At 39.6% G+C, this 144,179-nt stretch overlaps 1 protein-coding gene across 9 annotated transcripts; it reads left to right on the plus strand.

Moving 5' to 3' along the window:
• The first annotated feature begins 1,547 nt into the window (after window positions 1-1,547).
• On the plus strand, window positions 1,548-114,183 carry Lrrc8d (leucine rich repeat containing 8 VRAC subunit D). 9 transcript variants are annotated; one of them, XM_078026694.1, is made up of 4 exons: window positions 1,548-1,695; window positions 24,614-24,760; window positions 81,788-81,850; window positions 111,223-114,183. In XM_078026694.1, exon 4 carries the CDS (start codon window positions 111,225-111,227, stop codon window positions 113,799-113,801), a length of 2,577 nt encoding a protein of 858 aa, XP_077882820.1. In that variant the 5' UTR covers window positions 1,548-1,695; window positions 24,614-24,760; window positions 81,788-81,850; window positions 111,223-111,224; the 3' UTR covers window positions 113,802-114,183. The 9 variants fall into 9 exon arrangements, with proteins under 9 accessions (XP_077882820.1, XP_077882816.1, XP_013215190.1 ...); XM_078026690.1 differs by lacking the exon at window positions 81,788-81,850; XM_013359736.4 differs by lacking the exons at window positions 1,548-1,695; window positions 81,788-81,850 and adding an exon at window positions 2,013-2,140.
• Window positions 114,184-144,179: the final 29,996 nt, after the last annotated feature.

Here is a 144,179-nt window from a genome sequence, read left to right on the forward strand (position 1 = left end):
AATAGTGAGGATTGTTAAATCAAAACATCACATCACTAGTTAACAGTTTTAAAACTGCTCTAAGCTTTCAGAACAGTAAACCTGAGACTGTAATTAGATCACTTGCTATACACCCACTGCCCATGAACTTCCTCTTTGGCAGTGAGCATGGAATAGGAGAGGCTATTGGTATGAGGATTAGAAAAGAAAGGGAGAAAGCAAAAGGAGGGCAGGGGGCTCCAAATCTGGTGTCATCTTGTAACTAGCCAGGGGCAGCCCCTTGTGTATTCTGGACCTCTGCTTCATGCTTCTCTCTTAAGACATTGCTCTTTACTCTTAGTGTCTGATGCCCAGATGCTCACCATCCAAGGGCGAGTGGAGTGTCACCTCCACTTTCAAACCTTTTCTGATACCCTAGAAAAAACATCTCCTCCATGCCTCACTATTTCTGACCTACACTTTCCTGACTACCTGTAACATTTTGTTTAGATTGCTTATTAAGGACATTTAGAGCTGAGTTAATGTTGGTTGAACGTTTGCTGACATGGAGAAATCTTAGCGGAGAGATGAGGCTTCCCATTGTTTCCAGAAACATACAGGTTCAGATAAAAGGAGATAATTAAGTATTGGGCCAAATCATTTATTTCGTTTCAGCCAAATACTTCCAAACTTCTTTCTCCACCTAGGAACGACTGCAAAGGAACTTCAGCCTTACGACAAAAATAAAAAGGAAAACAATCAAGTTGGAAAACACATATTATCAAAGTACAACTTTTTCACCGCCTTCTTCATATGTAAGACAATTTTCTGGTGAAAGGGACTTGTGGAAAAGGGGCAGACTGAGATGAAATAAAAATCTGACTCTTTAACATAGATTTAATTGCAGAGGCAGATCGGATGAAGCTAAGAAATCGTGTATGCGGAGATTCAGTTGAATGTGCCCCATACATATCCCAGGTAAGAATTTTCTACTTAAGAGTTGGAAGGTACTTAAATGACTTTTTATGTAATCCTGCACCCCCCAAGTCGTTTTGTCTACACAATATGCTCCATTGCAGAGAGGATGAAGCTTCCAGACCAAGCCTCGCTGCTGACAGAACAGACTGCCTGGCACCGAGCCCAGCCCAGGTGTGCATTTGATAGATTAGTATTGCGCGGATAGCGATATTCGACTGCCATTCTTCTCCGCCCCTTGCACCTGCTTGACGTTTCCCGCCAACAGTCCCCGACCCCGGACCACCTCCCTGGCTCCCTGGGGTCAGCCCGAAGGCGCCCCCTTCAGAAGCGGCAGGACCCCCGGCGGGCGCGGCAGTGCAAGCGGGGAAAGTGCTCGCAATCACATGGAGGCCCGGGCCCGCCCTATTGGCTGCGGCCGGGCCAGTCGCGACGCTCGCTGGCTGCGGTTGGTCCCAGAGCTGCAGCGCCTGCACCGGCCCGGAGTCCATGTTACGCTTTGTCTAATTCCCCTCGTTACAGAGTCATGTGCTGCTGCTCTCGTCGCCGCCGCTGCCGCCGCCCGTGGTGCCCCGGCTCCTCCGCCGCGCTTCGAGGTGGCAGCCGCGGGAGGGGCCGCGGGAGCAGGGTCCAGGGCGCCGCGCGCCTTCGCCGCTTCGGCGCGTCCCGGTGCAGCCGCCGCCCGCCGCAGGTGATGCCGCCACCTCCCGTCTCAGCATAAGCCGTGGCTCGGCGGCCGAGCTGCCTGGGCTGCCTCTTAAGGTTGGTACCCAACTCTTCGGGCCCCAAGGCTGCGAGGGAGGGCAAAGCGCAGGTGGAGCCGCGCTGGAACCCGAGCGCGCCATCCCGGCGCAGGCGTCCTGCCTCCCTGTGCGCGGCCCCGCAGCGGAGGCTGCGGTCAGGAACTCGTTCGGGGACCGGCGAGGGGTGTCAGGGGGAGAGGGCGGCTAGCGGGGAGGTGCTCCCGCCTCTGGCCGCCCAGGCCCGGGAGATTGTTCCGCTTTCGGGAGTCTGAGTGGCAGGCGCCTCGGCCGCCGGCTGTGGGCCCTGAGGGAGGCGATTTGCCGACTGCTTCCCGGCGCGCGCGCGCTCCCTTCTCCGCCTCCTTCCGCCCAATCGGAGGAGCGGGAGAGCGGGTTACAGCTCCTTAGATTCATCCGGGAGGTGGGTGTTCAGTGTCTGGCCTTGTTGGCCGGGTGCCCAGAAGGTGAGCCCTTTAACTTCTCCAGAAACGCCTCCTCTCCGCCTCCGTCCCGCGCCGGGTGGGCCGCGCTGGGAGCCCCACGGGGTGGGGTGGGGAGGTGAAGGCTCGGGCCCCGCCTCCCGCGTCTGGGGGAGGGAGCTGGGGCCGCAGGTGCACCCAACCCGCCGCGGGCCGTCTCTGGGTTGAGTACCGGTATAATCCGCTTCTAGCTTGTTTGGAAGCGTGGGCTCTTGGGAGCCCGACTTGAGCTTGAATCTTGTGCTGGTGCTTGGAAAGCAGGGAAATTGGGGTGCTTGTCCAGAGGACCATCGCCTCCAGTTAGTGGAGAGTTGATGGAGGCCACCCTTTTTTATTTGGGGTATGTCTAGCAGATAAATGAGATTTTTTTAATTAAAAAAAAAAGCCATCTGCAGTGAAGAAGAACTGCTTCAGGTCGAGGGGAGGAGAGGTAGGTCCTTGCTGGAGAGGGAGAGGTGGGGTGTGAGGTCCCACTAGTTCTCACGCAGTTGGGGCGTGTGTGGCCAAAAATGGGGAGGTAGGGTTACGGGAAAGAAAAAACAAGCACAAAGAAGAGAAGAGGGGAGAAGGAGTATGTAGGAGGTTGGCAGAGTATTGGGGAATAAATATTGGGGAGTCCTAGCCAAGTGACCCAAGAGCCACTGGGTTCTTGGGTGCTATTTCTTCGCAGATATCCTCCTCCTTGACTTGAAAAATATTTTTTCATTGGGCAAGAAAGCTGTGAGGACATACTTTTGAAGAATGTAGAAGTAAAGAGCTGACTTTTGGAAACTTTCCTTGGCAGCTTTAATAATAAAATTCCATTCAGGCAGCATTTATTGAGCACCTGTTATATGTTTTGTGCTGGACGCTGAGTCTGGACGTTTGTGGGAGTAGTGAGGGCTGTTAACTTAGTAAACAAACCAGGGCACAATCCACGTGCGGAGAATGATGGTGATTCAGATCTTTCTTCCCAAAGATTATGGTGTCTCTGCATCCTACAGACCTTTGAGAAGAATCCTGAGCCATAACCAGTAAATGGGGTCTTCAGACAGCATTTATTTTTACAGTCCATAAATACTGACTAAACGCCTACTGTCAGCTAGGTCCGGTTTAGAGTTTTTGCTTTTCTGTCTTGACAGGTATTGACTAAAACCCTGTTAAAATCCAAGTGTGATCTGGGCGTGGTGGCATATGCCTGTAATCCCACCAATTGAGAGGGCTGGAGTAGGAGGATTCCAAGTTCCAGGCAAGGCTAGCATCAGCAATTTAGCAAGGCCTTCAGCAGTTTAGCTAGACCCTGTCTGAAAAAGGCTGGTTATGTGGCTCAATGGTAGAGTGCCCCTGGGTTCAATCCCCAGCACACACACACATTCTCTCTCTCTCTCTCTCTCTCTCTCTCTCTCTCTCTCTCTCTCTCACACACACACACACACACACACACACACACACAGAATACTAGTGAGAGAAATTAAGTGGTTAAACTAAGATCTGGCAAAGTTGATTTGGAGTATTTGATTCTGCGTGGTATTTAGTTAGCTCTCTATAAAATAATAATTAGTCCATAAACCTGAAGAAAAAAAAATGACAAAAATCTTGAATTGTCATGGTTTAATTATACACTTGAACATTTTATCTTAGGTTTGTCTAGTTTTTATTGAGGGTGTGTGTGTGTGTATGTATACTTTGTTGATTGAAACTTAACGGATTAGAAGGTCGGAGAGGAAACTGTCCTCAAATAACCTGGTTCCCCCTCCCCCAGTCTCTTCCATTACCATGTGGAGTGTTGTATGATGCAACAAAGTATTGAGCCATAGTCACATCTTATTTTCTTCCTACTATTTTTCTCTAGCATTTAAAAAACTTGATCAAAACTTGGCCTTTTTTCCTCTTAATTTTAACATTGTGAAAAACTTTTTTGAAATCACTTTAGAAAATTCTAGTGTTTGTCATGTCCAAACAGTTAAATTGTTTTGTTAACCCTTCTTTGGAAGTTAGATTTGGTTCTATTCTCAGGACTGTAGACAGATTGGCACATAAAAGGGCCAAAATTTTGTCAAAACTTTTTTATTTGTCATCACATATGTTCTTGAGTTTGTAGTTTGCAAGGGATTTCACTTCTTTATATCTGGACCTGATGTCTGATATTCTCAAAAAGACCAGTTAATATTTATTATTAGCAATAAGTAGGAAACTAGAGTGGCTTCTCTGGGTACTTAAGAAAGGAGAGGATTCTTGTGGTCACAGAGATAAGACAGGTACACATGGATGACAACACAAGTAAACAATTATAGTTGTTCTACTGTTCGGGGTGGTTTGGCCCAGATGAAAATGGGAGTAGGGCATAAATCTGAATTTACTTCAATAGTCCTTAGGGATGCAGTTCTCTCAAAAGCAAGAGTGAAGGAGCACATGTTAGGAGAAGCTTTGAGGTATGTCATAGGTTAAAAGCAATAAAGTAGTGGGGCCTAGTGGTGCATGCCTGTAATCACAGTGGCTTGGGAGGCTGAGGCAGGAGGATCACAATTTCAAAGCCAGACTCAGCAATTTCAGCAATTTAGCAAGGCCTTAATAGCTACAGGAGACCCTATAAATAAAACATAAGAAAGGGGCTGGGTATGTGGCTCAGTGGTTAAGCGCCCCTCATTCCATCCCTAGTACCAAAAAAAAAAAAAAAGAAAAGAGGAAGAAGAAAAGGCAATAAAGTAGGTTTATCTGGCTGCAGCAGAAAATATGACTAATCTATTTAGTGGAAAACTTAACTACAAATCAGTGATGTTAATCATTTGCCTCAAGACCAGTGGTTCTCTACAAGGTGATTTTGCTTCCCACCAGACATTTGGCAATATCTAGAGGATTTGGGGTTTTCATAGCTAGGGGGCAGGTTCCACTGACTTTTAGGGAGTGGAGGACAATCCACAGGACAAACTCCCTCCCACCCCCACCCTCCCCCTAAATGATCTTATCCAAAATGTTGATACTGTAGAGGTTGAGAAACTACCCTAGACAGTGAATGGGATGAATGCCACAGTGGCATTCTGCAAAGTGAAGTTACATCTCAGAACAGACCTTGAAGGAGGTCTTGACTTGTGAGGAAAAATTGAGGTTAGGAAGTCAGTGTAGGTAGGATACTTCTGCTGTGCAAGTCCTAGTTGGAAGGAAGGGGCAGTTTTGAGACAGATTGCTGCTGATGAGCTGGTAAAGCAGCACAATAATTGGGATAAGTGTGGAGTCATAGACTCAGAATTGGTATTTTAGAAGCCTAATCTAACTTTTTTTTTTTTTGGTACTGGGGATTGAACCCAGGGCCTTGAGCATGCAAGGCAAGCACTCTACCAACTGGGCTATACCCCCAGCCCCACCTAATCTACCTTCTTTAGCACATTCTTTACACTTGCTAGGTAGTCTCTGTTTAAATGCCCTCAGGAACAATGAATTCTCCTTACTGGAGACTTGCCATTACATCTTTGGACTCTTTATGCTATTGTTATTATTTGAGCTGAAGACCGCCTTCTTTCAACTTCTGTTCCATTGATTCTATTCCTGTGGAGCTTCCCAATTCCACAAGACAGCCCTTTGAAGACAGTATCAAGTCTCCTTCCCCTTAATTAGCTTTTCTTATGTAAAATGGTCCTAATTCTTGTCACAGAGGACATGGTTTCTAGATGGTCTGCTCAGTTTGTCAACATCTCTCGTGGACAGTCTGGAATTGAATAAAGTAATTGAGACATGACTGGCCAGGAAAGAGCACAGTGGGTTAACCGTTCCCAGAAACCTAGACATAAATGTCTGCTTACTATGGTTTAAATTGACAACTGCCTTCCCCCACAAGTTGCACCTAGTACAGATACAGGTATAAGTTATTGATAATAAGTTAAAATACCCAGATATATGTTGTATGAACTGTTGCATCCTGCATTCATTGGGCAACAAGTTTTGGGAAGTTGAGTATTGTTCCTTTTCAGTGTTATCCAATTTATTTCAGTCAAGTCTTCAAGATTTTTGAATTTTGGTTCTAATTCTGTCCAAAAGAAGTGGAGGCTGGGTGTGGTGGTGCATGCCTGTTAACCTAGCAACTGCAGAGCCTGGACAGGAAGATCACAAGTTCAAAGCCAGCTTCAGTAACTTAGCAAGGCCCTAAGCAACCTGGTGAGACCCTATGTCAAAAGAAAAAAATTATAAAAGGGCCGTGGATGTGACTCAGTGGTTAAGCGCCCCTGAGTTAAATCCTTGGTAACTACCCCCTCAAAAAGAAGTAGGAGAATGGCTTTGCTGAAAACTTTGCAGTCAACTCATAGTATGTGAAACCTGATAGGCTGGAGCACTGCTGGTCCTGTTTGAGATTTGGGAGTTGCTGAGTGATGGAGGTGAGTTCCAAAAGTCCTTAATTTGGAGGCTTCTGAGAAATCTGTTTTTGTGGTGGAGCTACGATGCATTTAGCTACCATGCGTTTAGTGATGCATTTAGTGATGCTTGCACCTGAGATGCCATTTTGAAATTGTTTGAGTCTACTGCAGGTTTCTGAAGTCTGTACTCCCTTGTCCGGGGTCTTTGTAATTCTACTTGGACATCTGGAAGAGAGATTTTTTTTTTAAACAATTCATATATATATATATATTTTAGTTAGAAACAATACTTTTATTTATTTATTTATTTTTATGTGGTGCTGGGGATCAAACCCAGCACCTTGCTCATGCTAGGCGAGCACTCTACTGCTGAGCCACAACTCCCATCCCCTGGAAGAGAGATTTTAATGTTTTATGCAAATCTGAAAAAACTTGCCAAAACAGTTGCTTTTGAAATTTGTGAGAGGTAGAGAGGAAAACTGGCAAAACCAGGTGTGCACTTGGTTCCCACTCAGGCTGAGCTTTGTTTTCTTTTTGCTGATATGCTCAGAATACTTAATAACAGCTTTACACTGAGGGAAGGGGAAAGGATTGAAGCTTAGAAACAAATCTTTTTCCAGAGCTGGACTTTAACTCATCATTGGTTTTACTCATCTTCACTAAGGAGACATTAGGAATTATCATTCCCAGAGGTCCTTCGAGTCAGGCAGGTAAGAAATCCCTTGTAATTTAATGCCAGATTCTCCAAATGCTCTAGATCTATCCAACAAACTACATTTAATTGAACTCCTTGGTGACTATCCCACAGGATTGAAGGAGTGCTAGCATAAAATTCCAAATCTTAGATCCAATACATAACAGCCCCCTTTTTAGAAATGTCCATTGTTGGGGGCTGGGGTTATAACTCAGTGGTAGAGTGCTTGCCTAGCATGTGTGAGGCACTGGGTTCAATCCTCAGCACCATATTAAAAAAAAAAAGTATTACGTCCATCTACAACTAAAATAAATAATTAACAAATAAATAAGAGAACTGTCCATTCTACTCGATTCCTTGTTGGTGATCAAATCTGTCTTGATGGTTCATTCTGCTGGGTCTCACTTCTGTGCTAGGCCCCGTGGGAACCCTGCCTCTATCCTCTGGAGGTGAAGGATATTCCTATGAGAAGAAGGGATGTTTTATGAATATATGAGTATGAGGAGGTTTCTTCAGGAGGAAAATAGCCAAAACTCTTTAGATATTATCCTGCAGTTTCAGAGACTGTGTCAAAATTGAAATTACCTTGGGGGACTGGCTTAGTGGTAAGAGCGCTTGCGTAGCATGTGTGAGGCACTTGGTTCAATTCTCAGCCCTGCATATAAATAAATGAATAAAATAAAGATCCATCAATGTCTAAAAATATATATTTAAAAAAATTGAAGTCACCTTGGAACTAAGGATATATACCATTGCATCATTTTTTTAATAGAAAGGTAGAATATTATAGCTGCAAGGGATAAACCTTTGAATTTTATAAATGAAAATATCCAGGCACAAGGAGGTGACCTGATTAATTTAAGTTCATACTAATCATTTCAGAGTGGGCATTAGAATCTGTCTGCCTTAAAAAAAAAAAAAAAAAAAAGTTTAAAGAATTCTCTACTTGAGGTGTGTAAACATGAGGTCCCTCAGGTCTTATTTACATAATTGAACCAAACGAAGGAGCACACAGTGGAATTTCTACTTTTACAGATGACAGTAAGCTTTTCTGGATTATGAAATATCTAACCAATAGGGATTTGCTCCAGGGAAACTACACTAGGATGCATTAGTCATCAGAAGATTTGTAGGTGCATTTCTTTGTGGGCAAATACAAGGTCAAGTATTAAGGGGATATTAGGAAATTCCGTAGGATGGTGTTTTGTTGAGAAAACTCGGGGAAGGGCTCTGAAAATACTTTCACAATGTTGTCTCAACTTGTTGAGGAGAAAATGGACAGGAAATGCTAATCTTCACCAAAAAGATTTGGAAAAAACAGAAAACATAGTCTAATTCAGTTTCCGTTGTACTGTGTTCAAAGTCATGGGCATTTCAGCTTAGGAAAGACTAATGTAATACCTTGAAGATTTGGATGTTCCTGCTGGAATGTAAGCTCCACAGGACAAGATCCATGCCCGTGTATTTCTCAGATAAAAACATTAGCATTTCCAATATCTGGAAGTAGTCAGCTAAGATGATATTGCCCCTGAAACTGCCAGGTTAGGGACACAGGAAGCCTTCTGATTGTTCACTGAATTCCAGTAAACCTGAATTATGGCATTTTAATTGCCTGCCTCCTTGTCTCCATGTTCTTTAATATTCTTGTCAGTGTGGTGAAGGTAGGGACCTATCTGTCTTTTTCTCCTCTGGTTTTCTAATGCCATACACGGTACTCTCTCCCTTAGTATCTGTTACCTAAATAAATGAAAATGTTTATTTTAAAGCTTTGTAAGACATGAATTCAGGATGAATGCAATTGGTACCATATTGGTACCAATTCTTTTGAACAATGAGTGGTGTCAAACTCAGTCTGGGGATTATTTTTAAAATATATATTCCAGACCCTTCCCCATGCCTGTGAAATCAGAATGAATCTCTGGAGATTCTGAAATTCTGGAGGCAGAGTTTTGTTTTGAAAAAAGTCCTTTTTCTTTCCAAATGATTCTGATATCCATCTAAAGCTGAAAACCAACATCTTTATATTGTTGTGCCAAAAGGCTACACAGTGACTGAAAACACCTTTAAAAAGGTGTTGAGACACTTGTGGCTGACAGTCCCATGAAGGGTTATTAAGACAAACAAGGAGTTTGAAGGAGGCATCAGATTCCTTAGAGGATGCTGATTATGATAGCAGGTGGTCCACAGTATGGCCCTTGGTGCCTCCATGAGACAGTGTGGCCTTGATGGGATGGCAATTCTCAGTCCGTCCGTTCTTGAGTTTGTGACCATAGGGAAATCTTCAGAGCACTGGAAATTCTAACTTTTGATTTCATAGGCCAGTAAAATTTTAGAAGAGAGACTGTCATAAAATTGCCAGGTTAAAACTTGACCAAGAAATAACACCAAAAATAACACCAAACCCACCCACAGTGAGCCCATGAGGATAGTTTCACCAGCCTGTGGAATAATGAGAATAATAAATATGATGCAACAAGCTTTTCAGTTTAAATTTCAATGCTAAGTTTATTCAATTTAAAGGTTTTTTTTGTTTCTTTTTTTTTTTTTTAAATATTGGATTGTCCTTTCTACTTTGAGGGGTTTTTTTTGTTTGTTTTTTTTTTTTTTTTTTACTTTTGTGAAAGGATGGTGATTGTTTGATTTTTGGTGTTGTTTCTTGGTCAAGTTTTAACCTGGCAATTTTATGACAGTCTCGTTTCTAAAATTTTTCTGGCCTACGAAATCAGAAGTTTGAGAATTTCCACTGTTCTGAGGATTTCAAGATGTTTATTTCCTCCCTTGACACCTGCTATTGGAAGAGGCTCACAGATATGGTGCTGGATTCCATTAAAAGCATTTCTTTTCATAAAGAGGTCCCCCCACCCCACCCCTCTGTTTGCTGGCAATAGTTAGGAACATTGTCAGAGGAGGGTTCATTCTCCCAGCAATGCACAAATCCTATTGCTGAATGTTAACATCAACAGACATCAAGAACTGCAGTGAATTCTACAGAGCAGGGAGAAGAGGATGTGCCAGACACCCTTCTCTCTCTGCTGGTGGCCAGAAAGCCACCTCTAGTTCTCACTCTGAAGATGGAACAGAAGGCATCAGTCAAAGTTCTTTTCACTGATTGTTCCCAACCTAATTCTAAGAAATGTTAGAAAATTGATTCATGGCAAAATGACCCTCTTGATGCTTGGAATAGCATCCTATTGAATGAGCTTTGAAAATCAGTTTATACAAAACTTATATGATCCAGAAGTAGTTGTACAATTTATAGGACACCCAAAGTTCTCAGTAATAATAATTCATTGATTGTCTTAACCTATGCCTTGTAATATACATTCATTCTCATTTAATCCTTAAAACAATCTTAAGTGAAAGGAGAACTAATTCCCTCTGTATAGATGTAATGGTGAGGCTGGGGGGGAGGTTATGTAATTTGCAAAAATACCACATACACATGGTGGAGGTAGAAGTTGAAACCAGGCTTGTTTTATTTAAAAGCTTGTTTTCATATGCACTGTACTTTGCCTTTTCAATTCTTTACTATGTCTCTGTATTTATAATTCTGATACTATTTCTGCTAAATAAAAAAGTGATCAGATTTTGAGGTGGAAAGGAACTGCAAGGCTCATCTAGTTCCTGCTTCTTATTTGAAGGGTGTGGTGGTCCTGGTGCCCCGGTGTTCAGGTCTCCAGGCCACTGTTCTTTTCGTCCCACGGTGGCTTTAGAAAACACAACACTTGGGTGACTTGAGAGCTAGTTTTAAATCACTTAATTGTTTTGGTGTTTTCTATAACCTTTTTTTTAATCATGTACTGATGATAGAAATGCCACAGTAGTACACATTAAGCACCTTTCTCTTAGTTAGATTGACCCTATAGCAACTAAATATATTATGTAAATATATAGCTGATTGCTAAGGAGTCAAAGCTGAATGCATGCTCTAATAAATATATGTAATAAAACAATCATTTCCTGTATCCTCAAAGTAAAAAAATGAATGAATGAATAAATATTCATATATCAGAGTGTTCATTTATGTATTTATTATACTCTAATAATTTCAGTGCAATAAATTCATTTGGTTGAATTTTCTACTTTTAACAGTTCTATTTTTCACATTAATATTTAGCTAATAATAAAGTGTAAACTGAGAAGTTGTAGGTTCAAATCTTTGCGTAATACACTCCCGTTCTATACACACACACACACACACACACACACACTGGGGATTGAGCACAGGAGCACTGTACTTCTGCAATAGATCCCCACCCCTTTTTATTTTTTTTTCTGACAGAATCTCTCTAAGTTGCTCAATGTGGCCTTGAACTTGGCTGTACTCTTGCCTTAGCCTTCTGAATAACTGGGATTACAGGTGTGTGCCATTGCACCTGGCCCTTTAACTTAATTCTTTTTTTTTTTTTAAGTGCTGGTTTTTTTTTTTTAGTTGTAGTTGGACACAATACCTTGATTTCACTTATTTATTTTTATGTGGTGCTGAGGATCGAACCCAGGGTCTCACACATTCGAGGCGAGTGCTCTACTGCTGAGTCACAACCCCAGCCCCTAACTTAATTCTTTTGAAATAATTTTCTGTCATAAAAAAGTTCCTTTTTTGCTTAGTTCTAAATTATTTTCCATAAAATTGTACCTGGAACATTCTAAATGAAGAAGAAATTTTATTGCATCTGTAATCTTTGTTCTAACTAGAGAGAGAAATGAATAGTAGCTATATCCTTGAGGTCTCAGAAAATACAAACATTGCCTGAAGTGGGCTTCACATAAGATTATTTATGGCAGCTGGTAGTCAAGCTCAGGGCCTGGTAATCAGGAGGGAGTTGAGTGGGGGCTGGGCTGAAGTAGAAGATGGAGGTCCTGTCTATAGAGGGTCTGTTGAGCAGCTGGTTGTTGCCCTGTGGGAATATGGGCCAGATATTCTGATTTTTCATTGTCAGCCAAGAATCTAGATGATTATGTAAAATCTGATTTTAAAAGGTTGGCTAATTCAACATTTTAAATAAGAACTTCCTTTCGACTAAATAAAATAGCTCTGTGGGCTGGATACAGCCTGTGAGATTAGGCTTTTAAAGATAGATAGCCCTTTAGTGGCCAGATAAATGGAAGTATAGGATTTGAATAAAATCATACTACACTTTAAAAAGTCATCGTAGACTGAGCGGGGTGACTTGAGAGAGTGAGGGAGGAGAATCACAAGTTTGAGGTCAGCCTTAGCAATTTAGTTAGACCTTGCCTCAGAATAAAAAAGGGCTGGAGGTGTAGCTCAGTGGTAAAGTGCCTCTGGGTTCAATCCCCAGTCCTGGAAAAAAAAAAATGTCAATTTAAATAAATCAAATCAAAATTTGATTTGAGGGCTGGGATGTAGCTCAGCATTTGCCTAGAACTTGGGTGTGAGGCCTTGGGGTCAATCTGTAATACCACAGAAACAGAATAAAATTGGATTTGATTCTTTTGTGATTCCCTCCCATATACAAAAAGCAGAACAAAACCCCATATTTACAAATATGACAATTTCTGACCTTTTAAATTTGGAATGTTACATCTGGAGTGGATGCATTTGAAGAGTCTGTCCTCCCTGAGGAGTAATAGGTTCAGGGAGAAATAGGTAGGGAGTGAGGGCAAAGGGCACCAGAGAGATGGGCCCAGTGCTAGGGAGACAGGTAGGAGCCATCAGGAGTTGAGTGGAAATCAGCTCCTCAGGAGAAGATTTGCTCCTACCTTAAAATTGATTTAGGGGTAAATGGAGACAGAAGAGAGAGAGAGAGGAATAAGGAATCTTCACACAAGAAAGGGAAAATTGGGACTCTGGAATTTAGAATCCATGTAGTAAGGGCAAAGAGTACTATTCTTTTTCTATATAATAGTGCATTTGTGTTAATTTGTGTGGCTTCTGCAGAGGAGCATTGGAATGAAATGGAAGGGATAGGATTTGGGGCAGAAAGGAGAATATGGAGTGAGAATAAGAGAAGGGGTCCATAGAGCAGGCAATGCCAAAAAGTAAACCAAGAAAGCTGGAAAAGGTTTTCATGTGGAGAGTTTGTTATGTTAGAGTACAAACCAACCTCCACCCCAACAGAACTAAATGACACTATTGGTTGAGAGTCTGTTTACAGCGGTCCCCAAGGAAATGATGGTTCAGAACATCATTTTGTTCTGTTTGTGGAGGGCCGGTGTGCTCAGAACCATGGTCCAGCCCACATATTATGTCTTGTGTGACATAATGTCAGCGAGGCTGCATCTCTCTTGTTGAGTACACTGCTGGGGGAGCAATGTCCCATGAGTTTTAACCCCTCGCACCCGATGGCTGACCCTGTGCACAGGACACAGACTTGCCCCAGTCATTAGTTTTATCTGCTTTGGGAAAATCTTAAATGTGGTTGAAGTGTGATTTGTTATACATATGCCCTCTCTGAAAGAGAGGAGAGTGGTAGTATTTTAGCAGATTTCTGTATAGCTAAGCCTAGAATCCTAGTATAAGAGTATAACAGTTTTGAAAAAATATACATACATGTGCACAAACACATACATACATTTTTTCCCCTTTCCCCAACCATCGCAAGTACCTAGTCATTTTTTTTTTTTTTTAGGAATTTCAGCATCTTCTGGAAAAGTAGCCTTTGGTTCATCAGCAGGTTTTATCCAAGTCTGTAGGATAGACTTCATGCTGTGAGCTGAGCTGAGTTTTTCCCAAGAGGTATAACTAAATTTTTAACACTTTAGTTGCTTTTTGAAGAAATGCATTTAAAAATATGTCAGTACATTAGTTTATACAGTAAGGATCTTGTTTTTTTTTTTTTCCCCCTCATTATGGGAACTCATTTGTGGTATTGGGTAAAATGGTACAGGTTTCCTTGCACTGTTGAGAAGAAGGAAAATTCTTCAGATTCCATTAATTGGCCTTCCAGGGACTGTGGTCCATGGATGGAAATCCTGGAAGATCCTATCAGGAAGTGAAACTTAAAAATAATCTTTGGACTGTGTTTTGTACAGTATGAATTAGCAAGTTATATAAGAAATGTTCTTCAACTTTCTTATAAAGTATACTTAAAAAAGAACTCAATTCTAATGACTAATCTGGAAGTAATAACAGGAAATGCTTATGGAGTGCTCCCTCTGTGCCAGGCATGGCTTGAACCCTTTACATATGCATTAGCTCAAATTTTCTCCTCACAACAGTCCCATTCTGTAGAAGAGGAAACCAACGCTGGCTGTCCAGTCTGGCTGCTCCTCCCAAGTACGAAGAACAACCAAGTGATTCAAGGTCACATAGCTTGACGTGTAGTTAAGTGGCAGAGCTATGATTGGAACCCAAGCAGCCTTGGCTTCAGGATCTCTGCATTACTGGTCCTTGAATCCTCATAACTGTAATCACAAATTTGCTTTAGAAATTTCTTTTGCTTCCACATTACTTGAGTCTCAAAGTCAGCATCAAAGTTTGATTTACAAAAGAAAATTTTACTCCCTCTCTAATACTTTCTTCCCAAACCAATAAGCAAATAAAATTGTGGCAACAGTGTGCATCCTGGAACAGAGGGCTGATATAGGGACCTTTCTGGAACACTGCACTAAGATACTGGACTGATCCTTATGAAAGCTTTGTGAAAGCCTTGTGACAACCCTCATCCTTGGCACCAGGATGGTTTTCAAGAAGACAAAACCTGCCTTGTTTTACCTTTACCTTTACAAGTAGTGCATTTGGTGAGCTTCCAAGAGCGTGCTTTAAATTGCCATTTACAGTTGATACATTGCTGTGGGAGAGACCTGGGATTTGGAGCTTAGAGAACTTGAATTCTCGTCCTGGCTTCTCTTCTCAGTCTTGTTTGCATTTCTCAAGACTTGGGTTTCATGTCCTGAGATTGGGGGAGGGGATAATAACTGCAGTGTGATTGGTTCGGTGAGTATAAGGAGCTATTCTATTTGATAATATATTAATATTTTATTAACAACAAAAGCCACATGCATTAGGCACTAAGCTGACCAGCATGTCCTTTGTGTGTCTTGGAACACATTTCCCATGGGTGGGCAGGGAGGTAGATGGGTGGGATGGGTGGTGCTGGTCTGAACTCTCTTTCTTGCGCTTTTCTTACCTGTGTTATAGCATGGGCCATAGTGTGGGTGTCAATTCAATTTTTTGGCTGAAACTTCCTTTCCTTGTTTTTTCCCCCTCCTACTTTGGGCTTGCCTCCAATCTCCTGACAAAGTGCTATTTGTTGTAAGGGAGAAGCAGGCGATTCTCTGGGCAGCAACACTGGCTGCAGGGAGTTACTGTAGTTCAAAGCAGAAAGGCAGGCTGGAGTAGGAGGGACACTGACAGGGCTTGTTCCTTAGAATTTTGTACATTGATTTTTGAGGGAAAGAAAGGAACGTAGGAGATCACTTTTCAATAGAAATATTATGAAATGTCCTTCATTACAGAACAAAATTGAGTAAGGATAAAGGGCTTTTAAGATGTCACTGTTTATTACATTGAAATTAAAATGCTTGTGTTTTTTTTTTTTTTTTTTTCCGAAAAAGCAAACACTTCTTAAGCATCGACTGTGTCTGCAGTGCACTCCAGTAGGATGGGAAGCGGAAATTGTTAATAAATAATAACAACAACATTAGCAGTCCTGTTGGTGCATTTCAGGTGGTACACAGTGGGCCACTTCTCACGTCTTGTTCTCATCTTAATCTTGAAGATTGGTGTCATTAGTGTCCTGTTTCAAGGATTACAAATGGAGGCTCAGTGTGCCTAGGGTTAGAGGGCTAGTAAGTAACTGGAAGAACTAAACTTTGAGCCTGAGTCTGTCTCAACCACAGTACAGAAGATGAGTCTGATATGCCCCTGGTCTGAAGGCGTGGCCAGCACGTAAGCAGTGTGGGGTGATTCAGCACACTGTGCGGTATGTGCTACGTTCTCATGTGAACTAAACTGTTTGGACATTTTCTCAAAGGAAAGAGAGGCAGATTTTGACAAGAAAGACCGAAGATAACTTGATCAGAGCCTTGAAGGATGAGAAAAATGGTGGCAGAGAACTGGGGACAGTTGAGGGGACATTGGAGCAGCAAAGTATGCAGACCCAAAAGTAGGAAATGAATTTGGGAAATGTTGTGACAGACTGAGGGCTATAGGAGAAAGGAGGGGGGGGCCAGAGGAGCAGTTTGGGACAGAGTACAAAGGACCTAGCGTCCTGCTTAGGAATTTGGACTTCATTCCATTGCCTTTGAACAAAGGTTATTCCATTGGAAGTTCTTGAGAAAGGAAATAATTCATTCCGATCCGTGACTTCAGGGATTCTGGTCAGGGGTGGACAGTGGAGAAGGACATCTGCAGCAGGGGTTCCCTCACCTGAGGGTTTCTTGAATGTACAGATTCCAGGAGCACATCCTATGTCACTACTGGGGTGCTGCAGATCTTAGATAGGCCTGGGAAAGTGTATTTAAAAGCCCACAAATGTCTCTCTGTGAAGCCTGGGGAGGGAAGGGTTCCTGAGGGTATTAGGATATGGGGAGAAGAGTCTGGACTGAGTCTGATTTGGGGTCTGTCATTGTATGGATGCTTTTAGATCACGAGAGGGAGCCAATTATCAAACCTTGGTGAAATATCTACTTAGGTTTTATGGTTTGCTTTTTATTCCCCGTGAATAAACAGTAGTCTCAGAGCATTGTCATTTGACTGAAGTTTTTTATACCCATTTTCCCCTTCATGTCTAAAATGTAGTATGGCTGATCCTTATGCCTCTGTGCCTGTTTATGCCTCTTTTTTGTTTATTTAGAAGGAAATGGGATGTGTAAGATTTCATTGTTGGCTATCTTCCTTGACAGTCTCTCATAAAGCATGAGGTCTGGAGTCTGCTGCCTGGATTTTAATCCTGTTCTGCCACTTGCTAGCCATGGTACCATGGGAAAGTTAGTTCATTTTCTACAAAAGGAAGAAACAGTAGAGTTTACCCACTAGAGTTAGTTGTGAGGATGATTTGTATAACAGGCATAGAATGGTTTCTGGCACACAGTTGACATTCAGAAGGGAGTTGCTGCTCTGGTTGTGGTCAGTAATTCTGCAGATGCCCAGGGATCTTCCTTGCCTACACTGCTCGCACATAAAGAGCTTCACTTTAAAATGTAACCATGCAAATTGCTGTGGGGAGTAATAAGGATGACACATTAGGAAGCTTTGATTACTCAGTGTTCCTCTTTCCTTTCAGGGCTTTTTATTTTCTAGAAATGTGCTTTTCTCTCATAAACAAGCCTGGTAAGATGCAATGGGAGCCCATTACTGGGAAAGAACCTTTCCATACAGGTAGACCACAGAGGTATTAGTTGCTTTCTTTACTTTCTTAGGAGTTGCTTGATGCTCACTTGCACATTTCCTTGGACCCAGCCTGAATACAGACCCGCTTGTGTCAGATGTTTCCGTCCTGTCTTAGTTCCCATTTCTTGAGTTCTACTACTAACTTTTAAAAGTATGATTTTTTTTTTTTTTTTGCTGGAAAGATAAACACTTCTACCAAGGGAGCGGCTATTTCTCAACATTAAAGAAATTAGAAATTACAATTTATGCTTAGAAAAATAACGCTGGTCCAAGTTTGAGCTCCCTACTGTCCCCCTTCCCTGCCGCTCTTTATCCTGCCATGAGCTTGCAGAGCATTCTCATGACCTTCTGCCTGTGTGGCATATTTGTAGTGGGGCCAGATTATACATACACCACTGACTTGTTCAACTGACTTGGTCATCAGCCTTTGAGCCCCAGCCCCTTTTTTTCCTTTGGGTTTTGCTAACCAAGTCCTTTACTTGAAAGGAATATTATTTCCCATGGAACCTTATTTGTAACATTTGGATTAATGGGATCATACCTTGTGAAGTTCAGACTGTAGGTCCTAAAATTTTAAACATATCCAATTTGCTTTTGCTTAGTTCAGTCTTGGCATTTCAGGTCTAGAAGTGGTTTCCACCTAAGCCCTTCACTGCAAATTAAAGGGAACACAGAAATGCAACTGAACTTCGTGTTTTCCTTTACCTCTCTGTTAACAACTAAGTCCACTGGCTTGTCCTCATTTGCCCTTTTCATACCTCACAAATTAATGTTATGTGCAGATTTGATTATAACAGTGTGAATAATTTCTAAGTTACTTTCGAATGCAGATTGAGTACTCTTCCTTGTGGCTCTTTCTCCATCATACTAACAATGTATCCAGTGTTTTTCTTTCTAGTCTGCGAGAAACTACTGTGTGATTCTTGTAGCCACGTTTCGGTTGATTTAGCGATCCTGACTCCACAGGGCACTGTATCAACTGTTTCACCAAGATCAAAGTACATAGGGTTCGCTGCACTCCCTTCCGTTGCTAATTCAGTTGTGTGGTAGCCAGGCAATCCGGGAGCCTTGAAATCTAGGATTCTGGTCAAGGTGAGGAAGCAGCTCATCTTCCTGAATTTTCCATTCTGCATTCTTTTTTTTTTTTTTTTTTTTTTTTCAGTTCAGTAGTAAGTTTTCTGTCTAGTGTCCCTGTGACCAGTGAACATTAGATTTCTTAATGAACATTCGATTTATATATTCTTGCTATAAAAAGGAAAATATTAGAGCCTTTCACCTCACTTCTTTCTTTCAGCCACATCCATGGCACCATACCATATTCACTTCTACATTAAATAAAGCAAATCCCATTCAGGTTGTGGTTCTGTTGATTAAAAGTAGACTCTGGCCATCCAGGCCACCTGAGTACTGGGATTTACTAGCAGTGTAGCTTTTTAAATTTTTTTTATTTTTTTAAATAGTAGTGTAACTTTGGGCAAATCACTTAACATCTCTGTTTCCTGATCTATATTATCAAGATAACCTCATAGGGTTGTTGTCAGCAGTGAGTGAATTAATACCCATAATTTACCACATAATTGTATATTCATGAGGATTTCATGCATCCTAATCTTTTCACCAAAGATAGTTTAATAATAAATTAGATTTAAGTAATAGACAATTAAAATACAAAAGCTTCACAAAATGGTTGTATTCTACCTTTTTTGCAAAAAAAAATGGCGTAAAGTCTGTGATGATTATGCAGTGAAATATGGTACGTGTGAAGTGATTAGCATTTATGAATTAGGATTAGTTTAAAAAATGATGAATAAGCTTTCAAAAGTTCATAACAAAATATTTGGATTTTCCAGGCACTTTATTTTCCTTTCGTGCTATCTGCCATGACTGTTCCTCTGCAGAGCAAAGAAGGAGGCTAAAAAAATCAAACAATCCAGTTTTGCAACCTTAAATTAGTCATGAATTGTATTTTTTCTTTGTGACTGTTATATGGATAATAGAGAATTGATGTACTCAAGATGGTGACATGTGACTTATTCCCTATCAACTCCTATATTTTACTACTTCCAGATGTATGTCCTTACGTGTGTGTGTGTGTGTGTGTGTGTGCGCGCGTGTGTGTGCGTGTTAATTTTCTGGTATTAGAGATTGAATCCAAGTTCTCATACTGAACACATGTTCTACCACTCAGTGACACCCCCAGCCCTAAAGTCATTTTAAGAGCATTTTTTTTCTTAGAAATGAACATTAGATTTATTAAATTTGTTAGGACCAATTCTTTGAATTGCTACACTTTTAAATATACTATTTTAAAAAATAAAATTGACCAAATAGGATTAAAACAATTCTTTTTTTTTTAAAAAAACTTTTTTTTTTTTTGAGAGAGAATTTTAATATTTATTTTTTAGTTTTTGGCGGACACAACATCTTTGTTTGTATGTGGTGCTAAGGATCGAACCTGGGCCGCACGCATGCCAGGCGAGCGCGCTACCGCTTGAGCCACATCCCCAGCCCCCTAAAACAATTCTTTAAAGAAGAAGGCAGAGATAGGTACTGCAGAAGATGGGCAGACAAAAAAAAAAAAAAAAAAAAAAATGCCTTTAAAAGAGAAAGATCCTATTCAGTCCACACACTACACATGATCAGGGACATTTTGGCCACTCTTTTCTCTGTATACAGATATTTAGCCCAACTTTTGTGGTATCCTACTCTTCTTTCATGTTATACTCACATAATCACACAGTTCATCAGCCAGCATGGTCTACTTTCCATGCATAGTTGCATATTAGCTGAAAAATGAGAGGGGAAACTTAAAAGACATGTAGCACAGAATAATAAATCCTCAGCCAAAATGCACCCACTCATTCTTCTCCAATTAAAAGGAGGAAGAACAGACCAGAGTGGGTTTTAACTCTATTACCCATTGCTTTGAGAAAATCACTTCACATCTGTGAGCCCCCCTGCTTGTGCTGTTACATGGTGATAATGGCTTCTCCCTGTGAAGGCAGAACTCTGAGGCAGAGTGGGTGTAAGGCAGTAGGTTCCTGATGTGTGTGTCTGGAAGCTAAGGACTCTGAGGCCCTGAGCTTTTAGGGAGATGCTCTCTCGGCCCTCAGCCACCTTGGTGCTATGCTTTTTGTGGCTGCCTCTTCCAGGTTGTGCTGGGATGCTCTGAGCAGTGCTTTTCCTTTCAACTTGCTCAAAACCAGGAAACTGTGCCCAAGAGGGAGCCCAGGCCCTCGTGGTACAGGCAGATATTTTAAAAAGATGATTGGCAACCGTTGCTGCATGGGAAAAGGCACTTGCTCTGGCTCCCTGAAGATGGCTAATGATCCTGTTTGGGAAATGCCAGTCAAGCCAGCCAGTTGGCTCTGAGAAAAGCTTCCTTGAAAGCCATGGCCAAGGTTTTACAGAGACCAGGAGGTGAGCTTGAGTGCCAGAGACCTCCTTTCCAAAAAATCCTGTTGTGTGTGGGGCATTAGGTGATGGCCGAGACAGGAACATTATGCTGTGAAGCCTGCTAGTGCAGAGAGGCCATCTCTTAGGTAACCAGACAGATGGTTATCTTTCATTTTCTTGTTTGTAAAAATCTATAATAACCAGGAGTACATGTGATATTCACACAGAAATTTTGTGACATTTTTAACCTGCAAAGTAAGGTCTTCCTCTTTTAAGATGAAGAAAGATAAGCAGCATTGCTTGTGGAGATGAGTTGTATCATCTTATAACTTAATATGGAGCCTCTACAATGGCTTTCACAATGTTGCTATCTAAGTACCACGGATTGTGTTACTTAAGGAGTGGAGACTTTCAAAGAAATCTCCCAAATTCTTCCAAAATCACTTTTATTGTTCATAGCATCATTTGTGCCTTCCTGGGAGCATATTGCTTTCTTTCCTGATGAGATTATTATTTTAATTTTTTTTCTGCTCAGCAGCAGTAAGGAAGAAACGCTGTTCCACGAATCAAAGGAGGAGCAGGTTTGCCAGACCAAGGGGATGGATGATGTGGTGCTAAGGCCTTCTGGTTGTTGGGATTAGGAAACATCATGGACTGTGTTGTGCTTTCCAAACTATAAACTTTGGGATCCATATACAGGATGAATGCTAATAAATATTTTTTGATAAGGAAGAGGATTTTAGTTATGGAAAGCCTAAGAAGGAAATGGGGTTGTGTTCACCCACTTCAAGGGCAAGGGCCTTCAAGTACAGCAGGACCTGAGAAAGGGGCCAGAAAAATCATTTACTTGCATTTCTATCCTTCAAGCACTAAGCATAGAAATTATTTGTTATTCAAAACCTCCGGAGGGGTCTTAGCATCCTGTAAGGTCCTGTTGTGCCCCCATTTCCTTCTCTCAGTCCCTTGCTTACTATGGCCCTGTCAGTTCTTCATGTGTATTTTGTTACTTACTAAATTGTATAAACTTTGTATCAGAAAATTATCACTCAGCACAGTATGAGGACAAAATAGGAATGGTTTAGTATTGACTGTTTTTTACATAATGACTTTGAAGTTTTCAAAACTAAGGGAGATTTTAAAAAAATTTTAATTAGTCTAATCCGTCACAGAGACCTGAAGTTCTCAAAGACAGACAGAAACTCAGGATCTGCAGGTTAATTTAAACACATTACCTTTTAACTTTTCTTAAAAGAGTCTTATTTTTCTTCAGAGGTTTTCCTTCTGGACATTTAGAATTATAATGAGTAGCAGAAATGAAGGTAGGGATATCAAAAGATACTCTAAACTTCTAAAATAGAAGTTTATGTTTTTACAATATGATTGTTGGCAGAGCTTTTAAAATGAGCATGTTTTGAGCTAAATGCCCTCCTTCAAGCTGCCCCTCTCACTGGGTACTTTCTGGGAAAGGAATGGTAGCTCTTTGGGAAAAAGCATTAAGTTTGTGAAAAGACTTGAAGAACTGACAGGGCCTTGGTAAGCAAGGGACTGAGAGAAGGAAATGGGTGGCAGAGGAGTACCTTAAAGGATGCTGAGTTCCCTTAGGAAGTTTTGAATAACAAAAGTTGACGGAGAGAAATGCAAGTCACTGGTTTTTCTGGCCCCTTTGCTCAGGCCCTGCTTTACTTGAAGGCCTTGCCCTTGCAGTTCAACTGTGTGCTCCATAACTGGAGTCTGTGCTGCTTTTATTAGGGTGATGGGGAAGGGCAGGTGAGATGCAGTTCATCTCTCCTTATCTCTGAGCAAGGGTCTAGAGGTATTGCCGTTGTCAAGACTCCTATCCACCTTTTTATACAGGCTATTTCTTTGCCTGCTTTAGGAGGTCACTATAGCAGCATGCTACTCACAAGTCACCGTAAACCAAGTCCTAAGGCAAAAGCAAATGGAAAATGAGAAATTGCCAAGAGTTTTACTAGAAGTTGAAGCCATGTGTTTGTTTTTGTAAATAGCATATACCTTCTTAAAACAGCCTGTTAGGGGAAAAAAGTTTTTTTAGGGAACAAATATTAGCTGATTAGGTCCTGAACTGGATAGACTTTGTACCTTGACATGTGAGTGGCTGTCCCAGCACCTTTTGAACTTTTACCACCAAGTAATTCTGAAAAGGCTGACAGCCAATAATAGATAACCAAAAGAGCACAGTGTCCTCTGATTCAGTCATCAAGGTATCAATGGTGAAGAACCTAACTACCTCAACAGTGGTAGCTTGTAAATTGCAGGATCATTCTCAGGTGGAGGGGATCTCAGATAGTCTCTGTGCTTGACTTTTCCCCTAGAATTCACTATTGTTTTAGGTATTTAGAGTGTAGAGGAAATAGCCTTGATATTTTCCTTCACAAAGACCTGTACTTGATTCTCCATTTGATCACTTTCCAGCTGAGACATTGGGACAGTTACTTGACTTTTGTGAACTTATTTTCTCATTTGGGAACATGGGAATAGGATTTGTGTGAATCTCCTGAGAAATGCTTCTAGGCAAGAGGAGATTAAAATGAGATGTTGTCTAAGACTTGAATAGAAGCTTAATATGCATCAATTTCTGTTTCAAAGTTTAGCTTTTTACGTAGAATGAGTCATTCTTTATATTCTGTTCTCCATTTTGAGCTTAGAAACAAGGATGACTTTTCTTTAAGCCAACAATTTGATGATAAAAGGAGTTGTTTGTCAGACAGTCCTGTAAGTGCCTGTAACTTGATAGATTCTGGGTGCAAAGTCAGGCAGGTTACAAATTCCAACTCATGGGGCAGGCACCCTCTCTCTTTACACACAGCAGATTCTTAAACTATCATCTGTTTACATTTGTTTCATTTTTCAATGCTGGGCATTTACTATTTTTTAATACTACTCTGAAAATTCACTAAGTCAGAGTTCAGCAAATTGAAGGTAATCCTATAACTTTAGAATTTCTCTGTGATTCACACGCAGAGAAATACAGAATCTTTTTTTTTTTTTTGAAGAATGCACTCAGATTATGTTCCCTGAAGATTCAGTATATGTAAATGTTGGTGGATTGAGGATGAGGCTGTTCCGAGTAGAGACCCTAGTAAGTACTGGGTAATTGGTGGTCTCTCCCCACCCCTGACAACTCAGTTTGTGGTAGCGTGCACGCTTTCTCTTTTGAGTCAGCAGGGCACAAGACAAGTAATTTCCCATCCTGAAGCTTTCTCCCGCTTAGCTGTAGTGGATGTACTGGGATGTGGCTATTAACTTTTAAAATTTGCATAAATCCAGCCTTTCCGCTACGCTGGAAAGGCTGAGTCTTGTCTTTACACCTTCCCGGAGGTGATTCTTTTCAGCGGGCGAGGGCGGGGGGGGGGGTGGGGAGATGAGAAAAGGAGGAAAAGGAAGGCCGATTATTGGGGTGCCTACAGGGGTGCCCACCGGGAGGAGGCGCGGAGTCCACGGATGTAGGTACTCGTGGGGAGCGGAGAGGCCAGATGGGCTGGGGACGGAAGGGCTGTGCGCGGGGCAGTGGGCGCTAGGCGGCCGGCAGGGGGAGGCCGGCTGAGGTGGTGCTGGAGCCGGAGCCGGTGTGGCCGGGTCTGGCCGGCCGGCGCGGGAGAGGGCGGACCATGGCGAGGCGAGCAGCAGCTGGGGCCCCAGGTCTTCCCTCCGCACTGCTCTGCGTCCTTCCCTCCATGCTGCTAACCCTCGGATCTCTCGCTCTTTCTCTGCCCTGTGTTTTCAAACAGGAAGTGCACGGCTGTCTGTAACGTGCTGCCTGGTCCCAGGATGGAGGAGTGAAGTCCTGCCTCGCCGCGGTTCCAGCCTCCGGAGCCCGCCGAAGCCGAGTCCCCGGAGAGAGTACCCTGAGGGAGCAGGGTGACCTCCTGGTCCAGGTGCGCGGGGCCGGGCCAGGGTGGGGACCCCGTTGGGGGGAAGCGCCGGACTGGCCCTGCAGCCCCGGAGAGCCTTTGAGCCGGCTCTCCAGCTTGGCACTGCAGCTGCACTTGGGTGGATTTTCTTGATCGCCTGCCCCTTCTACAGCATTCTCATCCAAGGGTTTCTGCTAAACTCTCGATGCCACCGCCCAGGTGTGTCACACGGCTGGATGGCTTTGGGCATCGCTGAGCCAGAGCTAGAACCTGCGGGGGCGCTGTGCTAGGCAGGCGCTTTCCCTGCTGGGTTGCCCCAGGGCAGGGTTGCTCGGGTACTGCCTGTGGCCGCTTCCTAGTCCTCAGCAGCCCTGGCCGCACTTTCCTCCTCTGGCTGCTGCCTGGAGCAGCTGCTTTTTGTTCCTCACTACTGACCTGGGGTTGTCTACATAAATGTTCTGGGAGGCTTGAGACAGTAGGGGTGTTAATGAGGTTGGTGTGGGGGCAAGTGTAGGGACCTGGGGAGAAACAAAAGGATGAGTTGTGGGTGAAGAGTAGGTGGAAAGAGGAGTCTTTGTGTCCAGGCCCTGAAACTGAGGGTCCTGGTTTCTTGCTTTTTTATTTTGGAAGAGCCATGCCATCACTGGCTGAGAGAATTGGTGATGCAGACACACACCGGAAAGGTAGAGACCAGAAGTGAGGGAGAGCAGTGAGTTCGGAGGTGTTTAGTCTGGTGTCTGGCTTGTTAACTCCACTGTGGTTCCCACTGTGCTGAGACAGAGGGTGCTTTAGAAGTATGAACCACCCGTCTTCATTTATTAAATTCTGTTTGTCACCAAAGTAAAATTGAGAATGACTTTTCTCAAATTTATTAGGTGGATTATAATTTTATATCCATATCTCATTCCACCTTAGATGTTCATAGGAGAAGAAAACACTAGGGAAAGGTTGGTTTATGCTGCAGACTTTTTGCTTTTTTATTTCCCTGGCTGCTCTTCACTCTGCAGACTAAGTCAAATTGACTTCTCCTTCAGTGAAGTCCTGGCCTTATTATAATGCCTGTATTTTTCTACCTGGTGAAATACTAGTCTTGGGGAGGGAAACTAAGGGAGGGATGCTAGAGAAGATTCAGTTTGATGGCATGATTATATGAGGACAGATTAAGTGTTTGGACAATATGCAAGTCAATAACATTTTCTTAGGCTATTTATTTTGGAGAAAGTGATAAAAACAAGCGACTAGAGGGAGGAAAGTGAGACTTTGAAAAAGGGGATCTTTTTCTATAACAGGGAGAGTGTGTAATCACAGTAATACACATATCCACTCATTCACCTCATTGGGTGATCAAGCCTTCTCAAGAGGCAGGCTTAGTTGTAGAATTCATGATGTGCAATGTTTATTAAACCATTCTGATACTGAAAAAGTTATAATAAAATATATTTGCTATGTAATTAATTTGCTTTGAAATTAATTTTATCTTTTGTACTCAGGTAGACTGATACATTTATATTACCCCCTTCCCTTCCTTTGTTTCCGCATACATAGTATGGAGATAATTTGAATTATAAGATTCTGTTGTACCAATATTCCTTCAGAACTTTAATCTCTTTTAAGATGTAGCTGCTTTGAGCATTGTGATATGAGTAATTGGCATAATCATATTAGCAGTAAGTAGCCAAGACATAGTATAAAAACTGAAGCAGTTAATCTCATCCTTACTGAATAGGTAGGTAGACTTAAGTATGATTTAAATTGTTAGATGTCTGTATTATGTCTCTTGCCAAATACATCACAAGCTGACAAGTGAAAACAAGTCATCAAGAGAGTTTTTTGTTTTGTTCTGTTTTGTTTTGCAGTGCAGGGGGTTGAAGCAGAGCCTTGCACATGCTAGGGAAGCTCTCTACCACTAAGCTATATTCCCATCCAGCGCCAAGAGAAATTCTTTGATTTATATATTCATTCATTCATTCTAATTTGTTATACACAATGCAGAATGCAGTTCATTTCATATTACACATAGAGCACAAATTTTCAAGTCACTGGTTGTACACAAAGTATTTTCACACAATTCCGTCTTCATACATGTACTTAGGTCCAAGAGAAATTCTTGAAAGACCTTTATAGCCTTATTGTCTTGCCTCTGTCTTTATACCCAGGTATATTCCTTGTACTCTGGTTTATTAGTTTACTTAGGAACTTTCTTCAGCATCTGTCACTCTTCTCTAAGATACAGTAGGATGGTTTCTTTGACCCTCCAAACCTGTTCCCTCTTTAGGAACAGGATCTACTCCCACTTTATTAGGATTTAAATTCAGGAATAGTAATACAGGCCTTTAAATTGTTATAGTAATAGGCCTTTAAATTGTCATATTCTATTTGCAGAGTGTATTTTCTATATCTTGTTTACAGTTGGTAAGAGAGTAGTAAAACAGAATTCATTTACTTTTACTCTAGTTTATGGAGAGATTCCCCCATGTCCAGGTCTTTTCCCATTCCTCTCTTCTTGGCTTTGGCCCAGAGCTTTGGGTTTTGTTGTTTTTTGACTTGCATGCTTGTCATTTACACCTTCTCTACATCTGTGTCTAGATTTAAATGTGTTTGCGTCAGTGTGATTTGTATTCTGTTGCCAAAGTTCTAATGGTATATTTTCATTTACAGATATACCATTTTTGGGGTGTGTGTGTGGTAGTGTCTTTTGTGGTGTCTCAGTGAGCAAGTATCTTTTTGTGGATACTTTAACATTTTAGAATTAACAAAAAATATCATTGATTTACCCCTTTTATAATAGGTGATATATATGGCTCTTCTCATATTCCACCAACACCGCTACCATACATATCCACTACTTTCCTGCCCCAGTACAGGATAACCAACTAAGAAATTCACATTACTGGGAAGTGTGAGCAAATCCACATGACTTTAAGTTATATAGTAAATATTTTTGTAATATTGCCTCTATAGAAATAGATTTATTTTCTTGTCTTTGCAGTACTTAAAGTTGAGGCTCTCTTTAGTTATAATTTTAATTTTGCATTTTAAAGAATATAAATTAAAATTGGGTATATTTTCACTGGAAAATGCTGAATAAAGTATTTATTTTCTCTTCAATAATTGGAGTATCTTTAGTGGTCTGTAATTCCTCCTCTATAATATTGTGTCAAAAATGTAAAGGGTAGGAGAAGATAGGAAAGGGAGGTAAAATGAGGGCTCTTTCTTTTATATGGTAGGAGTGAAATGATTTCATGTATGTTTCCTTAATACACAACACACTGGCCGTTTCTGTCTCTCCTGGGGAGTTTCAATGGCTTATGAAGTAGCTGCGTGTCTCTTCCAACAGAGAGGCTAAGAATTAAAGGGTAACTAGCTTTGATGTTAAATGCCAAGGAAAAGTAAATGGTCAAGAGAGAACGAGGAGTGGAAATAAAATCAAGTTAAGCTTTTCCTTTTTTCAAAACCTTCTTTTTTCTTCATGTATATTATAAAATAAAAATTACCATCTCAGTCAGAAATTGTAAGCAGTTTTTAAACTATGAAGCAATATTTCTCAGCCCTTGAAAACTGAGAAAATGTATAATACTAAAAGATTTTAAAGCTCTTGTCTTTAGAGTTTTACTTTTTATCTCTGAGGACTGCAAATATTTTATAGAAAAGCTACTTAATACCACTCTACTGGGTATATGTTAGTGATAATAGCATTTTCTGCATTTGTAAGTAGTAGTGCATGTCCACGTGAGATGGGTTCTGTATCCAGACTTCTCCCAGTACCTCCAGTCCACAGGTTGCAAATCAGGGCCAAAATAAAACAACTGCTCCAGACCAGAAATGCTGATTGGTGATTAACATATATAGTATGTTACCCTTCCGATCATAAACACTTCCAGGTGAAATTTTTCCACTTTATTGTACATTAAATGAGTGGTATGTGAAGTTCTGACTTTGGATCTAATCTTTTTTCCAGGCTAATTGTTTTTCATGGTCAACTTTGCAATCTTTTCAGTTACTCAATCATGGATAACAGGATTTCTTCTAAGAACATTTCTGTGAACATCCTTTCCTTGTGTTTGCCAGGACTCTGACACCAATCTCAGAATCACCAGTGTCATAGCAGTTACCACATCCTTGTATTTGTTTCCCAGAAGCTCAGAGAAGCTTCCCACCTTTAACCTTGATAGTTGCAGTAAGTATGTGGAAGGGAAGATATATTGTTTGTCCCTGTTCTGCGGTGGGAAAAAACATAGTTCATATGGAGCCGGTCTCTGGTTTTTACACCTACTGTTAAAACTGTTCAGTCTGTATTCTGCTTAAGATGGGTTAATCAGAGCAACAGAATAGTTCTTTTATCTGGTAAAAAAGAAAAAAAATGACTTCCTATTTTTCTTATTTGTCAGACTTTTATGTGGATTATGTTTAATTTTCTTGATATTGTGCAGGGTGGGTTATAACCTTGTTTTATGTGAAGACACCGAGGCAGGCAGAGATGACTTACTCAAGTCTCAGGGACAAGGCCTTGATTCATGCCCAGATATGTGCCACCCCCAAGCTTAACATTTCCTTTGCTGTGTTTCCTGTGTCCTGTATCCTTAGCCTAATGTATGAAAAGAAGTGATCTTGGTTTAGTCTTATCTACCTTTTCAGCAAAGGTTAACTTAATCCCATAGAGAAAATGCAGATGTTAGGAACATTAAAGAGTCAACTTTTTAAAAAATTTGTTCTTTTTAGATGTACATGACAGAAGAATGAGTTTTGACATATGGAGTATAATATAATTATTCCCATTCTTACAGTTGTACATGATGTGGAGTTACACTGGTTGTTTATTCATATATGAGCACAGGAAAAAGTCAAAAATAGTAAATATTTTTGACTTTCATGTGATATATTTTCATTTTTTTCCCGAAGAAATTTAGGTGTATGGAATTTATTACCCCTCATGAGAGATTCTTGAGATAGTTGCCTACATGCATAATTAATTGCTGGATTATAGAATATATGCATACTAATTTCACTAGGAATTGTTGGCAAGTTTATACTTCCACCAATATTGCATAATGATTTTTTTTTTATTCACAAATTTCCTGGTATTACCAACTGGATAGATGCTAATTGTACCTCATAGTTTTTTTTTATTTTTTAAATTTTGTTTAATTTGTTCTCAGTTTAATTTTGCTTTTTTCAGATTATTGGTGCAGTTGAGAGATATTTTCATTTATTCAGTTTTCCTTTTCTGTGAATTGTCTTCATATCTTTATTCCCCCACTTTTCTGTTGGCACTCCTGCCTTTATTGCAAGAAGTTTCTGGAGAGTTTTTGTGGAGTTCCCTGGCTAATCTAGATATTAATTCTTTGTTGTCTTTAGATATTACGAATACTTGCTTCTGGTATGTCACTTCTCTGATAACTTTGTCTGGGGTGCCTTTCAGTAACAACAAAAATCTTTAGCTTTAATGGAGTTGATTCCATTAAAAACATTCTTTTTCTTTTTTTCTTTTTTCTTTTTTTTCTTTTTGGCAGTGCTGGGATGGGACCTAGGGCTTCACTGCTGTACCACTGAGCCACATCCTCAACCCTGAACTCAACAGTTTTTAATATTACTGTGGTCTGTGCATTTTGAGTCATTTAAGTCATTCCCTGTGACTGGTCTCACTTTCTTTCATTAACTTTATAGGTTTAATCTTAACCTTTATCTTGTAAAATTATTTGGGATTTGAGTATCTCAAATTTCAAATAAATAGTACAAGTACTATTCCAATTTTTAATCTTAAGAAACTGGTCATATTTTGAGTCATTTTCCCAGTATTGTCAAATAATTCATTCTTTATAGATTTTTAGTGCTACTGTTAGCATGTAAGTGGTATGTTGTTCAGTTGATTTGTTTGTGTGCTCCTGGGCGTTTGATACACTGCCATATTAATAAATATTATAAATAATGGTATATTAAGGTATAAATTTTATAAATTTACAGATATATTTATATAATTTTTAGCATGATTTCATATTACATGTACCATTTATATACAAATCCTATTAACATGATTGAGATACTAATGTATATTAAAAAGTTCAAAAATGTTTAAATTGGGGAAGTTTTTTCTGGGGGGTGGGTGTCGGGTACTGGGGATTGAACTGAGGAGCACTCAGCCACTGAACCACATCCCCAGTCCTATTTTTTTTTTGTATTTTATTTAGAGACAGGGTCTCACTGACTTGTTTAGCGCCTTGCTTTTTGCTGAGGCTGGCTTTAAACTTTCCATCCTCCTGTCTCAGCCTCCTAAGCCACTAGGATTACAGGAGGTTGCCACTGAGTCTGGCTTAGTGTTAAGTTTTGTGTTTTATGTTTTTTTGTTTTGTGATGCTGGGGATAGGACCCCCCCCCTTTTTTTTTCTTTTTCTGTTTTGTTTTTTAGTGGTTATGGCTCCTCTTCACACATAGTTCTCTATGTAGGGCAGTGTTGTCTCACTTCAAAGACTTCACTTTCTTTTTTCAGTGCTCCATATGGGCTTATATAGCTATGGGTACATTCTGGGTATGGCTTTGAATGAATGTTTTATGAGGTGTGGAGCTCTAATACGTGGGTGCATACTCTTGAAAGCCTGTTAATTATAAATGTCTTTTTATTATTGGGAAAGCTTCATCAGTTTCAGCCTAGTTTTGTCCAAGTGTACTTTGCTCCAATTTGTTCTCAGTTCACTGGGTCTCATTCTTCCTCCTGTCTCCACTGAATGCGATGTTACTTTATTTGATACTAGGTATTTGCATGCCTGTGCAAAGTACAATGTATATAACATGACTTTTTATCAAAATAAATTAGAAATCACTATGAGAAACCAATTACAGTCTCAAAATAGATGGCATGACAAGATTTGTGTAGGCCAAAGATGTTACCCTTAGCTATCAGTTTTAGGATCATGTGACTGATAGACTGTATTTTTATTTCTTCTTTTATCTGCTTTATAGATATAGGAGAGAGTTTTAGTGTTTTTCATTAACTACTGAGATTTACTTGCATTAAATTAAGTATGATAAAATTATAATGTAGAAATGTTGCAGAGTCCAAAATCTGCTTATGCAGGTAAGATCGATACCTTTGGGCTATGGAAATTGTTCTGTTTGTGCTTTAGATACAGTTTAGTAGGTATTCACCTGAGTTTGATTATAACAGCCTAAGCTAGTGATTTGATTGAACTTAAATACTTATTAAGGACTTTGTAGCATGGATGTTTACCAGTTCTCATCCAGATCTTCTGTGCTACTCTAACTAGCTGTGAGATCCACCTGTCCTACCAACTTCCTCTCTTATTCAACTCTTCTACTATAATTGACAGCCAAACTACTTATCCAAATTGTTAAATCTTAGTTTCTCCTACCTCCTGTGTCCCAGGCATTGTTTTAAGTTCAGAGGATACAAAGTAAGGTGGCTGACCTCAGAAAATACAGGCATAAACCATTAACTGGAATTTAGAATACAAGACATTTTCCAGAAATATATTCTGATAAGCAGTAAAGAGTGGGACACAAAGGAAAGAATGATATGTTCTTATTTGTGTGGAGAGAATTCCTAAAGTAGGTGATATTAGTGCCGTTAAAGGGTTAGGATTATTTACCAAGTTAAGCAGAAGAAAATAGCCCAGATAGAATAAACAGCTCAGATTCAAAGCCCGAAAGAGCTCAGTGTGTGAGAAACATGGAGTATGAGTGATTGGATCAGAGAGGTTGTGGTGCAGAGAGAAGAAGTTGGAGGCACCTCTGGGTTTGAATTCTTGGTCCACACCTGCATCTGGGACCATGTGTTACACTTCTGGAAATGTGAACTTTATCCTTACAGCATTGTGGCTTCATCAGAGGTAAAATAAATGCTCAAATCATTGTCTTAAGATATGTGGAAAAGCTGAGAACAAATTGGAGCAAAGTACACTTGGACAAAACTAGGCTGAAACTGATGAAGCTTTCCCAATAGCAGGGAAGTCCAGGGTCAGCCCCAATAATCTAGGCAGAATTAATGAGGACCAAAACCGAAGCTTCAGTTGTGAAAAAGGATAGGAGAGGATGGACTTAAGAGATGTTTAGGAGAAAGAATTGGCTCCTAACTACATAGAAAGTGGGAGAAGAATAAGAGGAAAGAAGAAGTAGGATGACTGCTGGGTTTTCTGGTTGGAAGATTCACTGTCTAAGGGTGTAGCTAGTGAGGATAAAAACTTAAAAGGAACAAGATTGGAGAGAATAGTGGGTCCAACTTGAGGTGAAGTTTGGGCATCTGTGGGGTATTCTGTTGAGTTTCAGAAGTCTGGGTCTCAGGAGAGAAAGTCAGGTTTAGATGTGAGTTGGGAAGTGACTGAGAGTCCTGAATGTGGTTGAGAAAAACTAAAGGATCAAAGACTTTGATCTTTGTAGGGACCGCTAAAGGATCAAAGACTGAGCAGACACATGGAGAGGAGTTAGCAAGAATCAAGAAAATCTAGAAATAAAAATAATATTCAACACCCTATATTTTAAATTTTGTTCCCATATTTTATGTCGTCATTCCTCCCTGAAGTAATCATTGTTACTGTCTTTTACGGACCCAGTATCTAAAGCTCAAGTAAGCAACTTACCAAGTCACCCAGGTAGAAGTAAATAGTGAGCAACTGCCACATTTGTCAGAGGACTCGGAGAGGTCAGTTAGAGCGAAGAAAATAAAGGACATTGGATTTGGCAATCAGGTATTCAGTTGGTAGTTAAGTGAGGTCTAAAGTCTAAAGCTGGATTGTTGGGTGATGAAAGTAGGAGATGAGAAGGGGGATCAGAGAGTGTGTACGTTTACGCATGTGCATGTTTGTGAAGAGAGATTGGTGTGTTGGGTGAGATGGTGACTGGACCTTACACTTTGGTTGAAAAGAGTGAAGAGGAGGTGACCACAGGTAGAAGAGGGAATAACTAATAGAGGACGTTTTAGAAAGATAAGGAGGCCAGGTTCAGGAGCACAGACATGCTCAAAAGGGGTTGTCTCAGGAATTGGGACATTTACTCCTTTGGAACGGTTGAGGAGAAAGAGTCTGCCTGACTATAGATGAGGGTACAGATAGTGAGTGGGAAGGAAGTTGCAAGAGTTCATATCCTGAAGGCTGGGTGTTCTCAGTAAAGGTGGAGATGAAATGAGCTGAGGATGAGGTAGGTGCCTTGAGGAGGCTGCTGAAAGTAACAGTTAACTTAGGAAAAAAGAGGCTGCAGATGGAGGATGAGAGTTGTGCAAAGCTGAGGGCCCCTTGGAGCTCTGTCAGTGGGAATAGATGTTGATGGTGGATTTTTTTTTCCTGCTTGATAGAGTAATGTGGTTAATATGAATGAACTTTTAAAATAGAACACACAGGCCTTGCCTGAAACATCAAGTTTAAGTCAGCAATTCAAGGAAGCTTAAAGATCTGGAGGGAAGGGAGGAGAAGGAGGACAGAGGAACAGGAGGTTGAACATTAGAAAACTTGAGTTCTAGTCTTAGGAAGGTGATCTAATCTTTTGGGCCTCAGTTTTCCCATGTTTCAATGGAAAAAAATTACACTTCGTGTCCTTTCAAGTCTCCTATAGCTCTCAGAACTTCTGTGAGATGTGTATATCATTAGACAAAAAGAGTGCATAAAAAAGATGAGCTAGATTGCTATCATTTATTTCCCAGGGGTTCTTCCGATAGCAGCTCTTGGGTCAGTTTCAGCTGTCAGATAATGGTGCCCAGGTGGATGCTTTGTGGCTGCATGTGGCAGTTGGAGAGAGGTCAGAAAAGGAGACAGACAGGAGTGGGAAGCTGTGGTAAGAGCTGCACTTGAGGTGAATGAGTAGATCTGCCCTGCGCCCCACCTGCTGTGTGTCATGTGGTTCCCTGATAACACTGGTCACAGGTGACATTTTGTAAGGGAGGGGATAGTTTTACTTTCATCTTGGTCTTGTTTTCCTCTCACTGGGCTCCATTTCCCCTCTCCATTTAAAGTGTGCTGTTGTGGAAGATAATTGACCTATTGCAGAAGCCTGAGTATGTTCAGCACCTTCCTTAAATCACACACCTAGAGTTTCTTTGCCCATAGAGAAATCAGAAAAGTTGGCAAGACTTCCTCTCTCTGTTGAGTTGGGTCTGCTCTGCTCCTTTAGAGGGTGTACTCTTCAAGCTGTTTAACCATTTACTGCTCTTCAAAGAATAGGAATAACACTTTAAAAACCCCAGAGGTGTGGCTGGCATTAAAAGGTAAATCCAGGTCAGGTTAAGTGGCTCCAGAGATCCCTGTAATAATTTAACAAGCCTAGGCAGGTGAAAGGGCACTCTTTTAAACGGTGAGCCTCGAATCTTTGTCCATACTCTCACAGATTCTGGAGAAGCCTCAGCATTTCCTTTTTCCCTCATTCCGCTATTATACAACTTAATGCTTGGAAAAATTTTCACAGGAAGTAACAGGGTGTCATAATTTTTGTGAGACATTTTCTACAGAATTCACCCTCTTCCGTCTGAGAATACTATTCTCTGAAAGTCTTAATTTCTCCACATAATTTGATATTCTTCAAAGTAAAACATAGTTTAAAAATTAAAACCCTTTAAACTTGAAGTTAAAATGTAGTCTATAAATGTGTTCTTCCATTTCCTGAGAAACAACAGGAAGGATTTGCTTTCTCAAAATAAACGAAGTACCCTGACTATGAACTCAGAGCAGTAGAGATCAAAGATTCCAGCATGATCACATAATGGGAATTTTTCAGTCATTTTTTCTAACCCAGAAAACCAAGTCTAATGTAGTTTTGTTGTTGTTGTTTTGGGTATTAGGCATCAGAAAGTATATGTACAACTCAGAAATGCACCTTGAGCATATTTAAAATGGACTTAGCATAAATGTTGGCTATTTAGTCTTAAATTCCAAGAATCTGCAAGGTGTATTTGATTTGTATGAACATGAAGCAATGGAAAATACCCTTCTTGAGCATTAAATTTAGGAAGAACAGAGGACAACCAACTGATTTCCTACATCCATTCACCATCTAAACTTTAAATTCACTAGTTCAGTAAATTATTTCATAGCTGTGCTAGTAGGAGAAGTTTAGCAGCTGAGACACTGAACTGCATTGAAAATAGAAGCTGTTACAGGAATTCTGTTGGGGTGTGTGTGTGTGTGTGTGTGTGTGTGTGTATAGAAATGTGCACATTAATATTCATCTATTTCTAGAAACATGATAGGAGAGCCTGTTTTAAAGAAAGGAAGTCAATTCTGTTATAGTTGGCAGATTCATATTTGTAAGGAACAGGCAAGATGAGGGAGAAATACATGCATTCATTTTTCATCTGTCATTAATTTGTGCCAAACAATATGTGATTCTTTTTTTTTCCCAAATGGTGTAAAATAGGTCAACATTTTGAAATATTGGACAGTGTTTATGTTGGGAAGATTCTGAATACATTGAGAACTTTTAGAATTTCTTGTTAGAATAATTTTTTTTTTTTTAACTAGTCTTTCAAGAAAAGGTAGGGAGCTGGGAGTGTAGCTCAGTGGTAGAGTATATGCTTAGCATGCATGAAGCCCTGTGTTTGATCCTCATCAGAAGAGGGATGGGGGTAGGGGAACAAGGAGAGAAAGAGGGGAAGGAAGGGAAGAGGGAAGGGAGATTAAAGGCAAGAGAGCAGATCTCAATGCAGTGTAAGCATGAAGTTTAGGATCTGTGTCTTTCTCAGTCCCTTTATTTTAACCTAAGTCTTCATATTCAAAGTGGGTCTCCAGTACACATCACATATTTGAGTCTTTTTATCCTGCCCAACAGTCTGTGCTTTTGGTTGATGTATTTAGATGATTTGTATTTGAAGTGACTTGATATAAATGAATTAATATCTACTGTGTTTGTAGTTGTTTTCTGTTTATTTATTGCATTTGTTCTTTGTTTCCATTCCCACACCCCCATCTTCTTCTGCCTTCTGTGATTTTTAAGTGAATAGTTTATATAATTTCATTTTATCTCAGCATACCAATTATACTTACTTTAAAAAAAGTTTTAGCTCAGTGGTTATCTCAAATGTATGAAACCCTGGGTTCAATCCCCAGCACCAAAATAAAAAAAGCCAAAAAACAAACTTTTAATGGTTGCCCCAGAGTTTTCAGCTGATTTCAGTTTTTCAAAGGAAAAAAAAATAGTAATGTTTGTATATATATATTGCATAGAAAAAAATTGGAAGTATGTACACCAAGATATTAAGGGTGGTTATCAATGATTGGTAGAATAATAGCTGATTTTTGCTTTATGTTTTTATAGTCTTCTGTATTATCTGATTTTAAAAATGTAAGTATTATCTGATTTTAAAAGCAGGCCTTACTTTTATAATCAGAAACAACAGAGCTCTTTTCGTTTTGAAAAAGAACCAAGAGGCAGATTACAGCAAAACAAACTGAAAATGTCCTCTGAATCTAAACTTTACACCCTGATTCTTTCTAACTTGGAGTAAGCACATAGTCTCTCAACAGCCTGCAATCCCCGGCAGGGAAGAGAGATTTGGCTGCTTTGCACCTTCCACTGGAAAGACTGTCAACCCTCTCCTATTCTTCTGAGCATACAGAGCAGTGAATCCTGACAGTGACCTGGGAAACAGTTCACTCTGGGCTTGGCATAAAACTTGTTAATACAGAGTGCTTCAAACCCCTCTGTCTTCATAACTAAGGTTTTCCCTCATGTGGAACTTCTTTATGTTTCTTCAATATCTTTCAAAAAACTAATGAACAGAAGAAGAACACTTGAAAACTAGTGTAAAGTAAAGCTTTTAAACAACTTGTGGTAGGTTTTGTTTTGCTGTTCTTTGTGGCAGGGTGGAGAGGAGATGCTGGGGGAGATGAGAACAATTGGTGAAGAGATGCTTCATGTGCGGCTGTTGGTCCAGCTCAATATTGAGGCACCTGGGCCTCTTGTAGGCTACAAGAAAAAATTACCTTTACTGTTTTTGCCATGTGACTTATATCTTTTGAATTTATTTGGGTTTACATTGTGTTTGAATGAGGTTTTGCATGACTGTGAGCAGAATACTCAACAAGAACAACTAAGAGTAGTTTATTTGGGGCTCACAGTTTTAGAGGTCTCAGTCCATAAATGACTGACTCCATTGCTGTGGGCCCAAGGTGACACAGCACATGGCAGAAGGACATGGCAGAGAAAAGACGCTCAGCTCATAAAGGATTCAGGAGGGGGTGTCAGTCAGGCCCCAAGGTATGCCCACGTGACCCACCTCCTCCAAGCACAACCCACCTGCCTACTGTTACCACCCAGTTAGTCCATTCAAACTAGGATGGATTGATTAGAGTATAGCTGTCACTATCTAGATAATTATTTTACCTCTGAATATTCCTGTTAACACAGTGATTTTTAGGGGCTGCCTCATATCTAAACATTGACATGGTATAAACCAAACCCAAACGAAGGTTTAAGAAAGTAGAAAACCAGTTAAATAGTGTTTTTGATTTTTTTAAAAATACGGTTTTAGGGCTGGGGATGTGGCTCAAGCGGTAGCGCGCTCGCCTGGCATGCGTGTGGCCCGGGTTCAATCCTCAGTACCACATACCAACAAAGATGTGTCGGCCGAGAACTAAAAAATAAATATTAAAAATTCATTCTCTCTCTCTCTCTCTCTCTCTCTCTCTCTCTCTCTCTCTCCCCTCTCTCACTCTCTCTTAAAAAAATACGGTTTTAGTACTAAGTAACTTCCATTGTGTTATCAAGAAAGTCATAAATTTTATAAATACTAGATTGTTAGCCTGTAAAATTAGGACTATTATGTTTTGCTGCTTGCCTGTGGCATTGAAATAAACAAATTACAAATGACTTTAAGTCTTCTGAAAGAAAGGAGTCTATAAAAGCAAATGCCTTTTTCTTCCTGTATTTCTAGATGGAAAATTATAGATCTCCATTTTAATGTATTTTATTATTGGAGCAAGGGCGTTTCACTGATGCTAAGCGATGAGTAATAGTCATTCTTTTTTTGTTGTTAATTTTTTTTTGTAGTTGTAGATGGACAGAATGCCTTTATTTGTTAATTTTTATGTGGTGCTGAGAATCGAACCCACTGCCTCATGCATGCTAGGCAAGCACTTTGCCACTGAGCTACAGAAGTTAACATTTTGATATAAATAAAAACAATGAGAAGAATGTATGAAATAAATATAAAAAGTATTTATTCACCCTACACTGATTATTGCAACTATGTTAAAGTTCATACAAATTTTGAAGGGAACACAAAAATATAAACAATTGCTACTTAAGGGATATGAGTAAAATTTAATTCTCACTTTTGATGTTATTTTACAAGAATTATAGCAGTCAAAAGTCAAGTGTCTAAGATACTTATGAAGATAGATAATCTTAAGATGTTACTGAATTTTTATTATTTATAGTACAAATTCTATTTGTAGTATTCAGTAGAGTGTTCAGTAGGTGTAGCAAGTAAGAGTAGGTAATTTGACTTCTTTTTCTTACTTATTTCTAAATGAGGGACTTGACATGGAGGGTGGTATCAGCGGAGGGATAGTGCTGACAGTGTAGAGACTGTTAACTATCTTAGCTCCTGTCTCCAAGCATTTACCTGTGACAGCCTTGGTGTCTTCAGTCTCTTCCTCTGTTTTTAACTTGCTGAAATTTGAAGTGTAGAATTCTGTTTGCCTCTTGCTCCTCAGGTGCAGCTGTGAAAATTACTTGAGTGAGAATGGTTCGGGGCTAAGGACTGTGAATGGAGGAAAAAAATAATCCTCTCATTATTTTAAATACGGGGAAACAGGATTATGTACAACCCTGCGCTTTCACCCGAAAAGAACAGGTAGCATAATAGGTTATCTTTGCTTTTATAATGTAAACCATAATGCTTTAATAGCTACTCTTAGGAAAAGATTGGCAGGCTCTAATTTCGACTTGCCTTTTCATCCATTTATTTCATGATGATTCCTCTGCGTGTTCAATCATTTGCTCATTGAAAAAACTGAGAGCTTGTGGTTAGCGCTGCCACAAATGCCCAGTGTGAGATCTAGATATTACAGCACTGCATTATAAACAGTGAAGTGAAGATTTTTAAATGACAAAAATTACTTTGAAAGTACCCTGTAAAAATACTGAGCACTAAAAATGTACAGTTTTTAATAGTTACATGTGATATATAAAATATATAAGATATTTATTTGCATAAATGAATTTCCCAATTTAAGTCTTTAATTCTATATGAATAGTGTATTTTGTGGGACAATAAGGCCAAAAAGCAACATTTTCTAATAATATCAAAATATTTTTGGCCAAGTATTATTCCAGTTTGTGTCTGGAGCCTAAAAGTCAAGTAGTTCGGATCACTTGGTAGGTGAAGGATCTCCTATTTTACCTTAGGCTCATATCTTCCATGTAAAGAAAATAGCTATGTAAGCTCTTCTGGAAGACATAGAAACCTATGCACTCTCTGATATGTGTTAAATCAATAACTTTTTATATTAACACTTTTATGATAAAACCTAATTAATTTTTTTTCTTTTTTTTTTTAAATATATATCATCCTCTATGAAATAACTAACCAAAGACAGGCCCATCTTCATCTTTCTCCTTAGTAAGTTTACCAATCCTAGAGCTCTTAACTATATCACTAAGTTCATTTTTTTTAAAAAAAAGGAATACTTTTGAGATTTTCCTTAATTCTTTTAATACTCTCCATTTTATCTTTTGAAATTATTGATAAGGGCTTTGACAAGAAACCTTGTTCGCCACCATGTGATGATGATCCTGAGTGCAGGCAGCGGATGTTGTTGGGAGACAGATATTTGCTTTATCTAAGGAATAAAGTCCTTCAAAATGATAGAATTGGGAGGCTGACAAGAGCCCCCAGGCACTTGGGAAGAGTTCGAAACTTCTATGAAAAACTGGGCCAGCAGCGGCCTCAGAGGTCACAGGGAGTATATATACCATTCATTGAGGAGCAGTGTATGGGAAAAACTCATGTAAAATACCATCTCTTCCCTGTCCTACCTCTGTGACCCTAGGTGAATAAGCTGACTTCTCCCCCCTCTTTAAAAGAAGGGCAAGGGGGGCTGGGGTTGTGGCTCAGCGATAGAGCAATCACCTAGCATGTGCGAGGCCCTGGGTTCCATCCTCGACACCACATAAAAATAAATAAAATAAAAGTATTGTGTTCAACTACAACTAAAAAATAAATATTTTAAAAAATAAAAATAAAAGGAAAAAATGATGTGAGGACTCTTGTGTGAATTTAACACATGCAAGGAAAGTGCTATGTAGTTCTCCTTCCAGATGATGGTGATTCTGTGGTTTTTCATTTTGTGCCCTTTTTCTTTCCCTCTGTCCTCCTTTTTTCTGTCTTCTCATTCTTGTAGCACTTTAAATAATTCTTGATTTTCTCACTTTTTGTTGTCCTCTTCTCAGTCTATGCCTTAGGTCTACCCCGTGGTGCAAGACACCTTCAATGTCTTGTACCCGAGCAAGTCAGTGGTCAGGGATTGATTCTCTGTGACCCTTTGATGACTCTGAAGACATGCACTGCTGTGTTAGCTTCCTGTGGGCTTCTGCTGTACCACTTTCTGCCCCATAGATGAGGGGTCATGAAAGTATCAGTTTGGAGTTGGATATGTTTAGGGAAAAATCTTTTTATACAAGGATTTATGGAATAGAAATCTACGTTGGTAATGCTGTAGTTTTTTCTTTTTTCACTCTAAGTTTCTGTTTTGGAGCCAGGATTGTAATTGCAAATGTTGTATTTGAGAAAGAAGAATATCAGGTCCAGGAGGGCCAGAAGCATTCATTTTCTTTAAGAGGAACATTTAACATAACTTTGTGGAGTAGCTAAAAGTACTACAGAAGCAACATAGAATTTTAGTCATTATGAACTCTTTGAAGATCCACTTATTGGCAGAGTGATATCTTTTAGAAGTATGATAGAATCTCATTAGTACATACTTTATGACTGAAAGAGAACTGGTTATGTCATTAGAGAAATTCAAATTATTAGAGCTGGAAGGAATTTTTGGCGTCATGCAATGCAATGATTTCCATAATGAAATGGAGAATCAGAGCAATGAAGAGACTTGTTTTTTATAACTCTTGATGTTAGAAAGGGCAAGTCAGGGACCTGCAGCTAACACTAGTTATTTTCTTACTTCCCTGTGCAGCACCAACACTCTAGCAACTAAGCCTAGGAGTCATTTTTCTGTGGCTCAAGAATGTTCTCTATCCTAAGACTAACAGCTTACTAAGGCATTAATGGAAACTTTCTTTATTTTTACATTCTTTCTTTTGTCCACATTTGATGACTTCATGAAAAGTTTGGTTTATTTGGTTGCCGAAGCCCAGGAATATCTACATAAGCAAGTATTTATTTGGACAATTTCTTTCTTCAATGATCATCACTTTTTGACCTCTTACTCTATGCTGGACACTGTTGGGTATGTGTTTTTTTTTTTATTATAGATGGACACATTATCTTTATTTTTTAATGTGCTGAGAATCAAATCCAGTGCCCTACACATGCTAGGCAAGTACTCTTCCACTGAGTCACAACCCCAGCCCCCCACCACTGTTGTATTTTTAAGGCTTCATGTGTCTCATCTAGCAGACTGGTCTAACTGTACCTATTTGTCAGGGGAGAAAACAGGCTGGCAAAACTAAAGCAACTTGTTCTAGGTTATACAGCTTGTAAAGGGAAACTGGATCCAGGGTGTGTTCTCCAGAGCACATGTAGTAATTGCTGCCCTTGGCTGTGTTCTCCACTCCCCTTGCTGCCTGTGTGCTGGGAGAGCAAAGGCGTGGAATTGAAGATCTTATGTGACAAACGAGCCAGTGGTCATCTGGTCTAGTCTCTTGGCTTTTAGCAGATCAGACATATTTTCCCTGTGATTTCATGGATGAAATATTTTAAGACCTTTGATTCTATTTATTTTTTGTTTTGCTTTTTCAAAATAAAAGTGGTCTTTTAGTTCTTTGTTATTAGAAAAGTCACAGATCCTCATTTAAAGAAAATGTAAGAATATAGGAGATGAAAAAGATCATTTAAATAACTTCAGGAGCTCCATAGTCAGATGATAGAGTGGGTTCAGACGTCAGCCGTATCCTATCGCTTACTAGCTGCTTGACTCTGGGCAAGTTGTACAGCCTTACCATGCTTCAGTTGCCTGTATGTAAAAGAAGAGTAATAATAGTGCCTGCCTTGTAGGGTTGTTATGAGGATTCAGTGGGTTATTTCTAAAGCATTTAGAACTTTGCATAGTAACTGCCGCACAGGTATGGCATAAATGAAATACGTCATCACTTGTGTAAGTAGTCTTCCTGTCTGTGGCCCCTGAAGGAAGAGGAGAGACCCAGGAAGGAGATCATGGAAACAGGACAGGGGAGGCTTCCCAGGACCCTCTGCCCCTGTTTGCCTTGTTCATAATCCTAACAACCTGGAATATTACTAAAGTTCTCCTGTCTCATTTCCCTCATGCCAAAAATTATTGGGCTTCTCCTTTTTCTACTTCTTGTTTTTAGGAAGCCCATGTAGACGAAGCCTGTTTATTTGAGATCTTACTGTTGCAGGCTAGGCCAGACATGAATTTCCTTTCATGTGATATTTTCTGTGGTCTGTGTTAGTTTAGTTCTTCCTTTGTTTTCTTGTGCTTTAGTGTGAAGAAGATGCCCTGTTTATAAAGAAAGCCTTGGTGTCTTTCATGTATAATGCATTCTTAAACTAATTCCAGTTGCTCTGACCCTTTGAGATTTTAAAATTGCTTTGTTCCGGTTTTTTAAGCATTTTTGAAATATTAAAAATGATCCTGAGGGGGAGGGGTCATGGGAAAATTTTCCCAGAGTTGTTTGTTTTTTAGGAAATTATGAATTTGCATGGAGAAGTTTTATGCTGGGTTAAATTTCACCAGGTGCGCCAGCCCGGGTCACTTGAACTTAAGTGGGTTCTTTTGATATTTAAATCCCTGTTCCTATGGTAGAAGTGCAGAGGTTGAGTCTCTTAAATTTAAATGCCTGTTACGCCTTGAGCTCTTGCCATTGTCCCATCAAAGAAAGGTCTTTTTTTTTTTTTTTTTTTTAAGGTCTTAAGTAGTGCCTGGGTTTGCAGTGAAGCACCATGTCAGTAGTGAGGATCAAAAGATTTGTCTGTTCTCTGTTTTTTGTCTTTGAACCAAGACTTTCCAGAGAGAACACAGACTTGTTTTGAATATTGCCACCTCTGGGTGTGAGCGATTATGCAAGTCTGTAGTGTTTTTGTTTTTTTTTTTTTTTTTTTTTAAAAAAAACTTCATAATGGATGCAGAGATATGAACTAGCAAGGAAAACAAAAGTATTTCTTTCAAACAACTTGTACAAAGCTGTCTTTGAACGTAGGTGGTCCTCAATATCCAAGGATTTGTATACTTCCATCTTGTGAAAGATACCACTGTCCACAGGGTAACTACTGGAGCGTTTTCCGTAACTCCCACCTGTACTGAATTGCCAAGTCTTCTAAATTTTTGTCTTAAACTTAATTTCTTCACTTTACCTGATAATCCCTGGAATTTTCCCAATATGCTTCCTCCAGTTGTGACCCTGGAATCTGGCCTGGACTACTGGCAACTGACTGCCACTGACTTCCTTGCCTCTGAGCTCTGGTGCCCTCTGTACATTGAAGCCTCAGGTTGGTATGGAGCAAAAAATGCAAGAGGTCATGGACTGTGTAAAGCCCTTAGTGACAACTCCTTATCCTCAAGATTCCTTTATAAAGCATTAAAAACCAGACTCCTTAAGAAAATCTCAGAACCCTCCTAGAGGAAATCCCTGCCTCCATCTCCATTCTAGAGCTGTCGCCTCACCCCTCCCCCACTGTTCACTTACAGCCACTCAGAACCTCTTTCTGTGCCTCTGATCTGCTTTTGACCACAAGCCTTTGCACAGGGTGTGTCTCCTGCTTAGCACTCTCTCTCCCCTTCTGCTGCTCTGTCTGGCCAACTCCTTCTCTTTTGTCTTAATTTAAATGTCATATCCCCTTCAAGTTTTCTTTGACCCCTAAGCTGGATCAGGTCCGTCTGTTATACCCATGAACAACAGGACACATGTTACATTTATTTGCCTTTTCTAGTAGATTTAAGTCCCACAAGAGCTTTAATATGTCTGTCTCGTTCCCCACTCACCCTGGCACACGGTAGGATCTCAAATGTTTTTTGAACAAATGAACATGAACCAAATCACTTCCATATTATTACTTGTAGTAGTAATTATCAAACAGCCTGTGAATGAATTTCTTACCATTAAAGGAGTTTACAGGAAACCCCTTTTGTTGATGTACATTAGCTTTGCTTAGTTGTACCTAATATGTACAGACATGAAATAGATAACATGTGTACTTACAGCAGTTATTAAGTCATTTGAAACATCGCAAGTAAGTACAAACAATACTTTAAAATTCACATGAATATTTATATGATGAGTGCTGTTTTGCCAAAGCCAAATCACCTATGGTAATTTTTTTGACAAAAATGTAAAGATGTTGCCTTGCCTGTGTAAAGCTATGGGTTCAATCCCCAGCACAGTAAAAATTTTAAAAAATAATAATGTTATTAATTGGGGTCCAAGTATAGATTAAGTTCATGATAATTAATGGTACATTATATTAATTATCAATAAAGTGGTTAAATATATATATATATGTATATATATATATATATATATATATATATATATATATATATACACACATAAAGTTTAAGTGTCTTACAGGTTCCATAGGATAAAGCCCCAAAGTTAAGTTTGACTTCGATAATAATAATGCACAGAATACTTGCTTGCATAAATATGTTATTTAGAAGCACATTATGGATTGGAAGGCCCTGCATTTCCAACTCAGGACTTTCAGACACCATCAGACCACAGCTCTGCGCCAAAGAGCAGTCCTTGAGTTACAGATTTTAACGATTTTAATGACTGATGATTTTCTTGCTAGGGATTTAACCATCTTGTTCATTCAAAGGTTAACATTTCGGAGTTACTAAAATCAACATAAAATATGTATATCTAATTCAGCTGTCACCAGAATTAGGGACAAATATAATGTTTGTTCATTTTTGTTCAGTGTGCAGTTTTACGTGTCAGACTGTTGAAAGAAGTCAATAGAAACAACTCATTCACACTACTTTAAAAATAACTTGAACACAACCTTTCTTATCATTGGCCCTCTTTGTAATTTTGAAGTGTTAACATGAAGCCTTCATTCGGCAGTACCTTTATGCATAGAACATGCCTTCATGTCATTTGACCTTTGCTTGGTTGTACTGTGTAGACCGTGTATCCCACCTGCCCCTCTCCTTTTGCCATTACTCTGTAGCAGTTAGGGTAGTACGGTGCTCCACCTCTGTCATTTTATGCCGGCATGAAATCAAAGTCTTGCTTGATGAAAGTGTCTTAATTTATACTTCATTGTCACCATGTGTGCGCTTACCAGTGTGCCTTGAGTAGCATTGCAGGTGAGGGACACTTGGTGCTACTGCAGTCATAAATCCAACCTGGGCACAATATTGATAACAATGGATTGTTAACACTCCAGTTTGTATTTATATCAGTTTCTTTTTGATTAACAATGAAATAAAAAGACAAAATGGAAAAGATTACTCTGGAGAAGTCATAGGCTCCTGAATGTGTCTGTGTCCTCCTGAGAGATCCTTGTTCCCGTATTTGAGAACACTTGCATCTAGTGCTCAGAGCAGATGGTGCACACACATACAGCCAGAGCATTGCATTTCTGGAAGTGTTCTAATTACTGGTTCATTCCTTTCTTTACGTTTTAGCCTCTTATGTTATTTCTGCGTCTTACAAAACCCTTTCTTAGAGGGATGGTGAAACTGTTGTCTGGTCTTACTAAGCCAGACAGGCCCTATACTGGAGTCTCTCTCTGGTCATTTCTGGTTACCTTGGTCCGTCTGCAGCCCTGCCCTTCAGGAGCATGGAATACCTGTTGAGAGGAGTGTGGTCTGCGCCCACAGAGCAGCCAGAGGAGTTAAGGGAGGTAGTGAGGATTTTAAAAAATGTATATCAGATTCTTTCACATTAAAGGAAGACATTAGTGCTAATGTAAACTCCAAACGTGAAGGCATTTTGTTCATTTTGTTAAGCCAAGTTTAACTTTGGGGCTTTAGTCTAAGGACCCAACAAGGCACTTAACTTTATTTGTTTATATTTTAAACCACTTTATTGATAATTAATGTACTATGCAATTGGCCCATTTAAAGCATGCAATTCACTGGTATTTAGTGCATTCACAGAGTTGTGTAGCCGTCATCACAGTCAATTTTATCACTCAAAAAGAAACTTTGTACCCACTGGAAATCATTCTCTCTTTTTTTTTTTAAGATAGTTGTAGATGGACACAATGCCTTTTATTTATTTATTTATTTTTAAGTGGTACTGAGGATTGCATCCATTGCCTCACATGTGCTAGGCAAGCACTTTACCACTGAGCCACAGTCCTTGCTCCTCCCTATTCTTAATCTTTTTTTTTTTTAGAGTGGGTGGGTACCAGGGATTGAACTCAGGGACCCTTGACCACTGACTGAGCCCCATCCCCTGCCTTGTTTTGTGTTTTATTTAGAGACAGGGTCTCACTGAGTTGCTTAGGGCCTAACTGTTGCTGAATCTGATTTTGAACTCGCCATGCTCCTGCCTCAGTCTCCCAAACTGCTGGGATTATGGTCGTGCACCTCCATGCCTGGTGGTCCTGTTATTCTTTATTCCACTAATCCCTAGCAATCACTAATCTTTGTAGATTTGCCTATTCTGTATATTTAGCATAAAATGGAATTATACAATTTATGTGCCTGTCTTCTTTCACAGAGCATGTTTTTAAGGTTCAATCATGTTGTAGCTCCTGTCAGTATTTTATTTCTTTTTGTTGCCAAATAATATTCCATTGTATAAATGTGCCATACTTTTTAAAGTGTACCATTAAATATTGTTACTTGTATTCAAATTTCACTATTGTTACTTGTATTCAAATTGTTGTGAAACAGATATTCAGAACTTTTTCATTTCATAAAACTAGAATGAAATGTATCTTGTTTTATTTACCTATTTTTACTGGTTAATGGACATTTGTGTGATTTTCTATATTTTGGCAATTGTGAATAATGCTGCTAATTAATATTTGCATATAAGGTTTTGGGTGGAGAGATGTTTTTATTTTTCTTGGGTGTATGCTTAGTGGAATTGATAGAGCATATGGTAATTCTTTTATTTAACATTTTGAGGAACTGCCAAACTATTTTCCAAAATGATTGTGCCATTTTACATTCCCACTGGCAACATATGAAGATTTCAGTTTTATCACATCTGCCTAACATTTGTTATTATCATTTTGATGGTAGCCATTTTAGTGACTATGAAGAGGTATTTTGTTGTAATTTTCAATTTGCATTTCTCTAATGTCTGAGGATGCAGAGCATCTTTTCATGTGAAGACTAAAAATTTAACTGGGATTTATTTTCTTGAAATTTTCTTTTTTCTCAGGGTTATAATTTAAGAAAATACATCCTTTGGGATTTTTTCCCCCCTGTACTGGGAATCTCATGCATGGTAGGCAAGCTCTCTACCGTTAAACTGTATCCCTCTCCTGCACTTTTTTAGAGACAAGGTCTTGCTGAGTTGCACAGGCTGGGCTGGAATTTGAGATCCTCCTGCCTCAGCCTCTCACCTCTCTAGCAGCTGTGACAAAGGCATGCATCTCAGTGCTTGGCTTCCATTGGGAATTCTTGAGGATGTAAATTTTGACACAGATAACAAGGAATGGAAGAGAGAAGGACTAAGCATTGGCAGATCAGAATTTAAGTAGAAGCAGTTTAACAATCTTTCATTTTTAGGAAGCCACTAAAGTTCTTGTTTGTAATACACAAAGAAAGGAAGAGAAGGTGGATGATGGGCCAGAATGTAAGAGATTCCCTTTCAGGATGCTCAGTTACCAGCATAGCCAAGCCAAAGAGTGACCTTAAAAGGTGGGAAAATTGAAGCCAGACACTGTGGCATATATCTGTAATCCCAGCAACTCCAGAGGCTGAGTCAGGAAGATATTAAATTCAAGTTCAGCCTCAGCAACTTAGTGAGACCCTGTCTCAAAATAAAAGGGCTAGGGACGTAGCTCAGTAGTAGCACACTCACTTATCATGTTCAAGGCCCTGGTTTCAATCTATCAGGAAAAAAAATTTAAAAAGCCATCTTTATCGTTCCACTATGTCATTTGGTGTTTTGGGCAAAAAGTATTCATTTTGATTATAAAAATATAACTTCGAATGTAGCCAGCACACTAAGAGTTTAGAATCATGAAATGTAAGATTGAAGCTAATGATTTCATTGAGATTGAATAAAAAGGGTTTGCCAAATAAAGCATCCCTGCATTCAAGTCTTTATAAACTGCTGGGAACATCCTCTGATTTTTTCAGGTTTTTTCAAGACTCTCTGCCTGCTCTGCCTACTCTGCTTGTCTCTGCTGTGACTGACTACCACACCACATATGCATGAAAGGCATTTGTGAATTTGATGATACCAGGGATTTATGTAACTATATCTCACCTTATTCCCCCTTAAAAAAGACAGATCAGTTCTTATAGTAACAAAGAACTAATTGTTAAATTCAGTTATATAATAGGTATCATTATATGCAATGTGTTTTGGGGAGAAGGGGGTACTGGAGATTGAATCCAGGGATAATTTACCACTGAGCTCACTGAGCTACATTTATTTTATTTTTTTGAGGGTTGTACCAGGGATTGAACTCAGGGAGCACACACTTGGAAAGTTGGACTTGCTCCTAGATGAAGCAGAGGACTCCACTCCCCCTCCCCCCCCACCCCAGTGGGGAAGAGAGGACAGCAGGAAAGATTTCTGTGGGAAACGATTAGGTCTTGGTAACCTGCTTGTGAGTTAGAGGGCTTGAAAGTAGCCTCAAAAATTCTAGCTTGGAGAAATGGAAGAACTACCCTCCTTGATGTGGAGATGGGTTGAGGTGTGTAAAAGCCAGTGGTAGACTTAGGCTCCAGGCTATCTGGGAACCACATGGCCCTCTTGATCTTGAATGGTTTTGTCAACTTAATTAGAAGGTAAACGAAGTTAAATTGCATCTGCCTGCCTTTTAGTTTTTCTAGAAAAATGCAGAACACTGAAGTGTCTACTGGCCTCAGGTAATTTTTTTTTTTTTAAAGCCAAAGAAGGGTTTAATTAAACGATGAGTATTTTTACCATAGTTTTTTCTTTGGGGAAATATTTCTCTGAAGTAGGTGCAGTTAGAAGGGAAGCTCAAAGCATTTTATCTCTCAAGAGGCTAGGGTCCTTTTACACCCCTCTCCCCCTTCCCAAGGGAATTCATCCTGGTCATACTGATGATTACATGGCCATCCAGTCCCAGCCTTGTCTTAAGATTCTTCAAGACCAAACTTCAGTGTAAGGAAAACAGACTCTGTAGGAACCAGTGACAGCCTGAAACCAGGAATCCCTCCCATAAATGTTTGTGAACATTTGTTCAATTTGGGAATTTTCTGAGTGAACTAATAGTATTCTGGGAAGATTTATTTATTCTTGGAAGATTTAAATTTGGTGATTTCTATAGGCTACTCCGTATCTTCAACCTGGACATAAAATTCAACTTTAAATAATTCTACAGCAGAGTCTATTTCTGGGATGAGGTACTTAATTAATAATATAGCATTGGAGTGATAGATGATGAAATTACTTCCTAGGTCATTTCATTCATGCCTCAAGGTTGCAGTTATGTAAGTTGTTTTCAGTAAAATGCTAGTGAAGAAATGTTCGTTTGCTGTTGCTAGAAGGTACAGACCTCAAGCATTTAGTGTGATGGCTATCTGGATTTTTCTCGCAGCTGTTTTATGTTTATAGAGTCAAATTATCTTACGTCTATCTGGGGTTAAATGTGACCGTCTCAAGGGTAATACGGTGCAACAGTTTGTTTTTTGGGGCTTTGTTAAGTAAAGTGAGTAGATGATTACCTGAGGTTGAGTTGGTATTTGGAGGCTCATTAATGATTAATTGAAAACACACAGAAATTCTTTTCTTGTAAGGACCCTGTGGGTAGTGGTCTTTGAGGTTCCAGTATTCAGGAGAGACCCACTTATCGGTTGTAAAAATATATATTTACTTAAATATATTTGAGCAGAATACAACATCTATCATTCTTAGAGTATTTTTATTTACATTAATTTACACAGGGAATAATTACTCTTAAGGTCTCTGATGACTGTTAATAGAGTTCCTTGTTTTCTCATTCTCATTGTTTCTGCTACCTGTAGGAATATTTACAAGGTAGCTAAACTATTATCTCAAGGGCTGATGTTTCATAAATGAAATTTTATTAAAAAACTTCTCAGTGATTTATAAAAATTAAAAAATGTTGGTAACCCATAATGAGTGCTTTGTTACGTATGGTTTAGTACAGGTGATAGATTTATTTCAATACCTTCAGTATCTCTCTTCTTCAGTAAAAATTTGATGAAATTGTTATGAAGTAGGGTTGGGGGTGTAGCCAGGTGGTTGAGCATGCTCTTGGCCCTGGGTTTTATCCCTAGCACTGGGTAGGGGGCAGGGAGTATATTTTTTCGTACTTTTACCATCACTTTTTGCTTGTTTGCTTTCAGATGCTACCTCATGTTTCTGTTTTGCTTTTGAGCACTTAAAGCTTTTGCCTTCATTTGGCACCAGGGGTCAAGGTATTTCTATTGACCTAGTATTACTCAGTTCCTTGTATGACTCTTTCTCAATGCTGGGTTGTCTCTTGCAGAATTTGAAATTTATATTTCATAAATTGGGATATCATTTTCCTAACTTGTTACAAGTTTTGGGTGCTTTTTCAGTAAACGTGCACTGAATTGAACTGCCCTGGGTGCATAATGGACAGTCTTATCTGGAAGTGCAACATAGGGAGTGTTCTGCTGTTTTCATAGATGTTACTCATCCATTTCAGGTCATACCACTCATGCCAAGATATAGGACCTAAAACTGCCCTGTAGGTGAGGAGTAGAGGTAGTTTGGTGAACTGGTGATGATCTGTTCCTTACAGGAGTCTTTCTATGGTCGTGACTAGGACTTTGCTCTTTTGTTTGTTAGAGAGAACACAGAACATGAACAACACATTGTTGTACTCTGAACAATACATTCACGGTCTGTTCTACTTTCTCCAACTTTGGTTTCATCATTCTGTATCTCCAGGAAAATTCCCTTAAGGATTAAGGAATTTGTTAGAAATATATCTTAATTGATGTCAAGTATCTGTATTTAGATATTTAACTTTCCTCCGAGTTCTGTCTGCTTACCAAATGCAACTTCATTTCCCTGAAGTGAAATTTATAAAACATAACAAAACCTAATCTCTTGCACAATTTAAAATTTATCTCTCCCCAACTTTGACCCTCCCCTTTTAGGCAGATGTACACAACCAAAAGTCTGCACCATCGTGTCTCTTATATGGCACCGTAGACAATAGGTGCTTAGTGATGTGTTCAAAGCTTGTGTGAATTAATACTTTTAAGAAGTTTAACTTTTAGGTCTGGGGTATAGCTTGGTGGATAGTGTGCTTGCCTTGCATACACAATGCCCTGGGTTCGATCCCCAGCACCATTTAAAAAAAAAAAAAAGTCTAACTTTTAATGTTTTGCTTAATTTCCAAATTTGGGAGCAGAGTAGAATTTAATTGGAGTAGAATATTAGATTTTTAGATGGGAATAATTTGTCACCCAAGATGAATAATACAGATTGATTTTTAATAAAGACTCGTTTTAGACTAGAAGCTTTAAAAGGTTTCCTTTTTCTGTCCAGACTGAACAGTTGTGTTCTCACCAAAGGCAATTTTGTTGAAATGTTCTTAGAAACAGTGTGTACAGGCTTCTGCAGTTGAACAGGGAAGAGATCATAGAGATCCAAGGAACATGGAGATACTAATTCAACCTGTCCTCTTTGAAAAAATATGTGACTCCTCCCCTCTAAATCAGCAACCCCCAAAACTGTCAGTACAAATGCTGTGCTACTGCCTTCTGTGTTTCTTAACAGGTGATTGCATGTTTATCCTTCACAGGTTCTTCCTGTTTGTTTGTTTGTTTGTTTTGTGGTGCTGGGGATTGAATCCATGGCTTTGTGCATGGAAGGCAAGCACTCTACCAGCTGGGCCATATCCCCAGCCCCTCTTCCTGTATTTTTATTTTTATTTTATTTTTTGTAGTTGTAGATGGACAGAATGCCTTTGTTTTGTTTGTTTATTTTTATGTGGTGCTGAGGATCGGACCTGGTGCCTCATGCATGCTAGGCAAGTGCTCTGCCACTGAGCTACAGCCCCAGCCCTCTCTTCCTGTATTTTTAGTGACCTAATACTTTGAACATTTTGATAAGTCTCGCTTATCAAACACTAAGCTGCCAAAAAATGAAAGCCAGCTGGAGGTGGTGAGGGTCTAGCTGGGTTTTGAAGCTCATGGCTTTCTCTCAGTGGCTCCTTCTTTGCCACAGCACCACATTTATGACCACAGTGGACTGACAGGATTGGTACGTTACAAGTGCGCTCTGGAAACAGAAGAAGGATGCTACTGCCAGAAAAAAAAATAGGACCTTTCTGTAAATGTAAAGCTAACAGACGAAGAAATAAAATACAAAGTACATCTTTGCCGTCAAGTAGGATTGAATGTTCCTATAATTTAAACCATGGAATCAAATTTGTAGCATGAGTCTCACAATCCTAAAATTTATTATCCTCTTAAGTTTGTTAATAAAGCCCAAGTGTTTTTCTTATATTTCTGAAATGAATTTTGAAGGACAGGATATCAACCATACCATAGGCAAATGTAGAGTGCCTTTCAATGCTAAATGACCTAATCGGTGATTAATCTTTCCTATGGGGAATGTGTGTGTGTGCGTTTTTTTTTTTTCCATCAGCTGTCTGAAATATTTGGGAAATTATATCTTGTGGGAGTTGCCATTCATCAGGAAATGCTTGTTCATAGATGTAAGCCAGACCACATGTAGCAGTAAGTGTTATTTATCACTATGGAAACCAAAAATCACAAATGGGATAGTCGTATTGAGTGTTCTGCTTCTTATGGGAATAAGTCATGTCCAGATTCAGTTCAGTTCACTCAGACATTTATGGGGAACTTGTGATGCATAAGTCAGTGGATACTTCATTTAGTGACTAAATTTCTTCTATATGAAACCCAAAAGAGTATTAAAGGGAAAAACTAGGAGGAAAAAGTGCCAGTTTACATGGGTTATCCAGCTCCTAAATGGGGATCTCCCTATTGGGAGACAGAAGTCTAGGGTCTAACTCTGGTGCTGTCAGAAACTAGCCATGTGGCTGTGGACACATCTGTTAACTTCCCTGTACCTCAGTTTTTTCATCTCTAACAAGATGGGTTTGAACTGTATGACTCCAAAGTATTGAATCTGTTTTTTTATATTGAAGAAAAATAGTAACTTTTTGTGTGTTTTGAGAGAGGTGCAGTACTTCGATGTTTCTCCTTATATCAAAAGAAATGAGGATTGCTGCTCATTTATTCAGTGACTTTACCCCCTTAATAAAAGCAGGAACCTGTGCTCAGTTAGAATTTGTGTCACACATTGCCTTTTGTCTGTGGATCCTGCCCTCCTCTCCACTCCATATACATTGACAAAGGATGCCAGAATTTGAATTGTAGCTGGTTAATTTGACTTGTAGCAAAGAGGTGGCATTTAAAAAGTATAATTGCTATTCGTAGATAAAAGTAAAGATGGTGTCTTCAGCAGTGGTCCAAAGATGTTAAGAGGCTGATAGAAAAGCTGGCTGATTGACTAGTGAGGGTGCTGTTCATATGTCCGTTGAGTTTTTAGTTCTGAGACTTGGCCATGATTGTCATTTTAGTAGTTCCTACAATGGGAATATCTCATTATTGGAATCACTCTGCTCTACCTAGTCAGCAGAGCTGCTGGGAAGGGACAGGTGCCTGGTTTCCTGCTTCGTGATTGAACAGGTTGTGTTTGGATAAGGCAACCTCTCTTGCCTCTTTTCTCATTATTATAAATGGAGGAAATATCTGTCCCATCCTTGCCCCTCAGGAACACTATGAGGATAAATAAAATATATAAATGAAGCTATAAACTAAGACAGGTCAAGCAACCAGTTAGAATCTTCTGGGACTTGATTCAAAATACAAATTCCCCTTTTCAGACTCAGATATTACTCTTGGATCTTTCTAATATGGGGAAAGTTTACCAAGTTATAAGTTTTAAAATATAATGTGAATAAAAAGTCACCCGGTGTGGTGGTGCACTCCTATAATTCCAGTGGCTCAGGAGGCTGAGGCAGGAGGATCATGATTTCAATGGTAGCCTCAGCAACTTAAGCAACTTAGAGAGACCTTGTCTCTAAATAAAATAGAAAAAAGGGCTGGGAATGTGGCTTAGTGGTTGAGTGCCCCTGGGTTCAATCTGTGGACACACACACACACACACACACACACACACACACACAATCAAAGTTGACAACCTAGCCTTTGTAAAATATCATTGTAGGAATCCATTAAATGTTCTTCATTCATTCACTGATTCATTTTGTGAGCAGTCTCTGACCATTTAGAAGAAAAGTTTTAGAAGCTAGAGATACTGTCCTGGTATAACATTTTGTGGATGAGCCTAAAAAGCATAAATTTCTTGTATATTTATCAGATGTCCAACAATAAATGTCCACAAGAAAAAGAAATCAGGATAAGGCGACGAGGAAGTGGAGAAGGGGGGGTTAGGCAGCCAAAGAAGGCCTTTCACGTAGAACCATATTTTAACTTCCATCTTCCTAGAGGTTTTCTTTATTTCTACTGTCTTCTCTTTATTCTATGTGCACATAGCAGGTGCTTATTAAATGTTAAATATCATTTTTATTTACTTAACAAATACAAAGAACTTTTCTAAGCCTAGCAGTGTTTTTGGTGCTTTGAAAATATTAATTCACTTGATTTTTCATGAGTACCCTTTGGGTACTGTTTCATTTTATGAGGAAACTGAGGCACTACAGTCGTTCTTGTCCAAAATGTCACAGAAACTGGTTGCAGCAGATAATGAATGTTGTCCAGAAAAAAATAATGGGAAGAAACAAAGACTCTTAAAGATTCTTTTGCCACCTCCTGGGTTGCAGGAGGGTGGGACTCCACATGCTAGGGGAAGAGCAAGTCAGCCCTGTTTACAAAGCTCACTTTTTCCCCTGCCTGCCAGGCTGGACAGATGACACTTGCTCTTCCCCAGGCCTCCTTCCCCTGCTTTCCTGATGAACCCATTCAAAGCATCAGTTGCATCCTCTTTCCTGTGGCTGCTGAGGTAAAGTGATGGCTTTTTCCTCTCTGGTTAGGGGATCACAGCTACTGCGGGGATTTATCACCTGCTTTTCTATCCTTCTGTCATCTACTACGTAAAAAGGAAGCAGTGTTTTTCATACTATGGCCTACAGACCACCAGGATTAAAACCACCAGGTGGCTCATTTACCATGCAGATTCCTGAGCTGCACCTCAGACCCACTGTAACAGTCCTTGCCGATTAGGCCCCGTAATCTGTATTTTATGCTTCTTAAAAACTACTGGACTAGAGGATATATACTTACCCTTGGGAGAGGAAGGAGATGAAATGAGGAAAGAGTTACATGAAAGAAGTTAATCTCCATGAGTTCAGGGTGATTCTATAGTCCTGTGCAATTCTTTCCTCTGCTAGCTAGGGAAGAGAGGTTGTAGGGGAATGGAAGATCAAATACTAAGGGAAAAATCCAAGTAGAAACTCCAGTGTTACCTAGAATAGGAGTCGGTGAGCTGTGGCCCATGAGACTTGGGGAACATGACTCTTGTTTAATGCACTGTCTGTGAATGCTTTACATGACAGCAGTTTCCTAATTGCTACAAAGACCATATTGCTTGCAAAACCTGAAATATCTACTATTTTACTGTCACAGAAAAACTTTGCCAGGTAACTAAGCTATCTAATAGATCTTCCAAGACAGAACTATATCTATCTGCTCTTTCCAATATGGTCACTACCAGCATTTGAAATTTGAGTATTGAGTACTTGAAGGGTGAGTAATATGACTTATAGAAAATTTCTATTACTTGGTTTTAATTAATTTTATTTTTTAAACATAAATAGTCACATTTGGCTAGTTAATATATTGAATGACACAGGTATGCATAGAAGGTTTCAGATTAGGTTTGACTGTATGTGAGGTGTTAAGTATTTTTTTATTATTATTGGTTGTTCAAAACATTACAAAGCTCTTGACATATCATATTTCATACATTTGATTCAAGTGGGTTATGAACTCCAATTTTTACCCCATATACAGATTGCAGACTCACATCGGTTATACATCCATGTTTTTACATATTGCCATTTGTAAGGTGTTAAGTATTGACAAAGGTCTACTTCAGACTTCTGGGAAGACAAAGATTAGGGAAAGGAATATCTAGAAAGGATGCATCCTAGAGGAAATTTAAAACAATTTCTCTCTCTCTCCCCCTCTCTCCTTCTCTCCTTCTCTGCCGGGTTTCTGTTCTCGCGACTAAAAGGCTCAGGGGTCACTCCAGTTTAACTGGGCTGTGCAAAATAACCACACAAGAGACACAAATACCTTTTTCTTTGGGGTCGCTGTGATGGCCCCTCTGACCTTAAGGGTTCGCAGAAAGAGAGCGAGAGCACTCGCTGACCCCTTTTATTGAGGAGAAGCTATTCAAATGAGGCAAGGGGTCAGGTTTCAGGGGGCTGAGTCTATTTTCATGATGTCCACTATCAGCAGGTTGACTGACACCTGGGTAGGCCACACCCAAGGGCACAGTAAGAGAAGGGGATACACACAAGGCACTTCCATGGAAGATTATCCTAAACAGGGCAAGGGGTTATATTACAAAGGAACAGGTGAGCATAGCTTCACCCACGGGGCTGTGGCAAGACACACCTATGCATGAGACACTGACCCCTCGAACCCAAGAAGGGTGGGGAAAGCTCTGCCACATTTCTGTGACTGAGCGCCTCAGCACCCAGCTGGGGAGTGTGACTCAGTCACGTGCAAGGTTGGTCTCCCTCACTTCTCTCCCTCTCTCCCTTTCTCCCTCTCCCCCTCTCCCCTCTCCCCTCTCTCCCCCCTGTGGTTATTAAGAGTTATTTGTGCTAAGATCCAGCTTTGGTACTTACCAGATTTTTGACATTGGTCAAATTAGCTTTCTCTGCATCAGTTTCCTCATTTATAAAACAAACATGGTACCTACCTGATAAGAATGCTGTGAGGTTTATGTATTTAAGTGCTTAAAAAGGGCCTTGCTTATAATAAAAACTGCATAAATGCATGCTTCTTTTATTATTCCAGAAGCACTTTGAGGCATAGTCGAGAAGAATAATCCTCATATATTTACCCCAGTCCTTTTCTTCTTGTGTTAAGGAAAGAGGATTCTAAATTCCAGGGTGATGGGTACAGTAACTGGGCTAATGTATTCTGTTCCCAGTTCGGAGATCAGCTGTGCCTAGTATTCCTTTCTATAGCTTCATTACATTTAAGCTAGTTAGGTACAGCATGTGACACAGACAATGTGGTATTGTCTGGGTTACTGGTGGTTACTCTATACATTGATAGGCAACTAGATTATTCTGCAGAAACTCTTCAAAAAATAAACTAGGCATTTTTAATTGAAAGCAGAACATTTCTTAGTGTGAGCACTTGTTCTTAAGCTGAAAAAAATGCTAGTAATAGTTGAAAGGAAGCATGTTTCTATTTTATCTTGAAATATTTCAGAGTCTCCTAACATGAGTAAGCTTGATGTCTTCCCTTTTATAGAAATATAAGCAGGGCCGGCAGGAACATATTGGGAGTTGGGTGGTACAATTGTTTGTATAAATGATAACGAAGATACAAATGGAAAAGTGAAAAAATATCTTTGGAATCATAATATGAGTTATTTAATTGAATGATTATTTGTTAACGTTCTCATCTTCAGTATTATCTACTAATAATCCAATGCTGGGTACTTACAATAGATAAACAAGAATCATTTAAAGACATCCCAGAAATCAATGAATGTAGGCCCTTGAAAGTCTGCTTTGAGGTTTTCTGAGACATTAGTAATGTAACATTACTTTTTAGTTCTTAGGTCTGTTTCCGAAGCTGGAATAAATGTCCAGCAGTCTGTGTCCAACAGTCACTCTCCAAGGCTGCCTTTTTGATCTGTAAGACCTTGTTGCAATACTCCTTGATAAGCAAATAATGCTGAGAAGAAAGCTTTGCTTCTGTGGCAAGGGCTTTTTTTTTTAATGCAAACAGCCCCATTTTTTAAGACATGGTATTCTATTTGTTTTCTATTTTACAGTTCTAGAATGTATCTGGGATGCATGGAACATTCTGAGAGTTTTCATGGGCTTATTTTGCATTGAGTAGGAAGAATGAGGAAATGGTCAACTGTTAATATCTTATGGCTTAAAACCCTGAAGAGCCTGAAACTTGGGTCATATTAAGGAAGAAGGATATGGAAGTATGGAAATCTCTGATGTGATGTAGCCCCTGAGGGATTTGGTTGTCAGTAAGCACAGCTGTTTGGCTACAGGCTCTGTTTTTCCTTGCACATCCCTGTACCTCCCCACTTGGTATTCCTTGGCTGCCTCTGCCTGCTAGATATTATCAATTGCTTTTCTAGCACACTTATCTATAGCTATTGGCACTCATTTGCATCACTTCAGCTCAAAGAGAGTTAGCAATAAAAGCCATTTCTCCTGCTCCAGATTCATTATTTTTTTTCTTATGTTTGAACTGTAGAGAAGAGGTATAGCTTACAGTTTAGAAGACTGTGCTTCCAATTATTAATTTTTTTGGAGAAGGGGTAAACCTTATTAATATAAATTGCAAAGCTAGAATTAATCAGAAGAAGTTTACAAGAAACCTGACTTGAGCTGAATATAAAGAAACATTTGTAAACGATGAGGGCTATGGAAAGACCTTGGACACATCAAACACTTGGTTAGGAAGCTGAATGTATAGAAAGCTGTCAGGATGGTCTCGTGTGCTTCAATGTTGTACACTTTGAAGGTCTAATAATAGTAACCATTTTCCTATTAAATATGTGATATTATTTTATTTGTAATTTTGTGTACAAATAACTATTTCTTTTTTACTAAATTATAGGTAAATGGGACTAACTCTAGTATTGATCATTGTTTTAATATGTGTTATATAATCATTAGATTCATTTTTAAAGTATTTTTTTAGTTGTAGTTGGACAGAATATTTTTTATTTATTTATTTATTTTTTTATGTGGTGCTGAGGATCGAACCCAGCGCTTCACACAGGCTAGGCAAGCGTTCTACCGCTAAGCCACCACCCCAGCCCCATTAAATTCATTTTTTAATTAATTAATGACTTACTGATTACAGTATACTTGACAATATTCAGCAGTTATTTATTTGGGACTTCTGTATTCCATCACTCTGCTGGCATGATGGGGGATAAAATATAAAGGAAATACTGCTTTTGCATTTTAATTGGAGAAACAGACACATGCACATGAGCTAGAATATAAATAGCACCATGAAAAACATTAAATTAAAAAAACAATAAGGTAGAAATGATTTAATGTAATTTTTTTTCTGGAGAAATCTAGAGGTGGTTTGGACTGAAACTTTAAAAGACAAGGTTGGAAGGGGAAAGAATAAAAACAATTTAAATTTATTTGGTATTTACTATGTATGAAACATTTTTCTATGTGTTTTGCATGTCCCTAAGAGATTTGGTACTGTTATCCTCCTTTTATAGATGAGGAAGTTGGTTAGGGATAAGGAGGGAATGTGGTTAGAATGTATAAGGAAAGGAATACCAAGTAGTCTAGTGTGGCTGACTGTCGTATCTGTGGGGACAGCTAGAAAAGAGATGAGAAGGGTAGAGGTCAGATTATCTAATCTAAATGAGTACATTGACTTCTCAGTGTTATTTCTAAGACCATAAGAGGCAGAGTTTAAAGCAAAATACTTTGTAGAGAAGGAGTACTTCCTTCTTCCTTCTTGCCTCACATGCTAGGTAACCTCATATTTATATTATATTTCCTTTCTACCATTTGAGTTTACTACCGTATTTCTTCATGCATGGACTATTACAGTAGTCTCTGAACTGATCTGTGTACTGCTGTACTGAATGTAGACTGTCAGGTTAATTTTTTCAAGTATACATATCATGTTACTGCCCTGCTAAGGATCTTCAGTGGTACTCTATTTCCCATAGAATGAAGAGCAGGTTCTTAGCTATTTGCTTTAGCTCTTCCAGTGTTAACCTCACCTTCCCATTTCCAGCTACATTTTTCTCCCTAATCCAAGTTTAAGTATTTCTCCTCCCTCTATTGCTCTGTTCCTCTAGTGATATTTTTCATCCAGTCATCTGTTCAGCCAACACTTAAACACACCACAGGATCACATACTCACCTTATTCACTGAGTGTTATAGGTGTGCATATTGTATTCCTTCTAGACCATAAGTTCTTTTTTAAAAATATATATTTATCTACTTGTTTTTAGTTATAGGTAGACATGATACTTTTATTTAATTTTTTTTTATGTGGTGCTGAGGATGGAACCTAGCACCTCACACATGCCAGGCAAGCACTCTACCCCTGAGCCTGAACCCCAGCCCTAGACCATAAGTTATTAGAGGACTAGAACTATGAATTCATACCTTTCAATGTAGCACTAGAAACCTTACATTTGTGACATCTAAATGGATGTTGAACCCATGGTTGAAATCTTGCTAGTTTTATACAATTATCCCAACTTGTATAAAATTCTGGATATACTGTGGAATTTGCATAAGACAGTGAACCGCTTAACTGTCTTTGCATTAATGAAATGAGTATTGTTCTCTGATAATGAAAGTATCATGGACTGTCAAGAAAATAGCTACTCTTTGATTTCTTCACACAAAAAGAAGTATTGGTAGATATTTTTACATGTAATTCAGTCGATTGTAGAGGTAACATTTTAGATATCTGTTGCTTTCTCTATATATATTTAAGTCATGACTTTTTAAAACAAATCTAAATTGCTTGGAAATTAAAACACAGCCACCAAGTACAGAATATTGTCTCAAACTATTAAAAGAGGAAGTTGAGAGCGACAGGGGACTGACCCAGATCTCAAGATGCAGTAGTGTGCAAAATAGAGTATGCGGTTGAGCCTTTTTGGTGTATGAACACGTGTAAAAATTGTCTCTATTTTTTTTTAATTTAAAATTTTAGTTATGTATCTAAAGTATAAATATAGTATGATAAATTTTGGAAAGTTATCGAAAAAGCACCCTTACATAATCACTATTAGTATGTAATCTCTGTTTCCAAAAAATATGGTTAAAGCTGTAGAATACAAAGCATTTAAGTCACTGCATTTTCATATCAATATATAGCATGCACTATTACAGGTTTGTATAATATTCCATTTAGTGGGCCTGTTTTCTTATAGTTGGAAAACTCAGGTTGTTAGCAGTATTTTACTGTTTGCACAATGCTCTAACTTGTAAGACAGATGATTATGTGCCTAGAGCTCTTCCTGAACTTTAATGTATTTCCAAAATGACTGTTCTTCTAAGGTAATAGCAGAACCATTTGATGGAATAGTTTTTTTTCAAAATATGATACTTGTTTCTCTTTCAACTTATTCCCTCCCTGGACAATCAGTGAAGAAAGATGGCATCACTTTATCCAGACTCTTATTATAGCTTGAATACTTAAAAAAAAATTATGCCTTTGTTCACCAAGTGATTTGAGCATTGGAGTGATTGTGAAATAATCTTGAAAATGTCAGTGACAAGCAGCTGATCAAACAGTTTTATGTTCAGTACAAATTTTTTTGTAATTTGGTAAGTGGCAATTTTATGTGTGACCCATCGCATCAGGGTGTGTGAAGGACTGTGTTTAGTTCTCGTTTACCTTGTTGGAGTGGCACACCTGAAATGCTTCCTAGAGCTTTCACAGCTGCAGGCATGTGTCCTACAGAAAGGCCCATTCCCTTCATGGCCAGGATTAAGAGGTCCCAATATTCCCCTCAAGGGCACACCCAATGACCTAAAAACCTCCTGTGAGGTCCCACCTCTTAATGTTTCCACCCCCTCTCAATAGTACCAAGTTAGGGACTCAGCATTTAATAATGAGATCCTCGGACCTGTTCTAGATCCAACTAATAACAGTAAGGTGAATAAGAGAAAAGTCAATGTGAGCTGCAGTGGGGTTGGAGGCTTGTAATGCTAGAGTAGGAGGAGAGCATATAAGGGGGCTGAAGAATGGTGCAAATATATGGGATGAGTGGAGTTTAGTTCCAGTGAGAGTAACAGATCATGAGAGTCAATACCGGAGCAAGTGCTTTGAACAACTGAAGTGTGTCTGAGATGTTTAAAAGGTAAGTAACCCTTAGTAATTAATTTATTGTGAGGACTGAGGAAGAGCAAAGTCAGGGATGATGCTCAGACTCTACCTTAAATTGACTAGGTCACTATGGTTTTTATTGTTTGTTTGTTTTTAAAAATAATAATTTTATTTTTAGTTGTAGATGGTCATAATGCCTTTATCTTATTTATTTATTTTTATGTGGTGCTGAGGATCAAACCCAGTGCCTTACATGTGCCAGGCAAGTGCACCACCACTGAGCCACAACCCAGCCCCATCATTGTGGTTTTTATACTCAAATTTTCACAGGGCCTATCTAGTCAGAACACCAGAGAATAAGGAGTAGGTGAGGTGTGGTGAACTGGCAGGTACGTGATCCTTCTAAAAGGAGCAGCTCAGCAGTAATTGTCATTGTCATGGGGCATGTGGATTCCAGACCACAAGATCTTTTTTTATTTTTTTTTTATTGTAGTTGTAGATAGACACAATACCATTATTTTATGTGGTGCTGAGGATTGAACGCAGGGCCTCACACTTGACTTGCTAGGCAAGCTCTCTACCACTAAGCCACAACCCCAGCCCAAGATCTTTCAGTATTTAAAAATAGTCAGGATTTTAATGTGCAATCTTCACATTTATGATTAGTTTTTTAAAAAGGTAAACACAATGGCGATTTATGTTTAGACCACCGGCTACAACTTTTTTCCCTTGAGATTATTCCTTTCTGTCAGGGAAATGAGCTTTATATTTAGGGAATTTCACCCTACTTCACCTTCAGGAAAGAATTTGAAGCCTCATGATAGAGGCAAAGCAGGGACTGAGTTGTGTTGGCCAGGCTACAGACACTGAGTGGTTCTAGGAAGGAACACATGAAAAGTTACAAGTGCTGCCAGCATGTGCCATCCCAGGACCACTGGCCTTGTTCTCAGGCATGGATTCATTGTGGTTTCCATTCCATTGACCTTGAATGATTTCACTAAACTTTATTTTTAGCATCTGCTTTTCATTTCCAAATTGATAGCTGAGCATTTGGTCATGGGCCTGGTAACCCTTGGCCCAGAGCAGTAAGGCCATGCTGAGAGTGCTCTTGGTGTGAATGAGGAGAGGGAGTTGGTGGTGCTAACTTCAAGCCTTTCAATGAGCTGTTCAAGAATCTTCACCTGGACACAGCTCCTCCCTGTCCCTGGCCTTGGTGATAGTTCAGTGTGTTGGGAGGAGTTGCAAATCAAAGGCCCTGGTTCTTTCCATAGACCTTTTTTTTTTTTTTTTTTTTTTTGGACATGTATTAGGACTAGAAACTAGATATTCTGACCATTGATTGAGAGAAAAATCCCTCTAGAATAGTGACTGTGGCTGTTTGCCATGCTAGATAGGTCCCTACTATTTGCCAATTCTGCTGGGCCCACGGACACAAAAGTGCACAAAGCTCTATTTGTCATGGTGGTTTGTTTCTTCCTTCCTTCCTTCCATTCATTCATCTGATTTACTGTATGACTATTTTGTGCCATGCACTGGACCAACTGTTTGAAATTTTAAGTGTTAATTGAGTCCACTCAAGTATAAGCAGGTAAATTAACAACATCTTTATGTTTCTTCTGTAACTGAGATATCCTGAAAGTTCTGTGCATCCACAGATGGTAAGTGCTATGGGAGATATTAAACAAAAGGGCCCAGTCTCTGCCCTCAGGAAGTTATAGTTTATGTGGGAGAAAGGAACACATATGCTCAAGTACCTCCAGAAGTACAGACTGCCATGTAAATTCTCCATTATTTGGTCATTTATATTTCAGATTCCAAATGTCTTTGTATCTTCAGCAGAGTACTGGTGCCCAAATGCTTAATAAATGTTTATTGAATTAATGGACAAATAACTGTTTATTGCAAGACAGAAATTGACATGCTAGTATAATAGTGATTCTTAGGCAGGCATAGTGGTACATGCCTGTAATCCCAGTGACTTGGGAGCTGAGGCAGGAGGATTGTGGGTTCAAAGCCAGTCTCAGCAATTTAGTGAGGTCCTAAGCAACTCAGCGAGACCCTGTCTCTAATAAAATATAAAAAAGGACTGGGGATATGGCTCGGTGGTTAAGTGCCACTGGGTTCAATCCCTGGTAACACACACACACACACACACACACACCAAAAAAAAAAAAAATATATATATATATATATTGTTTCTTACAAGAAGGGTGACATTTGAGCCATGCCTGGAAAAATAGGGAGAAATCCACATAAGAAAGGAGGAGAATGCCATGTATCAGAAGTGGCACAAATCAGCCACTCATAAAACCCAGGAAGCTACACAGAACTCTGCGCAGGGCAAATGGAGAAATGGGGGAAAATAGGAGAAGGAATGGGGTCAGGTAATGGGTAAGACTTTGCCAGCAAGTAGTTTTTATTTTCAAAGTAGTAGAGTTTTTAAAGGACTATTTGCAGCAGCGGGGGTGGAGGTGGAGGGGTACTTGCAGAAGCTGCTATGGATGGAATGTGGTGGGCAGATCTGAGGTGTTGTAGAATCAAAATGGGGTTTCACTTTTTAGAATGGGAGAGTCTAAAGCAGGAGTGGAGGCTCAGGGAAGAGACCAGTGGACTTCTGTGATGGTGCAAGATTACTCGGAGTTGGTTAAAAAAGAGGTGTGCGACACTCGCAGCAAAGTCCCCACTGAAGAGAGATGCCCTGAAGGAGCTGACCCATGCATGCCCTTGACTCTGGGCCTTTGAGGCCACTGTGAAAATGCCTCATCATGATGTTTCTCCTGGGGGAAAAAGAGGACAGGAAACCTAGAAGAAGCTAGTGGCAGACCCCTTATGTGCTCCACAGCATCTAACACTTAGTACAAGTGGTGTAGCTGGAATATTGATAGTTGGGCAGAAAACACAGAACTGTTCATCTCTTGGGACCTTAATTACCTCATTAGTAAAATAATCCTTCAGATCCTGTTCGGCACTAGCAGTCTGTGAATGTCATTGGAGACACAGGGACTTTGGAAAAGCTGGGTGCTTCCTGAAAGCCCAGACAACCATCAGTTGCCAGCATCCGGTTCAGGGAAGGCATAGGGTCCCTGAAGAGGGTGGGCCTGCCATCCATTTTTTGCTTACTTATTACTGCTACTACTTTGTAGGTAAGGTTTGTAGAAAAACAAGTCAGCTAGTTGAGAGTTTCATGTTAACCTTTTTTTCTTCTTTCTCAATGTTGAGGAAAGTAGGGCACGGTGTTTGAATAGCATCTGTCGTGCTACAGCCTGTACCTAAAATTGCAGATGGGCCTTTCTGCAAGAATCCCAAAGCGTGAACACAGATTCTTCATTTGGTCTATACATCTTGGTGTAAAGGAAAATGATCTCACAGTAAGCCTTAATAAGTTCATCTTTAGGGTGGGCTGTAGACGAGGTAGACTGTTCGATGGGCCCCTTTCTATTTCCTGACATTAGTCACTGAAGGAAAACGCCCACCCAATAATAAAAATAATACCTAACATCTGTTCAGCACTTCAGAGCTCCTAAATGCCATATACATTCACGTCTAAGTATCAGAAATCGTGTATGTGATGTTAATACTCTAATGAAAGCAGGATCGGGTCTCAGGCACCTGGGGAGTGTACTTAATTTGGGGGTGGCTTTGGAGTGGAGAGCAGTCTGCTGTGTTTCTTCTGCAGGCCTTGATGCTGGGGAAGCAAGGGGAGAGCAAGAGTCACAGAGGTCTACAAAATGAGCTCACAGCCCATCGTTTTCAGCAGGGTGACCTTCTGCTGCTTAATATTTCTGAGTCCCAGGTTCCTTCTTATAAACTATGGTGATAATTACCCTCAGAATTGACATGCCAATGAAAAGAAATTAGGTTTATGAAACTTCTCAAACAGGGCCTACCCCAGAAAAGTGCTCGTAACTGATAAGAACTTACTTACTTGGATCCTGGCTTACTTACTGTCAAATCTTGGCATCCATGGCCTGTTTCCACCCAGCCTATCAGAGTTCCCACCCACATTGCTCCATTTAAAACATTACATTTATTCTCTCTGCCTCAGTCCCACCAATACCAGCTGGACCTCCTCTCTAGCTAATTATGGCAACACCTCCCAGACAATCCCTAGTGTCTCTCATTCTCCCATTTCTGCCCACCCCCATCCCATCTCATATGGCATGGTGTGACTTTGCTTTCTAAAGCTCTTCAATACTATTTTGAGTCGCCACTGTCTCTGTTGCTTACACCTTTTGGATCTTGGTGTCTTCTGAAATCTGGCTAAAACTTTCCTTTTGACTTTATTTCTTAGGACTAATCAGCACCAGTTCTTTCCCCAGTCACACCATGCATCGTGTGTGTCTGTGTGTGTGTTATTTTTAAAAATAATTAATTAATTTTAATTAGGTATATATTACAGCAGAATGCATTTTGATTCATTTGTACACAGTTGCAGCACAACTTTTCATTTCTTTGGTTGTACACAATGTATCATCGCACCATATGTATACTCATACATGTACCTAGGGTAATGATGTCCATCTACACCATGCATCTTAACCTCAAACATAGAATGAGCTCAGTGGTAATAGTTTTGAGTGGTAATAGCAATTGAACCCTCACCTCATGTATACTAGGCAAGAACTCTACCACTAAGCTATATCCCCAGCCCTTAAAGTAAGTTTAATTTATTTATTCATTCCTTTCTTGCTTCCTTTCTTTCTTTCCATTCTAGGAATTGAAACCAGGGCCTCATGCATGCTAGGCAAGCAGTTTACCAGTGAGTTACATCCCCAGCCTGCTCATGCTGTTAGTCCTGTGTAAAATACTGTGTATAGTATTGATTACAATTAAAAATATACATGTATGTATGTGTATGTTTAGTCGCGAAAGAAGCATGAGGGCCCAAAAACATGTCTTCTTTTTAAGTAATGGTGGGGAAACTCATATCTTGAAACCCTCTGCCTTCCTTTTTTTTTTTTTTTTTTGATAGTTGTGCTGGTGGGATGGAACCTAGGACCTTAAGCACGCTAGGCAAATGCTTTACAACTGAGCAGCCACCCCAGCCCTGTTTTACATTTTATTTCTGCCTTGACAATTAATTTCCTGACACTGTTGGGATATATTAATTTCATAATGACTTAGTACATCCTGGTGAGGTTAGTGCCAGAGTGTTTAACTGCAGGGAGGAAGATGTTATTGTGTTGGGATATTTGGGAAGAACAAGAAGCAATGGGTTTCCCATTTGTGTGTACTAAGAAATGTTTTTCTAGACCCATTAGAGAATCCTTATTTTGCTATTGCTGGTATTTAATGTCTTCCCTCAACTCTGTTTACTTAGATGGAATAAGTACCTTGTAGTGAGGACCTTGCATGCAGAGCCCCGTGTCAGAAAGTGACCTGCTGCCTGTCTTCTCCCAGGAATTTCCTTCCACAGACCACTGGCTGTGGAGGAAGAATAGGCAAAAAGTCATTTTAAATTCGCTCCCCAGGTTTCCTTCACATCAGTTTTCTGAAGGTGTAGCCAGATGTTTCTTGGACATACAGACAAATGCTATTTAGCTTGATCTTCAAAATGTAAAGTTATTCTGGTTTGTTGAGTGTCGTAGTCAGCTATTTCACTGCTCTGACTGAAAGACCTAACAAGAACAATTTTAGAGTAGGAAAAGTTTATTTGGGGGTTCACAGTGTCAGGGGTCTCAGTCCATAGACCGCCAGCTCCATTCCTCAGGGCTTGAGGTGAGGCTGCATATGATGGCAGAGGAGTGTGGCTGAAGAAAGCTGCAGGAAACATGGCACCCAAGAAGCAAAGAGAGCTCTGCTGTAGGAGGACAAGATATGAACCCTAAGGCATGCCCCCAGGGACAGCCACACCCTACCTGCCTACAGTTACCAACAAGTGAGTCCCTATCAGGGGATTAACACACTGATTAGTTAAACCTCTCATAACCCAATCATTTCACCTCAAATCCTTCTTTCATTGTCTCACACTTGAGCTTTTCTGGGACACCTAATAACTCAACCATAACATTGAGGTGCTTACCTCACTGACTTACATTTTTCCTTATATTCTTTCATCTCATTAAAGATAGGTTAAAGAGGTGGAGCAAGGGAAGGAGTAGTAATGAGAGAATTTGTTCCCTCTCACATGTCATCCGTGTGAATTCCATTGATCTCTTAAATTCTCTTTCATTTTCCAGAGTACGGTGTCTCATCCATGGCAGTTCATAGATTTCCCATCGTGCCAGTCCTCTAGACCTCCGGAGATGGGAGGGAATACCTTAGACCTGGGGCACAGCCCTTCTTCAAAGGCGTTGTCAGGGGCAAGAATTTGTAACTGCCTCAAAAACGGAAGTCACACTTTGAATTTTCTCTCTCTTCCAAATGTCTTAGAAGTCTAAATCATGGAAAGATTGGGTAGCTTTTGTAATCTAACTCACTCAGAAAAAACGTCTCCTTATCTTAGGTAAGTGCTCATTGTCACAGTAGCAATTAAGAGACTACCTTTCTTTTTCTGTGAGCATTCATTTATGAGGACAAGGACGTCTTTTAGAAACCTTAGAAGACCTAGTAATAAGTGATTAAAATGGGTGAGTGTGGCAGGAAGCATCTTCCTTGGTTTTAATCTGAAAACGTATGTTATATTCACAACCCATGAACTGATGCTTAAACAGCCTATTTAATAATAGGGAATATCAAGTTCACCAGGTCAAATAAAAATATGCATATGCAGTACAACTTTCATTATAAAATGAAGATCACAAATTTATTCATAGCAAAAATGTTACCAATAATCATAAACTTTTATGTGATTTGTTTTGTTTACTTCTGTGTCTCTTCAAATTTTTTTGTTGGATGTTATCTTTATAATTAAAAAACTTTTTTAAAAAGAACTTTTTAGATATCAATACCGAGTGATGAACATTAATAATAATAAATAAAATTAATAATAATAGACTACCAAGTGATTTGGTGGTTATTATTATTACAATTATTATATTTTTATTATTATTTTTGGTTTTTTTGGTACTGGAGATTGAGTCGAGAGGTGCTTTACCACTGAGCTACATCCTCAGCCCTTTTGAGAGATGGTCTCAATAAGTTGCTTAGGGCCTGGCTAAGTTGCTGAGACTGGTCTTGAACTCAATTCTCCTGCCTCAGCCTCCTGAGACACTGGGATTACAGATGTGGCCCACCATGCCTGGCTTGGTAATTTATTATTTAAATTTTACTTTTTAAAAGAAGAAAACTTAGGAAAAAAGCATGTAAGATATGGGAAAATAAGTGGTTAGATACAACGTGTTGAACATAGTCATTATTCTCATGTGCAGAATTCTCATGTGCAGAAATCTGGAAACTTTAATATATGGGAGAATCACCAAGAAGTAATTTGTCTGATTAAATTAATACATACATGTGAAGTGCTTTGAGCAGTTGTTGGATATGATAAGCCAGTTTATTATTTTCATCATTATCATCCCTGAATACTAGCACATCTTATAATACCTTATACAATGGTAGTATTCACTAACTGCTTTTGAATTAATTTTTCCAGCCCCTTTATAACTCTTGCTCATCTCATTATGTCAGTTAGGACTTCCATTTTCAAAACTGAATAAACCATCAGGGCCAGGCATGATCTGACAAATGCAAAAATTTGTTCAATCCTGGTCATTGTCCTGGTAATGGTTTTTTGTGACCAAGTTAATCTCTCTTTGCCTCATCAAACTCAAAATCTGTGAAAACACGAAATCTTTATCAGAGATAAAGCAGCAGCTTTTAAACCAGTCTTCTGACCCTGATCTGAACTCTTGAGTTTTGAAAATCAAATTATTTAATTTGATCCCTGCTAATCTAACCATTCTTATTTTGGCCTATTTTTCAATCTGTTCAGGTGTTTTTCTTGCTAATTCTCTTTCTATTCCATTTGCTGTCCTCTTAAACTTTGTGTAATCAAAACTCTTCCTGCAATAGTATCCTGGATTTAGAATGTAGGACAGGTCAGAGAGCCCCGTGGCTTGGCATTTGAGGCGTTCCCATAGGCTGGCATATTTGTAATATTAACAGAACTCATTTATTTAGTTTACTGGCTAATGACAGATTAGAGAACAACAGGGAACGAGATTTCTTGAGACAAGGGTGGAGACTATAAAACTAAATGCAAAGAAACTATATATAAGCACTGTACCCTACTTGATAAAGGTGTTTCCCAGGGGTGCAGGTTAATAATTCTGAAATCACTACATGTGTATACTGGAAGTGAATAATTAAGTAAATGGATGATGGGTGGTGGGAGCCCAGTTTCTTTGAAATTGCAAGTTATAGATAAGCAAGGGGAGGAATGACCCATGTGATGGATTACTTTGAGTTATTGGTATGAGTTCATGGTTAGCTTGATGGATGCATACAGAAATACAGATGTGTGGATGTATGTGAGTTAGCACACAGACGTACATTTCTCTGCTTTTGTCAGCTAACAAGGCTTAGAAGCAACAATGCCCCAATAGCAACAATCTCCTTTTGTATCCAGATCTTGGTTTCTAATACCATTTTTCTATAAAGGAACCAGTATTCTTGGCAGAATGGCTGATTCTAGTTTCTAGAGCTGGGGTAGAGAATGTAAAAATAAGAATAAGATAAACCTGACGTATCTTGCCTTGCTGGAAACAGGAAGTACTCAAAAAAAAAAGCAAACCACGCAGTGAGGGAGGTTTGTCAAAGTGACACAGAACCTTACAGTTTGATCCCAAAATAAACTAGCAATGATCTATAGTCCAAATTATGGAATAAATATTAATTCATACTAAGGTAAATAAATGATTGAATAAATAAATGAGGAAGAATAGGCTATGCAGAAAAGAAGTCCAACTGATTTATGTGGGTGTTTCACCCTCAAGGAGATGAATCATAATTTGCCACTCCTTAAGAGTGAGCTGTGTCTGGTGACTTCCGTCCAGCAGGTGAGCATGGAAAGGGCAAGAAACCTGACAAGTACTACCTCAGCCAGGTGGTCAACATCAACAGCAAAAAGTCATGTTAATATTTCCCCTTGATGTGGTAAGAATAGCTCTTTACTTCTAAGATATTGTTCCCCCAAAATCCATAATTCCAGGCTAATCCTGAGAAAAACATGAGACAAATCCCAACTGAGGGCCCTGCTATAAAATACCTGACGAGTACCCCTCAAAACTGTCAAGGTCATCAAAAACAAGGAAGGTATAAGAAACTGCTAAACCAAGAGGAGCCTAGGGAGACATGACTGGTAAATGTAGTGTGGTCTCCTGGATGGGATCCTGGAACAGAAACAGAGCATTAGGAAATCTTCCAAAAACATGGACCCTAGTGGTTGGTACTGTACTCATAAAATAACAGGAAACTGAGTGTGAGGTAAATTGTAACTCCTAATGGTAGCCTCACAGTTTTCTGTAAATCTGAATCCATATTTTAAAGACGTTTATTTTATTTTATTTTATTCTTTTAAGAAAAGGCACCAAGACTCTAGCAGCATTGCAGGAGAGGGGCTGTACACCACACCCAGGAGCCCTGGGGCCTCCACATTATAAAACCATGTTGATTAATGCTCTTGATACTGGAGCTGAATCATCAAGAATGCGTTTGGCTATACCCTGAGAACCAGTTCTCTTCTACTCAGAGCAGTTCTCTCTACATTCTTTTAGTTAGAGCCAATTTTTTGGTATTTATAGCCCCAGGCTCTGTACACTCCATCATCCGCTCAGTGTTCTTCCTGACATAGTTTAGCCTGGTAGTCCCAGTAACTAAAATTTAGGTCTGAGTCAGCCTCTCCGCCTTCCCTTTATCTCCTGTCAGAATCTCTGGTTTCCTGGCTCAGGTGTATCCAGTTTTTTTTTTTTTTTTTTTTTTTTTATGTTTTATCTTGAAATATTTTTTAGATTCAAGGAAAGGTCACAAAAATAGTACAGAATTTTTTTAAACTACCTTTCACCTGGCTTCCCTGAGGTTAACATCATACATGTTGAAGGGTGATAATAGAATATAGGAAATCAATCTTCTCATACAACACTGTTACCTAATGTAGAGGCCTTACTCAAATTTTCCTACCGATGTCCTTTTTCTTGATCCAATTCAAGATCCCTTATAGTCTGTGTCAGTCTGTGGTAGCTCCTCAGGGTGTCCTCCATGACATTAACATTTTGGTGGAAGCACACTGGTTGGTTATTTTGTTCACCATCACTTTGGGTTTTCTGGTATTTTCTCATGGTTAGACTGGGATTATGCATTCTTAGCAAGAATACCACAGAAGTGACACGCTCTTCCCAGTTAATCATACCAAGATGAACATGATGTTGCTGTGTCTTATCCCTGGGGATATTAACTGAGCTCTTGGTCAGGGTGGTGTCAGTGTTTTCCCCCTTTGTAATAAGTTTCTTGTGGAAAGATATTTTGAGACATTGCAAATGTCTTGTTTCTCATACTTCTGTCCATTAATTTTAGCATCCATCAGTGAGTCTCGGACTCTAGTGATTATTACTAAAATATTTGCCTAATGGTTGATTTTTGTGTTTCCATCATTTCCTCTACATATATTAGTTGGAATTCTACTCTAAGAGCTGTCAAGGAGAATTCATTCTTAATAATTACTATAACAACAGCAACAGTATTGATGATAATGATAGTCGTACCCAACATTGTTCTTGTGATTTGCTGTGTGCCTGGCACTATGCTGAGCTCTTGATTTCACTTACTTTCACCTCACTCTCTGAGTTAAATCTTCTGTTTCCAAGAGTCGTCTTTTCTGGAGAACTTTCCCCAGCCCATCCGTGTGGATTGGACAACTCTGTTCCTATGATTTACAGTTTGCCTCTCTTCCATTGTCCTCCCTACCCAAATTCTGTCCCCCTCACTGGACCTTCAGTCTCTTATGCCTTCAGCTCCTGTGCTGTCTGTAATGCCCGTCACATCAGGAGTGCTCAGAAACTGTTACTGAATGAAATCAAACATGAAATTTGTATTTAGAATTTTTATAACTCAGGTTCATCCTCCCAAAGCATGTTTTAGATTCTTGTAATGGTTCTTTGGTAGCCACATCATGTGGGTGACCCACGGGAAGCTCACAATAATAACACTAGGACTTTTCATGGGTGCTACTGCTGGTTCAGTCAGGTGTCCAAAAGTCCGTCTCTCTAATCTTAGAATTGTAAATGATATGCAAATCTTTAGGATGATTCCTATTAAATATCCTTGTTTGTTTCAACCTGTAGAGATATTTTTGATAATATCTGATTCTGTTCTCCCATCCATTTGCTATCCTTTTCGGCTTTGTGCAGTTTAAATTTTTCACCTCACAGACTTTTGATAACAGTGTAGGGTCAGGCAGGACCAGGTACACAGAGGCACCCTCCTACTCCATTTTTCAGCTCCCTTGATACAGTGGTTCAGTCTGTAAGGAATCTGTAGACCTGTTACTAGATTGCTATTTCTGTCAAATTTACAAGGTTATTATTTAGACTTTGTTAAATACTTTCCTGAAATCAATGTAGATTGTCTCTAGTGTTCCTGCCAGCTACAGCATACAGAGGTAAGTTTTGATCAAATAAATTCATTTGCAGTTACATGTTCATATGACCTCTCATTGACTTCTAGTTAATTTAATTCATTCATTCAACATACAATTATTGAATACCTACATGACAGGCACTGTTCTGGGTGCTAAGAATATAGTGTGAGCAAGATAGACCAGGTCCTGGCTTATGGATATACAAGCAAACAAATCATAAACAGGATAATTTCAAATAGTTATAAATGCAATGGAGACAGTGAATCGGGGTGTAGATTGTCAGGAAAGCCTCTGTGGAGAGGTGACAGGGGATCTGTGGCATGCATGATGAGAAGAGGAGCAGCCAGAAGATCTGAGGAAGAGCAGTCCTGCAGAAGGATAAGCAGGTGCAGAGTTGTCAAGGCACATGTGAGCTCGGCATACCCAGATAACAGAGGGGCAATCAGCGGGCCAGAACATGATGCAGCTTCCAAGTATACTTGATGAGTATACTTAATGTTTTTGTTCTAGAGAACATGTAATTTTATGATGAAAATTTCTCCTTGTTTGCTAAGATAGCTAGAAGAAAAGGTAAACTAGAATTGTAGGATGAGAATTAGTACCTTTCTCTGGTAACAAAAGTATCATCTGAAAATAAAACAAAATACTGTGAATTACAGCTTCCCAAGGATTGTTAAAAACGTTCCTATGTCCCCAGGTGTAAATTCTTCCCTAACAGTCATACTCCTTAGTAGAAAAACCATCTATCTATCTGTACTGTAATGGGTTATGTTATCATTTTGGGTGCTTCAGTGTCTGTGTAAAACACTGCCTCGGGATGTGCCCTTGGTCTTCAGACTTAAGACCTTTTACAGACTTGATCTTTTTTTCAGTAGAGCATAGTAGAAAATGAGAGTTTCATTGCATGCATATCTGGAGTAATTTAATCGTTAGTTTGGCTTGTTCTGCTTTGGTATTTGCAAATAATTGGTGTTTTGAGTTTTTGACTGCTCTTTTTTCCTCAATCAATTTAAGATTTAAATGTGCTAAATCCTTGCCTTATGACTCTCATTGGAACAATATATGCTGAAAGCAAAGGGCTCCTGTTATGGTATGAATGTTTATGTCCCCCACAAAAATGCACATGTTGAAATCCTAAACCTTATATGATGGTATTAGGAGTTGGGGCTGTTTGCTGATAATTAGGTCATGAGGGATCTGTCCTCACAATGGGATTATTGCCCTTAAAAAAGGGACTCCAGAGAGCTCTTCTGCCCTTTGTTCACCATGTGAGGGAAGTCAGCTCTCCACAGCGTGGGAAAGGTCACTGCCCAGAACTCAACCATGCTGCCACCCTGAGTTCAGACTTCTCGCCTCCAGAACCATGAGAAATGAATGCTTGTTTAAGCCACCTGGGCTTTGTCATTTGTTATAACAGCTCATATCTCCTCGTGTCTCTCACTTTGTACTTTCTCAGAGTGGGCCAAGTGCATAGCTTTCTTGGCATCAGAGCAGGAGGGTTTGAGAGGAAATACTTGGCAGGTAATTGGAATGTACAGTAAAAGTGTGATTCTTGTTTATCTCTGTGTATTACATTTTAGAACATAGGAAATTCTGATGGTTCCTTATCTCAAACATTCTTTTAGATAGCACTTTAGACAGGTAAACTTGAATCATTTAGTAAATCAGACAGGATCACATTCTGTTGGATTGAGAGGTAATTGGTGTAATCAAGGCTGGTGACATGAATTGGCTAACAGTGAATTGAGAACAGAGTAAAACCATTAAGTGTAGTGTACATTATGAGTTCAATATTAGGTAAAGTGGATTATAGAAAAATAACATATATTTACCACTATTTGCATGTGAGCAGCATGAGTGTATTCATAAAGGCAATATAAGTAGTCACTCAAGTATTTGTCTCTTTTCCTAAGAATATAAGTGTTCTGTATCTTACAGTTGAGGAAAGGTATTGGCTTACACAGTATGGGAAGTTCTGTCAAGTTCAGAAAGAACCATATAGTAAAAGGTAAAAAGCTGTATTCTCTGCAACAGGCTTATATTCTTTCATTGTCAGTCTAAGACCCAAATCTGCCTACCAACCAAGGTCTTCCATTCCCATTCCACCCAGGCATCATGCAGTGAGCATATGGTTTCAGGGACAGCAGTGACCTGTGTTAATTGACCTCTGTACTTGCTTATCTGAGGACAGATAGGAGCTGAGTAAATGATAATACTATAGTGAGCATGTTTGAGAAATGAAATTAAAGTCTGTGAGGTAGAATTTTAGTTTGTTTTTCTTATTTGACATGAGTTTTAAATTCTTAAATTTTTTCAAGCCATTATTGTAAACAAACAAACAACTTAGAAAAATTTTCAACTGTGTGTCTGCTTAATTTCAGAGGCAACTCAAGCTGGCTCTAACCAGGCTCCCAAAACTGTGTATAAATGTATGTGTAATAAAATTTTTTCTGTGTAGTACATGTATCGTCTAAGTAGCATAATGTTGATTTGAAAGTTTTATATAAAGATGTATATATTCATTCCTCTTTTTGCTTATCTTTAGTTTCCAATTTTCTCTGTGAACAGATTTGACTTATATAATCCTTAAATTACTAAAATATCTTCATATCTACATGTTTCTATTCATATATTTTATACAGCACTTGAGCTTCTGAAAAATTGTTAAGACCTTGAACTTTTGTTAGCTAAATTATTTTTAGATGTCTTAAAAGAGCTCTGAGAAAATGAATAATCACATCTCATTCTTTTATGATTCTAGTGATCTCTTTATCGTTTTTTTCTTAAAGCAGTGTGCATCTGTGTATAATTTGTAAGGCTCGGGACAGAATGACTGAGCCCCAAACTCCAGAATATTATACCCAGCTCTTTGGGATAGGAAAAGAAAGGTATGACAGCAGATATGTACTGAACATTTTACATAGTGTAAAGCTCTAACAGGCAAGTGTTTTAACCATTGTTAGATACTGTGGTCTTATATAATCTCTGTGTCATTTATAGGTACACTAAGTCAGCTCTTTATCTCTGTGACAAAATACCTGAGATTTTCAACTTAAAGGAACAAAGGTTTATTTTATTCAGGGTTTATTTGTTCAGGGTTTCAGAGATTTCAATTCATGGTCCTTGGCCCTGATACTTTGAGCCTGTGGTGGCAGAGTTCATCCTAGTTGGGGTGCTCAGAAGATTCCTGTTCACCTCATGACAGCCAGGAAGCAAAATGGAGAGAAAAAGGAAGGGCTGGGATCCCAATCTGTTCTTCAAGGACATGCCCCCAATGACCTAACTTAAGTGGCTGTTTACCTAAGTGTCTTAAACACTAGTGGGTATAGGATAAAGAAAGTTTCAAATGGTGTTACTATTGTGCTTGTCATTTTAATTTTGGATCAACCAGGTGAGCTATTTTGAAAACACCCAGGCCTTTAGTACTGGCTGCATGTGAGAACTGCAGAGGAGCTTGTAATCAACTCAAATGCCCACACAAGGGCCACCCTAGGCCAACTAATGCAACAGCTAGCTTTGGGTGCTTTTAAGAGGCTACTCCATGCCATTACAGGGTACAGCTGTGCTAAAAACCACTTTCCTAAGCTGAGGAGAAGCTCAAGTGCTCCACAGGGTCACAAAGAGTCAAGACCCACACCCGCCCGGCCTGCCTGTTAGCTGCCTGCATTTCCTGCCCCTTGTTGCTTCCTGAGCCTAATGGGGAATCAGCCACATCCACGTTACTTCTACTTTGGCAGCTTGCAGCTGTCCCATGAGCAGCTCTTTCAAGATGTCTGAGGCAGTGTTGGCAGTTCACCAGAGACAGTTTGTTTCATGACCTTATAACCAGATAAACTTTGTTTGTATCTAATTCATGTGTACCCAGACATTTCTGCAGAGCTCTAGGACCAAAAGGTCCTTGAGAAAAGAATTGATGTAAACTCCGTCTCCATATCTGATCAGCATTCCTGCTTTCAGAACAGTTATTCTGCCCATATTAGAATGTTTTGTATGTTTGTACTTCACTTGTGTGGGTCTCTAGCATACGCCCACATCAGAAGATCAGTGCTTTCGCCTTTGTCTGCTATATTTGTACAGTCAGCTGATTAGAATGTGGTCCTGTGAAAATCGAACCTAGGAGCCATAGGTGTCAGAACTGAAAGGCTCAGAGAGTCTATAAAAAAAACCCCTCTGAGCAACAGTTTCTTTGTAAAAGGAGACCAGTGATTCCTGCCTTACAGTGTCACTCTTAAGAATCCAGCTAAAGACTGTGGTAAGCCTTACAACTGTGTATTTATTGCACTCCTTCCTTGTGCTGGGTGCTGTACTAGGCCCTGGAAAAGCAAACGTAGGTTATAATCCCTGTCCTGCACAGATTTACAGTTCAGTGACAGATACACAAAAGCAGGCAATTGTTGAAAAGTTTGGAAGGGCAGAAATGCAGAGGATGCTCTGGGAGAATCAAGGAAGGATTAGCAGGGTTACTGGCATGGAGATTTCAAGAATACCTCCAACAGGCACTGATGCAGACAGAGATAAAACCAAAAAGGAGAACCAGAAAACCGGATGTTTCAGGCAGAGAAAGCAGTGAGCAAAGAGAACCCAGAAGGGGGACGTTGTGATGCTGATGCCAACCCTGTTTTATTCAATTATTGCTTTCCCTTGGGAGAAATAAGTGTTTGTTGGGTAAAGGCTTCATTGGAGAGAATTCAGAGGGTAAAGAAGGTGAGAGATGTAGATTAAAACCATCATCAGGTGTATTCTTTTTTGCCTGATTTTGTGTAGATATTTGGGGTTTGGAAGAGGAATGAAGTTGAGTGATTTTTATACGTCATCAAAAATCCACGGTTAAAAATAGGCCTTTGTTCAGGTCAGGTGTAGTGTATGCTTAACATTTGAGGCCGATCTTGAAATATAGTGACACAGAATTTCCAAAGCAGAGCGAGGAAGGCTGTTCTTCTCAAGAAAGTCTTTACAGCTCTGGAGGTCTGAATTATAATTTAAATCAAAAAGTTTAACTACAAACTGCAGGGAGCACCAAACTGGAGCTTCTCTTTAGCCCCACGTCATTTTTTGTGCCTGTCCCAGTTTTCCAACCATCAAAGCTACAACAGCATCCCTTCCAGACTACCTACCCTTAGCAGCTTAGGTGTCTTGTCAGTGTAGGCCTTAGTCAGTGTAGGTGTCTTGTCTTCTCCCTGTTTGCTTCACAATTATACCCACCATCTCAGCAACCAAGAATCACGAAGCCAGATATCCAGTGGTGATTTCTGTCCTTCTGGTGAGTGGAGGCAGAAAGGGGACAGGAAGGATAAGGGGTACCTAATTCTTGTGCTGTGGGCTTTTGTGCCATGAATTTTCACGTGCTCTGATAACAGCCAGACTTCCTGCAGGATGGGGAACAGACTGTGCCTCATACATTTTTAGCCCAGTGAATCCTGTCAGAAAACCGAATGGCTTCATCATAAAGTGTGATACGAAGGGGTCCATTCTCCCTAGCTCTGCTGACCTGCAGCACTGAGCACAGCACTGAGCAGCATGGTACAGTAAGAATGAAAGGGATCAGCAGTGATGCATTACAGTAAGCTTAGAAACTGATTCCTGCCAGCCTAAATCTAGAGAGAACTTCAGAAATGGTCTGAGCCCAGTCTTCTCCTTCCACAGGGTAGAAACTAGAGCCCTGTGGTGAGAACTGGCCTAAGGTTCAGCTGCCAGTTGGAGACAGGGCAGGAACGGAAATCCAGCTTCCCCTCCACCTCACCTGCCCATGCTAGCTTTCCTGCTTCAGTGGACCTGGAGGGAATCCTTGGTGCAAGCAGGACTAGATCACCAGGTAGCCAGACTCCGACAAGTATTCAGGGCACCTGGAGATTGGTGCCCAGTAGGAAATATTTTTAAAAGAATTTGTATTCAGTACTTATCCAAAACACCCCAAATGGGTTGCCATGGGTAAAAGCAGACCTTCACTGACTTCCATAAAGTTATTTTATGGTTTATCATTTCAATTTCAACTTCGATTTGGAGAAACACCGTGATGTTTTTGGCGCTTGGGAACTTTGGTGGCTTCATCTTCTTCCTCACTGTAAACTTCTTGGACTCAGCCCCTTCACCAAAGCCTCTCAGAGGCAGGGATAAGCCAGCCCAGTCCCATCCATCTATATGGCATGGCTCTACTTCATTATGTACTTTCCAGGTGAATCTCTCTGCTGAAAGCTCTGTCCTATCCCCATGCCAATCCAATCACGAGGACACTGTTATGAGAAAAAAGAAAAAGGTTTATTGCCTTGCTAGCAGAGGAGAAACACAGGGGAGTCCTTTTGCAAAAGCTGTGATTCTGCCCATCCCCAGGAACAGGGGGCTTTTATAGAAGTAATTCAAAGAAAACTAGATTAGGGAGAGATCAGGGAGAGGTTTAGGGAAAAGAATATCAAAGGAGATCAGTGAGGAGATCAGGTAGGAGAAGATTAAGAAAACAAGATCAGGGAGGAGAAGTTTAGGGAAAAGAAGATTGGGAAAAAGAAAAAATATATGTAAGTTTCAAAGCCACAAGAGAGATAATCAAAGCATCAAATGAACCCCTGTTAATCTCTATGCATGGGATTGGTCCAAGGGCACAGGAAGGCCAAGAGTGTGTGGCACAGTTGTCCTTCTGTAACCGAAAGCTCCATCCTCATCCTCAATGCCAATCCAATAACGAAGGCAAGGTCTTGAGAAAAAGGAAAAAGAAGGTTTATTGATTGGCTAGCAAAGGAGAAACCAAGGGGCTTCTGTCCCAAAGACTGTGATTCTGCCCATCAACAGGAATGATGGTCTTTTAAAGAGGTGATTCAAGGGCTACATTGCTCCTGTTCTCTGTTGAAGTTGTAATTTACTCGTTAAAATGGGAGATAAGCAAGCGTTTCTGAGATCTTCTAGTACCATCCCCAAAGTCTGGATTACTTCATTCCTATGGTGGGTGTGTGCTTAAGGACCGAAGAAAGGTAATCCTATTTCCCCTGAGATTAGAGAGGGGGACAGATTAGGGAGGAGCAAGGAGAGAGGAAGAGAAAGAAACTTGTCCATTTTAAAAACAAATTGCATTGGCTGAGCAGCAAGAAATATCCAAAGCATAGAAAGAACCAGTGTTATACACTGAGCTAAATGGGTGTTTATGTGGACTCACTAAATCCTCCCCAGGACTGCTCAGGTGAGTGCTGTCATTTCTCTTTTATTGAAAGGAACATGGAGGACAGAGATAAGTAATCTAAATGGCAGATCCAGGATTGTGACTCTGGATTGATGTAAGTACTGAGCCCTTCCTCTTAATATGACATTGTGCTGTGAGTTCAAAGAGGAAGAGGAGGGGAGGTGTAGTGGGCTGGAGACAGTGTGGGGAAAGTAGTAACTTACCTTGAGTAGATGAAGAGCTAATTACTTCTGGGTTTCTTTCCATTATAATCAAAGTTGTGTTTTGTTGTTTGTTTGTTTTTTGTTTTTTGAATTGTTAACAAGAGGAAGTTTCAGAAAATGCTTTCCCTTGAATATATTAGGTAATATCTTCTCCACAGTGCCATCTTTTCAATTCTCTTCCTCACTTTTCTTACCCAGTATTCGTGGTCTGTCATGGATGCCTTTTCAGTGAGGTTCCCAGTATCACATTGCTGCGTGTTATTTCCACTCTGGTGATACTTTCTCATAGCTGAGAGAAATGGCAGGATTAGCAGAAAGAGGGGTGTTAGGTGTTTTATCTCAGTCACCTTCAAGTAAGCATAGTTACACACAGGATGTGTCTTTTCAGGATTCGGGGCACAGTTGGTTGGTCTTAAGGAGGATTTTTCCTTTGGAAAGTTAAGCATTATTTCTGTGGCTGCTTCACCACACTTAATTGAAGTACAATAACCATGATTCATAAGAAGGAATCTCTTATGAACATTTCAATCTGCTATTTCTCCTGAGTGAAGTTCTTAAGACTAATTGGGTGTCTTGAGTTGAGCCCAGAAATTTGACAATCAGGTTTCACTGAATTGATTTCCAAAACAAGGATGCCTTTAAGATTCACTTAATAGGGCTGGGGTTGTGGCTCAGAGGTAGAGCACTCACCTAGCGTGCATGAGGTACTGGGTTCCATCCTCAGTACCACATAAAATAAAATATATTATGTCCACCTATAACTAAAAGATAAATATTTTTTAATTCACTTAGTAACTCTGATATACAATATCCAGATGTCATTTTATTTAATGATTCTAGTGGTTTGGGAGGCTCCTTTTATGCATTGTTTTTGTCCTTGATAATTGTTATTATCACTGGATTCCCAGTTTGCCTTGAGACCACTCAAGCTCCCCTTGCTCAGGACTCAGCCTTTTGCTGTGCCTTCGAAAATTAATCAGAGAAGGTGGGCCTGAAGAATGCAAGTGGGCGGAGCAGGATGCAGAACTACTACTAGAGACCTGCTTTCCCAGCACTCAAGGCTCTCCCTCCCTCGTTTCCCTTAGTGCTGTCAAAGCCAAAGCTTTTCATCTGTAGCTTGGCTCCTTCAAGAACCCCGTGCCAGCTGCTGCTGTCATGACAGCTGTAGGTGAGCATCTGAACACTGGTGAGTTCAAGAAAGCTGAACCATCAGGTTCTTCTTGGAGTTAAGGGGGCATCCTGTAGTTAGCAGATGAGAGACTGTTTCCCATCAGCTCTCCACTGGTCAGGTTCCTGGGCTGTACCTTCTCAGGTCAGGCCAGGGACAAAGAAGGAAGGAAATAAAGTGAAAGACTTCACTCACTTTTCTTCCTTAAAAGGAGCCTGCAGGAATAGAGAAAGGTTGGAGGAATCTGGAGGCAGTGAATTAACTAGCACTTCTGTATGCTCCTGCTTATTTTATTCGGGTCTTGCTTAAGTGTCCAGGTCTCAGGACCAGAGACTGTAAACCTGCAGGGGAAAGTGTGAACATCTTAGCATCCTTATTCCAGAATCATGACTGAATGGAACGGATAGCAACTAAGTTTTAGAAGACCTGGGTTTCTATCTCAATGCCATTATTGTTAATCAGCTGATAATCTTGGTCAAGGAGTTGAACTTCTTGAACACAAGTTTCTCCCCTGACTTGGGGTTGATAACACTAGTTTTCACAGGCTCTTTGTGCATTTGTGAGGGTGAATTAAAATGGTAACACCTTAAAGTCACTGTGGAAGCTGGTCAGGTCCCCTTGCTATTATGATTCTACACACAGTTCCCTTTTTCAACTGCAGGCAGATGGCTAGTTGTATGATGAATTTTTACATGGAAGCAGTTCATTTTGAATGTTTTTTTAATAACTCATAAAGGAATAATAGCTTAAATATTTGGTTGTAAAAATGGGGAAGAACTTGTGAAACAGTGTCATGGTGCCCTTCAAGTTTATTTTGGTACATATAAAGGAAGAGTCCTTCCTCTTAGGTTTTCACGTCTTAGGTTTTCATTTGGCCTATAAAATATCTGGGAAAAACTTTCTATGTTCTACATGGTTGAAAAACCAATTTCCATATGCTAAGTCCTTTCTATTTTGAAAACAGGGTCTCACTAAGTTTCTTAGAGCTTTGCTAAATTGCTGAGGCTGGCCTTGAACTTGTGATCCTCCTGCCTTGGCTCCCCAAGTCCCTAGGATTATAGGCATGGGCCACTGTGCCTGACTTGAATATAGTTTAGATTACTTTGCTCTGAGAATTCATATAGAAATTTCTGCATATCATGTTTTGGACTGTTTCTCAAAAATTAGATGGGGTCAGATATGGTCAAATATCCACTCATGAAGAAATAAGATCATATATTTTATTGTTTGTTTCCTTCTTATCACGTTTTTGCTTTTTGAACTTCTTGAACACAAGTTTCTCCTGTGACTTGGGGTCTATAACAACACTAATTTCATAGGATTATTATGTACATTTACACATTTTCTTTTGTTAAGTTTTCTTATAACATTTTTGCATATATATCTTCAATAAATATTCACTGAAACTATAAGATATGCAAGGCAACTCCTAACCACTCTTGAGATTTGAGGACCCAGTAAATAACTCCTCTTTCATTCCCAAATTCAAAACCAGTTAGAAAGAAAGAAGTAAGGCTGATAGATACAAAAATGCCATCTTTAGTGCTGATGATGCTTTTTAAAGAATGTGGCTTTGGGTCTGCAGCCAAGGGAGCCTTCTGAAATTTTATCCATGAATTATTAGGTAGACTTACCCACCCTTTCCCTAGCACAGCATGACAACAGAAGCCAGGAAGCTGCAGGGAAAGCCATCTACACCCATAGGAGAGGGATCCAGAATTCATCATCTCTGTAGGCAGGCAGACCCCAGAGAGATGAAAAAGCAAGGTTCGAATTTTCAGGGGGAGAGAGAGGCCAGATGAATTCTTTTAGGGAATTCCCTCCAGGTGATGTAACCTGAGGAGGCCCTCTGGCCCCTGCTCAGTAAGTGCATTCAGTGGGGAAGGAAGCCAGGCATTATTACTGGGAGGACTGAACCCCAGTTTGCCCTCTGCACATCTTTAGGAGTGGGAGCACATTTTGTGAGGCAGCCGATCCCTGATGTTTTAACTGGACTATTACTTTTCACTTCTAAACCCCATCCTATCTCTGAAGCTTACTTATGGATTATGTGTGGATTCGTGTATTTATTTATGGCTCTGGGGCCTCATACATGCTAAGCAAGCACTTGACCACTGAACTACCCTCCCATCCTCTCTGGAGCTTCTTTAAAAAGCGCCTTTCAAAAATGAATCCTTATTTGACTAAAAAATGAAAGGAAGGATTCCTCTTCATAAAGTACCAGATACCTGGTGATGAATGCACGAAGCCCAGAGGTGGATTTTATCTGAAGCTTGAGCAGAGTGTTATGCATGGCAGCTATCTGCTCTGGGGCGTCTCAGCTGCTGAAGAGTAAAGCCACTGCTGTCACTGAAGGGAGTTCATCATTACTGCCATTACTGATTGCTCAGCCTTGGAAGGTGATTTGTGATGCATCAGCCAGAACCCCATAGTTCCATCCCACCCTGTCTGTTCTTTTCTACATTCTCCAACTCCTATGCCTGTCTAGGGGAACAGTTTTACAGGATTTCAGGTAGACTGTGATTGCTTGGTGTCTGCTCTGTCCTTTATGTTGGTGTTCTCAGCCAAACTTTTGGGAGTTGATGTTACCCAGAACCTGGGGATTGACCTTCTTCAGAGAAGCCTGCCTATGTGTTGTGCCAAGTTGTGTTAGCCACTGCATGTTGTTCTCGGATAGGCTCTGGAGTAAGACCAGTTCGTGTGCATGCATTTGTAGCAGCACTGGGTAAAGACTCCGGAAGTGAAGGGTCACAGCTCTACCCTGCTGAGTCATCTGGGCTCTGGCTTGCTGGCAAGGGCTCCCAGACTGCATTTAGTTTGCTTTTCCTACTGGTTGCATTCCAGTGGCTGTCAATGGCTCTTTTTGCAGGTCTGTGAGGGCTCAAGTAGAGCTGGAATAAGTCTGGGTACAGCCCAGCAATCTCAATTTGCTATATCTAACCCAACTCATCTGAATTCAGCTGTTACTTCTTGAGGAATATTTTATTTTTGTGGTGCTAGGGATTGAACCCAGGGCCTTGTGCACACCAGGCAAGCACTCTGCTACTGAGCTACACCTCCAGCCCCAGCTGTTACTTCTTAATAAACACTAGAATGGGTAAATCAACCTCCTTTAGACCAACCTGTCAGCCTTTACTCATGCAGGGAGGCTATTGTGATTTGTCATTGTGAGAACACAGAGGGTCCCAAAGGACTCCCCATCCATCTTCCAGGTGCTGGGCTTCCTGTCTTCCACTGTGCCTTTATGCATGAGTGACAGCTGCCATTACTCCCTTTTGTTCCTGATTGCCAGGGATGTGCATGAACAAGGAAAATAAATGCCAAAGAATAGACAAACAGTACATGAAATTTTGTTTTGGAACTTGAAAGCTAAGCACCTCAGGCAAAAAAATATACATCTCTTCTTTTCTCTCCCTGGCCTTATGTAACCTCACTCTTAATTCACACCACTTCATTAAAAATTTTTGTTAACCTTTCCTAAACTTTTTTTTCTTTTTCCTTCCCTTGAAGTCTTTTCCAGCTCTGAATCAGTCTCTCCCCTTATGAGATCACTTTTTCTTCTCAACAGTTGAATCTTTAAAAATAAGCATGCTGTAGCAGGGCATGGTGACACAAGCCTGTAATCCCAGTGACTGGTAAGGCAAATTCAAGGACAGCCTTAGCAATTTAGCAAGACCCTATCTTAAAATTAAAAAAAAAAAAAAAAAACTGAGGATGTAGCTCAATGGTAAAGCTCACTAGGTTCAACCCACTGTATCTCCCCTCAAAAAAAGCAATTCATCCCCATAATATGGAAGAAGGGGGAAAAAAAAGTTAATAGCTTTACAAGGTGAATCACAAGACAGGAAAGCATCAAAGAATCTTCAACTATTGAGATCTTAAACTCCTGGAGTATGTTTTTCCTTAAACTAATTACAGATTTTTTTTATTGGTTGTTCAAAACATTACAAAGCTCTTGACATATCATATTTCATACATTTGATTCAAGTGGGTTATGAACTCCCATTTTTACCCCGTACACAGATTGCAGAATTACATTGGTTACACATCCACGTTTTTACATATTACCATACTAGTGACTGTTGTATTCTGCTACCTTTCCTATCCCTCTACTATCCCCCCTCCCCTCCCCTCCCATCTTCTCTCTCTACCCCATCTACTGTAACTTATTACAAATTTAAAACTTACTTTTTTAAATGTGCTAAATTTAAACTTGTAGTATTATAGTCTCACCTGTTTATCCTGTTTCCCACCACCACCCCGCCCCCACCCCGCGCGCCTTCCCCCCCCCCCCATTCTGGGGATTGAGCCCAAGGGGTGCTCCACCACTGAACTACATCCCCAGACCTTTTTATTTTGGGTTTTTTTGTTTTTTGTTTTTTGTTTTTTTTTTTACTAAGTTACCAAGGTTGGTCTTAAAACTTGTGATCCTCCTACCTCAGCTCCCTGAGTTTCTGGGGTTACAGATGTGAGCCCAGGGGCCCTGTTTTTAATTGAAAGTACTTCATGGATGAGAAAACTAGTGTGTCTTAAGAATATAGCCAAGGGCCCCTGAAAAGACAAATACCAAATGGATGCTTGATAGTGTGATTACAAGAGTTTATCCCATAAATATTTGTTACTTATCTCTTGTGTACCAGGCAGCTAGAATGTGTTAGATGACACATATACAAAGATGAATAAGACCGTCTCTCCTGAAATCATGTATAGTCTAGCCTATTGAGTATACAGATATTATCTGTTGGTGATTATCCTAATAAACTGTGAAGAAACTAGGATGGAATGTCAAGAAAGGCCCAGATAACCCTGCCTTGGAGTGGGATGGAAGGTGGCTTTTCTTAAGGACACATTTGAGTTTGAATTTATTTGTTGTGGTGCTGGGGATTGAAACCAGGGCCTTGTGCATGTGAGGCAAGCACTCTGCCAACTGAGCTATATCCCCAGCCCTTGACTTTGAATTTCAAGGGAACCAAATTTTAGAATTTTAGGTCAGGAAGGGGCCCAAAGACGATCTTAATATAGTCTTTTATAGATAGACAAGGAGTCTGGGACCTAGAAATGTTGATTGTCCTTGGTGGGATCCAGCAGCTCATCAATGTCTGTCAGAGCTAGAGTTCTGCTAGAACTCTCCTGCATCTGCTGGAAATAGAGCTTGGGCCGCTCATGTTCTTCCCATATAAATAATTGTTTAGGGGAAATGAAATCAACATTCTATTGAATATAATTTCTCATAGAACTGCCCGGTGTGTATAGAGTTTACCTTTATCATAAATCTGAGAAGGATTACCTTTTAAATTTTCTTTTGTAGAAACCTAAAGTAACAACTCTTCTGGTACCTACACTACCTACATGTAAATTAATAGTTCATTACAAAGACAGTAAAATACAGGACAGACTAAAATAACCTGTTGATTGGTTAGTTTGGTTTGGGGTTTTTTTCTTGTTTATTTGTTTGTTTTGTTTGGTACTGACTGGAGGATTGAACCCGGAGGCACTTAATTACTTATTTAAATCCTCAGCCCTTTTTATTGTGACAGGATCTTGCTAAATTACTGAAGCTGGCCTTGAACTTTCAATCTTCCTGCCTCAGCCTTCTGAGTTGCTGGGATTATAGGCATTCAACACTGTGCCCAACTAAAACCTCTTAATTGGAATAGTTTTCGGGCCCCAGGTAATCTAAGAACTATAAATCAGAGCATCACTCAATATAATTAGGCAGATAAAAGAAAAAAAATGAAAGAATTTTATTCATCTGTTGCTAAGTAGAGATCCTAGTACCCAATAAAAAGTTTATAGCATTGAATGATTTGAATGTTGAACCTTTTGTCCTAGATCAGCCTTTTCTATAAAATATTACAGTGTCACCAAACTTTTGTTCTTAATTCTGATTATAGAGATTGGTTAAATAATAGTGATATAAACTTTTGACCTTACACAGGTACCTAAAAGGTCAGTTCCTACAAGTTCATGCTAAGTTTCTTGCCTTATACCCACCAAACACTTACAAACTTATTTTACTTTATCATTGTAATTCCTGATTTGTAGAATTAAATGAACTAGTTGAATACCCTCAGGTAGAACCACTTAAATGATTTCCTTTCTTTTATTTTTTCTTATATGATTATGTGGACAACCTACAAAACAATTGGTTTTTTAAAAGGATAGCAAATGCTGGGTGTGGTGGTACACACCTGTAATCCCAGCAAGTTGGAGGCCTGAGGCAGAATTACAAATTCTAGACCAGCCTGGGCAGCTTAGTAAGATTTGAGGATATAACTCTTGCCAAGCTCCCCTGGGTTCAAGCCCCGGTATCATAAATAAATAGGAGATAGATAGGAAGGAAAGAAGGGGGAAAAAGAGTTGTTGGAAAGGACAATTACTTCTTAAATTTAAGGTTTCTTTTTTTGTTGTTTGTTTGTTTTAGTTTTATAAAACTTTTGTTCTAGCTCTGTAGGCTGAGATAGGAGGAGTTCAAAGCCAGCCCCAGCAAAAGCAAGGTTTTAAGCAACTCAGTGAGACCCTGTCTCTAATAAAATACAAAACAGGGCTGGGGATGTGGCTCAGTGGTGGAGTGCCCCTGAGTTCGATCCCCAGTATGGGAGGGGGAGACTTGTTCTAAGCAATGTCTTTCTTGATGCCTGAAATAGATCTAAAGTAGGTTAGGGCCTGTCTGGAGCCAGCTCCAGTTCATCAGGTATCATTCATTCTTATCAGTTTAAAAAACAAACAAACAAAAATTGGGGCTGGGGTATAGCTCAGTGGTAGAGCTCTTGCTTGGCATTCTTAGCGGGGGGGGGGGGGGGGGGACAACTCTTATGTGTATATACCCATGTATTTTTTGTTTTGGTTTGATTGATAGATTGATTGATTTGTAGTACAAGGATTGAACACAGGGCCTCACACATGCCAGGCAAGCAAGCATTCTACCTCTGAACCAGAGGTAGAATCCCACATATTTAATTTTGCTTGTGTTTTGTTTTATTCTGTTTTGGAACTGGAGATTGAACCAGGGGCAGTTAACTCTGAGCCACATCTCTAGTCTTTTTCTTTCTTTTTTTTTTTTTTTTTGTAATATATATATTTTATTTAGGCAGAGTCTTGCTGAGTTGCTTAGTACCTTGCTAAATTGATGAGGCTTACCTTGAACTCTCGTCCTCCAGCCTCAGCCTCCTGAGCTGCTAGATTATAGTCTTGTGCCACACTTAATGTTCTTGAGCTACACACACACACACACACACACACACACACACACACACTTGAAAAATTGAGGAAATAATTTATTTAAATGAAATGATCTTATAACCCCCCCACCCCTGTGTGCCCACATATTTTCAATCTCAGTAAAATTATAGTTTGAATTATTTTGCTTCATTTCCTGTGGATATGTTGTAAAGCATTAAGAGTCACAAAGCAAACCTTCTGTATTGAGAAACAATATCCGGTTCTTTCCAGACATAACAAGGGTATGATAAATATCTTCCACCCCACCCCCACCCGCCTCTCTTTCTCTTTACTCTTTGGAGGCTCTGGAAAGCACTCTTCCAGCAGCAGGTCTTAGTGATTAATTTCAAGGCCTGAACCTAAGCATTATCGACTATAATAAAAACCACAGGTCCCAAGAGTCGGTAAGTATTGATGTTGGTTTAAAGCCAGTGGATAAATGATGTTTAATGTATTAAATATTAAAGGCAGAAACATGGTTTGGTGAGTGCTGCTGAAGCTGCCAATTAAAACATCCAGTTTGATTTACAGAAATTTAATTTTATCTAGATACAATCTATTTCAACTGACAGTCACTATATAGTAATGATAAAATACTATTAAAGGCCCAAAAGATTTCCTAAAATTATATGTGAATGCAATGAGAAAAAAATGAAAATAACTTTAATATTTAATGGTCTATATTTTCTGATAGGTAGCCAAATTTGCATCTTTTTAAAATATCTTTAGTTGTAGATGGACACAATACCTATATTTTGTTTAGTTTTTTTTTAATGTGGTGCTGGGGATCAAACCCAGTGTCCCACGCGTGCTAGGCAAGTGCTGTACCACTGAGCCACAACCTCAGCCCCCAATTTGCATCTTTAATGTTACATTGAATTCTTACAATTTTGGAATACTATAAACTATATCTTTTTTTAAAGATAATACTATGACAGTGGAACAAAAGAAATCTCGAGGGAATATATAAATACCCTCCTCCCTTTGTTTTTTGCTTTTCTGTAATTTCCAAAATATTATTCAGAGCCCTGATATAGTTACTTTAAAGGTGGGTCATTTTTTAAAATAAAAAGATCTCTGATTACACCACCTTAAACTTGCATTAGTGTGTTGGCTTCACATCTGACCCTTGAAGTAAGTTTTTAAAATCATACTTGATGTATAACATTCCCCCCAATTCTGCTTAAAGTATACGTTGTTGAAGCCAACAGCCTATATTTCACCACTGATTATTGGAACATTCTATAAATTTCTGAAAAATGAAACTTTCCATCCTAAGAGTAATTTTTTGAATAGCAATCCAAAGATCCCAGTTACTGCACTTTGGAAATGTACAGCTAACTCAGGTCACCTTCAGTTTGTGCCAGGAAACACTTCTGTATATGAACTCATTAAATCCCCACATTGCCCGTATATGGCAGGTGACCATTACTATTCTTATTATCACAGCACTGCCACATTTCATAAGTGAGGAAACTGAAGCACAGAGAGATAAAGTAAATTGCCCCAATTCCTATAGTTAGTAACTAGCGAAGTCAAAATTTGAACCCACGCAGTCTGGCTCTAGGATTCAGTCTCATAAATTATTGCACCTAGGGCTAAACCTAGACCCTGTTTCCACAGACTTTCACAGACTTGCAAGTATAATGTATATTTGAGTAATATTCTTTTTTTTAAAAAAGTGATTTTTTTTAGAATTTTGTATCCTACAGTTTTCCATTACTTAAGATATCTAGGTTATTTCAAATAATCTATGCGTTGACTGTGAGCAAGCAAATAAGAAGAATCATGCTGTGTTGAGATTATTGCCAGTCTAAAACTAGTTTTCTCAGGATTTTAGCCCCCAAAGATGATTAATTTGTTGTTTGATTCCCTTCTTTCCCAGTTTACAAATTAGAGGAATTCTTCCATGAGTCCCCCAGACAAAGTTAGTCATTTCCTGCCCTCTGATCCCACAGCATTTTGTTCATACTTCATATTTTAAGCAAATACTGTTTTGTAATTAATCTGTTTATATGTCACGTCTTTCCACCCCCACCCTTGCTTCCAAGAGTTCTTCAAGAGCTGGAACCAGGTCTAATTTATTTTTGTCTGCCACTAGCCTGTTGACAAGTGAATGAATCATATTGCCAGAGAAGTGAAGGGACTTGCCCAGAGCCACAAGCCTGAAATGTGAGCACCTTTCGAAACTCCTCACCTCATACTTGTCACTCACTAAGTGCCAGAAATGTTTTTAAGGGATTTGAACACTTGCAGAGGAGTTTCCCTGGGTTCCTCTAGACCAAAGATTTGTAAAACAGTAAGGATGACCACAATGATGAGGATGAGGAGGAGGACCACCATAGTTCCATTGCCCCTGATCCTGCTGTTATCATTTAGAGCATCAAATGCAATGTTTGTGAAAGCTTTGACACTGGTAAAGCCCCTTAGATAAGTATTGTGTATCCTGTGACTCTGACCTGTTACTATTCACATGTGACTCGCAAGTACTTCATAGTCATTGTCTCGTTAACTTTTCATGACACCTCTGTGAGGTAGGCGATCTGTTTGCTGTTTCACAGAGGAGAGAACTGAGCCTGAGAGACACCAGGTACTTCAGCTGTTATCACAGATGGCTGAAAGGGGACTAGAATCCACCCAGGACACTGGCTTGTATCCAGAAAGCCACCAGAAAAAGGCCACAGGGTCCCTCAGGGTATGTCCCGGTCATCTTCTGATGTCCTGGGGCTCTGGAAACCTCTGGAATAAGCCCAGGAAGGAAATACAATGAGAGATGAGAGTCAGGCTCCTCTGGGGCCAATTATATATGTGTGTTTAGATGTTAGTCAGATTTTTCATTTTATCAAAATGCAGGGCTTGGACACCAAATGCTCCATAAGATAAAATGAGCAGTTTGGTTTTGAAGTGGCCAACCACCATCTGCTGTTGTAACCGTCAGCAGCCGCGCGGGGATCCTGTAGGTCTGGCGGGAGGGGCTAACCTCTGCATTGCTTTTGTCTCAATGGGGAGTTCCTTACTTTGACTCTCAGAGGAAATGAAGGCTGATAAATCCAGCTGCTGCTTCCTGTTCCTATAATTCTGAGATTTATTTTTTTTTTTTTACGAGCAGAATGCTTTATTTTTAAACCAGTGGAAAATACCCTCAACCTGTTTGTTATTAGTATTTCCTTAAAAAATGGATGTATTCACTTGAGCTTGAGAGAGAGAGAGAGTATGTGTGAGAGAGAGAGAGAGAGAGAGAGAGAGAGAGAGAGAGACAGACAGACCCATAATGCTGCCTGAGATGGCTCAGTTTTCTGTTTTTCAACGGCAACAGGATGAAAACCAATTAAGGCAGACTTGACTGTGCAGAAAGCTCTATGTGAGGTTGATGACAGAGTTTGATTTAGGGGAGGCCTGTAATTTATTTCTGTGGCCTTACTATCTTTCGTGCTTGTCTAATTCAGGTCTGGTTTTTCTTCTGCTTGATTGTGACATTAGTGAATAAATACCTGCATCCTCTAAGAAATGCACTACCTCCTCAAATTCCGTCATATACACAAAGCAGCCATTAGGTATAGGTTGCTAGGATGCAATTTGGTGCCTTGGATTGTGTAACCGATGCTTTCATAACTAAAAGAAATATTTTCCCTAATGCCATATTTTTTTTCGTTTCCTAGTTTAAGAGAGAAGAAGGCATATGGGGTCCAATGGTGCATGTTTCAGACGCACTAAAGGAAATGTATTTGGCAAAGTAGAATTCTAAGAATGTAGTAAAAATACCAAACTCCTTCACAGAGTAAGAATCTTAGGTCTGAATTAAGCCTTTTAGCCCTTTCCTTAATATTTGTGAAATCATCACAGGGGGTAAGAGTACATATTTTACTCTTTGAGAGTCAGCATTACAGTTAATATTAATTGATTTCAGAATAAAAGGAAATCTTCATAACATAGGTTTAAAGAAGGACTTACCCTGAATATTTGGCCTGAATTTGTTAAGCTTCTGATAGTGATGAGTAAAGAATTGAGCGAGACTTGACGCTCATTAGAGCCAATCTAGCACACTTAATGTCAGAGGTGTCTTTCCAATTGTAATCTCTATTCTGCCATCTCCTTGTGTAGCCGTTTCTTGCTATAAAACAAAGTTCACATTATTTCTTTGTCTCTTAGTAGTTAGTAAGGATCGGGTTCTTTGGACTCCATGAATGGTCTATTGAAAAACCAGAATGATGATAAAGGTGTGAAGTGATATTGTCATTAAATAGCAGTTAGGTTGTAAGTTGTAGCTGCGTTTTTTTAGACTGTGTTCCAGGTGTCCTGGGGTAGCCTTTGAACACTAAGCGTTGTTTCCTTCACGAAAAGGTTCCTTCTAATGGTTGGTAAATTTGGGGATTTAATTTAATTTGGGCTCATCTCTAATGTAAAGCAAGAGAACAGGGCAGCTGTGGGCTTAGTAGAGTCAGTCAGATCTGGGTTTGAATCCTAGTCCACTGTACATTAGCTGTGTGACCTTTGGTCAAATTACTCAAGCTTTCTATCCCTCAGTTTCCTCTTAGTAGAACTGAAAACATAATCCTACTGCTCAGATGGACAATTTAATGAGCCAAGTATGTGAGTACTTGGTTCCTCAATAGGATACTTTTCTTCCCACCTACCCTGTGTGTTTTCAGTAGCCTTGGGGTTGCGTGGAAGGCACTGCCTAAAATTGCCCCGTGAGGACATCAGCACACCCTGCACCTCCCACCTCTCTGCCTATTACTTGATCATACCCAGAACTGCTTGCCTCTGTGGCCATGTACTATGTGGTACAGGTGGGGTGAATTACATAGGATGTGGAACCATTTTGCAAGGTATCTTTTTTTCCTTTAGTCTTTCCCCAAAAAGGACCCTATTATGTTGGTGTTTACCAACTTACTAAAGGGAAAAGCAAACACTATATATCCAAACTTCTATCAGAATTGGAATTCCATGGTCTTTAGTCCTTTCTGAAGGTGTGAATATTAAGCATCCTATATATATGTGAGTTGTAGGTCCTAGTAGAAATGTTTATAATATGAGACTTACCTTTATGCTCAAAAACATCTCTACATCTCTCAACTTTTTCACTCTTTTTGTCTGTGTGTGTGTGTATATATAGTAGTACTGGGATTTGAACCAGGGGCACTCCACCACTCAGCTACATTGCCAGCCACCCTACCCACAACCTACTTTTTTAAATTTTGAGACAGGGTCTAAATTGATAAGGCTCAAACTTTCAGTCCTCCTGCTTCGGCCTGGGATTATAGACGAGTACCACCGTGCCTAGCCTCACCCTGCTATTTTCAATTTCTACCTCCCTACTCCTTTCCCATCCTAAAAAGTATATTCTTCCATCAGTCTTGCTGTTGACTTAGCCTTTGTTTCTTTGTGTCCCCCACCCCAGGTAGGTTTTGAGAAGGGAACATTCAGTATTCACTTTCTCACTTGACCCTTGCTCACTGTGGGCCAGACTTCACTGAAAGGGCTCCATAGGAATCTCTGGAGGCTCTAGCACTGGAGGCACTTTGATTCCTGACTTTAGCACTAGCTTGTGATGGGTGTCGCTGCTCACCACTCTCTTCCTGAAATGCTTCCCTGCTGTGGCTCCCAGGACAAGCCTCTCTCCCTAGTTCCTGTGTGTGCTCTCTTTGGGTGATCTCACTTTCCATACACTGATTAGTCATAAGTCTAGTTGTATTCCAGATCCTTCTTCTGAGATTTAGCTCAACCATCTCTACTTAAAAATTATTACACCAATCCTCATTATCAAAACTGAAAAATCGCTGGGCGCAGTGGTGCACATCTGTAATCCAGCAACCTAGGAGCTGAGGGAAGAGGATGGTGAGTTCAAAGCTACCCTCAGCAGATTAATGAGGCACAGCCAGACTCTGTCTCTAAATAAATACAAAATAGTGCTGGGGATGTGGCTCAGTGGTTGAGTGCCCCTGAGTTCAATCTCCAGTGAACCGCCCCCATGCACCACGCCCCCCCCCCCCCGGCAAAAAAAAGAAATAGCAGGTGCTTAAGTATGAGTTTGCAAAACAGTTTTTCAAAATATTACATTGAAGGTTGGATATGCCTCAGTGGCAGAGTGTTCACCTAGCCTATGCAAAGCCTCAGTGAGCTCTCTATCACTAACCAAAATACCTGAGAACAATTTATAAAGGGGGAAAAGTTAATTTGGGGCTCAAGGTTTCAGAGCTCTCAATCCATGGTCAGCCAGCTTCATTGCTCTAGGCCTACTGTGCTGCAGAAAATCATGGCAGAAGCGTTTGGAGGAAGAAAGCTGCTCAGCTCCTGGCAGCTGGGAAACAGAGCAAGGAACCAGGCGCTAGATATAGTCCTCCAAAGCACCAACACCCAAGGATGTACCTTCTCCAGCCATGCCACCTACCAGCAGTTACCAACCAGTAATCATCTCACCTCTGATCATTCCTCCATTGCCTAACACACGAGCTTTTCAGGGGACATTAAAGAATCAAACCATAACACCTTAAGAACCCCACAGTTAAAGCCTATTATTTTTCAGACTATTCAGGCTAATGGAATCTGGTTTCTGGAATAATTGAAAAACTAGTGAAACAAACAAAACACACACACACACCAAAAAAAAAAAAAATACTTTCTAGGGAGACAAGGAAAGGTAGCATAGTTTTTCATTCATCAATGGGGTTTTTTTAGGCTAATATTAAAAATGATTTATACTTCATAAGTAAATGATAGCCAAGAAGTAGGGTAACAGTAAAGGAGGGCTCAAAGATACAAGGATGTAGAATGAGGACAAAACCAAATACTCTAAACCTGTACAAGATAATCAACACAACAAATATCATAATATGTACATAAGTAGCCTACAGTCTCTTTTGTTGAATTAACTTAAAATAGAATTTCAATTTTAAATTGCTCGAATGGTATATAAGAATGTGACTTAAGGAGTTTCACTTGCCTGAGTTTTCATTTTATCTCTTTTATGAGTACATCTGAAAAATGAAAATAGTTGATATCTCACATTACTCACTGAGTAAACTCGGATCTTCATTTTCCTTATCAATAAAATGTGTTAAAACACGGTAGTAATAAAGCACACATATTAAATGTTCTCATGACTAGGGCTCCCTGGAATTGGATTTAGAGGTCCAGAAACATCTCGGGGGATGGGAGGGCAGGGAGAACCCGTGAAGAAAACCCAGAATTTGGAATATGATGGTGATAGGAAAATAAAGGGTCATGAAGGCTTTGAGAGGAAAAAAATAATAATAAAGAAAAGAAAGGAGAATAGAAAAATCAAAACCAGGAGGGGACTTGAGAGAGAGTAAAGGGATAAATCAGTCAAGTAATGCACAAATTAAGGACAACCCAAACACTTAAAAATTGTTAATGACCTTCAAAAGAATGATCTCTGTTGTGGTGGGATTTATTATTAACATTAGAAAATGTCTTAGAATTAACTAAAAATTCCCCCAATGGGTTGACCTTTTAAAGTAACACAAATAGAGCCTGATTTTAGAATTAGTGATAAATTAGTAAACTTGATAAATATTACTTTTGTCCTATTTTGAAGGATTTGATAAAACAAAGACATGTTTTATTCATATTTAATCTTGTTTCTAAGTACTTAGTATCTATTTATTTGTGTCACTCTTGTGAAAATTACAAATAATCCAGAGAGGGAGTTCTGAGAGGACATTTAGCAGGAAGCCTTTCATTAGCTAAGGTGTGCTGTAATTAACGGTCATTTCCCTGTCCCCAAATTATTTGAACAAGTGGAGTTTTAATGGAGAGCCATAGTTAGGACATTATAACACTTCTCCCAATTATAAAGAATTAGTGGAGTTATAATACTGAATCAGAATTGAGTGGCCTGTGGTTTATTTAAAAAAACAAAAACAAAAAACTCCTAAACCTTCATGTGGTGGGAAGATACAAAATAAGACAAATCTAATTTTTAATTCAGTATGTTTTTCTTATTTTAGATGAGTTGCTTCTTTGAAAACTCATGAAGATCTTTGACTATGGATCATCTTGAATATTACTTTCTGATAAAGCACATCTATTTAACTCTGGGAAAATGGTCCAAGATAATATTTTTGCTTTTGTGGTGCTGGGGCTCAAACTCAAGTATTATGATTTGGATTTGTAACGTTCCCCAAAAAACTCATGTTAAGCAATGCAGGAATGTTCATGGGTACAAAGATTAGATTGTGAGAGCTATATTTTTTTTAAATATTTTTAGTTGTAGATGGACATAATACTTTTATTTTTATTTATATATTTTTTATGTGGTGCTGAGGATCAAACCCAGTGCCTCTCACATGCTAGGCGAGTGCTCTACCACTGAGCCATAATCCCAGCCCTTGAGAGCTATATTCTTTTTTTTTTTTAATATTTATTTTTTAGTTTTAGGTGGACACAATATCTTTTTTTTTAAATTTATTTGTTAGTTTTGGTGGACACAACATCTTTTTCTTTATGTGGTGTTGAGGATCAAACCCAGTGCCTTGTGCATGCCAGGCGAGTGCACTACCAATTGAGCCACATCCCCAGCCCAAGAGAGCTGTATTCTTAATCAGTGGATTAATCTATTTGATGGATTAATTATTTTATTTAGTTGTAGATGGACACAGTATCTTTATTTATTTATTTCTATGTGATGCTGAGGATCGAACCTAATGCCTCACATCTGTGAGGCAGGTGCTGTATCACTGAGCTACAGCCCCAGCCCTGGATTAATGATTTTAGTAGACTATTGGGTGAGCAGGTGGAACATGGCTGGATGAATAGGTCACTAGAGGTATGTCCTTGGGCTTTATCTTGTCCCTGGCTCCTTGCTCTCACTGTTTCCCAGCTGCTACAAGCTGAGCAGCTTTCTTCCACCACCCCACCCTACTATGATCACTGACCATGGCCTGAGACCTGTGAAACCATAGGCCTAAAATAAATGTGTCATCTTCAAAATTATTCTCATCAGGTATTTTGGTAATAGCAAGGAAAAGCTGACTGATATAAGGCAAGTTGACCCCTTCTGATTGTTTTGCACACAATGGTTATATTTTTTAAATATAGGTAAAGACAAAATTAAATATTTTTAGTTTTCAAAGTATGCTTCACTCCAGAAATATTGCAAAAGAGTAGTTATCAATTACCTTTACATTGATAACACATTATATTCCAACTAAGCTGGTAGATTTCATGGTCTATTTCTTGTCCAAGAATATGAGGGTTTATAGTTTTCATTTATTATATATAATCTTAACTTTTCAAAGAGATTTGAAGACATGTGAAAAAATTAATTTATAATAAAACCATGTGAATCAGAGTAAAAGAACAAATAGTGGAACAATGAAATGGAGGATTAAAAGAAATCTGGGAGTCACATCTTTTCCTCTTTCCCTTCCCCATACAATCAGTTGTTAAGTTCTGCTTTCCCCCATCCCCTAACTTTTATAAGACTTGCTTATTACTCATTTTCTTCTCTATCACTCACAGCCTGGTCATAACTACCACATATGTCCTTTGACCAGAGTAATGCAACATTTGCCTTCTTTTTTTTTTTTAATTTTTGGTTGTAGTTGGACATAATACCTTTATTTTTTATTTTTTTATGTGGTGCTGAGGTTTGAACCCAGGGCCTCACACGTGCCAGGCAAGCACTGTACCGCTGAGCCACAACCCCAGCCTCAGCAGCTGCCTTCTTGAGCTCTCCTCTTTCCTACTAACCTGGATGTTAAGCCCAGAGTATTCTTTTGATAAAGATACATAAAACTGATTTTCACTTGTCTTCAACAAAAAACCTCAACATTGACTTGCCACTACCCTTAGTTTGATGATCTCAAATCTTCTAGGGTCCTGCGTCATCTCAGGCTGCCCTCACTCCCTGAGCTCTGGGCTCTGGCTCTTTCTTCATACTTCACTTGTCATAACTTCAGAAAATTCCTCCCTGATCTGTTGACCAAGGAAACTCTCATCTTCCACTTTCATCTCGCCATGCAATCAGGGAAAGGTCCATGCTTTCTGGGACCAGAAATTTATGAAATTTGGGGAGCTCAGAGAAAAGAGTAAACAATTAAAGATACAGAAGTAGTGCCAGCCTTGAAAGGGCCCTGTGCAAAGGTGACATGCTGGTGCATAAGCTGCTTTTTTTCTGCATGGCACATCTGCCTCTGCCCATTCTTCTTCTTGGCAGCTCTTCACAGTTGACAGTTTGATTTATGTGTCCAACTAGATAGGTATTTCCTTCCTCTACACTTTACACAGTGAGAGAGAAAATATGGCTGAATTTGATCACCAATTTTCTCCAGCAATTTGCATAGCTTTAACACTTCAGTGTACAGTATGTGCTTGAATGTTTAGCATGTGCCTAGGCACTACAACACCCAGCGCCATTGCCTGTGCAGAAGTGAAGAAAACCCCACGTGTGAGGAAATCTGAGGCTCTGGCAGCTTCATAACTCAAAGAGACTCCCTCTCTGGAGCTCCTTCATCCCTGGCCTTTTCTATTACCTGCTGTGTGCTAAGACCAGGCTCTAAGCCTCTGCCCTTTATCAGGAATTAGATATTGATCGTCTGTCCTAGTAAGGATATGCTCACCCTCACCTTTGTCTTTCTGTCCCTATAAAAGGTTTAGGTGTGAGCTAAACCGCCTGCTTTTTGTTTATTGGGACGAGTTAGGTTCAGAATAACCTGTTACAAAGAGCTATAATGTGTTGTCCATCTAGACATTGAAAATGATCAGTCTGTCAAAGCCGATCATTTTTACTTTGGAATAATTAATAGTGACCTTTATTAATTAAGTGCCTATCTTGTGCATTGCCCTCCTTGTAGGAGAAGCATTTAAACCCAGCTGAGGGAGAAAGGAAGACAGCCTAAGGGTTGTGCCGTCCTCAGGAGCAGCCATTATTTGACTATACATTCATTTTTATTTCTAGTGAATAGGGCCTCTAGTACACTACCAAGAAACCCTTTCAACTAAATAAGCTACCTATCCAAGGATTAGAATTTGTATTAGTATCTTTCTCTCATACTACCTTTGAGAAGTTTTTGAGGGCTCATAGGATGAGCATGTGTATGTACCAGGTACTTGGGTGCTTTCCAGCAGTCTTCACCACAGCAGAAGTAAGGATTGGCAGGCTCCCAGCTGTTCATGTCCAGAGTACCCATGAGTTTGCCAACAGAGGGGCTCTCTATCCCAGAGACAGCTGGAAGAGAGTGCCACAAGCTTCTGGGACCATGCAGAGCTGCTTAGGAGGTCAGGGAATTCCATCCCTAGCATGTTTTCCTTAGCTCTGTTTCTGGCTTGTGCCATGCATACTCCAGGAAAAAAAAAAAAAACACTCAAAGTGAGTAAAGGGAAGAATAGAATTGTCAAATTTTGGTCTAAGATGCCCATGTTACAGGTGGAAAGAAGGGACTTGAAAGATGCAAGCAAGGCTCTCTTCGTAATCCCACTGGCTACATAATAAACTGGGTAAAGTTAGGATTATGAGGGTTAGACTTATGAAGGCTTCACTCTAGGCTTGGGCCAGCTGTCTCTGGAGCTTTAGTTAAGGTCAGGTAGCTGCCAGACTCTAATTGTAGGGGCCAGTAAGACCTTTGCCATTATCCCCTGTTTTATGTTTTCTCTAGGATGCGGTTCTCAATAAGGGCAGCCTCTGGTTTTAAATTATTCCCGTTTACAATCCCCAGAAGCTGTATCTAGCACATAGCAAATAATCTGTAAATATTTGTTAAATGAAGTTTCTAGCGGAGAGTGTGTTAACTAAGTGGGCTTTGTAGGAACTAAAGCATGGTGATATTCTGTTGTCCAGAGTTTGGGATTTAGGGTATGCCAGTGACAGTGTGTTGAGGAGCACCGGGGGTCCTGTGAGTAAAAAAAAACGTGGAAGCATGGACTTGGAGACTTCTTTCTTTTGACCCATGAATAAGTTCTCCTCTTCAAGCTCTCAGACATGAGCCTGGGTTTTTACAAGTGAGAGCTAGAACAAAAGGCCAGGAATTCACGGTAATATATTAACACATTTTTGTTAATTCTTAAGCTGCTTTGCCTTAGATCCATTACCAAGTATTTAAGAGTTTTGTTCCTTAGCTTTGAAGCAAATTTTCTCTGAGAATAGCAGTGCTCTTGGGAGAAACTACTAAAGAGGTACCAAAATATTCCTTGTGTAAAGTTCTTTTTATATTTCACAAGTTCTAAATTTTCTTCAGAACTCATCTTCCAGGTGTTAAATGGATTTTATAAAAAGTTTTTGGTGATTCACAAAATGGGTGGATTTTGCCCAGTGTGAAATCAGATAATAGTAGGTTCTATTTAAAAAGTGTTTCATTGGGTGAGGGATGTCCTTTCGAGGTAGAGCACTTGCCTAACATAAGCAAAGCCTTGGCTGCCCCAAGAAAGTCTTTTTTTTTTTTTTTTTTTTTTTAATTTAGGGGTCCCCCTGTCCTGCTTTTAAGAAGAAAAAAAAATCATCTTATATTTTGAAGCCTTGGTAAGTTGCTGAGGCTTGCCTTAACTCGTGATCCTCGGATCTGCCTCAGCCTCTGAGTACCTGGAATTATAGGCATGTACCACCTATCACCATTCCGGATATTATTTTCTTAAATTGTAGGGATTTTTGATATCTGACTTGGGTGTTTTGTGAGTCTGTGTACTTGCATGTACATGCTTACATGTATATTGAGTGTTGGGGAAGTTTGTAGTGATGGTAAGATTTATTGTTCTTAAAGTTTTAATTTAGGTGATCATATTTTTCAGTTTGATACTAGAATCTTGCTGATTGCTGGTAATAATCTCATTGATTTTTGTTTTCCAATGTGTAGTTAGTTAACCGTTTTACACTTCTATCAAATGTGAACAAAGGACAAGATTTAAACTCAGGTCTCTGGGGCATCAAAGTTGTACCCAATCTAATATAATTTACTCCTTTCTAATATAAGTAATTTTTTTGAGAGAGAGAGAATTTTTAATATTTATTTATTTATTTATTTTTAGTGTTCGGCAGACACAACATCTTTGTTTGTATGTGGTGCTGAGGATCGAACCCGGGCCGCACGCATGCCAGGAGAGCGTGCTACCGCTTGAGCCACATCCCCAGCCCTATAAGTAATTTTTTAAAAATATTTATTTTGGGGGGCTGGGGATGTGGCTCAAGTGGTAGCGCGCTCGCCTGGCATGCGTGCGACCCAGGTTTGATCCTCAGCACCACATACAAACAAAGATGTTGTGTCCACCGAGAACTAAAAATAATAAATAAATAAATATTAAAAATTCTCTCTCTCTCTTTAAAAAAAATATATATTTATTTTTTAGTTGTAGTTGGACACAATACCTTTGTTTTATTTATTTATTTTTATATGATGCTGAGGATCGAACCCAGGGCCTCATATGTGCTAGGCAAGTGCTCTACCGCTGAGCCACAACCCCAGCCCATAAGTAATTTTTATTTACATGTTTTTAAAAGAATATGTGATATTGAATAACACATTTTTTAAATTATTGTTTTTTTTTTAGTTATACATCACTATAGAACCTATCCTGATATATTTATACATGTATGGAGTATATCTTATTCTAATTAGGGCCCCAGTTTTGAGGATATATGTGATGTTAAGATTCACTGTGGTGTATTCATATATGTACACAGAAAAAGTAAGCCAGATTTATTTTACTGTCTTTTTTTTTTTTTTTTTGTGTGTGTGTGTGTGTGTGTGTGTGTGTTTGGTGCTGGGGATCAAACCCAGGGCTTTGTGCATTTGAGGCAAGCACTCTACCAACTGAGCTATATCCCCAGCCCTTGTTTTTTCCTATTCCTATCCCCACTCACTTCTCTTGATTCCCCTTTGTCTAATCCACTAAACCTCTATTCTTCCTCCCTACTCCACCCTGTCCCCTTGCTGTGGGTTAGCATCCACATATCAGTGGAGTATTGGGCCTACATTTTCTTATTCTTTATGCAGGGTTTCTGGTCTAATACCTGGGTCTTTGATCCACTTTGAATTGAGTTTTGTGCAGGGTGAGAGAGAGGAGTTAAATTTCATTCTACTATGTATGGATTTCCAGCTTTCCCAGCACCATTTGTTGAAGAGGCTGTCTTTTTCCCAGTGTGTGTTTTTGGTGCCTTTATCTAATATGAGATAACTATATTTATGTGGATTTGTCTCTGTGTCTTCTATTCCATTGGTCTCCATGCTGTTTTTTTACTACTATAGCTTTGTAGTATAATTTAAGGTCTGGTATTGTGATGCCTCCTGCTTCGCTTTTCTCTCTAAGGATGGCTTTGGCTATTCAGGGCCTCTTATTTTTCCAAATGAATTTCATGACTGCTTTTTCTATTTCTATGAAGAATATCATTGGAATTTTAATAGGAATTGCATTAAATCTGTATAGTGCTTTTGGTAGTATGGCCATTTTGACAATATTTATTCTGCCTATCCAAGAACATGGGATATCTTTCCATCTTCTAAAGTCTTCAATTTCTTTCTTTTCGTGTTCTGTAGTTTTCACTGTAGAGATTCTTCGCCTCTTTTGTTAGATTGATAACCAATTTTTTTTGAGGTTGTTATGCACGGGATAGTTTTTATGATTTCTCTTTCAATTGCTTCATCACTCATGAATAGGAACACAATTGATTTATGGGTGTTAATTCTGTTTCACATCATCAGCAAATAGTTCGAACTCTTCTTTTCCTATTCATATCCCTTTAATGTCTTTCTTTTGCCTAACTGCTCTGGCTAAAGTTTCAAGAACTATGTAAAAGAGGGCATGCCTGTCTTGTTCCAGATTTTAGAGGGAATGCTTTCAGTTTCATTTAGAATGATGTCAGCTTTGGATTTAGCATAGATAGCTTTTACAATGTTGAGGTATGTTCCCCCTGTCCCTAGTTTTTCTAGTGCTTTCAACATGAATGAATGCTGTATTTTTATCTAATTTTTTTTCTGTATCTATTGCGGTAATCTTGATTCTTGTCTTTAAGTCTGTTTATGTGAAGAATTACATTTATTGATTTCCATTTGTTGAACCACTCTTGCATCACTGGGGTGAACCCCGCTTGATTATGGTTCACTATCTTTTTAATGCAGTTTTTGTATGTGATATGCCAGGATTTTGTTAAGAATTTTTGCATCTATGTTCAGCAAGGATATTGGTCTGAAGTTTTCTTTCCTTGATGTGTCTTTGTCTTTTGGTATCAGGGTGATACTGGTTTCATAGAATGAGTTTGGAAGGGGTCACTCCTTTTTTATTTATTTCATGGAATAATTTGAAGATGATTGGTGATAGTTTCTCTTTAAAGGTTTGGCAGAACTGGGCTGACAATTCACATTGTCCTGGGCTTTTCTTTGTTGGTAGGCTTTGGATGGCACCTTCAATTTAATTTCTTCAAATTGGTCTATTTAAATTTTCTGTATCCTCCTGGTTCTATTAGATCATATGCCTCTCAAAATTTGTCAATTATCTTCCAAGATTTTTTAATTTATTGGAGTAAAATTTTCAAAAGAGTTTCTTATTATCTTCTGTATTTCAGTAGTGTCTGTTCTGTGGTAATTTTTTCTTTTTCATCATGAGTTTTATTGACTTGATCTTTTTTTCTCTTTTGGTTAGCTTGGCTAACAATTTATCAATTTTGTTTATTTTTTCAAAAAACCAACTTTGGTTTCATCGATTTTTTTTTTTAATTTTTTAAATTTCAACTTTATTGATTTCAGCTCTGGTTTTAATTATTCCCTGTCTTCTACTGATTTTGGTATTGATTTGTTCTTATTTTTCTAGGGACTTGAGATACAATGTTAGATTATTTATTTGGTGTCTTTCTGTTGTTATAATGAACGAGCTCAATGCTATGAACTTTCCTCTTAGAACTGCCTTCATAGTGTCCCAGAGATTTTGATTTCTTATATCATTATTCTCATTTACCTCTAAGTGGCTTTTTTATTATTATTATTTCACCACTGATTTCTTCTGCTGGCATTCCTTGTTCAATAATGAATTATTTAATTTCTAGGTGTTAGAGTAGTTTCAATTTTTTATCTTATCATTGATTCCTAATTTCATTCCATTATGATCTGATAGAATGCAAGGTATTGTGTCTACTTTTTGGTCTTTGTTAAGAGTTGCTTTGTGGTCTAAGATATGGTCTGTTTTAGAAAATGATCCATGTGCTGCTAAAAAGAAAGTGTATTCAGTCTTTGGATGAAATATTCCATATATGTCTGTTAAGTCTAAATTATTAATTATATTTTTCAGTTCTATAGTTTATTTATTTAGTTTTTGATTGGAAGATCTATCCAGTGATGAGAGAGGCCCCCAGTATTATTGTGTTGTGGTTTATTTGATTCTTGATGTTGAGAAGAGTTTGTTTGATGGCTTAGATGCTCCATTGTTTGGGGCATAAATATTTACAATTGTTATTTATTGTTGTACATAATTCCCTTAAGCAGCATGAAATGACCTTCTTTGTCTCTTCTGATTAACTTTGGTTTAAAGTCCACTTTATCTGATATGAGAATAGAAAACCTGATTGTTTACAAGATCCATGTGATTGATATGTTTTTCCTAGTCTTTTACCTTCAGTCTGTAGATGTCTTTGCCTGTGAGGTGAGTCTTTTGGAGATAGCATATTGAATTTTTTAATTCAGTCTTCCAGCCAGCCTATGCCTTTTGATTAATGAATTTAGGCCATTTACATTCACTGTTCTTATTGAGAGATGATTTTTATTCCCTGTCATTTTGATTTATTTCTAGTTTTTAATTTGTATTAATTTCTCCTTTGATTGACTAATCTTCTAGTGTAATTTCTCCATAATTTAGTGATTATGTTTTGTAGTACAGGCTTTCTAGTTGTGAAATTTTTTTAACAAAAATTTGATTTTCCATTTCATCCTTAAGGTTTGGGAAATTTTCTGATTTTATTTCATTGAAAAGATTGTACATTCCTTTACTGTGTGTTTTAAAAGCCTTCATCTGTCCCAAAGAATTTTTAATTTGGCCTTTTTGCATCCCATATTTCTTGAAAGTTCTCTTCATGATCTTTCAACATCTTTTCTCTGGGGTCAACTTTTTTTTTTTTTTTAGGATTATATACATTTGTCTTCATTGCCTAGAACTCTGTCTTCCAAGTTGTCTAATCAGCTGGTGACGCCGGCCATTGGATTAATTGGGTTTATTGATTCCTTCATTTCAAGTATTTCCATTTGGTTCTTTTTTCATTCCTTCTCTTTATTGAAGTAATCTTTCATTTCCTGTATTTTCTCTCTGATTTCACTCCTTACATCACCTTTTACCTCACAGATCAGTTTAACTATAAACTTTCTTAACTCCTTCTCTGACATTTTCTCCACTGTGATGTCAGTGGATTCTATTATTGAGGTATTTTGGTTTGTTTGTGATGGTTTGTTTCCTCACTTCTTCATATTGTTTGTGTGTCTACCCACTTATCAGTATGAATGTGAAGCAGTGGAGTTTCTACCCTATGACGTGCCTGAAGTTTCTAGTACCTTACAGTTTAGGGAGAGACAAATAATAACAACAACCAATGCATTTGACTAAATACTTAGATCCTGTTATAACATCTACAGCGTTAATCGGCACAATAAACAAAAACGGTGTGATAAGCAATTGCCAACAATTAACTTTGACAAAGCATTTTTTATTTCAAAAGGTGAACAGGGATAATGCGGAAGAGATGAAGAGAGAATCAAAAAGAAATAGATAAGTGTAAAACAATACAAAACAAAACTACAATATACCAATCAAAAACCCTATCCCTCAAAAGACAGAATCATGAAAAATAACTGTCTTCAGAAAATACAGGAAATGAGAAAAGAGGCAAATATGTACAAAGGTTCATGAACCATTCAGCACACAGGCAAACAATCAAAAAAAAAGAAAGAAAAGGATGAGAAGGGGGGGGAAACATTTCTTGATAAAAAATTAAGGAATTGTTTCCTTATGGTGGTCAAAAATTGTCAGAGTATAGGTTCATTGCTCCCCAATGTCTTTCTGTTTTTTCTTGAGGCATGTACTGCACATGAGAGTAGTAGCCTCAGGCTGTCAAGTTCTTTTCTCTTTATGTTGCTCCTCAAATTACTAGTTGGAGTTCAAATTCTTGGTTTCCCTTCTCAGCCGCGTGGCATGGAGTGGGTTGGAGTATATTGTCTGCTCCCCTCTCAGGATGAGGTCGCTATAGAGTTCTCTGAGCAGAGTGCCTCTAGGTGGAGCTCCTGAAGGCAAGGTGTAGATCCAGGTAGGTCACAGATTCTTTAGCTGAATAGCAGTTAGTCTGAAGATTTAAAAATCAGTGCACCTCCAGGGCCCAGCAGCTGCCGATCTACACTGGAAGACTGCACTTCAAGACCCTGGGTTTGACTTGAGTGGTGGAGAAGCCAATCCTTTCTTTAGTTATAAAGACTGAAATTGGCTTGCTTATCTCCTAGTAAGTCTTTTTTTTACATTTGGATTTAATGACCATCTTTGGAGGCTTATTTTGTGCCAAACTGTGAACTGGGTGTTCCTGATACATTACCCTGTGAGGTCGTTATGAAGATTTTATAAATGAAGTATAGATATCATAGAGGAAGGAGTACATGCTAAAGATTTTTCTCCAGAACAAGTTCTATGTAATAATGATAACATGTAGCAATCATCTTAACATTTGTACTTGAATTAGACTGTGGCCTAGCATGAATAACTATAATAGGCTGTAGCCATACCTACTTTCAATATACTTTTTCTGTTGAAAGATGGTATAGTTTCAGTTGCTCTCATATCCTCACCAGCACTTAGTATTATCTGTCTTTTTCAGTTTAGGGATTTGGGTGGATTTTATAATACTATAAAATATTATATTTTGGAAATGGAGCCATTTACTTTGCCACCAAAACCTTAAACTCTAAATTTTTCATATGTTCATTTTCAGGAATGCATTCTGTACAAACACAGGGATGGTGTCAGATATAAAGCTCCTGAGATAGTGCATGGTATTTGGCAGGAAGGTGATAAGCAATAACTATTATTATTATTATTACTAACTGCTTTCTGTACTCTTTCAGGAGTAGATGTGGGGCAAAAGGTAGTGCTTCCACGGTAATTAAAGAGAAAATAAAACTTGACAGAAGGGAAGTAGACTGAAGGAAATGCAGGGGCACAGAACCTCCAGTGGGGTGGCAGAGTAGACAGTGTGCTAGAGAAGAGCTCACCTGATGTTGGAGTTTCTGTGCTAGTAACTATCCAAAGAACATTGGTGACTTGTCTTTTACATTTTGATTATTTCAAACTATTCCCTCTCTCTATTTCCTTTTCCAGGAAGCCGTTCAGTGAAAGAATTCAGCTTAATAAAATGTTCCTCTGCCTAATACCATAGGTAGACAGTCACCAAGTGTTCCTGGAACTTTTATGCAGATGAAGGTGATGATCAGAATCTTGTACATTCTGTTACTGATTGAGCACTGCTATGTATCCAGTATTGGATATATAGGACACAGAAGGAAGATGGACACAGTCCCTGTACTTACCAAATTGATAATCTAGTGGGAGATCAGACAGGCAGTGTGATTGGGTCATGATGGAGAGAGGGGCAGAGTCATGTGGGAGTCCCTGACAGACACCTGACAGCCTAGTGTCAAAAGGGGGAGGAAGTATTCCAGAAAGAGGAAACAACAAGGGGCCAAACTCAGGGAGAATAGCTTGTTAGAAAAACTGAAGTTACTGACTTAAGAGTGTGGGGAGGGGAGGAATTAGCCAAAGGACCTGCAGTAGGGTGGAAGACTGACAGGTTGGAGGAGGTCAAGAGTGGAGGTGGGGATACCAGCTGAAATAATCAAGATGCAAAAGACAGCTAATGTTCTTAGGACAGTCACTGTCAACATTCACTTCTCAATTCAATCCTCCAACCTTAACAGCTTGTCTAAAACCTGATAGAAAAAAAAAAATATATATATATATATATATTTTCCCCCTGTTATCCACACAAATGGCCCTTTAAAATTATGGTCCTAGGTGGACCATCAATTTTTTTACCAAGAATAAACTTGTGCAAGGCATAGTATCCATGTACTTGAAGTAAAACTTCTTTGCAGCCTGTGAGTCAGTGCTGTTTTGTGATCTCTAGATTGGGACTGAAATACTCATGGCATGAGATAGAGTTGTTTATCTTTTAGTTTGGCGTACTATGATTCCAGAGTATCAACTATATGTTGATAAATCCTAAGTATGTATTCTATGACTTCTCTTCAAGTCTGGAACTTTTATTTCAACTGTTCGTGGACACTTCCAGCACAATAATAAGAATTAATATAAACAGATAACAAGTACTTGGGACCAGAGGGTATGCTAAGGGCATTTGCATTCTTTCCTTATGAAGCCTTTCTGACAGTCTTTAGAAGTTGCAGATGGGAAATACAAGGCTTAGAGAATCACACCTTTGGTAAATGGCAGGATCAAGTCTGGGATACATGACTGTCCAGAGTTGAATAGTACATGCAGACCCTTCCACTTGGGTTTTTTACAATAGAAGTCATCCCATGCTCCTGCCCTGAATTTAAGTCTAAACCTTAGATCAGTCCAATCCATAACAAATGGATCCCGCTCTCCTATCCTCCTCCAGATCCGGTCATCACTAGACTTCGAGCAGACTGTCATCATTTCATACCATGCAATCCTTGTTTTTGTTTCCTTTTTCTCTTGCAGTCGGGGAGAAACAGCTATAAACAAATGGCCATTTGCTTCATATATATTCCTCTTTGTTTATTTTTACTATGCTTATCTTGGATGAAAAGATAGACCCTGTATGAGGACTCTTTAGTTTGGAGCAAGCATGGGGTTTTTTCTCATTTACCGTTGTCACTTGCATTTCTATAATAATGTCTTTTTTCTCTCTCTTTCATTTTCTAGGAATGTTTACCCTTGCGGAAGTTGCTTCACTTAATGACATTCAGCCAACTTACCGAATCCTGAAACCATGGTGGGACGTGTTTATGGATTACCTGGCTGTTGTAATGTTGATGGTAGCCATCTTTGCCGGAACCATGCAACTTACCAAAGATCAGGTGGTCTGCTTGCCAGTACTGCCATCTCCTGTAAATTCAAAGACACATACATCACCAGGAAACACTGACATCACCACCGAAATCCCGAAGATGGAAACAGCCACTCACCAAGACCAAAATGGGCGGACAACGAACGACGTTTCCTTTGGCACATCTGCTGTGACACCTGACATACCTCTCAGAGCCACGTATCCTCACATGGATTCCACAGTTCCAAGCCAGGAGGAAAAGAAAGAGAAGAGAGATCCCACGGGCCGAAAAACAAACTTGGATTTTCAGCAATATGTATTTATTAATCAGATGTGTTACCATCTGGCCCTTCCTTGGTATTCTAAGTACTTTCCATACCTTGCTCTTATACATACTATTATTCTCATGGTCAGTAGCAACTTTTGGTTCAAATATCCCAAAACATGCTCAAAAGTAGAGCATTTTGTTTCAATACTAGGAAAGTGCTTTGAATCTCCTTGGACTACTAAAGCGCTGTCTGAGACAGCCTGTGAAGACTCAGAGGAAAACAAGCAGAGGATAACAGGGGCCCAGACTCTACCAAAGCATGTGTCCACCAGCAGCGATGAAGGGAGCCCCAGCGCCAGCACCCCAATGATCAACAAAACTGGCTTCAAATTCTCAGCTGAAAAGCCTGTGATCGAAGTTCCCAGCATGACCATCCTGGATAAAAAAGATGGGGAACAGGCGAAAGCCCTGTTCGAGAAAGTGAGGAAATTCCGTGCCCACGTAGAAGACAGTGACTTGATCTATAAACTGTATGTGGTCCAGACAGTTATCAAAACAGCCAAGTTCATTTTTATTCTCTGCTACACTGCAAACTTTGTCAATGCAATCAGCTTTGAGCATGTCTGCAAGCCGAAAGTCGAGCACCTGACTGGTTATGAGGTGTTTGAGTGCACCCACAATATGGCTTACATGTTGAAGAAGCTTCTCATCAGTTATATATCCATTATTTGTGTTTATGGTTTTATCTGCCTCTACACTCTCTTCTGGTTATTCAGGATACCTTTGAAGGAATATTCTTTCGAAAAAGTTAGAGAAGAGAGCAGTTTTAGTGACATTCCAGACGTCAAAAACGATTTTGCGTTCCTCCTGCACATGGTAGACCAGTACGACCAGCTCTATTCCAAGCGTTTTGGTGTGTTCTTATCGGAAGTCAGTGAGAACAAACTGAGGGAAATCAGTCTGAACCATGAATGGACATTTGAGAAGCTCAGACAGCACGTGTCCCGCAATGCCCAGGACAAGCAGGAGCTGCACTTGTTCATGCTGTCAGGGGTGCCCGATGCCGTCTTTGACCTCACAGACCTGGACGTGCTAAAACTTGAACTGATTCCAGAAGCTAAAATTCCTGCTAAGATTTCTCAAATGACCAACCTCCAAGAGCTCCACCTCTGCCACTGCCCTGCGAAAGTGGAACAGACTGCTTTTAGCTTTCTCCGAGATCACTTGAGATGCCTTCACGTGAAGTTCACAGATGTGGCTGAAATTCCTGCCTGGGTGTATTTGCTCAAAAACCTTCGAGAGTTGTACTTGATAGGCAATTTGAACTCAGAAAACAACAAGATGATAGGACTTGAATCTCTCCGAGAGTTGCGGCACCTTAAGATTCTCCACGTGAAGAGCAATTTGACCAAAGTTCCCTCCAACATTACAGATGTGGCTCCACATCTTACGAAGTTAGTCATTCATAATGACGGCACTAAACTCTTGGTACTGAACAGCCTTAAGAAAATGATGAATGTCGCTGAGCTGGAGCTCCAGAACTGTGAACTAGAGAGAATTCCACATGCTATTTTCAGCCTCTCTAATTTACAGGAACTGGATTTAAAGTCAAATAACATACGCACAATCGAGGAGATCATCAGTTTCCAGCATTTAAAACGACTGACTTGTTTAAAATTATGGCATAATAAAATTGTTACCATTCCTCCCTCCATTACCCATGTCAAAAACTTGGAGTCACTTTATTTCTCCAACAACAAGCTCGAGTCTTTACCAGTGGCAGTATTTAGTTTACAGAAACTCAGATGCTTAGATGTAAGCTACAACAACATTTCAATGATTCCCATAGAAATAGGATTGCTTCAGAACCTGCAGCATTTGCATATCACTGGGAACAAAGTAGACATTCTGCCAAAACAATTGTTTAAATGTGTGAAGTTGAGGACTTTGAATCTGGGACAGAACTGCATCACCTCCCTCCCAGAAAAAATTGGTCAGCTGTCTCAGCTCACTCAGCTGGAGCTGAAGGGGAACTGCTTGGACCGCCTGCCAGCCCAGCTGGGCCAGTGTCGAATGCTCAAGAAAAGCGGGCTTGCTGTGGAAGATCACCTTTTTGACACTCTGCCACTAGAAGTCAAAGAAGCATTGAATCAAGACATAAATGTTCCCTTTGCAAATGGGATTTAAACTGAGATACTACATGCACATCCATGTGCAGGAACAACTTCCTAGATTGCAAATGCTCATGTACAAGTTATTGCAAGATAATGCATTTTAGGAGTAGATACATCTTTTAAAATAAAACATGAGAGGGTGCATAGAAGGCTGATAGAAGACATAATTGAATGTTCAATGTTTGTAGTGTTTTAAGTCATTCATTTCCAAATCTTTTCTTTTTCTCCTCTTTTTTTTTTTTTTTAATTTTTTCTTCTGGGGAAAGAGAAGGAAAAATTATAATCACTAATCTTGGTTCTTTTTAATTGTTTGTAACTTGGATGCTGCCCTACTGAATGTTTACAAATTGCTTGCCTGCTAAAGTAAATGATTAAATTGACTTTTTCTTACTCTACTACCTTTTTTGAGGTGTTTGATTTGTTTTGTTTAGCTGATGCAATATTGCTTTACTCAGATTGCTTAAGACACATCAGGTCCAAACCTATAAATTTAGATTTGCTGACATATTGATTTCTTTCCTGTTTTAATTTAAATAGCACCTCAAATAAGCACTTCTTTTAATATTTGCTAAATGCTGCTTCTTTGTAGAATCCCCTATGGATTTTACCCTCTTGAAGGCCTGAGATGTAGTAAAAGGTTGTAGATTGTTGGGCCTTTTTGTTTTTCTTAAAAATAAATAATAACAAGGAAAAAAAATACATCCTATAATAGTAACTTTTTTCCCATGGACTAGATTTCTGATTATATGAGACACTTTTGTACTGATACTATAATATTACCAATAAATAGAAAATGTTTTTTAAAAATAAATGTGTAATTATAGCCACAATAATTTTAGTGACTTTGGTGACTCACAACTTTATAAAATAACCATTCGGAAGATAACACAAAACCAAAATAAGTATCACTTAATTTCCTACTTTTTTGATGGAGGTAGTGGTTATAAAATAAGACCCATAGTTTACTGAGTTGGAAAACTTTTGACATCCTATTCATCTTAGTGACAAACTGTATTTCCTGTGTTTGTCTCAAGCTAGGATAGGTCATGTCCAGGGACATTCTAGCAGAATACACTTTTTAGATTATGATTTTCCTACTTTAGCTTACGGATTGTCTAAGTCTTGTCTCAAAAAAAAAAGAAAAGAAAAACTTCCTGACCCCCATCTAGGTATTTATTGGCAAGTGTTTCATGGGCCTTCCCTGGGAGTGCTTTTTCAAGGGAAAGAACTTTTTGGTGCTCTGAGCGACAAAGTACTGTTCTCTCTCTACAAGCCTGAACTCGCTCAGTGAAGCACAGGACATCCTTTGGACCCTAAGCACAGCTTAAATGATTATGCACAGACTATGGAAAGATGGACTTATTTCCTTGTTGTCTTCCCCAAAATTAAATTCTAGGACTCTCATCTAGATACTGGAGGTGAGTCAGCTTTCTGGAGAACTTGTAAATACTCTTGGGTTGAGAAGTATTGTCACTAATAGGAAAGGCTACAGTCACTGTCATTGAATTAGGAACTCCCACATCCTGGCCATTCTTTTATATTCCTAAAAGGTTTGAGATGGGAGACCACCATATAAAAGACCAAGTTTGGAGAATCAGAGGTGAATGGTAAATTTTTTATTTAAATACATTATCCCCCATATATACTCTTCTATTTCTCTCCGCCTTCATTAATATAATTCACCAGTGTTGATTATGCACCAGCATTGTGCCTAGCCAGTGTGAGGAACTGAGAATTCAATACTAGAATCAGTCACAGGGCTACATAGAGATTGTCAGCCAGGTAGGGGGCATTAATATTAATATGCAAGTGAAAGAAATGATTAATTACAGTTGTAATATAACAAAGTGCCTGTAAACACTCCTTGCGTTTCCCTCCCATCAGGCACATGGCACTGTTCTCCCCACTGAGCAATCGCCATCACCTGAAATTGTTACAGCATTTTTAAAAGAATGCCACACCATCTTAATTATGAAATCAACAGACCAAATATTATGATCTTTGTTCTGCAGTCCAAAAATTTATCTTCCTTTTTTTATTTTGAAACTAGGTCTCAATAAGTTTCCCAGGATGACTTTGAACTTGAGATCTTCCTGTCTCAGACTCCCACTCTGGGATTACAGGAGTGTGCCACCACTCCCAGTGATAAATCTCTTTATGCTGGGTGCAAAGGGATGTAACTTAGTGGTAAAGCATGTGCTTAGAATGCATAATGCCCTGGGTTCAGTCCCTCAACACCAGAAATAAATAAAAAATTATTTTATTAAAGTTTAATTGGCATATAAAAAGCTGTACATACTGAACATATATACCTTATGAAGAGTTGTTTTAAAACAAGCTTTTGGGGTTGTTTGCTTTTGATTTTTGTGGAACTGGGGATTGAACCCAGGGCCTCCAAATGCTAAACCAAGTACTCTACCATTGAGCTACATCCCCATCCCTTTTTAAAAATTTATTTTGAGAGGGTCTTGGTGAATTTCCCAGGCTGATCTTGAATTTGTGATCCTCTTCCCTCAGCCTCCTGAGTTGCTGGGATTACAGGTGTATGCCATCACACCTGCCTAGCATTTGGTTTTGGGGGTGTTTTTGGTTTGTTTTATTTTTTTTATTTATTTTTTTGTGTGTGTGTGGTACGGGGGATGGAATCCAGGAGCATTCTTCCTCTAAGCTATATCCCAGGCCCTTTTTAAAATATTTTGAGACAAGGTACCCAGAGTAGCCTTGAACTTGCACTCCTCTAGCTTCAGCCTCCTGAATAGCTGGGATTACAGACATGCACAAAGGGCAAGCATGTCATTTTTGTAGGGGAGAAGTGGCAAGATGCCATGCTCATCTTGCTTTTCAAAGAACAGCCATTCTACAGGGCCTAGAATCTGAAATACTCCCAAAGCTTGGCCACTGGCAGCTCTCCCCCCAGGCAGCCTGTTTTCTATTTAGTAATTGGGGTTCAGTCACTTAGAACTGAGTGGCATGAGATGCCTCCAAACAATATCAAAGGATACCATTCCTCTTACCCACTTTTTGTTGACTTTATCAGCCCTTTGTAGTGTCCTTGAATGTTGAAGAGTTCATGGTCAGTTGATTTAAATGCCACATTCCATGCTGCTGTTTGCAAGTAGCACTGTTCTAAGAGAAGTTTCCTGATAAATGCTGATTAATTCAAAATACCTGGGTGTTAGAGTCTCGGCACATAACAGATGAGGGATTTGTGGGCCTATTTTGTCTACCCATGTATCCATAAATTTATGTTGATCTCATACACATCAGACATGGTGTGATACAAATTAGAATGTATAAGTCTTGGCTCAATATTTTCATATTGTTCTCCAAAGTTTTTGAGCACCCATCTGAAGAAAATTATTGTAAACAATCTAAATATTCCATGTTTTGGTGAATCTCATGCAGTCAGAACCTAGTTTTCTTGTGGCTTTTTTATTTTTTTTATTCCACCATTGTTTAGTTGGCTTGGCAAAGAAGACTTGCTTTCTTAAGGGTTCAGAAAAATGAGCTGAAATCATTACAGAGACTCCATTCTTAGTGGCGATTTAGCAATTTAATAATAGAGTTCATTCTGTATAACTCCTGGCCAGTGGATTCTGAGTGACTGACATTTTTTATGTATAAAGGGAAGTTGTATTTTATAAATATCCCTAGTAGTTTCTGTGACTGTCTCTCCTGCTTTGTACATCAACCAGGAACAAACTCTTTGCAAATTGCTAATGACAGCAAACTCCAAAGTGCCCTTGAGACCAACGCCCAACAGTTGTTTCCATTCACCTTGCTGAATGAAAGCCAGAGTGCTGTCCTCTCGCAAAGATTTCTGGCGGTGATTACGTCAGTAATCCATTCTGATAAAATGGTCCCTTTATTAACTGAGTCCCCAAACAAAGGCTGTGGTTAACAAAAAGCCCCTTTCATGAAAAGAAAGGGGAAATGAGCAAACCCCTGGAAACAAGTTTTCAAATGTCTTCTAACTTATGACTGTGGCACAAAGTGACCCCATCTGGTCCTGACCAGCTGTGGCTCTCCTAGGCAAGGGCACCAGCCTTTTAGGGTAATGTTTGCTGGAGACAAGGAGAGATGGAAGCAAGAGAAGAAGAGCAGGAAAGCACAAACCAGGCACCTCTCAAGTCTGTCCGAGAGGTGGGGATGGGTCATGCTCTGCAGTGGGGAAAGCCACTTCACTCACAAATCTTAAAACTTACAGACTAGCTTGTTCTTTCTTCAATGTTGGGGGCGGGGGGGTGGGGGGGCGCGGGCAGAGGGGTTATGCTGTTTTGTGTAGTGAGATCTTTACCAGGGCCTTGTCCCTGCTAGGTGTGCTCTACCACTGAACCATACCTCCAACCCCTCTTGAACTTTTTTGAAACTCAAATGCATATCAACTGTCTATTTGGGTTCCGGAATTTGGGCTTGTGTGTGACAATTGAATAAGGTGATTCTTTAGAGGTAGTGTGCCTAGCAAACAGTACATACTCAGTAATACTTATATTACTTTTGTCTCTAATTTACAATTGTGAGTCTTTCTAAGACGTATTCTCTAGAGTGAAATTTTCAGTGGGCATGTGGAACACAGAATAAAATTATAAAAATATTTCTCAGCCTTACTGGGAACTTGATGTGGCCACGTGATTGAATTCTAGCAAAATGGGAAGAGAAAAGCAATGCATTATTTCTGGATTGGGCCCTTAAAGAGAAGAGCATGCCACCTCCTTGCCCTATTCCTGCTGCTTAAACTGCAGTTATAGAAATGGGTCCAATTTAGACTGTGCAAAGCAGAGCAACAAATCAGACATGGCACAGCAATGCAACAATGGTCTGGTCCCCTGATGACTTCAAGGAGCAGGGTTGCACAAAGGAGAAATAAACCTCTCTTATGTAAGCCTCTATTAAATAAACACTCTGGTGCACGCAGTAAGTTCTGAAGACCTTGCTACTCAAAACAGCTGTGTACATCACGAGGCTGAGGCAGGACAATTGCAGGCTCAAAGCCAACCTCAGCAACTTAGACCCTATCTCAAAATTAAAAAGTGGCCTGGCTCAGTGATCAAGGGCTCCTGGGTTCAATCCCCTAGTTCTCGGTAACAAAACAAAAAATCAAAACAGCTGTTTATAGACGGCAGCAGCAAGAGCATCGTTCGGGAATTTGTTAGAAGTGCACAATCTATAGAGAATGAATCAGCTGGTCATCCTCAGCTGAAAAGAGGATGGTGCTGGCTAGTTTTCCAGCACCACTGGGTTCTGCCTCTCCCATCAGCCTCCGGAGAGAAATTTGGAATTTGGCTGATGCTTGTGACTTACACCAATTCCCACACCCCCATTTGCTCCTGCAGGCAACGTGCCGTTCATATCACCATAGCAACTATATGGGTAGTAAACTGCTGCTGTGAGCTGCTTGCCAAGGTGGTAGCAATATATGTCCTCTTCCCAGGGGTGTGAGGTCTGGAAGTGCCTATAATTGCCCCAGTAGCTCATGCACTTGGGCTATACCCTTCATCCATTGACACCGTTCACACGCCCAGGTAGCTAAATGCCCCCATTCCTTGTTTGACCTTAAACTGGTCTGGGTTAGCAGCAAAAGCTCAGCCAACCATGAGATAATTTGCCCATTTGAACCTTTTTAGAGTGCCCCTGGGAAACTGCCAGGTAGTCCACTGTGAAACCTGGCAGGAGTAATATCAGGGTAAGATCTACTCAAAGGAAACACGTGAATATTAAACCATGCCACATAGATAATATAAAGAAATATATTTTTGCCAAGTGCGGTAGCATACGTCTGTAATCCCATTGACTCGAAAGACAGGAGGATATTCAGTTTGAGGCCAGCCTAAGTAACTTAGGGAGGCCCAAAGCAACTGAGTGAGGTCCTGTCTCAAAAAATAAAAAGTATTGGGAATATGGCTCGGTGGGTTCAATTGCTGATACCAAAAAGAAAAGAAATATATTGTTTTTAGTTTGCCACTGAAAAACTATATGTAGTAGCCACATAATTCAGCATTTTGAAATGAGGCACTGCTTGGAAGGAAATCTCTTCAAGATACATTTCCAAAAATTTCATCCAGATTTTTCCTACAGCTTAGGCCTACTGACTATCTGGCTTTGGTTATAGTGGAAACATCTGGTCACCTTCCTAACCCCCTTCCTCATCTTGATAATGATGATTAGATTACTCATCATTTCATCTTTCCCAGGATATTGTGAAGATAATGTCAGCACAGTGCCTACTACTCCCTGGAGATAAACCCTGCATAATAACTGTTTGCCATTAATTTATCATCGTAGAAGGCAGGAAGTTCAGTTGAAGACAGCTTGTTCGCCTTAGTTGGAGAAGTAGCTGACACATAGTCAAGCCCACACCTTCCACTGATCAGTTGTAAGTAACTGCTATTCAGGGGATTATGTGCATTCAGCACATAATCTATTTCAAAAAGTGGAAGAAGAAATTAGGAAGTGAACTGGACAATGCAGGTAAGTAGCAATAGCTCCAACTCAGTGCCCGATGGGCACTTGACTCGCTCATCACAGAAGATCAGGGAATTGAGAATGTCCCTGTTTCACAGATGAAGAAACTGTGAGGTTAAGCTATCTGTCGAAGGTCACCCTTTCTGGCAGAAGAGGGGCACTGCTAAATCAGGCACCAGAACTTGTGTTCTCCCACTCAACTAACTGGTGTTTGTCAGCAATTCCAAAAGATGTTTTGAAATCACATCCAGTTACATAAATATGCCCCAAGCTAGCATTATTCTTTAGCATTATTAGAGTGAAGTTTTTGATGTGTCTCAGCATCTGTCCTTAGCGTTACAACTTGTTTCCTCAGATGGGCTGTTGACAGTCATGAAAGGGCAATCCACCCCAGGTAATGTAATTATTTTTCCTTGCTAAATGTTAAAGGCATGACCGTCTTTACTCATGGTCACTTACTCAGAAATGAGAAAGCTCTGTCACCGCTATTTGATGCAGAGTCAATGCGGTAGAGAGTGACATTCAACAGATCCAAAAAGGTGGGTGCAGGAAAACAACTAACATTTGCTGGGCCCTCCAGGCAGATGTGACTTTTCTTTCCAGCTTGGCATTTCAAACAGGGACTCTCAGGCTGTTACCAACCCAGGCGGCACCAGGCGCCTGCATCATCCTGACCTTTATTTTCTCTGGATCTCTCTCTTTCTCTGTCAACGGTCACTGTACTCCACCATCTGGGCTAAGACAAGAAATCGGATATTTGTGGTCTGTGGGGAGGAAGGACCCAGTTTCACACAGAAGAAACTACTTATGATAGAGAAAGAAGGAAGAGAAGTGAGAAACTGATAATCCCACCTCTATTGTAATGCACTACACTAACAGGTTTACCTTTCAAAGCCTCTAAAATGTTCTGATTTTATTTATTTGTTTGTGTGTGTGTGTGTGTGTGTGTGTGTTGTTTGTTTCATATTTTTGACCTTTCTTCTTACCCACTGTAACTTGTTCTAAAACTTCACCTCAAATGAGCTCAGCTTGGCTGTAGCTCTGTGATAGGACTCTTGCCTAGCATTCAGGAGAACCTGGGTTCAATCCCTAGCACCAGGAAAAAAACATACAGATCAACAAAAAACTCATTTTGGTAAGTGAATTTTAACCAAGACACAAGTTGTCATTTGAGACAATTTGTGTATGTTTTATATCCTCAACCTCTTGTAAAACTGAGCAGACTTTTTTTAAGATAATACAATTCATATATAGTCAATATTACCAAGAGAATCTTCTTATTCACCAGGACTAAAATTAGAGTCCTTGGTGACCAAAAAAAGTCTGCTGACAGAGGACTGAGAAAGAACTTGGAGGAAGCCAGGAAAGGGGTGGGAATGTTTTAAAATATTGTAAACAGTTATTCTGTTATTTACAGAATAAAATTAGCCTGATGACACATTCTAAGTATGGCCTCAGTTCTTCCACCACCAGCGAGAGCTGAAGGCAGAACAAATAACATGTGCTCAGTTGCAATAAACTGGGAACTCTTGCAGTTTGCTTTTGAGAAGATTAGGAGAGGAAACAAGTTAACTGTACTCATACTGAATTCCTTTTACTACAATCCTCCTAATTGCATGAAGTTAAATTAATTTTCTTGGCCTAAGACTTAACTCCCTGTGAATAACAGAGCCTCCTGCCAGCAGCTTAACCACCTGCTCTCTGTCATTGGAACTGAGAAACTGCAGAGTACAGCGGCTAGGGCTTAAGCTACTGGAACTGCCTCCTGGAAGGCGAATTACTTAACATGGTGTGATTTTGCTTCCTCTCTGTGAAATGGGGTTAATGATAGTCTTCACCTGAAGCCCAGCTGTGTTGATTAAATTGGCCAACACATACGAAGCCCTTAGGACAGTGTCTGGCACATTGAATGTTTAATATGTGGAAGTGGTCTTCATTACTAATGTTTCTGAGAGTTTGGGGAGATGTGTCCATTAGCAACTATAAAATAAAACCTGGGAAACAAGGCTATGCAAATGTAAGATTATAGTAGAGGTAAGGAACTGGACGCTATCCCAGTAAGAATTAATTTGCCTTCCTCTCATTTCAAAAGACAGCAAGGACAAGTGCTTAGTGACTTGATACACAAGCAGCTCTTCATACACTTATTAATTTGTTTATTTTGCTAAGCAAATCAGGGTAATCAGACTTTGTAATGTTAAGAACCCTCTTTGGTTGGTTATGATGATTTCTAAGTAGTTCTTTAAACTTGGGACAGACCCAGTGATCTATCTAGCAAAAGGCTCAGCTCGCTGGGAGACAGATTTCAGATTTCTAAAGAATAGCAGCAAGGAGCTCTCTCTTAGACTGAGCTATTGGGTCCACAATAAAGTATGTGATCTGCTTTTGTGGTACAGGGGGTAAGGAATTTGCTGCTTGGCTGAACAGCATTTTATATTTCTTGTTGGTTAACTTGAAACTTATAACTAAGACGGGGTTATTGAAAAGTCATCTCTCCATGACCACAAACAGTGAGTGATTTTATTTCCTTTGAAAAATGTGTTTCATTCATATATATAGAGAGAGGTCTGTATCTATATATATAGAGAGATATATACATCTGTGTGTATTGAAAAATACTAGATCTGTAAAAGCCCATGTTAACAGATCATTAAGGGGATGATCATTTACAACATAAAAAGAATGTTTTCTTCTATTCATCAGGGTTAGCTCCTCTAGAATTCAGAAAAAAAAAGATTATTCATGTTTTGGCAATGTTTCTGTTGATTGCAGCAAAGCACATTTGCACTTTGGACAGGCTGGCACTGAGCATCTTTGTCCACTGAGCATCCCTTTACCAAAGAGGGGGAAGAAAAAGCAGATAACACTTTCAAAAAAGTACAACAACTCCTACAACATTCCCATTGTGCTTTTAACAATTTCAGTTCCAATCACACACTTACAAATAAATAGATTGATGAGATGTAAAGGGTTATCCAAGGACCTGTGAGATTTCAAAGTTTACTTGAAGGATCAGCTCAATTTGCTACATTTTAAAAGCTAGAAACAGACCATGAGGTATGTAGGGCTTAAGTACAGTAGACTGTGCTATTTTATTATATGAAATATCAACCTCTACTCCGTCCACTCTTTTTGTAAAGACCCTCTGTAGAATTCAGTTGTACTGTCAAAGAAAGGGGATGGGAATGGAGAAAGTGATGGACAGAGTCATTTAAGGAGACTGGTCAGGCCAGTTCATTCATTTCTTAAAGAAATATTAACTGAAGATGGGTGCTATAATCTCAGCAATTTGGGAGGCTGAGGTAGGAGGATTGCAAGTTGGAGGCCAGTCTTAGCAACTGAATGAGACTATCAGCAACTTAGTGAGACCCTGTCTCAAAATATAAAGTTAAGGGCTAGGGTTGTGGCTCAGCAGTAGGGTGCTTGCCTAGCACGTGTGAGGCCCTGGGTTGGATCCTGAGCACCACATAAAAACAAAATAAAGATATTGTGTCCATCTATAACTAAAAAATAAATATTTTTAAAAAAATAAAGAGGGGCTGGGGTTGTGGCTTAGAGGTAGAGTGCTCGCCTAGCATGCACAAGGCTCTGGGTTCAATCCTCAGCACCATGTAAATGTAAAAGAAAGATATTGTGTCCACCTAAAACTTAAGAATAAATATTAAAAATAAATAAACAAAAGAGTAAAAAGGGATGAGGTTGTAGCTCAGTAGTAAAACACCACTGGGTTAAAACCCCAGCCCCCCAAAAAAGGAAAAAAGAAAGAAATGTTCACTGAAAGACAGTCTCTGTGATATTCACCTGCAGTCCCAGCAACTCGGAAGCCTAAGGCAGAAGGATCGCTTAACTTCAAGAGTTCAAGACCAGCCAGGGCAACATCATGAGATCCTGTCTCCAAATCCAATAAGGAAGGAAGTTAGGAAGGGAATCGAAACAAATGTTAATTGAGCTCCTACCCTACATAAGCCAGGCAATGTGCAAAGTGCTGGAGTAAAACAGATGTACTTGATCCCCAGCAAGGAAGGACTCAATCTATGCTTTGTTTTCTGTTCTGGCCCATTCACCCTCTGCTCCCAGCCTCCTCTCCACAAGGGTGTAATTAAGAGCAGGAGCCCAATGCAAGCATCTAAGTTTCATAGAACCCAAGGATAGTAGCCTGGTGGAACTGGTCTTCTAATCAGCTTCAATCTCTCCCCACCTACTCTCTTTCTCTGCACCTCATGGGCTGTCATTAAAGGGAATCACTTGTTTTGTTTACTTATGTAGCCTTCTAAGTGCTTTGGTCCCTTTTTTTCCTGATTACAAAACTAACTTACGTTCATCATTACACAAAAGTCAAATATTACAGAAATCCATGCCCTTTGGAAACATGTCATTCCATCCTTCAAAACTCTGTACCAATCTTTCTTCTAAGCCAGAGTAAAAGGCAAAGGCTTTAAATGGCCTAGTGGCCTGCATTCCACTCCCCAGGCTCTCAGACCTCATCCTCCCATCCTTCCTTCCTCTGCTGGGCTCTGGTTTCCCAACATTCCACCTTCCCTGGGCTTCAGGGCCTCTGTATCAGCTCATCCTTCTGACTGGAGAGCACCCTCCTGACATCTGCGTGGTTTCAGTATTAGTCATCCCAGGCTCTGACGAACTGCCATAGACAGATGAGGTGTTTCGAACCACAAAAATTTGTTTCCTCACTGTTCTGGGGGATCGATGTTCAAGTCAAGTTTCTGACCAATTTGGTTTTTGGTGAGGGCTCTCTTCCCGACTTGTAGTCAGCCACTATCGTCATCATCTTCTCCCCCTTCTCTTCCTCCTCTTCCCTCTTCTCCCCTCAGTTCTGGGGATTGAACTCAGGAACACTCTGCTACTGAGCTACATACCCAGGACTTTTATTTTTAGTTTGAAATAGAGTCTTGTTAAGTGGCTAAGTCTGGTCTTGAACTTGCCTTCCAAGTAACTGGGATGACCGGTATGCGCCACCTGGCCCAGTGTCAGCCAGCTTCTTACTCTGTCCCCACATGTGCCTTTCTCAGTGCTCTATGGCTCTCTTCTTACGAGGACGTTGATCCCATCAGATCAAGTCCCCTTCCTTACCTCCTCATCTAACCTTAATACTCCCTTAGAGGCCCTTTTGCAAAATACAACCACTCTGGGGGTTAGGACTTCAAAATGTGAATTTGGGGGGTGGAGACACAAACATTCAACCCATAATGCCTCCCTTCAAGTTTTTGTTTAAATATCACCTTCTAAGAGAGGCTTTCTCTGGCCTCTTAAAAACATCAGTTTATTATTTCTCACAATTTTGTGGGTACCTACGTTCACCAGGGTCCTCTAGCAGCTCGACTTGGACCAGAGGGAGTAAGATGGCCTCACTCCTGTGTCTGGGCCTCACTGCTACGGTTGGCAGTGTCTCTCTCTCTTCCTGGGGTATCTCATTCTTCTAGAGTCCAGTCCTGGCTTCCTTAAATATTCATTTTGAAACATGAATATTTCAAAAGCGAAGAGTGGACATTTCAAAGCCTTTCAGGGCCTTGGCCTCTGGCCAGTCAGGAATAGCAGAATCTATTGCAAGAGAGTGTGGGCTTATTTATGTGTGATTTATCAGGGGCCATGATGGTAACAATCTGCCACAACATCCTACTTAAAATAACAGCCCCACTCTTACTTTTCTGCATAGTTTTTATCCTTGATTAACAAACTATAAACTCTATACAAGTAGAAATATCTGTTTTTATGCCCTGATTTTTCTCCACCACCTATAATAGAACTTGGCCTATGGGAAATGCTTATATCTGTTAAATGTTGAATATAATAATTTGAAAATGTTTCCAGAATGTTTTGTTTTTAGTCACATTGTGACTTTGGGTATGCTTTTACTGTAAAAAAAAAAAAAAGATCTTATTTTATTTTCACAACTGTATCACTAGACAAGTAAGGCAAATATCAACACCTCTACCTTAGGAATGAGAAAACAAGGCCCACACAGGGAGAGTGACTAGCTCAAGGTCACACAGCCCATAAGAAGTAAGCTTCTGACTTTTTGACCCACATTTTCTACCCGCCATCACGAAATCTCCCAAGCAAAACGCCCCGGCAGCTTCTTCTGTTTTCCTCCCCAGGGGATTGAGCCTGGGAGCTCTGTAAATATTTCTGGTTAGCCAACTGGCTTCAGGCCAGCGGCCAGGAGGAAATGGAAACATTGATTTTTCTGATACTTCCCCATGGAGGACATAATCTGAAGGTGTTCATGATCCAGAGCCATGAAGACACTAAACAATAAAGGTGTCAGGTCCTTTCTTTATGGACCTTGCCCCTGGACAGCACTGTGCTATTTGTCTAAATTTTCACTCTGAAGTCATGTGTCTAACCTGTGATTGCCAGGTCATTCTGGTCTGAGCAGAGAACAATTTTCACTCAAGCTCAGACTGCTTTTCTACACTGAGAAGGTTTGGTTAATGAGCCAATCTTAATACTAACAGGAAATGATAACCAGACTTGAGAAAGTGCTCAACTGAGTATATTCAAAATGTGCCTTTATGATTTGGGGGCTGAAGAAGAAGGCTTGGCCCCTTCAAGAAAATCCTTTTGAGTTATCTACAGACTATATTGTGGCTAACAGCAAGTTAGAGATGAGTCATTTTTCCAAACATGATATTTTATTCTTTCTCTCAACTTAAGTGTTTTTAGTTTCTTACTTACTGTCATCCTATGTAAAAACAAAAATATAAAATTTTAAATTATTAGATTAAACTTTACCATTCATCTATTTACTTATTTATTTATTGGGGGGATTACCAGGGATTGAACTCAGGGGCACTCAACCACTGAACCACATCCTCAGCCCTACTTTGTATTTTATTTAGAGACACCATTTAGCATGTGACACCATTTCCTGAGATGTGAAACCCCAAAGACTTGCTTTTGCTGAGGCTGGCTTTGAACTCGTGATCCTTCTGTCTCAGCCTCCTGGTTGCTGGGATTACAAACATGTGCCACCAAGCCCAACTCACCTATCTATTGTACTGTTTATTTTAAATGCAAATGCAAATATAAGAGCTTAAATTTGTATGTAGAATTAGTCAAACACAATTTACATTTTCTAGCTCAAACATGCATATGAACTTTTCTTTCTTTCTTTCTTTCTTTCTTTCTTTTTTTTTTTTTTTTTTTTGGTAATGGGGATTAAACCCAGGGGTGCTTAACCACTGAGCAACATCCCCAGCCCTTTTTATTTTTCTTTTGAGAAGGATCTCACTAAGTTGCTTAGGGCCTTACTAAGTTGCTGAGGTTGGCTTTGAACTTGTGATCCTCCTGCTTCAGACTCCTGAGTCGGGATTGCAGGCCTGTGCACTGCACCTGGCAGATTTTGTTTTTAGCAGAACAATGAAAATGCTATACAAATGTAACTCAACTGTTTGTACTTCCCCTGTTGATATAGACACATTCTACCAACACTCCCTTTGGTTTACTGATGAGTAAGGAATGAGATTTTCATGTGTTATGGTTTAGATATGAGGTGTCCCCCAAAAGCTCATGTGAGAGATAAAGCAAGAAAAATTAGAGGTGAAATGATTAGGTTATGAAAGCCTTAACATAATCAGTGCATTAATCCACTTGAATGGATTAACGGGATGATAACTGTAGGCAGGTAGAATGTGGCTGGTGGGTCACTAGAGATGTGCCTTTGGGGTATATAATTTGTCCCTGGTGAGCCAAGCTTAGTCTCTCTCTGCTTCCTGATGGCCATGTCCTGAGCTGCTTGCCTCTTCCATCATGATGTTCTGCCTCAGCTTGGCCCAAAGCAATGGAGTTGGCTGTCTGTGGACTGAGACCTCTGAAACTCTGAGTGCCAAATAAAAATTTCCCCCTAGGAAATTGTTCTTGTCATGTCTTTTGGTCACAGCAGTGAAAAAGCTGACCAAAACATCATATGAGTAATTTTATTAATTGGAGATTATTAACATACTTTTCCTTCTTAATAGCTATTAATTGATGATGTACTCCATGTAAACAATAGGAAATGTAAAGCTTCAATCTTCAGTGTTCCACAAGCTCTATAAGACAAGAAACTAGCATCATTTACACCTTTCTGGGGAGACCTGTGATATTATTTTACATCTCTCAGTATTCAAAGCTTTTGTAAATTCCATGTCATTATTACCCCCTCATCTTCTGGTGTTAGGCTTCTTTCTGTCCTTTCTTCTTTTATTAAATATGATTAGCATACAGCAAGCAATTTGTGCCAAAATAACTGATATGATTAATACTTTTTCTGACTGGTAACTTGGTTAGAAAAAGCTAGAATAAACAGAAATCAAAAATTTGTTCTATTCCACCATCTCCTTGATCATGAAGATTAAATGTGTGTTGGAATATTCATTCTTCTATCAAGTAAACATGGTTCTAGCCTTCATGAAACATTGACTGTAGTGGAGAAAAAAACAGCAAGCAGGTTACTTAACAAATAAAATGTTTTTGTCTAAAGTTAATTGCCATGAGAAAAATCAAGTAAGTGGAATAATAGAAAATTATTTGGGAAACTAATTTAGATTGGGAGTTTGCTAAGTCTTTCTGAGGAGGCAGCAACTAAGTTGAGGTTTAAAATTTGCATAGGAAACAACCGGGGATCTTATAAAAATGTAGATCATGATTTAATACATGAGGATTCTGGCCTGAGATTCTGCATTTTTAATAAGGACCCAGGTGATGTTTATGTTACTTGGTTTATGGACTACACATCGGGCAGAAAAGACAATGAAAGAATCTAGAGAGGAGAGTTTCAGAAAGAGGAAACACCATTTAGTCAGCTTTCCATTACTATGACAAAATAACCAGGTAATCACTTAAAAAGAGGAAATGTTTTGGATCACAGTTTTAGAGGTATCATCCAAGGTCAGTTGACCCCATTGCTTTGGGGCCTGTGGTGAAGCAGCATGTAATGGCAGGGAGAGTGTGGAAGAGCAAATTGCTTACCTTGAGGAAGCCAGGAAGTGAAAGAGAGGAAGAGAAGCGGGTTAGAGTCCCAAAGTCCCCTTCCAAGGTGTGCCTCAGTAACCTAACTTCCTCCCACTAGATCCCACCTCTTAGAAGTTCCACCACCCCTCAGCAGCATCATAGACTGAGGACCAAGCCTTTAAGACATAGGCCTTTGAAAGGTGCTGAGTTTAAAACAAGTTGGATGTTTGGGTTAGAGAAGCACAAGGGTTATATTGAAGCCAGGAAGTAAGTGAAGAATACTGGGTATGAGACGAGGTCAAAGAAGCAGGTCAAATATGTGGGGTCTTCTAGACAGTGGCATGATGTTTGCATTCTATTTTAGTGTGATGAAAGACACTGGAAGATTTCAAGAGGGTCAGAAACCAAATGAATAAATTTAAGTTCTCAAAGCTTAACCTAGCAGCAATAAAAAGGATGGGTTTTAGGGGAGCAGGGGTCAAAAGAGGATAAATTTTAGGAGACTAGAGTAATAATGTTCCTTCTGCAAGATGCTGATGGCTTGGACCAGAACAATAGCAATAGAGATAGAAGAGGAAGACTTGGATTCTGACTCAGTGGTAGAGCCACCAGGACAAATGAATTGATTGGATCTAGGGGAAGTAAGAAAGAGAAATCAAGATGTCAGCTAGATTTATGCCTTGATCAAAAATTAGCAAGTGGGGCTGTTGTTGTAGCTCAGTGGTAAAGTACTTGCCTAGCATGTGTGAGGCACTAGGTTCCATCTTCAGCACCACATAACAATAAATAAAAATACTGTGTGTTCATCTACAACTAAAAAAATTTTTAAATACAATAACATTAAAAAAATTAACAGGGTATTTTAAAAAAAAGTAGCATGTGATACCATTTCCTGAGAAGTGAAACCCAAAGCAAACCAACCCAACCAATTTGAATTTTAAGTAAATGGAGAAGGAGAATTCATCAAGAATGGCTTACCACTAAAGCATCTGTCTGTTATGTTTGGTGATGCAAATTCCATTTAGGATCTGACATTAAAATGAAGGTAGAAGGACAAATGCATCTGAGAACTTAGAATGTTTGGTAATAATTTGCCATATAAAAAGGCTACTCTAGCCAGGAGTGGTGGCACACACCTGTAATCCTAGCAACTCAGGAGTACTGCAGATTCAAGGTCAGCCTGGGCAACTTAGTGAGACCTGTATCAAAATGAACATAAAAAAGGGCTGGAGGTATAGCTCAGTGGTAGAGCACCTTGGCTATACTGTCTAGTAGGTGGCAGTGGGGTTGGGGGTATTCTGGAAAATAATGTTTTATGTTATAATGCAGGTTAATTTGTCTATGCCCAGAATTTTCTAGTGGAGGTAGATGATTTCTTAGGACAGTATGTGTGGTAAACTAAGGTATTTCTGAATACCCAAGAGTAAAATAGCAGTGTTTATCCCTTAGAAATTGTTCCCTTTTAGATTCTCATGAATGATTTCTCTCACTTGAAATAGTTTGAGGAAAAGTGATATTTTTTCCAACAACTCTTCTAACACATTTTTCTTGGCACTGTTTATGTGCTCATATTTCTAGTTGAAATATGGTTGAGACTCAATTATTGTTTAAATTCTTTTTTTTCCTTTCAATTTTATTTTTCCTTGAAGAAGTTTCTTTGTCACTGTCCAGGTTAAATGAAGTCACTACTGAGAGAAAAACGAGAAATTTGGAACGATTTCCATAAACTTTTGAACCCCAACAAGCTACCTACCACATGAAAATCCCCAGTAGGGCTTATAGGTTTTAGGAAAAACCATTTTGGAAAAATGTTTTCTTCCTTTGCCGTCAGGTTGACATGGCAAAAGAAATAGTACTTTTTTGTATGGGCTTTTGTTCTGGCATATTATTTCTCAAAGCAAGGGTGTAGAAACCATGAGAATTTTTCCCTGGGGGAGACAAAATTGCATTTTCATCTCTCAATCCTGCCCATAACAGAGATTCACTAGACATTAGGTGAATTACACTGGATTCCAAGAATCTGCTTGGAATCTTTGATCAGTTCCTTTCATCTTGCAAATAGTGAACTGGAAGAAGAGGTCTTTAGATTCCAGACAAAAAGGCACATGTTAATTAGGAATCTCACTATTTCCCTTGAATATGAAGAATATAAAGTTGAATATGAAGAATATAAAGTTTCTTTAAGGACACTTTACAACTCAAGGCACTGAATGAACAAACAGAATCGTTGCAATTATCTTGCTAATTCTATATACAAACTTCTAAATTCCTATTTATTCTTGCAGCAGGATAAGCTAGATCCTTCCCATTACTGCCCCATATGGGAAGAGATGTGGGGATCAAAAAATTCTGTGGTAGGCTGGGCACCATGGTGCATGGGTGGAATACCAGCTTCTCGGGAGACTGAGACAGGAGGTTCTCAAGTTTGAGGCCAGCCTGGGCAATTTAGCAAGATTCTGTCTCAGAGTAAAATTTAAAAAGGGGCTGGAGAAATAGCTCAGTGGTAGAACATTTGTCCAGCATGTGAGAAGCCCTGGGTTCAATGCCCAGGACTACCACCAAATAAAAAACATACAAAAATCAATAAATCTCAACTCATGAGGGACCTTTTCAATGAAATAGATTCAAAATGGAAACAAAAACTCCTTCACCATAATAAAATGCCAAAATTTTAATAATAGGAATAGATGAAGATCATATTAATTGGCTGAAAATTTCTTTTTTGCCTGTTCTACTGACCTGCATTGTTTTTTGAAAGATAATAATAATGGTCTTGGGGAGAGATACTTGTCTTTGGGTAGTTCATAAGGAAAGTTGTCTGGGCCAACAACAGTCTTCACTGTCCCAGAGTTAACAAATTTGAACATTCTACTCTAGGACCAATCCACCTTCCTCCTACCTCTGAGTAGCTGAGGCTGGCAGAGGGAAGTACTTTTAAAATCCATCAGAAAGCCAAAACATTAATCTTTGGATTTAACAAGAAAAGACAGCAGCAATGAGGGAGGGCCACTTTCTTTTATGAGAATAGGGCAGAGTGGAGTAGATTTCTATGGCAAAGATACAGGAACACTAAAAATGGGATCATGGAGGAGGACCTAAGAAGAAGACAGCAGAGGCCTGGGAAGATAGAATTAGCAAGAAAGCAGTGATTTGAGGAACCCCCCAACAGCCTAAATTGTGAGTCCTTGTCCTGTCCACTTGCCTCCACCTTTCCCCATGTAGAAGAAGTGGGGAGATTACTCAGATCAGGTTACAACTGTTGGTCCTTCTCCTGTGAATTATTTTGTAATGCTGACCTAAATATTTTGAAAAAAAAAAAAGTCCAGATACTCCTTTATCAGTGTTCAGGAGGTATGGGTATGTGAACTTGGGAAAATATGTGTGGATATATTTAGAAAACAAAAATTCTGATCCCTTGATGGGAAGATGGTCTGAGAAGGGCATAGGCCAGATTCTCTCTCCCATAACTAAGAAAAAGAGAAGTTAACAGGTGCTGGGGCTCAGAACACTATATCCTACAGTGTGGTGCTATGGCATGCAGAGGATTTTGAACTGAAGAACATTGAAGGGTCTCAGAGGCAAGGTGCTTCTTACCTTCTCCACCCTCCTGTCTCCTGTCCTTTCTTCCGCAAAGCAAGTCATAAAACCTAGAAATGTCACTCTCTGACCTTCTCTCTTTTCCCATGAAGCTTCTCATGTAACAGATGTTCTACCTATACTGAGAAGTAGGAAGGCTTCACAGAGAGGCTAGAAGAATCTGAGCAGACAAGCCTTGCTGTGTTCCCCCTTTGGTTTATGACCACCGAATCACACTTTTTTTTTTTTTTGATCCAGTGGTATTTCTTTCTTTCTTTCTTTCTTTTTTTTTAGTACTGGGAATTTAACTCAAGGCACTCAACCAGTGAACCATACCCTATTCTATATTTTATTTAGAGACAGGGTCTCACTGAGTTGCTTAGTGCCTGCCTCACTAAGTTGCTAAGGCTGATTTTGAACTTGAGATCCTCCTGTCTCAGCCTCCCGAGCCACTGGGATTACAGGCGTGTGTCACCGCACTCGGCTTCCAATGGTATTTCTTCACAGCTGTCCATTCTTCATGAAATCAAGCTAAAAAATACATCATTTTACCTGGGTCTTTGGGTTTCAATTTTGGAGGTTCTCATGCCACATAAAATTCATTAACTCAATTTGTAATGGTAACCTCTTGCTAGACTCTTTTTTGCTATATAAATGTTGGTGATGACTCTTGCTATGGGTGACAAAAAAAATGCTACATCTTTTTACCCCTACACAGGCCTGCAGAGGACCCCTTTTCATGGGAGACAAGATGCCTGCTTTGTCTTCATCACATCTGGAAGACTAGCAAAGCCTAGCCACTCTGCGGGTCAGGAGGGGGTTTCTGGCACACCTGGGTCATGTGAGATTAAATTGCTTTTATTACAAGGGCTTTCATTAGGGATTTTCAGGCAGTGGAAAAGTATGGCAGCAGTGTTCTTCCATGAGTGCTAATGAAATGTCTTTAGATGGAGGACTCTGCACTGGGTTCTGGGAAAATTACTTCTTTTCTGTCTCTGGCTTTCAGGTCAGGATATCCTAATCATCTGGGGAAGACAACCATGAAGAGATAACTCAATTCAATTAGATGGAAGGAAGACTGAGAAATTAGAGGCTAAGAAACATTTAGGCAGATTAAAACAGATTTGATAGGCAGTTGGATATAGTAGGATGAGGTGTCGGAGAAGAAGATTTTGGACTCCTGCTTGGTAAGTCTGATCTCAATTAGTTAAAAAAAAAAAATGGAACCAGGGATGTAGCTTATGGGTAGAGTGTTTGCCTGGCATGTAGGAGGCCTAGGGTTCTAGCTCCAGTGCCACAAATAATAACAATAATAATAGGAATAATGATGAGGAGGAAGAGGAGGATGAATTCTAATCAGGTATGGTAGCACACACTTGTAATCCTGGTCAAAAGGGAGGCTGAAATAGGAGAATGGCAAGCTGGAGGCTAGCCTGGGCAACTTAGTAAGACCTTGTCACAAAGTTAAAGAATTTTGAAAAAGGTGCTGGGGATACAGCTCAATGGTAGAGCAATCTGGTTTCAATCCCCAGTCTCTCTCTCTCTCTCTCTCTCTCTCTCTCTCTCTCTCTCTCTCTCACATACACACACACACACACACACACACACACACACACACACACAGAAAGTGAAGTCCAAAAGTCAATACTGTCAAAGGGAAAGGAAGTCCTGAGAAGCTGCTCTAACTTGATTTGTCCTCTACTGCCCCACAAGATGATACTTATTCAAATGGACAGGTGAAGTATTTTAAACCTGGGAGCTTTGGTGTGGGTTCTAAAACAAGCCACAAAGTGGAATTCAGTTCCTGGGAGTGTCAGAGCTGCCCCTGGATGTCAATGCCCAGACATCACCACGAGGACAGACTCAGCCCAGGTCAGGTGAGACCAGGGTCAAGGAGAGGCGGCAGTTGTGGCGTCAGGGCTTTAAATCTTCTGTCATGAAGGAGGGTGTTGTTTTGCCTTTTTGGATGAATCCCTGTGTGTGTTGGAGACTTTGTAGACTCTGGCAGTCCTCAGAAAGGGTGGGGCAGGGCACTCACCTCAGGGAAGGGCAGGGAACAAAGAACATAGGCAGACTGAGTTGTCCAACACCAACAGCAGATGTACCGTTTCCTCTTGCAAAAAAATGAAACAAATGTCAAGACAAGGGAGATACTTTCAGTACGACAGTGAAGCAGTTGAGAACCGCAGTCAGATTAGCTGGATTGACCCCTACCAGCCCTGAAATTCTGGGCTGCTTACCCAAGCTCTTGGAACTCTTTAATAAGAGCCGGCACCCAGTAAGTACTCAGTAAATATTAGCTTCTACTGTTCTGAGCAATTTGGGGCAGGAAAGAAAAACCAGAACTATTTTTCCAACCCTGAACAAGAAGCTAGGAAAAAAAATAGCTCTCAAAACAGCACTAGAGGCTCTGATATAGCTCAGTGGAAGAGCATGGGCTTAGTATTTACAAGGGCCTAGGTTCCATCTCCAGCACCACAAAGAAATAAAATAAAACCAGCACTAAAATATAACTTCAAAAGCAAAGGTAACAATAGGAAAAAAAATAGATAAATTGGACATCCTAAAATTAAAAACTTGGTACTTCAAAGGACATCATTAAAAAGGGAGAAAAGACAACCTACAAAATAGGAGAAAAATTTGCAAATCATATATTTAAAATCTATCTAAAACATATGAAGAACTGCTACAATTTAATAAAAAATAAAACATGCATACAAAGCTGGATGTGGTGATGAACACCTGCAATCCCAGGGACTGTGAAAATTGAAGCAGAAGGATTGCAAATTTAAGGCTCACCTGTGCCACTTAGTAATACTTTTTCTCTAAATTAAAAAAAAAATTACAAGGACTGGAATATAGTTTAGTAGTAGAGGGCTCCTGGGTTCAATCTCAAGAACTGCTATGGGTGGGGTGGGGCGACACATGATTCAATTAAAAAATGAGCCAAGAACCCAGAAAAGATGCTCAACATCTTTACCTATCAAGGAAATGCAAATCAAAACCACAGCAGGATATCCCTTCACACACACTAGTGGTGGCTATAGATGTGGCTCAGTTGTAGAGTGCTTGCCTGGCATGCATGAGGACCTGAGGAGGGGGGAAATAAAAGAGGGTTGGCCAGGGTATGAGTAGAGAAATTTGAACATTTTCACAGAGCTTGTAGAATTGTAAAATGGTTCTGTCACTTAGAAAAACAATTTGGCAGTTCCTGAAAAGGTTAAAAATAGAGTTACAACCTAGAAATTCCACTTCTAAGTATATACTTAAAGAGAAATGAAAACATATGCCCCCGCAGAAGCTTGTACCTAAATTTCATAGCTACATTATTCATTACATAACAGCCCAAAGTGGAAAAACTCAATAATGTGGTATATCCATACACTGGAATATCCCTGATATATGCTGCAATGTGGGTGAATCTGAAAACATAATCCTTAGTAAAAGATGCTAATAAAGATAGAAGAAAAACAAAACAGTGTTTTCCCTATTCTTACACATGGGCCTTCCAACACCAGATTGGGCATACCAAGCAATTCTTCAGCAGACACCAACTGAGTAGACTATGATTTAACTCAATTCTGACCCTGCCTACCTGAAGACAGTGTCATATCCCATAGGTCAAGGACGAAGTTCCACAAAATTACCTCTACCCCCTTTTGATGCCAATTGCAAGCCCCAAGTTGTGACTTGTACATCCTACCCTCCAGCTGTACATAAGAGGTTCCCACAATTCCAGTATACAGTGGACACATACAATGATTTATACACTGCAATGAGCAAATTCCATTTCAAGAAATCTGGGGGAAAAAGCACTAGAAGAAAGAGGCATCAGTGTGTTAAGAATATAGAATAATTTTCTTGGTTATGATATATCATATGAACTGCATGTTTTAAATTAATAGATCAATGAGTAGACTATAAAATTTCTAGTGTTGTGCTGAAGATCTCCATTTATGGTCTGAATGTTCTACATTATAATTAATGACCTGGAAAAGTTCATGTGGTCCCCTAGATCCACTCTCCATCCTGCTCTAGGAAGGGAGGAAGACTTGTGTAAACTGTGTGCCAAGTGGCCTCGGAGTCTATTTGGGTCTGGACCTGAGGAGCTCCAGCGGGAGATCCAAATGGAAAGAGAGAATAGAGGACTGCTCCCTCCCTGCAGGGCCAGCACAGGACTCTCTCATCCAGAGACACAAGACGTTTCTGTTGCCTAAGCATTCACCCTTCCCTTGTGGCTTCTGTAAAGTTACTAGCCCTGCACCACCCCTTGGGATTTCTCTGAATTCTGGTCAGTTTCCCGTTGGGACACTAACTCACATATCCTCAATGCATAAGTGACATAAGCAGGATCCACGGACCTGGGCTGAGGGGAACAATGGGATTAATTTAATATGATGATGCTTAGTGTAAGGTATAGGTGTTCAACTCCACGACTGCAAATGCCCCAAGCACACTGTTCAACAATCAACAATAAAGAACTTGGAGGACTCAAGGGAGAGGGTTTGGACATTTTATCATTCACATATTCCTTGGCAGCAGTAGGCTGGGATACATGGGGTGGCCGCAATGCACCTACAAGCAGAGGGGAAATATATATATATATATATATATATATATATATATATATATATATATATATATATATGAATGATGGGTTGCATGCCCACTGTGTAGGATTTCTTAAGGTGCTTATGAATATATTCTCTTACTTTACAACCAGGGTACTCTGCTTTGATTTTCACCCGAAGATTGGAGATGAGGGAAGTGGCTAGCATCTTTCCCTTCCCATTTCTGCTCTTATCACATTTTTTTCAGAGTTCTTCTGATCTCACAGCAAGTGTTCCCAGGCTCCAATTAGAGTTTAACCCAACAAAAGATGTGAAAATGTAGTGACTACACTCTGTGGAGCTCTGATTATTACCAGCTTATAAGAATCAAGAGTTGACATGACACAGCCTCTCCAAAGAAAATTCTAGTCATATTTGTTCACAGTACTTGGAATTAAAACCATGGCTGTGTGTGGACTAGGCATGTGCTCTACCACTGAACTACATCGCCAGTGCCCCCTCCCATACTGATTTCACAGCTTCCCAAATAAAACAGTGCTGGAGGGGCTGGATTGTGGCTCAGTGGTATTGTGCTTGCCTAGCATTCATTCGTGAGGCACTGGGTTCTATCCTCAGCACCACATAAAAATAAAAAATAAAACTGAAAAAATAATTAAGAAAATAATAAAACAGTATTGGAATTCTCTTCCTCTTGGGATAGACCATGCTCAATGCACTGCATTCCTCTAGAGGTGACAAGAAAAAAATCTGTGTCATTACTGCACATGTTATTGCACCCATTTCACTTTTAGCCCCATCTCTGGGGCTCTCAGGAGCAAATGGGGTCTGTGAACATTATGGGTGGGCGTGGAGCTATTTTTAAAAATTGCCTTTCTCTTCTAATTCTTCAGACATTGTTTTTGAACCAAACTCTCATTTACATTGAAATAAACTTTTTTTCTAGGAGGATTCTCAAATCTTCATATACATAGACTCAGTGATTCACTCCATAGACCTTAAATAAACGGAGCCCTATGCATGTACTGTAGCCTCAAATCTGGTACACATAGAAAAACTCTCAAATAAATAGAGTAGATCAGAAATAGTTTCTTTTAAGTCTAGTTTTTATGGTAAAATTCAAGTTGAGGTCAAATAATGTTCATGCTAGAAGTGCTTTTGATATCATTTAATCTAAACCTGTTTTTAAAAAATTTTAGTTGTGAATGGACACAATATCTTTATTTATTCATTTATTTTTATGTGGTGCTGAGCATCAAACCCAGTGCCTCACACTTGTGAGGCAAGTGCTCTACCACTGAGCTACAGCCCCAGCCCTAAACCTGTTTTATAAGTAGGGAAACTGAGGCCCAAACAGGAGAAGTGACTTGCCCAAATTCATTGAGCTAAGGTGGTAGAACAAGAAAAAAATCTCAGTTCTTCTGAGTTTATTTACTGTGTCACATTACCTCTCTGATGAGATCAGACTATTTTCTTGAGGTACTGGGGATTAAACTCAGAGGTGCGCTGCCACTGAGTGACACCCCAAACATTTGTTTTAGTTTGAGACAGGGTCTTGCTAAGTTGTGAGACTGACTTTGAGCTTGTGGTCATCCTCCTTCAGCCTCCAGAGTTGCTGGGATCATAGTTGTGCACCACTATGCCCAGCATAAAATCATATGTCAAAAAGTTAATGAATTTGAGCCAATTTGAAGGGAACTTTGTGGATATTACTTTCTCAATGTTTGCTCGGTGTCTACAAAATAAGCCACTGGGTACCACATTTCCAAGGCATTCTTTCTGCCTTATTGAAGCTGCAAAAGCACAATATTTGAAATGTTTTACAAAGAGACTTAAACAAAAGTTTTCCTGATTTTTCTTATCTATTTATTGCAAAAACATTTATTGAGATACTGTCACGTACTAGGTCATGTCCAAAATATAAAGCAGTGAACAAACAGAAAAAAAAATTCTTGCCTTCAGATAATTTATCTCATTATTCTTGCTTTTTATGTTTGAGGTGGGCTTCAAGTGAAGTGAGAGAATTCCTGCCTTCTTGGGTAGCCAGCATTCAAAATATTGCCAATGATATCCTTGCCTCCTGGTGACCACATCCCTGTAAAATGCCCTCCCACACTGCCCTGAGTTATCAATAGAATACTGTAGAAGTGACAGTGTGTGACTTGGAGTTTCAGTCAAAAAGAACATTGCAGATCTGTCTTTGCTTTCCTTGGATCACTTCCACAGGAGGAAGGAGCACAACTCAAACAGCACTGCAGAGCAGCCACGTATTGGGAGGAATTAACCCTCCTACTCACCGTCAGCATGAACTTTCCAGCATGCGAGTATGTCATCTTTGGAAGCAGATCTGCCAGCCTTCAGATGACTGCAGCCTCGTGAGAAACCCCGAGCCAAGCCTGCCAGCTAAGCTGCTCCAGAATTCCTGATCCCCCCCCTCAAAAAAAACTGTGAGAAATAGTAATGTCTATTGTTCTTCTACATCACTAAATTTTAGGATAACCTGGTAGACAGCAGTAGATAATTGACACACTCCCTAGATTTAAGGAAGGCTCCCTGTAGGGCAGTCTGAGAAGTCCCTGCATAATTAAAATGGGAAAGGTGGCAATATTTTCCTGCACTTCACAGTAACCAGAGACCCAATATGGTGGGAAAGGTATATTAAAATATTGGCTATTTCAGGGCTGGGGTTGTAGCTCAGTGGTAGAGCTCTTGCCCTTGCTTGTGTGAGGCACTGGTTTCCATTCTCAATACCATATATAAATAAAATAAAGGTCCATTATAAAGTAAAAAAAAAAATTTAAATAACAAATATTAGTCATTTCAAACTCATAGTTTCTGATCAAGTATTCTATGTTTTGGGTGCTGGCAGAAATTTGGGGTTTCAAAATGTGAGTAGTAGGAAAAGATTCAAGGAGGTCTACCTTCCTAACATGGGAGAAGGAAGAGATTCACAGAGGAAAGGAGGCAGCCTTGCTAATAAAGAAGGCTACAGCAATCAACTTCAGGTAGCTATACTTAGCAGTGGGCATGGCAACAGAAAACATTGCAAAAAAGTACAACAACTCTGCAAGCCTATTTGCTAATAATTTATTTTCATCAAGAAAAGAAAAACATATTCTTGGTAATATGCCAATTCTCAACAAGGTAATTCATGGCAAATCTTTCCCTGGGAAAAGAGATAATTAAATCTTTCTGAAGTCTTTTCTCCCTACCTACAGTAGTCATTAGAGCTGTTCACAAATATTCTTGTCCTCTTTCCTTCCTGACCTGTGGTGGATAATAATTTCTCACCCATTGGGAGGGAGTGCCACATGACTTGCTTTGACCAATGAAATGTCCATGGAAGCTTTAAAAGTCAGAATGCTGTATCATCTTATCTTTTTCCTGTTAGAGCAAACAGTGATGTTCCTAAAAGGGGTTTCTCTGTCAGACTGGGGCCTGAGTACAGATAATAAAGGTGTGGGATAGAGCCTCCAGCTATTATGAAAAAGTATTATGAATAAGAAATTTTATTTTCAAACTTTAGTCACTGAAATTTGAGTGCTACTTATCACCACCACAGAGCCTAGCTTAGCCCAGCTGAAATACTAATAAGGCCTTGATGTTTATGTTCTTTACTACTGTCTCTTCAGATACTGGCGTAGCAGCTCTCGGTAGGTTAAGAGTTACTATGAATAAAAGTCTGGCTGGGAGCCAGGTACCTTCCATCCTACGTCTTAGTTCATTTTCACAGTAAATTTGAAAGCCAGGTATTATTCAACCCATTTTATCCTATAAAGAACATGAGAAGTGAAGTGTCTTTGCCCAGCTCACTTGCAAGCAGCAGAACTGGGACAGGAAGCCAGGTTTTCTGAATATAAAACATGCAGAGTCACTGTGCTCTACCAAGGCCTCCTATTACTGATTGTGAACCAAGTTAATTTTATCCTACTTGATAACTCAGATGTCACCTCTTCCTGAATTAGTCACTTTTGCATCCTCCTCGTCTCTCCTTTTCTATTTTCTCCAAGAAATAGGCTGTGGGAAGCTTCCCTCATCATGTTCCCCCACTTAGTGGTAATTTTCACTCTCCCACTTAAAGCAAGAAATAAATACTTGGCAGGCAGCCCCTGAAAGGTACGTTAAGCATTTTATATTGCATTGCAATCTTGTTTAGTCCTTATAGAAGCTCCATAACAGAAGTATTATAGATGTATTTTTGAAATGTGGAACTGAAGCACAGGCAAATTATGTGAATGGTTCAAAGTCTTAGTCAATTATGATTGGTGGGTGGAGTACAAACATGTGCCCACCTGACTCCAGACTATGTTCTTTCCAGTACCTCTTCCCACAGTGGTATTCATTGTGTCTCATTCCTTTCAGGAGGGAGTGGGGGCTCCCCAACGAGGTGGAGAAGATTCAGGCACCCTGCAGCCAGTTTGGTTGGGCTTTTCTTTATGAGAGCTAGCCCAGAGTCTTCAAAGACCCAGAGGTTCAATCATCTTCAGAGGAGGGGGCCCTGTAAGCTCCTCAGGGTCAATGCAGAAGTGAGATCAACAGGAAATGGTCTTTTAATCTCTATCCTTTGCCTTGCATAAAGGAAGTGCCTATTATATACTTGTTCATAAATATCAGTTCTCCAGGGACTTATCAAAGTTAGCAGAATCTGAATAAGGCCTACACAACTTCTGGCTTAGGTAGGCGGTTATGGAAAGCATCTCTGATGAGGGGACTTCTGAGCTTGACTTGAATGATAAGGAGGCAGATTGGGAAAGAACATTCCAAGGGGAGGGAGCGGGAAGTTCTCAGGCTTGCAGACGAGATGACCATTCATTCACTAGCATGGCATGGGCATTGTATCATGCACTTTTATATTTGATCTCATTTCAATTCTTATAATTCCCTGCAAGGCAGATATTATTACCTCAACTTTACAGGTAAGCCTTCGGTTCTATCAGCACTTGGGATTCCCTTATTTCAATGTGGACACTCAGAGAAAAGTTCTCCACTGGAGCCATTTGGAAATATGTGAGTGGGAAAAACTAGCATTTAGTGGTCAGAGACCAGAAGGAAGAGACCTGCTGCCATAAGTGAGTTGGCCCATAATGAACCTCTTTAAGTGTGACTTTGAAATGTCCCACCAGATGAGGTTCATGTAGGTAGAAAACCTGTTTATAATCTTCAAACCTAAAATAGAACTGCATTTTACATACATTCTGAATGCAGTCACCAGCTAAAGGGAGGGAAGATTGTACTCAAGTTGGAACTTTTATGAAGAAATGTTCACCATTTCAGCAAGCATATCATTTACTATAATGCCTGCTCATGATAGCTGACTCACAGAATGTTGTGCCTGCATCTGCCTGCATTTGTAGCTTTCATGTGCAAATATGCAACACAGAAGATTCCACACCCCTCTCAATAGGTTTAGAATCAATCTCATTGAGTTTTATGAATAACAGTTGTTTTAAAAATATTTCATATTACCTACCCTGAATTTTAACAAATTTAGGCTGTGATAAAAATTCATAATATGAAAACAACAAAGTTATTTTGGGGTTATAATGATGCTGTCCTCAGAGCTCTACCCCATAACCTCTATAACTCTTGAGTGACTCTTTTCCAATCTGTACACTTGTCCATTCAAGTGCATGTCCCCCGGGTCTTTTTAAGTACTGTATAAATGCCTCAAAGTGGTGAGGGTTTTCAAGAAAAGAGATGCCACCTTGCCCATGTAATTGTCTATAGTGTCATAGAAAGATTCTATATTAATGACAAGTCCCAGTAGTATGGATTTGGGCATTACACTATGTCTGGGTTTCCACCTACATGAACCTCATCTGGTGGGACATTCGAAAGTCACACATGATGAAGGACAATTCATTACTGGCCAACTCACTTCTTAAGGCAGCTCATCATCATGGATCTCAGATTTGACATTATGTAATTTGTTTTGCATGTTATCCCAGCACTAGTCAAATGAAATGGACACTTTCCCTTCTCTTATATGAATAAATTTAGTCTGTTATTACTTCTTTAAATACTAGATTTTATTCTAGTGTTCTATATACCCTTGTTCCTCATATTTTTGGATTTCTTACTTAGGTTTTATAGTCTAACTCATTCATTGTAAATAAGTATAAGCAACCGATATTTTACTTTGTCTTGTAATAGAGCCCAGCACAAGCGAAGACTTCCAATACTTATAATTAATAAGTATTATTAATTAATAAATAAATTTATTTTAATTTTTCTTTTATTTCTCCTTTATATTGTAGTTAAGGCTTTGTACTAAAAGTCATGTGGCCCAGAAAATTTCTCAATCCCAGGTGAATGAGCACTCATGATCATCCGAAATGAAGTGGGGTTTTGCTCCCTGAAATCATGTAGATAGTTTATATTATTCATGTGTTTAGTTTTATGATGGTGAAGAGAGTGTTACAAAATATGTTGTTGTAAGAAAAGGGAATTAAAAATATATATATATATAAAAAGAAAAGGGAATTAAGTCTGATGGGGTGGAGAACCATTGCTCTAGAGAAAAACCTGACTCATATTGAGTTTTAAGAGTAGGATCTGTTTGCACAAGCTTTCCAAAAGGGGGAACACCTAGGGCTGAGCCCCAACCCTTCCTGCATAGATAAGATTTGCATCTGTGAAGCTGGGCAAGTGTTTTGGGGTGGGCATTTGACATCCTCCCTTACCACTGACAGCCTCCAGCACACATGTCAAAAGGGATGTACTAGATTTTTCCCCCCAAATGAGAAGTTTGTGTTTGCTCTTCTTTCCTCCTCTTTTCACACTCCTATCCTCATGGTCCCTAAATCCTCATATTGAAAACTTTTCCCCAGTGTAGA

This window comes from Ictidomys tridecemlineatus, chromosome 11, assembly GCF_052094955.1.
Source record: "Ictidomys tridecemlineatus isolate mIctTri1 chromosome 11, mIctTri1.hap1, whole genome shotgun sequence".
Classification (NCBI taxonomy): Eukaryota; Metazoa; Chordata; class Mammalia; order Rodentia; family Sciuridae; genus Ictidomys; species Ictidomys tridecemlineatus.

Excerpts from the sequence above, each read along its gene's own strand:
- Lrrc8d (XM_078026694.1), top strand. The coding sequence starts at position 111,225 with ATGTTTACCCTTGCGGAAGTTGCTTCACTTAATGACATTCAGCCAACT.